Below are 121,896 nucleotides of genomic sequence, written 5' to 3'. Positions count from 1 at the left end.
GTCTGATGTTTTCTCATGATTAGACTGGTGTTAGGGGCTTTTAGGAAGAACACACAGAAGTGAAGTGCCCTTGTCATCCCATCACATAAGGGGTGCCTGACATCCACATAGCATGTTAATCTTGATCACTTGGTTCACGTGTTGTCTGCCAGGCTTCCTCACTGCAGTTTCAAATTTTCGTCTTCATATTCTGTTTTGTTTGTGTTAGACAGGGTCTCCTCTATCACCCAGGCTGGAGTGCAGTGGCGCAATCTTGGCTCACTGAAGCCTCGACTTTGCGAGCTCAGGTGATCCTCCCACCTTAGTCTCCCAAGTACCTGAGATTACAGGGGCTCAGCACCATGCCTGGCTAACATTTCTATTTTTTGTAGAGATGGGGTTTTGCCGTGTTACCCAGGCTGGACTCAAACTCCTGGCCTCTTTATCTGTCTATTCTCTATCATCTATCTATCTGCCATCTACCATCTATCTACCAACCTACCTATCTACCAATTAAATTAAATGAGTTCATGCTGATGTCTCCAAAATAAGTCCAATACTCTAGGCTTCATGCTAGCATTGCCCCCTTACTTCTTTATAACGCTTTCAGATTTTTTTTTTCTTTTTTTGAGACAGAACCTCACTCTATCACCCAGGCTGGAGTGCAGTTGCACAGTCCTGGCTCACTGCAGCCTCCACCTCCCCAGGCTCAAGTGATCCTTCCACCTTAGCCTCCCAAGTACCTGGGACCACATGCATTTGCCACCACACCCAGCTAATTTTCATTTTTTTTGTAGAGATGGGATTCCACATGTTGCCCAAGCTGGTCTCAAACTCCTGGGGTCAAGCGATCCACCCACCTCAGCCTCCCAAAGTGCTGGGATTACAGGCGTGAGCCACTGTGCCCAGTCTACTTTCAGAATTTTTAACCCATAGCCTGTGAGTAACAAATTTACAAACTAGAGTACAGTGCTTAATATAGTTCTTTAGCCTTACAGTTTCTGGTTAAAATACAAGCTTTCAAAATTACTTAGGTCAGCTCCTTTTCCCTCAGCCCCTTCAGTGAGGTTATACCATACATTTAGAACAAGGTTAGATTCATTTATCACAGTCTGTTTTCCATATTAGGTCTTTAATATGCTGTTTGATTATTTTTTAATCTGCATGCAATAAAGTTCATGCAGTATGAAAACATAAAGTATGAAATTGACAATTGTGTAGATCACCATATATCCACTATCCTGGTACCATAGGTAAAGTTTCATCACTGTGAAAGTCGCTGGTATGGTTTGGCTCTATGTCCCCATCCAAATCTCACCTTGAATTGTATTACCATAATTCCCATGTGTTGTGGGAGGGACCTGGTGGGAGATAATTTGAATCACAGGGGTGGTTTCCCCTATACTGTTCTCGTGGTAGTGAATAAGTCTCATGAGATCTGATGATTTCATCAGGGGTTTCTGCTTTTGCATCTTCCTCATTTTTTCTTGCTGCCGCCATGTAAGAAGTACATTGCACCTCCTGCCATGATTCTCAGGCCTCCGCAGCCATGTGGATCTGTAAGTCCAATTAAACCTCTTTTTCTTCCCAATCTGGGGTATGTCTTTATCAGCAGTGTGAAAATGGACTAATACAGTCGCCCTATGTGTCCCTGTGCAATTAATTGCTCCCCTCCCCCAAGTCCCTGGCAACCACTGATGTGTCTTCTGTCCTTGTAGTTTTCCCTTTTCTAAAATGTCATATGAATGGAATTACACATGTAGACTTCAGAGTTTGACTTCTTTTTCTTTTTTTTTTTTTTTTTTGAGAAGGAGTCACGCTCTGTTGCGAGGCTGGAGTGCAGTGGTGCAGTCTTGGCTCACTGCAACCTCCGCCTCTTGGTTCAAGTGATTCTCCTGCCTCAGCCTCCCGAGTAGCTGGGACTACAGGTGCGTGCTGCCATGCCTAACTAATTTTTGTACTTTTAGTAGAGGTGGGGTTTCACCATGTTGGCCAGGATGGTCTGGATCTCCTGACCTCGTGATCTGCCTGCCTCGGCCTCCCAAAATGCTGGGATTACAGGCGTGAGCAACCGTGCCCAGCCTGGCGTTTGGCTTCTTTCACTTAGCAAAATGAGTCTAAGATTAATCCATGTTGTCATGCGTATCAGTAGTAGCTCATTCCTTTTGGTAATTATGAATAGAACTTCTAGGCTGGGCATGGTGGCTCACACCTATAATCCCAGCACTTTGGGAGGCTGAGATGGGAGGATTGCTTGAGCCAAGGTGTTTGAGATCAGCCTGGGCAACACAGCAAGACCTTATCTCTACAATAAAAGTTAAAAAATTAGCCAGGCATGGTGTCATGTACTTGAGGTGCCAGCTACTCTACTCAGGAGGTTGAAGTGGGAGGATGGCTTGAGCCCAGGAGGTCGAGGCTGCAGTGAGCTATGATCGTACCATTGCACTCCAGCCTGGGTGACAGAGTGAGACCTTGTCACTAAAAAAAAAAAAAAAAAAAAAAAAAAGAGAAAAAAAATGAATAGAGTTCCTAGAAACATTTCCATACAGGTTTTTGTTTGTTTGAACATAAGTTTTCTATTCACTTTGGTAAATACCTATGATTGGGTCACTGGCATCTCTGGGTTATAGGGAAAGTATCTGTGTAACCAGAGAAGACAGTGCCAAATGGTTTTCCAAAGTGGCTACACCATTTTGCATTCCCCACCAGCAACCAGTGAATTTCTGTCCTCTGCATCCTTGTCAGCATTTGATGGTGTCACTTTATTTAATGATTTATTTTACAGTAGAGTCTATTTTCTTTTTGAGGGCAGTCTTATTCTGGTGAAAATATTAGGTATTAAAATTCAGCTAGCTAACAGAAGTTAGCTGAGGGTTTTTACTGTAAGCCAAAGTAGAGGTCATCCTTACCATCTTCAGTAAAAATGCTGTTGACAGAAGAAAGTTCATTTTGAAAATTACTCTAATCTAAGGGTCTTTCATTTCTAGAGAAAATGGTAGAAGAGTTAATTGAGAAAGGGAAATATGATGTTCTTGCTATGGGATTTATTTCCTTCTACACTGGAATTTTCTGACTTAGAATAAAATTCCCCTTTAAAAGCAGGTATGGGGCTGGGCACAGTGGCTTGCACCTGTAATCCCAGCACTTTGGGAGGCCAAGGCAGGTGAATCACTTGAGGCCAGGAGTTTGAGACTAGCCTGGGCAACATGGTGAAACTCTGTCTCTTCTAAAAATACAAAAATTAGCCGGGTGTGGTGGCACACGCCTGTAGTCCCAGCTACTCGGGAAGCTGAGGCATGAGAATTGCTTGAACCTAGGAGGTGGAGGTTGCAGTGAGCCAAGATGGTGCCACTGCACTCCAGCTTGGGGGATAGAGCGAGACTCTGTCTCAAAAAAAAAAAAAAAAAAAAAAAGAGGTATGATTGCCTGTGGTCAAGGCTCTTGAGGGCCCACAACCCTCATTTGGTTCTGGCATCTGAAGAGGGTTTATATTGCACCCCAGTGGGTGAAAGATCAGCCCCCAAGGGCCTGCTGTACAGAACACCCAGAGATCCAGAGCCTCTGTGCTGTTGTCTTGGCCAGGAATTGTGGGAGCCTGAATCCCATTCACACACGGGAGCTTTAACAGCACAGGGACCCCACTGAAAGGTCCCATGATACGGCTACATCCTTTGAGCCTGTGAGCTCCAAGAGAGCAGGTCTGGGCCCCTTTGTTTCCCTGCGGTAGACTCAGAGCCTAGGACACCCTACAACACTCAATACTGCTCAAATGTTTGACTGAATGGTACCAGGGCCTGCAAAGACATCACAACCATTACTTCTTGTTTGAGTCTGTTTGGGCTGCCAGGACAAAATATACAGCCTGGGTGGCTTAAATAACAGAAATATATTTCTCACAGTGCTGGAGGCTGGGAGTTCAAGATCGAGGTGTGGGCACTCAAAATCAAGGTTTCTCTGACCCTCTCCCCTTGGCTTGCGGACAGCTGACTTCTCACCCTTTCCCCACTTGGTCTTTCTCTGTGCACGCCCATTCCTGGCATCCCTTCCTCTTCCTATAAGGACACCATTCCTATTGGATTGGGGCTCCACCCTTAGGCCCTCGTTTATCCTTATTTACCTTCTTAAAGACCCCATGTCCAGATACAGTGACATTAGGGGTTGGGGCTTCAGCGCATGAGTTTTGGAGGGACACAGTTCAGTCCACTGTACCTATCCTGACCCACAGGTCCCTCCCTCTCCCTTGCCTTGCAGACCCACTTATCTGTCTCCACAGACTCCCTTTCTCTGTGACCATGGCTTTACCTCACTTGCCCTTTCAAGGGTTCACGCAACAGAAGAGGAATGGGCTGAGCGCACAGACCAGGAGCCCCACGGTATTGCCTGCAGACCTGATTGGCTTGGACTGGTGCCCAGGCATCCTTTGGGTCATCCCCTCGTGGGTCTGCCACAGCCCACACCACTTCTGTGTGCTCCTCCAGCCTATGTGGCTCACCTACAGGCTGCCCTGGCCCCTCTGGACATTCGTGAATGGCACTCCCAAAGCAGAGCCTGTGAGTCCCGAATTCCCAGAAGAACCTGCCCTGCAGTTAGGCTCAGTTGGAGGCGGCCGCCCACTCACTGGAGAAGTTCAGTTCGAGAAGAGGCCAAGGATAGGTTCTCTAAGAAGGAGGCTGGGGCTTTAGAGGAATTGACTGCAGGAGAAACAACAGGCACCCCTGGCCGGCATCACACAGGAAATTCTAGGTCTCTCTCTGTCTCTCTTCATCTCTCTCTGCTTCTCTGTCTCTGCCTCTGTCTGCCTCTCTGCCACTGTCTCTGTCTCATCTCTCCATGCCACTCTGCCTCTGTCTGCCTCTCTGCCACTGTCTCTGTCTTTCCCTGTCTCTCTCTCTCTGCCTATGTCTCTGTCTCCACCTCTGTCTCTGTCTCCCTGTCTGTCTCTGCCTCTGTCTCTCTGCGGCTCTGTCTCTCTCACCCAGGCATGTTTTAATTCAATAAAGCAAGCATCTGTTCTTCACATAGTTCTTATTCAGTAACCACGACACACACACACACACACACACACACCCCTAACACAACACTGCTACACATACCACTCTCACACACACAATGTACACAAACACAACTATATAACTCACATTCACCACATCACTGCTTACACCCACTAGGCACACACACACAACCCTTCTAGACACACTCAATGTGACATGCACACCCCCTACACACAATCCCACTATACAGACACCCCACTCAGCACACTTACCCACCACTCACACACTCCCCACTTCTTACAAATACATGTGACTAAAAAATACTACTATACACCCCTACACATATACAACCCACTACTACATACTCCACCACTCACACATAGTTCCACTAAATGCCTGCCACTACATACACAACTCTCACAGCACTCATTAATCACACACACCCCACTAATAAGCACCCACTGTACACACTTCACACATATACTGCATCACTCAACACAGACCACTCACACACACACACAGTCCCACACAACCACAGTCCCCCATATGTTCATACAACTCTACTACACACGGCTGTGCTATACAAACACAGCATGATATACACACACCCACTCAATGCTGCTAAACACCCCACCACATACACACGCCCCACTACCCACATACACACATGCACACACCTGCACTCCCCACACACACACCCACGCTCTAAACTTGCCACGCACTCACACCCCACACATAGGGCCTCCCGATGTACATATATATGCACCACTTCTACATACACGCACACAACCATGTCACACACACACCTCTCCACACTTCTACATACACACACACAACCATCTCACACACCTCCCCACACACCTACACAACCATCTCACACACACACTTCACGCACCTACATACACACAACCATCTCACACACCTCTCCACGCACCTACATACACGCACACAGCCATTTCACACACACCGCTCCACACACCTACACGCACACAACCTCTCCATCTCACACACACCTCTCCACACACCTACATTCACGCACACAACCATCTCACACACACTTCACACACCTACATACACACATGATCATCTCACACACCTCTCCACACACACACACAACCATCTCACACACATCTCTCCATGCACCTACATACATGCACACAGCCATCTCACACACCTCTCCACACACCTACATACACACACACAACCATCTCACACACACACCTCTCCACGCACCTACATACACGCACACAACCATCTCACACACACAGCTCTCCACACACCTATGTACACACACAATCTCATACCTCTCCACACACCTACATACATGCACACAACTATCTCACACACACCTCTCCACATACCCTCCTTTGCCTTCACTATTCACACACCTCCACACTGCACATGCCGTTCCACACAGACCCACAGACACAGGCACACAGGTTTCCCCACCTTCCTAAAATGCAGAGGACAGTGCTCTCTGACTCCAGGCCTACGTCCACAGCCCACTTTTGACGGTCCATCCTACCTGTCCAAATTTCACTTCTCATCCCCCTACTCAGATCCCTCTCTGTGGAGATCGTAAACTCTTGGTTGCTTGGTACTCAGCGCCTGGCACTGAGGAGCAGCTCTCTATGCTTGTGTCGAACTGAATGAATTCTCTCCCTTCTTTGCCCCAATTAAATGTTTCACTTCCCTCAATCCTCAGCTTAGATTCACATCCCCAGTCAAGCCACTGCATAGTAGCTCCCTTATGAGACTTTCTTTCAGGAGGTGTTCATCTATATTGGACTGTATTCCTTCTTGCTTATGTACCAGGGTATCAAAATTGTAACTTTTTCTCCTCCGAAACAACGGGTTGACTGAGGAATGGCAAGGAATTGCAATTCAGGACACATGTGCTCTGGTGGATCACAGGCGCGGCCTCAGAATGCAAACTTTGACTTAAGCCAGTAGACATCAGGCACCAAAGTTAGTGTGACACTTGCTGGAGGAGTTTTCAAATTAATCAGTCAAGAACTTGTTTCCTGACTTTTGAAGTCCCTTACCCATTTCAAGAATATTGCAGTGGAGAAAGTGCAGATGGAAGAGAAAGGGAATTTACAGGATTTTTTTGGAGAGCGAACTACTGCAGCCTGCGGCTGCTGTTCCCTCAGGGGGTGACAGAGGATCTTCTTCCTTCACCCAAACCCAGAAAATGGGACGACCCAGTGGAATGGGATGACCCAGTGGTGAAATCCAGAGAGAGGTTGGCATGCCTTTCCTGCAGAAAGCATGAAAGTTCCGGGGACAAAGGGGAGTCCACTGGTGAGAACCAGTGGGGGAGGGTCCTGCCTGAGACCTAGGGCCAGAAGACAGCCCAAGGAGAAGAGGCACAAGCTAAGCTGCAGCTGGAGGGGGTCTGCCAGAGGTCTTTAAAGAGCCCCTGAAGCCAAGCCTAATGGCTCATGCACAGACTTCCAGCTCCTTGGGAGGCCAATACAGGAGGATCACTTGAGGCCAGGAGCTCAAGACTAGCTTGGGCAACATAGTGAGACCCTATTTCCAAAGAAAAAAAAAAAAAAAAAAAGGAAATCAAGGTTTCAGCTGGACAAAGAAAAAACAGAAGAGCCCCTGAAAGTGCCCACTGGGTAGGCAGGTTGGGCCTGGAGGATATGGAGCCAACTCAGGACAAAACCAGGCTTTGGTAAGGAAGTCCCAAGCGAGAACTTACTTTCCTGCCCAGCCTCCCACCTCACCCCCAACTTGCAAAGAGGAGATGAGTGGGGAAGAAAGACTCCAACCATCCCACACCCCACAGGGTGGCTGCGTCAGGCAGGCCTGTGTGGCCGCCTCCACTGGGCTGAACCCTTCATGGGTCTACACCAGGATTGTGCTTGTGATGTCAAGTCATCACAGGACGATTTCCTAGGACTGAGCAGAAAAGGCTGGCGTCCACATCTCCCTTCAGTCCACTGCCAGGAGAAAACTTCCCACTCTGAGTAGATGTGAAAGGGACAGCAGGTGACCGAAAAGTTCACTTCCACTAAATTCCAGTGGCTTATTTATTTAGAGACAGAGTCTTGCTCTGTCGCCCAAGCTGGACTGCAGTGGCAAGTTCTCAGCTCACTACAACCTCCGCCTCCCGGGTTCAAGTGATTCTCCTGCCCCAGCCTCTCGTGTAGCTAGGATTATAGGCATGTGCCACCACACCCATAATTTTGTATTTTTAGTAGAGATGAGGTTTCACCATGTTGGCCAAGCTGGTCTCAAACTCCTGACGTCAGGTGATGCGCCTGCCAAAGTGCCTCCCAAAGTGCTGGGATTACAGGCGTGAGCCACTGCACCTCATGGCATCCTTGTTCAGCACACTGGTTACACTCGTGTTTCTAGTACATTGTTCTCTAGTTTTTGTATCTGGTGTTCCAAATGTGACCCTCAAAATTTAAATACCTACCACACTATCTAATGCTGCCTAGGGAGTTCCCATGGGGAGGAGCAAGCATAGCATTTGGCAGACCAGGAGGGAGCAGGGCCGGCAGCGCTGATCCACCATGGCAGGAACGTGTGCCAGTTGTTTCACCAGTCTGGGCTTCACTTTCCTCATTGCAGTGAAGGTTTTAGAACACTGTTAAAAACACTGTGGACACTAACACTTTTAGTCAAAAACACTCAGCCAGGGGAAGTGGCTCGCGCCTATAATCCCAGCACTTTGGGAGGCTGAGGCGGGCAGATCACTTGAGGTCAGGAGTTCGAGACCAGCCTGGCAAACATAGTGAAACCCCGTCTCTACTAAAAATACAAAATTACCTGGGCGTGGTGGCAGGCACTTATAATACCAGCTACTCTACTCAGGAGGCTGAGGCAGGAGAATCGCTGGAACCCAGGAGGCGGAGGTTGCAGTGAGCGGAGATCACACCATTGCACTCCAGCCTAGGTGACAGAGCAACACTCTGTCTCAAAAAAATAAACAAACAAAAAACCTACACACATTAAAAAAACCCTGGACGGATGCTGGCCTCAGTATGCACTGAGCATCTGAGCTGTGTTCATCCTTCCCAGAGGGAGGGGCTTGCCCAGGAATTCCCAGAAACAAAAGAGCTGTTTCTGGAGGAGCAGCATCAATATCTTATTTTAGTGGCATCTGTTGGACACTCAGTAAAGCGCTGTCTGTGTGGTTTTCAAAGTGTATTTTATTATTTAATTTATTACATTTTTAAGCACATATTTCAAGCTTGGGAGATGTACAAAAACATGACAGAGACATCCCTAATTATTAAGAACTTGGCAGGTATAACAAGGTGGTAGACACCAAGGAATAAACTAGGGTTGTATTTCATAGAGGTGTCTATGGATGGACTTGTGTGGGGTTAAGGGGGATTCGGTGGACCCCTAAAATAATATGTAAATGTTTAATGTTATCTGAATAATTTTGGGGAGAAGAAGGTCCATAACTTTTCCTAGATTTCTTGATTTAGCAGTGACTGAAAAAAAAAAATCACCAGTATAAAACGAAGCAATGAGGGCTGGGCATGGTGGCTCACTCCTGTAATCCCAGCACTTTGGGAGGCTGAGGTGGGCAGATCATGAGGTCAAGAGATTGAGACCCATCCTGGCCAATATGATGAAAGCCTATCTCTACTAAAAATACAAAAATTTGCTGGGCGTGGTGGCTGGGTGCCTGTAGTCCCAGCTACTCGGGAGGCTGAGGCAGGAGAATCGCTTGAACCTGGGAGGCAGAGGTTGCACTGAATCAAGATCGCGCCATTGCACTCCAGCCTGGCAACAGAGTGAAACTCCGTCTCAAAAAAATAAATAAATAAATAAAAATAAAAGAAGTAATGAGGCCAGGTTCAGTGGCTCACACTCTCACCTATAATCCCAGAACTTTGGGAGGGAGGCAGGAGGATCGTTTGAAGCCCAGGAGTTTGAGATCAGCCTGGGCAACATGGCAAAGCCCTGTCTCTACAAAAAATGCAAAAATCAGTGAGAAGCAGTGGTGCACACCTGTAGTGCCAGCTTCTTGGGGGGTTGAGGTAGGAGGACACTTGAGCTAGGGAGGTCTAGGCTGCCTGGACCCATGTTCATACCACTGCACTCCACCCTGGGTTACAGGGTGAGATTCCATCTCAAAAAAAAAAAGTAACTGAACTGTAGAGCTAGTGGTTGAGTACATCAAATGTAGCAGCTGTTCTTTTAGACAAGAAAATGAGCTCAGTGGTTTATTTCGTTATCATAAATATCAGTGGAAACATAAATAAATAATAAAGGGATAGCTCAGGATGTGCCAGAATGCCTCTTGCTTGTTCACTTTGAGGGAACATTTCCCTTCTTATCTTCACCTCACCTCCTGTCTCTCTTGGGACTGTTCCCTGCCCAGTTATGTAACCAAAACAGTACTTACCTCATTCACAAGTGTAATAGTTTGAGTAGCTCTTGCTAAGATATTAGAAAGCATGATGCAAACTGAGGCTTCAAAGTATTTATACGCTGGGGGTTGCCCACTTGGAATGCTCCTTATTGGAGGCCAGCCACCATGTAGAGGCCAGTCCCATGGAGAGGCTCTGGGACCACATGGAGAGTGGTCCAGTTGTTATAGCCATCCTGTGCAAGCATCCACATTGACCCATGTCAACAGCCGCAATGAACTGCCAGCCATGTGAATGAGGCCATTTTGGATAGTTCAGACAAGCCAGTACTCCAGGTGATGCCACAATAAGTGATTTTTTGTTTTAATCCACTAAATTTTGGGGTGTATTTTTTTCAGCAATAGATTACTGAAACAATAAGTAATGGATTTTTTCTTTCTTTTCTTTTCCTTCCTTTCCTTTCTTCCTTCCTTCCCTCCCTCCCTCTCTCTCTTTCTTTTTAAAGAGATGGGGGTCTCACTATGTTGACCAGGTTGGTCTCGAACTCCTATACTCAAGTGATCCTCCCATCTCAGCCTCCCAAAGTGCTGGGATTACAGGCATGAGCCACTGTGCCCGACCCAATAAGTAATTGATTTTCTATTGCTGTCTTCTAGCCCCTCTTCTACTGACTCCAGCTACTTTTGTCATTTTTTCTGTTGTGTGATAGAAGCTTTCAGCACTGTATTCAGTAAATAGCCTGTAGCATCCTTTTTTAAAAAAGCCCTTCCAAGTAAAGGCATATTTCAAACCGTATTAAGAATATTTTCTGGCTGGGCATGGTGGCTCATGCCTGTAATCCCAGAACCTTTGGGAGGCCAAGGTGGGCAGATCCCTTGAGCTCAGGAGTTTGAGACCAGCCTGGTCAACATGGCAAAACCTCGTCTCTACAAAAAATACAAAAATTAGCCAGGCGTAGTGGCGCTCACCTGTAGTCCCAGCTACTCGGAAAGCTGCAGTGGAAGGATCGCTTGAGCCTGGGAGGCGAGGCTGCAGTGAGCCATGTTCATACCACTGCACCCCAGGGTGACAAAGTGAGACCTTGTCTCAAAAACAAAAACAAACAAACAAAAACAGGAACAGAACATGAATATTATGAATATTTTCCATCATAATGACAGTTGCTGCTGGAGTATATGTACTTCAGAAAGATTTTCTTCATTAAATACATATGTCAAATAAATGGAGATTTGTGACCATTCCGACAACTGTCATTTCCGTATCAGCTCAACAGTGTGGTACAGGTTATTAGCTGCTGCTTGGAAAAAGGCACATTACAGGAAATGAACTAGCATCATCACTGCAGTCCTCAACACAGAATTCCCATTCTGCTTTATCATGGTGCAAAGGACAATTCTGCATGTGAAAGGAAGGAAAAGTAAAATTTGAACAAAAACGAGTTGATGAGTTATCCTTTGTTGCTAAAATCTGTTTAATTTCAATTAATTTTCACAGAAATAGCCAATAACTGCTTCATTTAACAGATATTCACTGAGTGCTTACCATGGGTCAGGAATATTCCTAAGTGCAAGATAAAGCCATATCCTGAAAAAAAAGTGGCATTGCCATTACTGAGATGTGGAAGACAGCAGGAAGAGCAGATTTGTGAGAGAAATCCAGGAGTTTGATTGGAGGGGAGTTATTTTGGTAATGTCCATTAGACATCTACGCAGAGATGCCAAGTGGGTTGAGGACACATATCTGAGAATCCAAATTGGCTGATCTGCTTAACCTCTAAGCTTCAATAAAATAGTCAATATAACTCCTTTAAGAATTAAAAAATGTAATTTTAAAAAGGAACTATTTGAGTATTATTTCTTTAGTTGTCTGGTGGTTAAAACCACTTTATCTTCGGTGACTTTTTAAAAAATTTTACTTTTTATTAATTTTGTTTAAAAAATAGAGACGTGGTCAAGACCAGGTTGGTCTTCAACTCCTGGGTTTCAGTGATCCTCCTGTCTTGGCCTCCCAAAGTGCTGAGATTACAGGTGTGGGCCACCATGCCTGGTTATCTTCCATGACTTCTAAAATTTGAGTATTGGCCAGGCGCAGTGGCTCACACCTGTAATCCCAGCATTTTGGGAGGCCAAGGCAGACGGATCACTTGAGGTCAGGAATTCAAGACCAGCCTGGCCAACATGGGGAAACCCTGTCTTTACTAAAAATAGAAAAATTAGCCAGGCGTGGTAGCAGGCACCTGTAATCCCAGCTACTTTGGAGACTGAGGTAGGAGACTTGCTTGAACCAGAGAGGCAGAGGTTGCAGTGAGCCAAGACTGCACCACTGTACTCCCACTTGGGTGACAGAGCATGACTCTGTCTGGAAAAAAAAAAAAAAAAATTGAGTATTGGAAATTTTTTTTTTTTTTTTTTTTTTTTTAAAAGACAGAATCTTGCTCTGTCACCCAGGCAGACAGTGACAAAAACACAGTATACAGTAGTGGAAACACAGCTCACTGCAGCCTCGACCTCCTGGGCTCAAGCAATCTTCCTGCCTCAAGCTCCTGTATAGCTGGGACCACAGGCACACGTCACCATGTCTGGCTAATTTTTTAAAATTTTGTGTAGACACATTATCTCTCCTTGTTGCCTAGGCTGGTCTTGAACTCCTGGGCTCAAGCAATACTCCCACCTTGGCGTCCCAAAGTGCTGAGATTATAGGCATGAGCCACCGCACCCAGCCTGAAGATCTTATCTGAAGGTCAGGTTGATCACAATGACATCTTCTAAGAAATCCATTGGAAATAACTGTATTATCATACATGAATGAAGACTGGTTTAAAAAATTTATGGTTTTATCTGGCTAAATTTTAGTCCTATTGCTAGGAGTAAGTTAATTTTTTAAAAGTCTAAATCTAAGAAAAAAACAAAGTACAAATCTAATGTATCCCAGTAAAAATGATTTTAATTTTAAAGAAATCTAAGAGAGTGTAACTGTTTTAGAAGTGATTTGGGAATAGGGTTGCTGATGTTGGCCAAAGACCCAGTCAGACTGTGCAAGCATGTCAATAAACATCTATGTCTAAGCAATGGCAAAAGTTCACAAACACAGGACAACAAGGAGACTCCCATCACGATAAGAGTTGTGTCAGTGTCACATACAAGGACATAGAGAAAAAGGAAACTAGGTAATTCAAAACAATAAATTAAAAGAAGAAAAAAGCTGCAGGCATGCTGTAAATCTCCACCTCAAATGAGCATTTCTGACCTGTGAGTAGTGACTATCGGGCATGGGGTCAGTTTCATGGGTCTTGACCAACATTGAACACAAAGTGGAAAAAGAACTTCCACGTCAAGATGGTGGATGGGAATACACATCTGATAGCTTGTACCCCAAACTCAGTTAAAACTACAGTAAAGGAATTCACACACACAAGCACACACACACAAACCCACAAGGACCAGGAAGACAGGCATCAACCACAACACAACTTTGGAAGCTGCAAAGCATATGGACAAGTGGCAAAGGATCTGGTAGACTAAAGAAAGCGTGTCCTGACCAGCAATGGGGAAGGTTGAGAAATAATGAGGTACGCAGCAGACTCCTCCAAAGACGTGGACACTGACATCCCCAGATGCTGCGGTCCTGAAGGAGAGGAAAGGAGCAGCTGAATTAAGGAGGCTGGGGTAAAAAGGTGCTCAGGGTACAAACGAACCCCTAGATCCCTGTCCTCACTCCAACTTGTTCTCTCTCAGCAGACACTGGGATGCTTCTCTGTGGAGGGTAAGACAGAGGGGTCTCTAACCTGGGGAATACCAAGCACAGCTGGACTCAGGTGCAACCAGAAACAGAGAGCAGGTGACTATATGCACACACACCCTACCCACTCAGCTCCTAATACTGACATCAGACCTCTACTCTCCAGTCTGAAGATTCATCTCTAGGAAAGCAGACCAACCAAGTGAAAAGACTTTAACACACTGACCTCAGGGATCCCTCAACTAACAGCCCATCCAGATACCCCACAATAAAAGAACCTCTGATTTGAGAAGGCCCATGCATTTGTGTGGAACTTCCAATCAGCATTTCCATCTCTCTTCTCTTTATCATAAATAACCAAGGGTGAATGGGCACTTGAGGAAAGCCTCTAGTATGAATAAACAAACCCAAATAAACAGATTAGGGAAACTTAGAATGGTATATATGCTGTGGATTCTTTTAAAACTTAATTTTTTTTTCAGAGATGATACTCCACTCAAAAACAAAACAAAAAACAAACAAACAAAAAAATTCCAGAATGTTTAGAAAATTTTTTAAAAAAGCTCTTGGGGCCAGGAGTGGTGGCTCACGCCTGTAATCCCAGCACTTTGGGAGGCTGAGGCAGGTGGATCATGAGGTCAAGAGATCGAGATCATCCTGGCCAACATGGTGAAACCCCGTCTCTATTAAAAACACAAAAATTAGCTGGGCGTGGTGGTGCGCGCCTGTAGTCCCAGCTACTCGGGAGGCTGAGGCAGGAGAATCGTTTGAACCTGGGAGGTGGAGGCTGCAGTGAGCCAAGATGGCGCCACTGCACTCCACCCTGGTGACAGAGCAAGACTCCATCTCAAAAAAAAAAAAAAAAAAAAAAAAGATCTCAGGAGGCCCTTGCACCTCACAACACACATATGGTTAAGGCCCTGCCACCTACTTCATGGCAGCTAATTATTATATACTATATATATATTTTTTTCTTGTTTTTTTTCTTAAAATAAAACTAAAGCCTTTTTTTTTTTTTTTAAAACTGAGTCTCACTATGTTGCCTAGGCTGGAGTGCAGTGGCGTGATCTCAGCCCACTGCAACCTCTGCCTCCTGTCTTCAGTGATTCTCCTGCCTCAGCCTCCCAAGTAGCTGGGACTTAAGGTGTGTGCCACCATGCTCAGCTAATTTTTGTATTTTCAGTAGATGGGGTTTCACCATGTTGGCCAGGCTGGTCAGGAACACCTGAACTCAAGTGATTAAAAAATGCACTGGGGCTGGGAATGGTGGCTCATGCCTGTAATTTTAGCACTTTTGGGAGGCCCAGGTGAGTGAATTGCTTGAGGCCAGGAATTTGAGACCAGCCTGGGGAACATGGTGAAACCCTTTCTCTACAAAAAATACAAAAAAATTAGTTGGGTATCATAGCATGTGCCTGTAGTCTCAGCTACTCTGGAGGCTGAGGTCAGAGAATCGCTTGAGCCCAGGAATTAAAGGCTGCAGTGAGCCATGACTGTGCTACCACACTCCTCACTGGGTGACCAAGTAAAGACCCTGTCTAAAAAAAGAAAAAAAAGAAAATCAAGCTCTTGGAAATCTTTAAAAGGTATGATAATAGAGGAAAAAAATAATAGAAGGATTGGAAGGTAAAGTTGAAGAAGCAGAGTAACAGAGATGGAAAAACGGGAGTGAAAAGATAAAACAAAGTGGAAGGTCGGTAAAGGAGTTCTAACATCTGAATAACAGTAAGAGAAACCAAAAAAAAAAAAAAAAAAAAAACAAAGGGAGGCAATTATCAATGAAGTCATTAAATTCCCCAGGACTAAGAAAATATGATTTTGATTGAAAGGGTTCAGCGTGCCAAGCACAGAGGATGGAAACACCCTCTTCAAGGCATGTCATCATGGACCACTGGAAGAAAATAAGGTTCTAAGAGTTACAAGAGAGAAAGAAAGTGGTCACATACAAATGGCTGCTAGACCACAGACCAATGCCTTCAAAATTTCAAGTAAAAATGTTATCTAAATACAGGCTGTTAAAACTATCAATGATGGGAGAAGAGAATAAAGACATTTTCAGACATTTCAGATCTCAAAAGTTTTACCTCCTACACATGTTACTGGGAATCTATTCAAGGATGCATGCCACCAAAAAGAGGGAATAAGTCAAAATAGGAATACACAGGACACAGAAAATAGGAAATTTAACATAAGAGGCAAAGGGAATCACCAGGGTGGTGGTATGCGAAAGTCAATGGAACTACAGAGATCTTGCTCATGGCTGAGACCATGAAGGTATTATGTTTCTAACACAAATGGCTTAAACACAAGCTGCATGACTCTTAGATTATCTGAGCAAGAGCACTGTTTCCCAAATTGAAATACAGAAATTAAAAATCTGCCTGAATTCAAATGATTCTATATAGTCTTATATACTTCTATATGCAAGTCTACATGAAGTTGGTAACAGCAGTGGCCTTGGCTGGGTGACATGGCTCACACCTATAATCCTAGCATTTTTGGAGGCCAAGGCAGGTGGACTGCTTGAGCTCAGGAGTTTGAGACCAGCCTGGCCAACATAGTGAGACCCTGTCTCTATTTTTAAAAATAAAACAAAAACTAAACAGTAGTGGCCTTTAGGGCAAGTGGGTTGTGGGCCCCTAGCAAAGAGATGAGGAGAATGACTTTTCACCATTCACCCTTTTATTTTTTTTGACTTGTGTCAAAAAAACAAGTAGTACTTGTTCAACAATGAATATATTTCCTAATTCAAAAAAGAATGGAATGAAAAATATCTGATCACCATACTTAACAAGAATGTTTTATGAAAATTAAACATATAAAACTAGATTCCATATACATATTGTGCTATACTATAAATATAAATGTATTATATTTAAATATTTTTATATAAATGTTATATTTATATTTATTTATATATATTTATAATGTTATCTAACACTATAAATGTGTTAAAGAGGTTATGATAGAAAATGTTTCTTACTGAAGGTTGCAAAGAACTTTGAAAACAATAAACCAAGTACTCTGGTAGAGACCTGCTTTCCTACAATACTGAGCATCCACTAGGTCCTGGGCAATCCCAGATCTGAGATGTTTGTGCCCTTGTATGTGGAGGTGCACATGGAACCAAACATCCCCACCTGGTGCTGGAATTCCAGGTGCAGTGTCCATTCATGTCTGTTCTAGGCCCACCTCTGTAAACAGTGTTAGGGAGGGCCTCTGGCTATGTGTGAGAAGGTCACTACAGGGAAACTTCGAAAAAAAATAAAGATGACAAAACATCACTGTTACAATTTTAAGGAATATTATTCTAAAACAAAAAATATTATTAATAAAATCATAGGTTTATTCCAATATTTTAAAATATTTTCTGTAACATTCCACTCAGAAGGTAGATAACCACAAAGCTCTTCCCTAAGGAAGGGTGCAAATGGAATGTAAGATATTACTGTACTCTGTAGAATACAAACTGTGAAGACAAGGAAATTCAATTATTCAATTTTTTCTTCCTACACCATTTCTGCTGGAGAACTGCTCACTCAACATCCCAGAAGCTATCTTGTTGAGATTTGCTACCACGATATAGGAGTGATGAACCTTCACTCTCAGCACAATGAATGTGACACTGCCTACATCCATCCTGTGTGAGAGTTAAAAGGACAACCCCCCTGCAGCACACGCCAACCAATCTATCAGAGCAATCATGCACATGACTTCTGCCAAAATCCTCCAACTTAATTTTTAAATAGCTAAAATATGATCAAGGTCATATGGGTACTGCACTTGGAACTACAAACATCCTCTGTTCACAAATGTTCACTGTTATAGCAACAGCACTTTGGGACAATCAAGGGCACAATCACATTTTTAAAAATCAAGAGCAAAAAGTAAACACAAAAGGGCATTTGCATGAGGCAGAGAATCCTGTTTCTTGGCAGTAGACAGAAAACTGGCTAAACAAATAGGCTCACAGATACGTACAATCTACAATTTGATTCTGAGTATTAGTCTTGAAGACATAGCTATACACATCCCAACATACAGCCTACTATTTTACATTAGTAGTTTCTTATATAACAGTTGGAAGAAAAACGTATCAAAAACCAACCTAAATCATATTAACCACTTTAATAAACCCCTTTATACTTTCTTTTTTTCAACCACTTTACTCCAGGTTTGGTTAGTATAATTACAAGACTGTCTAGCCTAATAGTCTAGAGAAAATTCTCCGGTTCCAAGATGATGCCTTGCTATGTAGCCATTAATTATTAAGCTCCTAGTAAACCCTGAATTAGATATAGAAATTTGCAAAACAATATTTCCAAGAATGTGAAAAACAGAGGAAATTTAAGGCAGATGGTAACTCTAAGAAGAGTCACACAAGTATTAAATTGGCACGCTGGAAATGGCTCATAGCAAAATCTAATTTTCTATCAGATGAGGGGGCCGGACACAGTGGCTCATGCCTGTAATCCCAGCACTTTAAGAGGCTGAGGTGGAAGGATCACTTGAGTCCAGGAATTTGAGATCAGCCTGGGTAACATAGCAAAATCCCATCTCTACAAAAAAACAAAACAAAACAAAACAAAACATTGGCTGGTGTGGTAGTGTGTGCCTGTAGTCCCAGCTACTTGGGAGGCTGAGGTGGGAGGATCACTTGAGCTCAGGAGGCAGAAGTTGCAGTCAGCCGAGATGGCGCCACGGCACTCCAACCTGGGTGACAGAGATCCCATTTCAAAAAAAAAAAAAAGGAACAGATTGGGGCTGCATGGTTAGACTACACTGAGGAAATGTTCCTCTTATGGATTCACAAAAGAAAAATGACTTTTAGTGCCATGTGCCTTGCAATTATCTATAGCAAAACAGTCTAGCTCCCTCAACCCCACTGTGTGTCCGGGAAAAGATAGTGAAAACATTTCCTGGAGAGGTGAAGACTACAAGGAAGCTACCAGCTCACTGTGCACAGGTGAGAAAATGTCATGGTAAGGGAGCACCACGTGTTGATTTTAATAGCTTTTTCTAACTGGAGGAATCTGTCACATGCCATAGAAAAATTGCTCCCTGCCTTCTGAAAAAAAAAATGTCATACAGAAAAATCAGCTTCATAAAAGAAAGTATACATCCAAAGTAGGCAAAAACTATGGTTTATGCTTTCAAAATATGCAAAATAATTTCACTATAAAATACCTTGATTTGCATGTGACTTAGTACTTATTTCATATTAACCAGATTCAGTTGCTTTGATAAATCTGTTTTAGAATATCTATTTTTAAGCCAAAAGATAAACCTTACATTTGTGCATCCATATGTAAAGCAATCCTGCTTGGCGTTATGCAGCCAAGCTACTAAAAGATTAATAACATAATTTTAAATGCTCCAGTTACAGACTAACAAATAATATATTTCCTCAAATTTTCTGGGCTACACTACTGACTTGTATTAATGCAATCTGAATTTTCAGATAGAAGTACTACTCAATGGTTGGTTGTTACAACTTAGAAGCAATAGGGTTGGGAAGACCTTCAAAATATTGGCCATTAAATCGTAAGTAAAATTATTCTTAGAGCTGGATTATCGTAAATGGAGTGCCCTAACTTTTCTTATTTCATACTCTGCAAATTGACTCTAACATTCATAATCATGCCCTTTTATGTGCTTTAAGTGGACATACTGACTTTGCGGTCTATACTTTGTAAGAGAGCAGGTAACTCTAGCACAGAAGAAACTATGTAATGCGGAACTGGGGAGGACTTCAGTGGCACTATTCCATTTTTATTGATCCAGACTGTTGCTTTCAATCCTGCATTGAGGCCTCCTTGGATGTCGGTTTCTAATGTGTCACCGACCATCACACAGTCCCCAGGTTGTACTCCAAGAAGATTGCAGCAGTAATAAAATATGGACGGTGCTGGTTTCTCCTCTCTCTGCTCTCCACCTACAACAACAGCATCAAAATAGGACTGACAGGCACAAGCCTCAATCTTCTCCCTCTGGGTCTGTCTGTCCCCATTCGTTAAGAGAAGTAGGCGGACCTCCTTTCGAAGTTCAGTAAGCATGGCTTTGACATCTTCTGCTAGTGTCATATGCTGTAAACGTGTAGATTTCCAAAGGAAATAACATTCTTCAGCCAATTTTCTATTGGCTGCACCACCTTTTGTTTCCTGGATTGCTTCTTCCCAATGTGAAGTCCTTAAATCAGTAATGCATATATTGTAAGGATGAAAACATTCCTTGCTGAGTTTAACTTGAACTTTATCACAGATGATTTCAGCCTCTTCTTTATAATGGTATTTTGATTGTAAGAGTTTTATCACCTAAATAATGGAAAATAACTCCATTAACACATTGCATGTCTTTAATAGTCATGCCCTAGGAAGCTGTGATCGTACAAGTGGCTGAGAGATTCCAACTCCACTCCTCTGCTTTAAAGCAGCTATTTCAGGTGGGAATTGGCCTTATTTTTAGAGACAACAAAGTGAGGCTCTCCCAACCTCTCTAGAACTCACTCATTTTTTAAAACCAACTTCTTCATATATAGCTAATAACAATCCTTTGTTTGGTAGTTTAGAGTCCAACATCTTTCATTCTGGTCACGAAGACATGAAAATAAAACTTGTGCTTATTGGGCCGGGTGTGGTGGCTCATGCCTGTAAACCCAGCACTTTGGAAGGCCCAGGTGGCAGGATCACTTGAGCCTAGGAGTTCAGGACCAGTGTCGGCAACATAGCGAGACCCCATCTCAAAAACAAAACAAAAAATCCTTGTACTTATTTTTGGTAAAACATTTAAAATTTCTGACAACCACTATTTAGACTATTATCAGAAAAAAATAACACCTAGTTCATCTAATTTTTTCTCATCTATATCCATTTCATATTTTGAAGACCTAAATTGACTATCACCTATAATGGGATTGAATTCTACACTTTTATTTTTTTTGAGACAGAGTCTCATTCTGTAGCTTAGGCTCAAGTGCAATGGCACCAGCTCATCTCACTGCAACCTCCACCTCCAGGCTCAAGGGATTCTCCTGCTTTAGCCTCCTGTGTAGCTGGGATTACAGGTGCCCGCCACGACGCCTGGTTAATTTTTGTATTTTTAGTAGAGACAGGGTTTCACCATGTTGGCCAGGCTGGTCTCGAACTCCTGACCTCAAGTGATCTGCCCGCCTCGGCCTCCAAATTACTGGGATTACAGGTGTGAGCCACTTTGTATGGCCCAATTCTGTACTTTTTTGCTTTTTGATACAGAGGCTCGCTCTGTTGCCCAGGCTGGAGTGCATTGGCACAATCTCACCTCTGCCTCCTGGGTTCAAGTGATTCTCCTTCAAGATCTCCAGCTGCTCACAGCAGTAACCTGCTCATTAAGCTGCTCTAACCTGTGCTGGACTCCTTCCCCTTCTTGTCTCCTTGACCCCTTAACGTGTATCCTGGGATCACCTCATAAACTGCCTCTCGAATAGCTGGGACTATAGGTGCCCGCCACCATGCCTGGCTAATTTTTGTATTTTTAGTAGAGGCGGGGTTTCACCATGTTGGCCAGGCTAGCCTTGAATTCTTGACCCCAAGTGATCTTCCTGCTACTGCCTGTCAAAGTGTTGGGATTACAGGCACGAGCCACTGTGCCGGGCCCCAATTCTGTACTTTTGAGTTAAATACTCCCTCTCCCGTCTTCCCAAGGCTCTTTATGTGTGCTTTTATAACACTAATCCATTTGGCCTGTCTTCTAACTTTTCCCAAAAACCCCTAATGTGGCAACCACTGTACTACATACTTACATACATTATTTCTAATCTTTTCTACAATCCTGCAAGACAGTTCCATGTTCCAAATGAGGCAGGGAAGTGCAGAACTCTTAATAACTTGCCCATCTGGGATCTGCATCCATACCTGCTTATTTCCAAAGCCCACATGCTTGCCTTTGCACTATGTCTTAAGCGCTGGAGAATGGCCTTTGTCCTTGGGGCATTATCTGCTGGGGAATATACAGCCACTACAAATGACGGGGCGGGGGGCGGGGGGCGGGGAGGGCATGCCATGACAGTTTGAACAAGCTGTGGGAATAATACGGAAGTCATTCCACAGGGTAGCTGGCATAGGAAGTCACATTGAGACCAAGGAGTAAACAAGCAGAAAAAGTGGGTATGGGAAGAGAAGAAAATCATTCCAGACAGAGGAACAGCATGAACAAAGGCCAAGAGTTCAAAATTTTGTGGAAAAAGCAAGAAGCTGAGTTGAGCCCAAATGGAGGCACGTGAGGGAGGATGCCAAGAGATGCAATTGGGGAACCTGTTTGCAGATAGTTTGTGAAGCGCCTTGAACCCCATGCTATAGCAGGTGCTGCTTAAATCCCCTTGGCACACACTATATTCACTCGCCAGTGGCTTCCCACTCAAGTGTGGGCCTCTCTGCTTGTGGGCTTTACTTGGCCACATACAGGGTATCTATACACACAGGAAGGGGCTAAAAAGTATTGCCCTGGGAGCAGCCCTCAACAAATGTAGGTTAGAAACTGGCGAATAAATATCACAGCTTCCTTGCCCCTTGGGGAGCGCAACTGAACCCTGTTCTGTGTACTGTCTCCCAGAGGTCTCCAGCTGCTCACAGCAGTAACCTGCTCATTAAGCTGCTCTAACCTGTGCTGGACTCCTTCCCCTTCTTGTCTCCCTGACCCCTTAACGTGTATCCTGGGATCACCTCATAAACTGCCTGCACTGGAAGTCCTGTGTTCAGGTGAGCACCTGAGGAAAGTCAAACAGGCTGGGCAATGCTGGCTCTTTGAAATGCACCCAGCTACAGCTAAAATATATCTGTTGTAACAGGATTAGAGAATAAGCAGTATGCTACTCACACCAAAAACTCAACTCACCTACTGAGAGAAAAACGCACGTCTTTTTCTTCCCTCAGAGTAAAAGAATCACAACAAAGGAAAAGGGTCTTTTTTTTTTTTTTTCCCCAAACAGGATCTCGCTCTGTTACGCAGGCTGGATGCAGTGCAGTAGAGGAATGATTATAGTTCACTGTGGCCTCAAACTCCTGGGCTCATCTCCCTTCAGTCCCCCGAGGAGCTAGGACTACAAGTGCACACCACCATACCTAGCTAACAAGTTTTTTTGTAGAGACGGGTCTGGCTGTATTGCCCAGGATTGTCTTTAACTCCTGGCCTCAAGCAATCCTCCTGCCTTGGCCTTCCAAAGTGCTGGGAATTACAGGTGTGAGCCACTGTGCCTGGCTGAAAGGAAAACATTTTTTGAGGTATTTGTGCTAATCAGAAAATGTATCAGAAGACTCGGCCATATCAGAAAAAAAAATTTTTTTTAAGAAAAAAGAAAAGAAAATGTAATCATTAAGAAAAATCTTATCTGCCCAAGAAAAATATAACAGCCCTAGGAATTTTAGGTAGAGGCAAAACACTGTAAAATTTTGCTTTATAAATTTCTATTAATAAAACATTTTCAATCTCCATGTTTATCTCACCATTTTTGCTAGCAACATCAATTGAAGGACTCTTAAGCTATGACTGACAGGAGCTCCAAAGTTTCAGCAACCCTACAGCAGTGCAAGGACACATGCCTCTAGGACTCCACAGAGCTTGAGCTCAAATAGGGGCTGGCTCATAACAAGTAAACAAAGAGCTCCCAATACAGACTCAATTTCCTGTTACTTCCACTGGTGCTTCATTAAGCACATTCTTGGGGCTCTGAAAAAGTAGGATTTGCTCACCTTAAAAGGGGGATGTTTGTAAAAGCATGGTATGCCACTCCCAAGTTTCAAAATCTCTTCCTATTCTATCCCTTCAATTAACTTCCTCATTTTGTCACACAGCAAGTAATTACAGGTTGGTGTGGGACAGTAAGTAGCATTTTAACAATATTAACATCTTTAGGAAAAAAGCTTATCAGCATTCATTTATTAGTTCAAACAGAAATTAACACCCACCCTGAATTAGTATGCGTTATTACAAACTCTTCTAACACCTGCACTGAAAATGGGAGTATTGATTGAACTGGAGGTGAAGGAAAAAGTTCTCTAACTTGCAGGTGTGAGGATACTTTGTGTGTGACTGGTAAGGCAGGGCTGAAAAAGATTTTGGTATGAAGAGCCCTCCAGGTGCTCGCTGGCCTGAAGAAAGGGGCCCTGCTCTGATAGATGGGCTATCAGTTAGTAGACTAATATGAACTCAAACTTCACTTACTTCAAAACTCTATCTTAAGGCTCTGAACATATACAAAAAAGGAAACTCTATTCTTCTACTGTCTGCTCCCTAGATCCAGAACTAACGTTAGTATCATCAATACTTTAGTTAACTGATTTTAAAAGACTTTTTGAGGGCTTAGTTTGGGAACTATCTAATACTTTACAACACTTTAAGAAAAGTGTATTCTGAATACTAATCATTTGGATACGAAGTGTATGGCAGGTGCACCTGACAGCACTAACTTACGCACAACCTTAGAATGACTCTGTGGTCTATGAGGAATGTGTATTTGGGTTCCAAGATAAGGAGTTCAGGAGTGTCCAATCCGGAGATTCATCTCTTATTTAGGAGGAAGATCTGGACCATGGCCCATCCCATCCTGTGGAACTCAGGTTGCAGAGGGGATAGAGGCCCTTTTTTTTTTCCTTTCCATTAAACGAACGTGGCCAGGAGGAGAATGCTGCAGGGAGGGTGCTAAGTGAAAATGCTATATAAACTGCATTCTTTTTACAAGCGGCTGCAGTTCTGTCCAGCCCACTGCCAATGGACCATCTTGTATATAAGTTCCCGCAAAAACCCGTTCTCATTTGCTGGCTTCGAGTCTCAACTTCAGCCTCTTGAACATGGTGCTATCCCTACTGAAATCAACAGGGATCCAGCACGACAGAAGGGGATGAATCCCAAATAAAACTATTCATACTTTAAAAACACACTCACAAAATGAGACCTGCACTCAGCCTAGCAATTCAAGCAGCCCTTCTGTTATTTCTATTTCAAGTCTGTGCTCAAACATCACCTATTCGATGAGGCCAAATCTGACCAGTCTATTTAAAATGTTGATTTGTTACCCTCTCTGCTTTTTCTACCATACCTGTAAATATTTATTATGTTCATTGCCATGCCCACTAAGAAGTAAATTCACAAATGCAAAAATCTCTTCTGCTTTGTTCACTGAGAAACTCCAGGTTTCTTTAGAAAAGTTCCTGAGTAATTACCATGAAAAAACAGGTCTAAAAAGGGAGGAAAAAAATAACTTACCTAGGTGATTAAAAAAATTAAAGTTCATACATACAGTCAGTATCTGACCTCTTGTCCCCAAGCCCAAGGCAATAAATAGCTGGACCTTTCCCTCTTCCTCCATTCATAAATTATTTTCAATGATTTATGAAAGCTGGCATGTTACTTTTGAACAGGTCAACATCTATGAATGTTATTGTTTCCTTACGTGATAAAGTATTCCCTGTATAGCCAAGAGCACACAGTTCGATTCTGCTCATTTATTAGGCTAATTTCTTATCCTGCTAATTTATTATTACAGGCTAATTACAAAGGAGGCAGTAATAGAACCATGTCTCGAAGTAAAAATTTGTATCCATCCATCCAGCATTTATTCAACATTTGCCATGTGTCAAACGAGGAGAATTAAGACAGTTTGTTCCCTCCCAAGCTCACTATTTAGTTGTAGGCACCTGACTTTCAAAATTAATTGTAATATCCTTTGACAGATGCATTAAGAAATATCTGAACAAAATAGAGCACTAGTATAAGTGAGGGTGTAAAGACCAGGGAGACATACGATTTAGTCTTTGTTTTAAAAATATTGCTGTGGCAAGAATGTGGAGGACACACTGGATGTGGTAAACCTGGAGACAAGCCCACAGCAACAGTCTAGGTGAGAGATGAGTTCAGCTGTAACTGAGACATGCACGGGGAATGTGCAGTGGTGGACAGGCAGCACACGAGGGTGGAAGGTGCTGTAATTCGCTGAGTGGACACTGCACCCATGGGCTTCCCAAGCATTACAGGGTTATTGAGGACTAATATAATTCACATTTTATGAAGATATAAGGCTCCGACTGGTTAATTCCTTGAGGCACTTTCAGCTAGGTTTTCGGAGAGCTGTGATTCATATTCAAATGTCTGATTTTTAAAGCCCAAACTCTGGAACTACAGCAAGAATTGGCCTAAAGCAGTAATTTAATTGGAATGCACAGGGCTCAGCTTACCAATAACACACAGGTAAATATGCAACGTCCGCAGCCAGAGATACTGGAGGCAATATGGCACAGGGTGGTACCCCTAAGGTGGAGGCCAACGTTATATAGAAGGGACAGTTAAAAGTGGGGAATGCCTCAGTAAAGTCATGAAGACAGACTTTAAAAATGTCCACGGATTCTGGCAATTTGGGATTGCCTAGTGACCCACCAAGTCTATTCAGTCTAGTGAAGATAAAGCAACATTACCATGGATTTAGTAATAAATAGGAGGTAGAGATAAAGAGATAACGGGTATGGATTTCTCCGGGAAAACATGGCTGTCAAGAGAGACAGGTAACATCTAGAGCAGGAAGAACAGCCCAAAGGGAGGCATCCTTTTTACAGCTTTTTTAAAACTATAGGGCAAACATGAATATACGGCAGGAGTGGAATGCAGCTAAAAAGAAAACGGATGAGGTAGTGGAAGATCCAGGGACACAAAAACTGATGAAGCATGAAGAGGACGGGGAGCTCAGGTTTGGACGAATTAGCTTTTGAAAGTGGGTTTTCCACATCTGATAAATCCTTTGCTTTCCCCTTGAAGCTGAAGAAAGAGAAAGAGAAGCCGGGGTGGACTCGGGCTGGAACACGGGAAGGTCTGAAACTGCCTCCGCGCGTGTAGAGGAGCGGTGCCGCGAAGCAGCGCCTCGGGAAAGGCATGCCCTCGCAGCACGGGCTTTTGCTGTGTCACCTCAGAAAGCCACGGGGACCACCACCCCGCCACGGAGGCCAGAAGGAGTTCTGTGGGGACAATTCTCTAAAGCAGGGCTTATGTCCAGGCTCGGTACTGACAGCCGTGTCCCTTCTTGGGGCAACACTGGGGCTAAGTCTACCAAGTCTCCTCCCGGCACCCCCCACACCGACACCCTGACTGGGGGCGGGCCCAGCGCCTGGTCTCGCGGCTTTGCTGTCGCCTCCCACGCCCACGGGCACCTCCGCCACCGTGGCAGCCGTCACGGAGCCCTTCCGCGTCCCGAGCGCCGAGGCACCCGCCAGCGGCCGCCCCGGGGCTCGAGGTTGGGTGGCGAGCGGTGGCCAGGTCAGGGAAAGCAGACCCGCAGGGCCCGCGCACCTCCAGCCACCTCCGCACCCGGACGCTCCCGAGGTCTCAACCAGCAAGAGCGGCCCACGGCGCCAGGGTGGAAGTGGGGTCACGGGGAGGTGAGCGCGCAGGACGCTGCGGGGCGCACTGACCCCGCCCAGAGGAGCGCCACGGGAGGGGACGTTACCTCCAACATGCCTCTCCTGCTCGCCCCGGCAGTGTCGATGAGAGTGTTATCCAAGTCAAAGAAAACGGCCCGCACACGGCTCAGCCCCATAGCGCCGGCCGCTCGCGCGACCCGTAGCCTCGCCGCCGCCGCCTGCACATGCGCAAGGCGGGCTGCCCCGCGAAACGTGGGAGGAGCCGCGAGGTCACCAGACCCTCTCCAGGCGGCGGGGGAATTCCCGCGATCGGTTCATTCCCTGCGCCGCCGAGAAAAGTGAGATCCCGCGAGATTCCCGGGGTCCGGTCTCTCAAGAGTGCTGGAAGCGTGCGTGGGCGCGGCGGCGTGGCGCGACTTCTCAGTGGCTGTGGCTGGGGTTGGTCCGAAGCGTGGTCCTCTTCCTGGTGTCTTTCTGCTTTTTGCTTACCTCACTGGGCCCTCCGGCGCGAGGGACCGTCATCGCTGCCTCTAGGGAGGTTGTCTGCGCTGCCAGGCGCTGGGCAGCGGGCTCTCCCGGTGGCCGGACGGGCGGCGCGGAGTCGTCTGCGGGCCCGGTGTCGGCCGTGAGCGCCCGCGGTCCTAGCCTGGCTGTGCGTGCAGGTCACTGTCGGCGATCCGGGGATGGCAGAAGGTGGAGCCTGCGCCTTCCCACCTCGCGCCGTTTGCGGCCTTCACCGGGGTGGAATCCCTGTCAGCTTGGGCCCGCGCCAGCCTGTTTTTGAAAGAAAGATGTGACTTGGGTCTCTTACAACCCGTTGAGTACCTGTGCCCGAAGACGAAGGGACTGTGTAGTGGCTGCCCCATGTTTTGCCCTTCCTGATTGCTTTCCTGAAACCTTGAGTTCTCAGGTTTTTGGATGCCTTTTACTCGGTTGTTTTCAGGCTCAGCAAGAGGTTGAGGGGCGTCGACCGCTTGTTAAACCCGCGGAAGGGCTGTAGCAGCTCTTGCCTCCTAATGCTGGCAGAACGGGGATCGTGACCCTAATCTCTAATCTTTGTCTCTCTTGGGTAACTTTACTGTAATTTGGATATGTGGTCATCTTTAATGACCAGAAATTGACTGTCAGGTATTACAGAGCTACAGGCCAATTACCTGATTTTGTTTAGCCAGTTAGCTAAGTGGTTTATTTTTAAATTTATTTTTATTTTCGAGATGGAGTCTTGCTCTGTCACCCAGGCTGGAGTGCAGTGGCGTGATCTCCGCTCACTGCAACCTCTGCTTCCCGGGTTCAAGCAATTCTCCTGTTTCAGCCTCTTGAGTAGCTGGGATTACCGGCGCATGTCACCACCCCCGGCTAATTTTTGTATTTTTAGTGGAGACGGAGTTTCACCATGTTGACCAGGCTAGTCTCGAACTCCTGACCTTGTAATCCACCAGTCTTGGCCTTCCAAAGAGCTGGGATTACAGGCGTGAGCCACCGAGCCTGGCTAAGGGTGATTTTTACATTTGTAAATGGATTTTAAAAATGGATAAAAAAATCAAAATAACAGTATTTTGTTGCACATGAAAATCAGTAAATTTTAGTGCCCATAGTTGCATTAGAACACAGCACACTCATTCATTTCTGTATCGTCTGCAGCTGCTTTTGCCATACGGAAGCAGAGTAATTGCAAGTGAGATCACATGGCTGGAAATCCTAAAGTATTCATTATTTAGCTCTTTAGAGAAAAAAATTGCCACTCTCTCGCCTCGCTGGTGGAACTCCTTAACAGATCACTGATGTTCAGTAGGTTAGATTAATTGGTTTATCTTTATATTAATAGGAATTTCTTCTGCAGCATTAGACTACCTACAGTTTCTGTATTTTATGGAGCACAATCACAGTTGACATCTCATTGCTGGGGTGAAGAATAAACCCATATGCATTCTTCAAAACCATGACTCCTTTCTGTGCTTACCTCGTTGATGTATAGGGCTAGCCTATCAATTGTGGACATTTAGATTAGCAATCAGCCAAAATTATGAATGCATTAATTGGAGTTAGACTTTTAATTGCCTGAAATGTCAGAATCAATTTAACATAAAACTATAGGCACACGAAGCTGTTAGGATTGGAGCAGGTTTTTTTTTTTTTTTTTTTTTTTTTCTGACTGGCATGCAGAGTTTGTTGATTTAGGCACAAATCTAAGGTTAGATGAGACATAGCAGTCTGTATAATCCTTTTAAGGGGATGAATTGTTTGACAGATTTCTTTTTGTGGCAAGTTGTCTAATGGCATTCCATGACCTATCCAACTTTGTGTAGAGCACCCTATTCTGTTGCTGTTCATAAAAATCTGAATCTGTTGTCCCACCCGCAGCACCTATTGAAAATAAAAAACAGGAGAGGGAGGATAAAAATTGGTCTATACCGCCTCCTCCAATTGCAGAAACATCTGTACCGCCTCCTTCGGTGGTAGAAAAAAAATCCCAATACAAAGAATTTTACGCTCTGCTGTCATAGCTGGAGAGCCCTTAGGATCTTGCGCTTTTCCTCTTTCGGTAAGGCCTGATCCAAATAATCCACAGTAGGTTATTCATAAACACACTCCACAAGAATTTAAGTTTTTGAAGGAATTAAAAACTAGTGTGGTCAATAATGGAGTACAAAGCCCATGGTTCCCAGAGGAAGGAATGCTAGATGTAGAACTCTGGGAACAAGTGGGGAGAAACCTTAAACAACATCAGGCGCAAAGGCATCAGGTCCTGATGAAGTCTTTAATGTTATAGGCTTTAATTTGAGCAGCCCTGGCACAGTTACACACAGAAGATCCTAAAAAGAGGAAGGAGAAGAAAGTGTCACCTGCCTTATCACCTCCTCTTCCCTCAGCCCCAATATCACTGGGCCAAAATAACAAAGAGGAAACAGGTCTTACCTAAGCCTCCTCCCCAATAGATAGGAAAAGGGACAGAGGATACGCTACAGCTATCAGTCCCTGTCCAGGCTCTACTATAACCAGCACGGACCTAGGGGGACTGAACAAAAGAGGGGAACACGGGAATGAAAGACAAGAGATAAAAGTATATTTGGAAGAAGGGGTCAGAGGGCACCTTGCCTCCAGTGGACAAGGGGCCTGAGCTTTACATAGCCCTCCGTATTAGTCAAAAGAGATAGCGAGAAAGGGCTTGGTTGTCAGGTAATAGCCATTTGGTTCATAGCAGGATTGCGAGACTGCATCCTTTGGACAATAGGCACTAGATTTCTCAATAGATAACTTCAAGGAGCCTGGCACCAGGAGGTGATGTCCTTCAGCAAACCTTTTGGTGGCAGGGCAGTGTGAATTTGCCCACATCCTGCATTCATGATGAACAGTTTGCTGTTTGATCATATAGCCTCCAGAGGAATGCTGAGTTGGTCGTGTCCCATGGGTCTTCAGCTCCTTGCAACTTTGCTACTTGAATAATGGCTAGATGCAGTAAAACCTGACAGCTTTATTATTTTATTATTAACTGTTTTTTTGAGATGGATTTTCGCTCTTGTCGCCCAGGCTGGAGGGCAATGGCGTGATCTCAGCTCACTGCAACCTCCACCTCCTGGGTTCAGACAATTCTCCTGCCTCAACCTCCCAAGTAGCTGGGACTACAGACATGCACCACTATGCCTGGCTAATTTTGTATTTTTAATAGAGACGGGGTTTCACTCTATTGGCCAGGCTGGTCTCAAACTCCTGACCTCAGGTGATCCACCCACCTCCGCCTCCCAAAGTTCTGGGATTACGGGCGTGAGCTTCTGTGCCTGGCCGACATCTTGATTGATTGATCGATTGATTGAGACAGAGTCTCACTCTGTTGCCCAGACTGGAGTGCAGTGGCGTGATCTTGGTTCCCAGCTTCAAGCGATTCTCCTGCCCCGGTCTCTAGTAGCTGGGATTAAAGGTACATGCCACCATGCCTGGCTAATTTTCATATTTTTAGTAGAGATGGGGTTTCGCCATGTTGGCCAGGCTGGTCTTGAACCCCTGACCTCAGTTGATCTGCCTGCCTTGGCCTCCCAAAGTGTTGGGATTACGGGCGTGAGCCACTGCACCCAGCCAGCTTTATTTTTTAAATTAATATTATTTGAGACAGGATCTTGTTCTGTTGCCCAGGCTGGAGGGCAGTGGCTCAATCTCAGCTCACTGCAACCTCTGTCTCCTGGGCTCAAGTGGTCCTCCCACCAGCATGTGGCAGCACACTTGGCTAATTTTTTTTTTTTTTTTTTGAGACGGAGTCTCGCGCTGTCGCCCAGGCTGGAGTACAGTGGCCGGATCTCAGCTCACTGCAAGCTCCGCCTCCCGGGTTTGCACCATTCTCCTGCCTCAGCCTCCCGAGTAGCTGGGACTACAGGCGCCCGCCACCTCGCCCGGCTTTTTTTTTTGTATTTTTTAGTAGAGACGGGGTTTCACTGGGTTAGCCAGGATGGTCTCGATCTCCTGACCTCATGATCCGCCCGTCTCGGCCTCCCAAAGTGCTGGGATTACATTTTTTTTTTTTTTAATTTACAAAGAAAAAAGGTTTAATTGGCTCATGGTTCTTTGACCTATACAGGCTTCTGCTTTTGGGGAGGCCTCAGGAAACTTATTGCAATCATGGTGGAAGGTGAAGGGAAAGCAAGCACGTCTTCATATGGCCGGCAGGAGAGAGGAGGAGGGGAGGTGCTACACACTTTCAAACAACCAGATCTTATGAGAACTCTATCTTGAGAACATCAAGGGGGATGTCTGCCCCCATGATTCAATCATCTCCCACCAGGCCCCTCCTCCAACACTGGAGATTACAATTCGACATGAAATTTGAGTGGGGACACAGAGCCAAACCATATCAACTAGGAAACATAACACTAACTGTTGTAACACACTGCAAATTTTAGTTGGCTGGGCAGTGAAATACAAGTTCACTTCTCATTTATATAAAGTGCGATGTGGGTTGGTCCTGGGTTGGTGGTGTCATTTCTCCATGGGGTGATGCAGGGCCCAGGGTTTTTCTTGTCATAGCTTTACCATCTCCTAGAGCCTGGGAATCCTCTTCCTCCCGGGCACTGGAAACCTGGAGAGATCATTGGGGAAGCACACGTGATTTTGAAAAACCCTGGCTTGGACATGACCACCTCTCCTCTGCTTGTAGCCTATGGTTTGGCCATAACAAAGGCAAGGGTGGCTGAGAGATGTCATTTGTGGCTGGACAGCTGTTCCCAGCAGCCCCTCTATCTTCTGGAAGGTGAGGCATGAATTTTTTGTTGGATCACTTGTGAATCTGTCACACCAATGAGTGCTGTAAAATTCGGAGTGGGATTTTACATAGAGAAAGCTAGAAAAACAACTGTGTGTTCAAGAGGCCAAGGCATCAGGGTTGAGCACAAACATAATTTGAATGCAGATTTGTGTCTGCTAGTTAATCTCACTTTACAGTTCCCCCAGTGTCATGGGTTATCCGGAAGGTTATTTCATGTACCGCCTTTGTGTGGAAGCACATTTCCATAGATAGCAGATAAAGATCTCTTAACCTTGTATTTTTCCTCATATCATTATAAATAGCTTATGCAATGCCATTTCAGTGAGGCTGACAGCTTCTACAATGAGGTCTGGATGCAGCAGCATATCTTCTTGTTATATATAAAAAAGAGTGACAGCATTCATCGTTTACGGTGACATCAATGAAGTCTGCTTGTAGACTTTGCTGAAGTTGCCTATCAGCTTAAGGAGATTTTGGGCTGAGACGATGGGATTTTCTAAATACACAATCATGTCATCTGCAAACAGGGACAATTTGACTTCCTCTTTTCCTGATTGAATACCCTTTATTTCTTTCTCTTGCCCGATTGCCCTGGCCAGAACTTCCAACACTATGTTGAATAGGAGTGGTGAGAGAGGGCATCCTTGTCTTGTGCTGGTTTTCAAAGGGAATGTTTCCAGTTTTTGCCCATTCAGTATATTGGCTGTGGGTTTGTATAAAATAATAAGAACATCATAAATAGCTCTTATTATTTTGAGATACGTTCCATGAATCCCTAGTTTTTTTAGTGTTTTTAGCATGAAGGACTGTTGAATTTTGTTGAAGGTCTTTTCTGCATCTATTGAGATTATCATGTGTTTTTTGTCGTTGTTTCTGTTTATGTGATGGATTGCGTTTATTGATTTGCGATTGTTCAACCAGCCTTGCATCCCAGGGATGAAGCCAACTTGATTGTGGTGGATAAGCTTTTTGATATGCTGGCGGATTCAGTTTGCCAGTATTTTACAGTGAGGATTTTTGCATTGATGTTCATCAGGGGTATTGTTCTAAAATTCTCTTTTTTTATTGTGTTTCTGCCAGGCTTTGGTATCAGGATTATGCTGGCCTCATAAAATGAGTTAGGGAGGATTCCCTCTTTTTCTATTGATTGGAATAGTTTCAGAAGGAATGGTAACAGCTCCTCTTTTTACCTCTGGTAGAATTTGGCTGTAAATCCATCTGATCCTGGACTTTTTTTGGTTGGTAGGCCATTATTTATTGCCTCAATTTCAGAGCCTGTTATTGGTCTATTCAGGGATTCAACTTCTTCCTGGTTTAGTCTTTGGAGGGTGTATGTGTCCAGGAATTTATCCATTTCTTGTAGATTTTCTAGTTTATTTGCATAGAGGTGCTTATAGCATTCTCTGATGGTAGTTTGTATTTCTGTGGGATCGGTGGTGATATCCCCTTTATCATTTTTTATTGCATCTATTTGATTCTTCTCTTATTAGTCTTGCTAGTGGTCTATCAATTTTGTTGATCTTTTCAAAAAACCAGCTCCTGGATTCATTGATTTTTTTGAAGTTTTTTTTGTGTCTCTGTCTCCTTCAGTTTTGCTCTGATCTTGGTTATTTCTTGCCTTCTTTTTTTGTAGACAGGAGGTCTCCCTATATTGCCCAGGCTAAACTCACAGGCTCAAACAATCCTCTTGCCTCAGCCTCCCAAAGTGCTTGGATTACAGGCATTAGCCACCACACCCTGCCTGACAGCTTTAATTCCTTCTAAATTAAATGTCTGGAAACTTTAGAATGTTACAGTTAATATTTGTGGATGAATGATTCTTCCTGTAGCATTTTAAGGAGGTGAGATGTACAGACTCATTCCAAATGGAGCTCAGTTTGCTAAGTACAGTACTTAAACTGCCATTTTGATAGATTAACACTAGTAGTTAGAGGACAGCTTCAAATTTGCAGGAAACAAAGTCCAAATAGAAGATTTGTAAGTCACTGTTTTCAATGGCTCATGCCTATAACCTCAGCACTTTGGGAGGCTGAGGCAGTCGGATTGCTTTAGGCTAGCAGTTTGAGACCAGGCTGGGCAACATGGTGAGACCCCATATCTACAAAAAATTTGAAAATTAGCTGAGTGTAGTGGTGTGTGCCTGTGGTCCCATCTGCTCGGGAGGCTGAGGTGGGAGAATAGCTTGAGCTGAGGAGGTTGAGGCTACAGTGAGCTGTGGTCCTGCCTCTGCACTTTAGCCTCGGCGACAATGAGACCCTGCCTAAAAAAAAAAAAAGAAAAAAAAGAAAAAAGAAAAAAGAAAAAAGATTTGTGACTGTGAGACTTAATCTAGGAAGGAATGGAAATGAAACTGTAGTGATGTTTCTCCTGCATTCTTCCGTCTGCAGAATGGCACCATTGTCGTGCAGATGCTGATGCCCAGCATTGAGCCTGTCTCCTACCTTAGGGGAAGTTCCCTGGCCCTTCCCACCTACCTCTCCTGTGCAAGTTTATTACAACTGAACGGCCTCAAGAGCAAGTGTGCCTTCTGGTTTAAAGTTTTCTCAGATTAGGGCATTGCCAGGTTGATAGGGATGAAACAGAAGCAACCAGAAGAGAATCTTAGGCTCCCACATCTACCCAGCTACCACCAGCCCTTTCTCTTGTTCGCTGGATCCCATCCTCACTGAGGGACATCTTTCAGCAATTCTTTCCTCCTTGGTTTTGCATCTTCAAAGTTCTCCCACCCTTTGAATCCACTCCACTTAGCATTTCACCGACACCGCTCCACTGAAACTACTCTTGTCAGGCCACCAATGACCTTCACCTTGCTCTTCAATTGCCATTTCCTGGCCTATTCTTATTTGTCCTATCAGTAGCATTTGAACTAGCCAGTCACTGCTTTCTCCTAGATAAACTGTTTTTTTTCTCTTTCTGTTTTTCTTTTTGAGACGGAGCCTCACTCTGTTGCCTGTTGCCCAGACTGCAATGCGGTGGTCCAATCCTGGCTCACTGCAACCTCTGCCTCCTGGGTCCAAGCGATTTTCCTGCCTCAGCCTCCTGAGAAGCTGGGGTTACAGGCGAGTGCCACCATGCCCAGCTAATTTTTGTATTTTTAGTAGAGACGGGGTTTCACTATGTTTCCTAGGCTGGTCTCGAACTCCTGACCTCTAGTGATCCACCCACCTTGGCCTCTCAAAGTGCTGGGATTACAGGCATGAGCCACTGTGCCCAGCTGATAAACTTTCTTTACTTGGCTTTTGGGACATCACACTTCCTTCATTTTCTCCCCGGCTCACTGACTACTCTTCATAGTCTCTTTTCTGGTTCCTCCCATTTCCCTGACTTTCTGATATAGGAGTTCCCTCAGGGCTGCTTAATTATACTCACTCCTTTGGGGATCTCATTCACTTTTATGACTTTAAATACCATCTGTATGTATATGCTGATGACTCAAAATTATATCTTCCCTGGATTCTTAACACTTAGCTTGGCCAGAGGATAGAAAAGTAAATACAGCCAATTAGTCCCGGAAAGGTGGTCAGTCATACTCACATTTTAAGAAATGCAAATCCAAACTATAAGAAGATACCACCTACATATATGAGATAAGCAAAAGTTTAATGTTTGACAGTCAGAGCTGGTGACCAGGTAGGAAAACAGGCCATTGTGTACTGGTGGAGGGAATATAAATTGGTGCAGCCTCCTTTGAGAATAATTTGGCATAATCTATCCCTTGAACAATCATTCCCACTGCTAGAAATTTACCCTTGGAAATACTTTCACAACTTTTACAGGATACAGATACTAGAGCATTTCCTGCAGCACTGTAAATTCAAAAGGGTGGAAATGGAAACCACCCTTGGGTGCTCCAGGGACCACAAAATAAAATTTGGTGTATCTGCAAGATGGAATACTATGAGACTTAAAAATGTAAACAGAGGAGTTTCTTTTGCATGTTATGGATCATGAGATTCACAATGATTTATAGAAGCTGCTGACCAAAGTTTTCTTGGGGCAGTTTCCCTAGAAGTAGGATAAAAAAAGACTTCCTTTCATGCCCCTCCTTTTCTGTCCCCTTATTACTTAAGAGTGAGTGCAGGAGGATAAAATGTGGAGGCCCCTGCTTCCTTAATTACTGGTCTAGTCACAGCCATTCTTGAGGCCCACTTTCTCCATGAAGTATTTTTTATATCCTATGATCCCAAGCACTTTATTTCTTTAGTTCTCAACAGTATCCCCAAATTACCAGCCTGCATCTATCATCCTGCATTTATTGCAGGTTTTTTTCTTTTCTTTTAGATGGTGTCTGGCTCTGTTGCCCGAGCTGAAGTGTGTTGGCGCCATCTTGGTTCACTGCAACTTCCACCTCCCAGTCACAAGTGATTCTTCTGCCTCAGCCTCAAGGTTAGTTGAGATTACAAGCACCCACCACCACACCTGGCTAATTTTTGTATTTTTAGTAGAGATGGGGTTTCACCATGTAGGCCAGGGTGGTCTCAACTCCTGATCTCAAGTTATCCGCCTGCCTTGGCCTCCCAAAGTGCTAGTATTACAGGCATGAACCACTGCACCTGGCCCATTTATTGCAAGTTTTTGAGAGCACTACTATATTTATTGTTCTTCCACAGCATAGATCTGTGCCAAATACAGAATAAGTTTCCAGGTATTTGTTGAAGTCAGAAGTGAAAATAAGAAGACACCAATTGAATAATAACTAAACAAGAACACATTCAAGTTAATACCAGCTGACAAACAAGGTCGTCAAAGTATTATCAGAATACCTAATAACTGCTACCTGGGCTTTATATACTTGGCCACAGTTTCCATTATTCAGAATTGCAGAATCCTGCCTTCCCTATACTCCAAAATATGTGAATAAATCATGCAGTGGACAATGGCAGAAGTATAAGAAAGTATATGTCTTTCCCATACTGAAACTGCTATTTGTCATATTCTTTTTTTTTCTCTCTCTCTCTCACCCAGGCTGGAGTGCAGTGGCATAATGGCACCTCACTGAGAACCTCCACCTCCAGAGTTCAAGTGATTCTGGTACCTCAGCCTCCCAAATAGCTGGGACTACAGGTGTGTGTCACCTTGCTCCACTCATTTTTGTATTTTTAGTAGAGATGGTATTTTACCATGTTAGCTTGGCTGGTCTCGAACTCCTGACCTCAGGTGATCCACCCACCTCAACCTTCCAAAGTGCTAGGTTTACAGGCATGAGCCTGAGTTTCTTATATACTTTGGATGTTAACCTCTTATCAGATATGTGGTTTACAAATATTTTCTCCCATTCCTTTGGTTGTGTCTTCACTCTGTTGATTTTTTTTTTCTTTCTTTCCTGTGCAGAAGCTATTTAGTTTGATGTAATTCCATTTATATATTTTTGTAACCTGTGCTTTTGGAGTCATATCCAAAAAATCCTTGCCAATATCATGGAGCATTTCCCCTAAGTTTTCTTTTAGTAGTTTTTTAGTTTCAGGTCTTACATTTAAGTTTGCAATACATTTTGAGTTGATGTTTGGATATGGTGTGAGACAAAGTTCTGATTTCATTCTACCGTATGTAGTTATTCAGTTTTCTCAGCAACATGTATTGAAGAGACTGCCCTTTCCCTGTTGTGTATTCTTGGCACTTTTGTCAAAAATCAATTGACCATAAATGTATTGGTTTAGTTCTGGGCTCTATTTTGTTCCGCTGGTATGTCTGATTTCATGTGTCAACCTCAAAAATCTGAGACAGGTCTCAGTGAATTCAGAAAGTTTATTTTGCAAAGGTTGAAAATGTGCGCCTGTGATACAGCCTCAGGAGGTCCTGATGACATGTGCCCAAGGTGGTGGGGGCATAGCTGGTTTTTTTTTTTTTTTTTTGAGACAGAGTCTCACTCTGTTGCCTAGGCTGGAGTGCAGTGGTGCAATCTTGGTTCACCACAACCTCTGCCTCCCAGGTTCAAGCAGTTCTCTGCCTCAGCCTCCCAAGTAGCTTGGATTACAGGCTCCCGCCACTTGCCCGGCTAATTTTTGTAACTTTAGTAGAGACAGGGTTTCACTATCTTTACCAGGCTGATCTTGAACTCCTGACCTTGTGATCCACCTGCCTCAACCTCCCAAAGTCTGGGATTACAGGCATAAGCCACCACACCTGGCCAGTTTTATACATTTTAGGGAGACATAAGACATTAATCAATATACGTAAGACATACATTGATTGATTCCATCAGGAAAGGTGGGACCACTCAAGCACAGAGGGTGCTTTCAGGTCACAGGTAGGTGAGAGACAAATGGTTGCATTTTTTTTGAGTTTCTGATTAGCCTTTCCAAAGGAGGCAATCAGATATGCATTTATCTCAGTGAGCAGAGGGATGACTTTGAATCAAATGGGAGGCAAGCTTGCCCTAAACAGTTTTCAGCTTGCCTTTTCCCTTTAGTTTAGTGATTTTTGGGTCTCTAAGATTTATTTTCCTTTCACATTTCCCCCCTTTTCTTTTTTTAAAATATTTTGGAGAAAGCATTTTAGAATAAAGTGAGTCTCTGGTCTCAGGTTTTCTCTGATCATTCATGAGTAGGATGGTTTACTCCTAGATGTGCAGGTCCTGAGTTAAGAAAACTCATTTTTAGCAGGTTGAGAATTCTCATGTTCTATGAAGAGAAAACCGGGAGAAAAAGGGAGAAAAACAACAACAAACAAAAGAACAATCCTGGAAAATCAATATAGACCACATTACTCTGAAGTCTGTACATCAGTAGGCAGGTATGAAAGTGGCTTATGTATGTAAATAGGTTGCTGTTACTTTCTTCTGACATTAAGTTGTCCAGATTCATTTTGCAGGGCTTTAAGAAATCACATCTTAGTTTTCAGTGATTTCAAATTAGGAAAAATGTGGCAAAAAAGGAAAAGAAAGAAGAAAAGTATTGAAAACATTATTTTGGAGACTAGTAACCAGGAAAAATTAGAATTCAGTTCAAACTGTTGAAAATAATAAAAATTGAAAACAAGCAAGACTAGAATCTAAGAACAGGTGTACTATAGTTTTTGAAACATAATTTTTCTCTCCTAGTTTCCCATTTTTACTAAAGACAAATCATGATAGGACCAATTTGGCTTATTATATTTGGCCAGATTATTTGTATAAAGTGCAGCAAGAATAATGATTTTTTCAATAGGTTTTTAAAATTGGCTTTGATGGAACTTTTTTCATAGAAGGAATCTCAGATAAGACTTTTTAAAGCCAAGCACAGCCATGGATTTGTACCATCAAATACTCATGAATTGTGTGAATTCTCCTCTTGAGGCTTTAAAATAACTTGGGGCCCTGAGCCTGTCAGAAAATGACAGTCTCTACTTACTACAGGTCAGGAGCCCTGTGCAGGGACTGTGTAGATGAGGTGTGGGCCAGTTTTCTCAAGGAGCTTTTATTGGCTCTGTATGTCAAGTTTGATTCCTTAAAGGAAAGTATACCATTCAAGTCAAAGCCTTGGTAAAATAACCAGATTCTCAAATTGTGTCCTGTTACAAATGAAAACAGATTCTTACTCTGCATATGCAATAGCTATATTGCCAATAAGTTAAGAATATTCACAAATAACTTCCAAATTCTGGAGAAATCAGGTAGAGAGAAACAAATATGTTCCAGATTTTGTTCATAGGTGTATACTTAATTGTTAAAAGCTGTCAATAGCTCAAAAGAAAGGTTTCTTTGACTGAAAAAACAGAACAAAGGATCAGCAACATTTTAAGTAAAAAGTCAAAAAGATTACTTCAGTCTTCTATTAGTTCAGTCCATGCAGTTAATTTTTGTTTTGCTTGATATTCATGAGCATTTCAGCTCTCTGAGTCCTGAAAGTTTTTCCTCTATTCCGATGTCACAGCCTCCAAAGTTATCAGAAACTAGCATTGAGGAGCACCTATTCAGAGTTTTATAGCTGATTATAAAACCACCTTCTAAAGAGGACCAAAACAACAATTGTCCACGGATGACAAAAAATTTTAGAGCAGTCGTAGTCAAAGACGCAATTGACAAGAAAACTTGTTACCTCTGTGACACACTAACATAATTATAATTATTACTGATAACGTACACTAAGTCCTATCAGAATTATAGGATTTTTTCATAATTTTGGAACACATCAATAATATATTTATACAATGCAGCCCAAAGAAAACCAAATAGCATTTCATATTTGACAATGTTTCCTGTATAATTTTTGTACCAAAAAAACCCCATATATGTCATTTTTGGACTTTAGGGAACTTTATACCTTAAAGGATTCATTAGGTCAGAAAAAGACATAATTTATAATTTCACTTTGGAAAGTTTGTCAAATATCAAAGGTTTAAACACTCAATATTACAAAATGAGATTACAGGTCATTGTAAAATATGTTATTCATTTAACTGAAGTGATAACATAAAGATTTCAAAAAAGGGTGAAAACCTTCATTCTTTCAGAGAGGAGACTTAATTTTCCAAATAAGCCCTAATAAAAACAGGATGAAGCCAATTAGATTTGTTTTTCAAAATTTTATAAACAATCTATAAAATTTTAATGTTAACCATAAGATATAACTTCCATAAGCTTTTTATACCATTTATAACCTTTATTACATTTGTGTGTCTTTGACATTAAAGAAACTGAACTATTTTATCTCTCAAAATCAGCCCATACAATCTCACATGCCCACCTCTTCCTTGATAGTCTCTTGGTCTTGAGGAGTTGAATAGCTTTCATTTCTGTAGTTTGAAATGTAGTTTATTTTGATTGGCATCTTTTACCAGGCCTGAAGATGAGGCTTTAATTGCTGTCAGTTTTTAAGATTTAGTGGGACTTGGTGTCCTTTTTAGACCCAGGAGTCAAGGCCTTATAAATCAATGTCACAAGGACTGTAAAAGCACATACAGAAAGATATATGGATGTAATAAATTTAATTTAAAAAGTTGTTTTAATCTCAGTTTTTTCCTAAGCAAAGCAAAACTTAGTAATAATGGCATAGGAATTGTTTCAATAAATCGTAAAATCTGTTAGGCCAGTTACCAAAAGGCAAAAGAAAACACCTTCCTCACTGCACTGAATATTACGTTGGAAGAAAACATTTTGTTTAGACCTTAAGAAAATATTGTTAGCATCAGACCTCAACAAAGAGAACTTGAAAAAAACATATATGAGCTGAAAATGAGTTGAAGGAGGGCATTACTATTTCAGAAGGGAGAGAAAACAAAAAAATGGTGAGGTGCAATAAAAGTTGAACTTTGGGTTAAAAAAATTAAAATATATTATAATCTATTAAGAGTAAATCAATCCCTTAGGAAAATTTCATTGTTCGAAGCAATTATTTAATATATAAGTGTTGTTTTTTGCATCAAGCCCAATCTCTAGAAAGATCACTATAATTTCCTTTTAATTATAGACAACTTGATCATATAAAAGTTTTTTTTTTTTTTTTTTTTTTTTTTTGACAGAGTCTCATTCTGTCGCCTGGGCTGAAGTGCAGTGATGTGATCTCAGCTCACTGCAACTGCAACATCTGCCTCCCAGGTTCAAGTGATTCTCCTGCCTCAGCCTCCCGAAAAGGTGGGATGACAGGTGTGCACCACCATGCCTGGCTAATTTTTGTATGTTTATTAGAGACAGGGTTTTGCCATGTTGGCCAGACTGGTCTCCAACTCCTGACCTCAGGTGATCTGCCCACCTTGGCCTCCCGAAGTGCTGGGATTACAGACATGAGCCACTTGCCTGGCCTCTTTCTTTTTTTCTTTTTTTGGGAAATAAATCTTCTTATTGTGACTTACACAGACTGTTCATGACTTGGACTTTCTGGTGTGTTCTAAACATCCCTCTTTCTTTAAATTTTTTTTTTTTGAGACAGAGTCTCACTCTGTCGCCCAGGCTGGAGTGCAATGGTGTAATCTTGGCTTCCTGCAACCTCCGCCTCCCAAGTTCAAGCGATTCTCCTGCCTCAGCCTCCTGAGCAGCTGGGACTACAGGCACGCACCACCACACCCAGCTAATTTTTGTATTTTTAGTAGAGACGGGGTTTCACCATGTTGACCAGGATGGTCTTGATCTCTTGACCTTGTGATCCACCTACCTCGGCCTCCCAAAGTGCTGGGATTATAGGCTTGAGCCATCACACCCCGCCTGATTTCCTTTCCTTTGAATAGATACCAAGTTGTAGGATTGCTTCATTGTATGGCAGTTCGATTTGTAGTTTTAAAAAGAACCTCCGTATCATTTTCCATAATGGCTGTACTAATTTACATTCCCAGCAGCAGTGTATAAGAATTGCCTTTTCACCACATCTTGCCTTTTTTTTTTTTGTCACTTTATTGAATTTGTTTATTCTAAGTTTTTTGGTGAAGGCTTTAGAATGATCATCTTGTCTGTAAAAAGGTATAATTTGCCTTTCTGTTTTCCAATTTGGATGCCTATTTCTTTATCTTGCTTGATTCTAAGACTTCCACTACTATGTTAATAAGAGAGGTGAAAGTAGGCATTTGATTCATGTTTCAGTTCTTAGAGGAAAGACTTTCAGCTTTCCCCTATTCATTATGATGTTAGCTGTGGGTTTGTAATATGTGGCCTATATTATGTTGAGGTATGTTTTTTCTATGCCTAATTTGTTGACAGTTTTTATCAGGACGGAATGTTAACTTATATCAAATGCTTTTCCTGCATCCATTGAGAAGATCATAGTTTTTGTCTTTCAATCTGTTGATGTGATATATCACATTTATTGATTTGCATATGTTCAACCTCTTTTGCATCCCTGAGGTAGAGCCCATTGATCATGGTATCTTTTTGATGTGTTGCTAGGTTCAGTTTGCTAGTACTCTTGAAGATTTTTACTGTATGTTCATAAGGGACTTTTTGGCTGTTGTTTCCTTTGTATCAGAGTAATGCTGGTCTCATAGATTAAGTTTGAAATAATTTCTGCCTCTTCATGTTTTTGGAATAATTTGAGAATTAATGTTAGTTGTTCTTTTGAAGTTGAATGTAGCAGCAATGCCATCTGGTCCTAGATTTTTCACTCTTGGGAGACTTTTTATTATGGATTCAATCTCGTTACTTATTAGTCTGTTCAGGTTTTGTATGCCTTTTCTTTTTTCAAGATTGAAAAATTGCTATTTATTTTAAAAAACTTCTGAATTAAATAGGGAAATGGCAATAACTGGTATATACATTAATTCAAAATATTTTCACTGAGCACTAAATAGAATAGTTTCCAATCTTTTCACTAAAAACCCCTTTTAAAGAATGCCTAAAACTGGCCAGGTGCGATGGCTCAGGCCTGTAATCCCAACACTTTGGGAGGCTGAGATGGGCAGATCACGGTCAGGAGTTTGAGACCAGCCTGGCCAACACAGTGAAACCCCATCTCTACTAAAAAATACAAAAAAAAAAAAAAAAAATTAGCTGGGCATAGTGGCAGGCACCTGTAATCCCAGATACTCAGGAGGTTGAGGCAGAATTGCTTGAACCTGGGAGGCTGAGATTGCAATGAGCCGAGATGGCATCATTGCACTCCAGCCCTGGCAACCGTGTGAGACTCTGTCTCAAAAAAAATAAATAAATAAATAAATAAAGAAAGGCCGAGTGCGTTGGCTCATGCCTGTAATCCCAGCACTTTGGGAGGCCAAGTTGGGTGGATCACAAGGTCAGGATTTCAAGATCAGCCTGGCCAAGATGGTGAAACCCCGTCTCTACTGAAAATACAAAAAATTAGCCAGGCGTGGTGGCACGTGCCTGTCATCCCAGCTACTCTGGAGGCTGAGGCAGAGAATTGCTTAAACCTGGAGGGACGGAGGTTGCAATGAGCCAAGATCGCGCCATCGCACTCCAGCCTCGGCAACAGAGTGAGACTCCGTCTCAAAAAAAAAAAAAAAGCCTAAAACTTAGTTTATTTAGGTCTTTAATCAAGAAATCTAAAGCTGCTAATCAGAGTTTTGAATCACCATTAGATGACTAGGCTAACAACCTTGAGGTAATATAATGTGGGTTTTAAAAGCTTTGTTTAAACTATACATTCTAACAGAGGGGATTCATTGGTCTCAGGCAATTAATCACAGGTTCAATGCCAGATACTGTATATACACAGACAAAACAGAGTAATAGCTATCATTTATAAGGATAAATAACATATGGTCCTGGTATATTCAAAGGGAATAATGTCTAATATTTATGGGTGTACAATTAGTGATGGGCAGGGAGACAGATACAAATGACTAACCCACAAGGGAGAACCTAAAAAGGATGATAGAAGAGATAAAAGTCCTGTGCCCTAGGGATGCAGCAGAAAAGGTGCTGGGAGGCTTTAGGGACCAGGTGGCATCTAGGTCAGATCAAGAGATGAATGGATGTCAGTGTGTGTGGGAGGGACCTTCAAGGCTGGAGAAAACAAAGTGAGCCAAACACTGAGCCACAGGAGTACTCCCTGCTCAGATGACAGTGAAGCATTTGTTCTGAGTAAAAAGATGTAATCTAATAAAAGACTGCATAAAACACTGGAAAACCTCACGCAATGAGAGCCTGAAACAATGCTTGTATTTCTTAACAGCAATTCAACAGAGTATCTGAGGTGGCCTGTGGAACGAACGAGAGAGCAAAATATCTTCCCAAAGGCAGAGGCGCCGCATGCTCTTGGTGGAGGTTAAGTAGCCAAGGATCGCACCCGCAAGCCCACCTCCACCCTGAGACCCCAGTCCCTTGGAATCAAATCCACAGCAAAAATCTTCCTTAATGGAAAATCTCTCTCTTCCCAAAATGTAAAATAAAAACAATATAAGCAAACAAAACTGAAAACAAAAAAAAGATAATCAGAGCAAGCTTTAGCCTCTCATACTTCACCTATGCCCCAACTGCCATGTTACTGAGAACAGGGTCTGCCCCATTACTTAAATGGATTCCTTATTGCAGAACATGACAAAATTTAGCATATCACTGATCCTACTATGTCCCTCCCTATAAAAAAAAAAAAAAAGTAAACCAACACCACACAAAATATAACCTTACCCTGAATAAAAGTCAGCCTCAACCTAAGGATCCTACTGTAATGTGACTACCCTAACCCAGGAAACCTTAATCCTATTCTGACCTATTCACACAAAAAATCCCCATTCTAAGAGCTTTGGAAGCATTACAAACATGGTTGAATTAGATTCCTCTTCTGAAGTATTCTGAAGTCTTGAAACAGCAAATTTACATATTTTTCTATACTACCACTGAAGGGTAATTATCATAAAAGGCCTACAACCAAAATCCTAATCCCCTGATTCTCAGGCTATTGCAATTTTTTTCCCCTCAGATCAAATAATAGGAAATACACACAAAAAAATGAAAAGTCATACAAACATAAAAACACAGAATCTATAAGTGTCACCACACTGACAGTCTTAACTGTGCTAAAGAGTAAAAGAATTTGGTTTACTCAAGCTCTGGGCATTTTGTAAAGTACTTAAGACATTAACAGCTTATAAAAATAGTGAAAAAAATTTAGGTGGGAGCATAAAACTAACTCCTTCATTCAAAATCCCAAGTTCACGAGAAGGGATTTGTGGCAAACTGTCTGCACAGGGCGGCCTCAGACACCAGCCCAATCTTGGGCTGATGGCCTTGAACTTTGTGCTCAGGTCAGCTTCTGGGGTGCAGGGATGTTGGCAGATGCCTGCTTGAGGTACACGGAGGAGCCCTGAGGGCTGCTGGCTGGTGTTCTGTGCTGCACATTTGATGCCCTTCAGCCCCTGTTGCCAATGCCTCAGCTTTGTCAAGTGCTTCTGGACAGTGTTTCTGTTGTAATTCATTCCTTAGTTCTGAGACATCCTCTTTGGTAACTTGCTCTGGTGTCTGGACAAATAATTGCAATCGTTTTCTGTAGGAAAACATTCTGCCTGTGTTGCAATATCCAGAAACTCCTAGATATACTGATCAACACCAGTTTAAATGTTTTCCTGATCAATGCCATTGACATAGTCCTCACTCACCAGAGAAGCTAAGCAAGCCTTGAAAGATGACTCCAACTCATTCACCCGGTACTGTTAGAAGGTCTCAGAGTATCTGGTGCTGCCTGAAGAAGTGAAGCCTGGCCCCGGAGCTCCAGTGTGGGTGGTGGGATCCCTGGTAGCTGCTAAGAGAACATATCACCTAGTGGAGCCACCATGTCTTGAATAGCCTGTATTTCTTTATGATTCAATCTTGTTATATAAAATGCATCTAGGAATTTATTCGTTTCCTCTAGGTTTTCCACTTTGTTAGTGTGTAGTTGCTTATAAGAGTCTCTAATGATCCTTTGCATTTTTGTGGAATCAGTTGTAATGTTTTCTTTTTCATTTCTAATTTTATTTATTTGAGCTTCCTCTTTGTATTGTTGGTTAGTCCGGCTACTGGTTTATTGATTTTATCTTAAAAAAAAATCAAACAAACAAAAAAACCACACAACTTTCCCTGTGATTGTTTCCTTGTAGATTTTGTCTCTATTTTGTTTTATTCTGCTCTGATCTTTATTCTGTCTTCCTTTTACTAATTTGGGGTTTGGTTTTTCTTTCCTTGAGGTGTCTCATTAGGTTATTTGAAGTCTTTCTGCTTTTTGACTCTAGTTATTAATTGTTACAAATTTCCCTCATGGCAATGCTTTTGTTGTATCCCATAGGTTTTGAGATGTGTGTTTCCAACATTTTTTACTTGAAGAAATGTTTTTATTTCCTTCTTAATTTCTTCATTGACCATCATTCAGGAATATGTTAATTTCCATGTATTTGTAGTTTCTAAAGTTCCTCTTGTTATTGATACGTAGTTTTATTCCATTTTTGCCTGAGAAGATACTAGATGTGATTTAAATTTTTTTTTTTTTTTTTTTGAGATGGAGTCTCACTCTATCGCCCACACTGGAGTGCAGTGGCGGATCTTGGCTCACTGCAAGCTCCACCTCGTGGGTTCATGCCATTCTCCTGCCTCAGCCTCCTGAGTAGCTGGGACTACAGGTGCCCACCACCACGCCCAGCTAATTTTTTGTATTTTTACTAGAGACGGGGTTTCACCATATTAGCCAGGACGGTCTTGAACTCCTGACCTTGTGATCTGCCCGCCTCAGCGTCCCAAAGTTCTGGGATTACAGGCCTCAATTTTTAAAAATTTGTTGAGGCCAGGCTTGGTGGCTCACGCCTATAATCCTGGTGTTTTGGGAATCTGAAGCTCCTCAAGTGGGAGGATTGTTTGAGGCCCAGAGTTTGAGACAAGACTGGGCAACATAGTGAGACACTGTCTCTACAAAACGTTGAAAATTAACTAGGCATTGTGGTGTGCACCTGTAGTCCTTATTACTTGGGAGGCTGAAGAGGGGATCATTTGAGCTCAAGAGTTCAAGGCTGCAGTGAGCTATGATAACAGCACTGCACTCCTGCCTGGATGACAGAGCGAGACCCTGTCTTTAAAAAAAAAAAAAATGTTGAGACTTGTTTTGTGGCCTAATGTATTATGTTTACCCTGGAGAATGTTCCAGGTGCTGATGAGAAGAATGTGTGTTCTACAGCTGTTGGATAAAAGATTCTGAAATATCTGTTAGGTCCATTTGGTCTAAAGTGCAGTTTAAATCCAATGTTTGTTGATTTTTCTGTTTAGATGATCCAATGCTGACAGTGGAGTGAAGTTCTCAATAGTTATTGTCTTGGAATCTTTATTTTTTTATAGTATTTGCTTTATGTATCTGAGTGCTCTGTTGTTGGATACATATATATTTAGAGTTGTTATCTACTCTTACACTCCGATAGCATTTTTGCTATGAAGTGAATCTCCTGGGTTGGATGTTATATTACTTGGTATTTCATGTCTTTGGATCAGGCATGAGTAATAGTGCTGGCTGAGCCTTACAGCACTAGAAAGGCAAATCCATGTTTGGAATAAATCCAGGTATTTATCCCTGTGAGGCTGAATCACTGTTTTTTAGAGGCTGGCAGGTGGCTGATGTAGTCAGTTTGTGCCCAGGTAAATAGTTTATTTTCTTGAGGAATACTGTCATATTAGGGACTCAACTTTCTGCTGATACATGCTGGGTAGTTCTTGGCAATTTTTTTTTTTTAGATGGAGTCTCGCTCTGTCACCCAGGCTGGAGTGCAGTGGCGCGATCTTGGCTCACTGCAAGCTCTGCCTCCCGGGTTCACACCATTCTCCTGCCTCAGCTTCCCAAGTAGCTGGGACTACAGGCACCCGCCACCACACCTGGCTAATTTTTTGTATTTTTAGTAGAGACTAGGTTTCACCGTGTTAGCCAGGATGGTCTTGATCTCCTGACCTCGTGATCCACTTGCCTCGGCCTCCCAAAGTGCTGGGGTTACAAGTGTAATCCCAAATATAATTATGTGTTTATATAATTATATTATATATATGTGTGTGTGTGTGTGTGTGCATATGTATTTGTCGAGCTTTCCTGTTCATCATTATATTGTGCATTGCCCATTTAATCAGCACAATCAGTGAAATGACAGTTTCTACTTTGTTGCTCCTATTAGGATGTGTGTTTTTTTTTTAGAATGTTAGAAATGTTGCAGAAACTAATTCAACCTTTTTTTGTTTTTTTTTTTTTTGCTTTTTTTAGACAAGGTCTCACTCTGTTGCCCAGACTTGAGTGCAGTGGTGTGGTCACAGCTCACTGCAGCCTCAACTTCCCAGCCTCAGGTGATCCTCCCATCTAAGCTTCCCAAGTAGCTTGGACTACAGGCATGTGCCACCACACCTGGCTAGTTTTTTGTAGAGATGGGATTTTGCCACTTTAGCCAGGCTGGTCTTGAACTCCTGCACTCAAGCGATCCACTCAACTTGGCATCAGAAAATGTTGGGATTATAGGCATGAACCACTGTGTCTAATCTCTAATTCAACTGTTTTACTTCACTTCTCCATATGCACATTCTACCAGTGCACTAACTTCATGTTGAGTAAGAAACAGGGAAAAAGTAGCTATGAGTTGCCTTATGTTTCCAATCCCATCTGTGTGATCATTTTCCTGCTCAAAAGGAACTTGAGCAGGAAATGCGTTGACCAGGTTCCTTGGCTGTTTATGCTAAGATGTTGTCTTCTGAATTCAAATCAAATTCTGGGTCCAAATGGACAGTGGTGTCTCTTGGGGCTGTCAGTGTCCCTGATTACTCAGATGTAAATGTGTTTAATATGGAAGAGAAGCACAGAATTCTGGTGAACCCACAATGTATAGTGAAACTCAAAATGAGTATGAGGAAAGTTATGGAAGTTGAAGGGCAAGCATCACAAATACCGTTTACAAAAGGATAGGCATATTGCATGTATTTTCCCTGTGCTGGACAGGGGTTGTGTACAGCTATGTAGGGCACATGTGCATTAAGCTGGCCTTAATTGTGAAGGTTCTGTGGTAATGAATGGTGGAAATGCTATTCATAAGGAAGGATGGGCCATTTCTACACACTCAGATGGTCTGTGGCTGGGAGCATGGCAGAGGCAATCTTGGGCATCCATGGAGATGTTCCTGTATCATTTTTCAGGATCCCAGATTTTCCTCACAAAGGGTCTGACCTCTACAAAATAGACATGCATTGGCTAAGCATTCCAACATCTGTAGAGCTCTGCCACAAGGCCTTCAGCCCACATATTTGGGCAATGATTCTGCCTTCTATCCAAGAAGATAAAGGCCTTGTAAGCACTCACCAAGGAGTCCTGGTTTACTTAACCACTGTTTGCTAATGGCTGAATGACGTCTTCAATTTCTCAAGGTCCTTCTGCAGGTGGTAATGCAGATCAGCGATAATCAGTCTACTCCGCTCTTTGTAGGCACTTTCCCTACATTTTCCAAGGCCTGCATCATCACACATGCCACAGCATTCTCTATCATTGAAGCATTTTCTCAGGAAATCACCTGTGAAATATTTTGCAGCTAACCACCTACCTGTGCCCCACTAGCCAACCTGCTTTACTCCTGCCAGGCAGGTGAGTGGTCCCCAGATCCCTATTTTACCACCTGTTTTGTCAGACTGTTCTTGGTATCACTGTGTTGGAGGGAGTTCTCTGCAAAGACCAAGATGGGACTGCATGTACAGAGATTTTATTTCAAGATATGATTGTGAGAGAATGATGAGGGGAGCAGTTACTTAGTCTATTTGAGCTGTTATAACAAAATACCACTGGCTAGGAAATGTATAAAGAGGACTTTATTTTCCCAGAGTTCTGGAGGCGAAGTTCATCATCAAAATATCAGTAGGTTCAATTGTCTGTTGAGGGCTCATGTCTGTTTCTAAGATGATGCCTTCATGCTGCATCTTTTGGAAGGGAGGAGCATTGTGTCCTCACAGAGCAGAAAATAGAAGGGCCACAGGACAAACTCCCTCTATCAAGCCTTTTCATAAGGGCACCTGATCCCATTCACAAAAACTCTATCTTCATGACTTGACTTAATCACTTCCCAAAGGTCCCACTTCCTAATACTGTCACACTGTTTCAACAGTTAACAGTTTATGTAGCGTTTCAACATAAATTAAGGACATTCAAACCAAGGAAGGCTGGGAGGGCAGCCAGAGGGAAGGAAAGTGCAAGAAGAGTTTTGGTGGAGGTGTCCTAGATTGCCTGCAGTCCAAGGAGGTTGGGGAGATTCTCAGTAACAGACCTCCCTTGGTATCCCTGCTCTGCAGTCACTGGCTAAGAGCAGTCCTTAGAAAGCACAGCCTGGCACAAATACAAGAACATGTGCTCAGTAGGAAAGAGACCATATTTCCCCAATAGCCCAGATAATGCCCTCCCCTCAACTGGCATCTCTGTTCCTTAAACATTGACCTCTTTTCTCTGAATCTCTTGGGGACACATGGGTTGAATTCAGGTTCTCTGTGGCCCTCTGGATTCTGTCTGCCTTTGTTATATCTTCACAAACAAGTTATGCAGCCTCAACTGAAGCTTGTAACAAAGCAAAGTTACTCTCCTGTGTGTGTCCTCTGATGGCTGGTGAGATATGGCTTCAAGATGAAGCCTCACCCACACTCCCTGTACAAAAACCCTTCTCACGTAAGTGTCTCTTTAAGTGCTTACTGTAGTATGACTTATTGCTAAACTTTCGTCCACACTCTTGGCATTCATAAGGCCTCTCTCCTGTGTGTATTCTTTCATGCACAGTGAGGTCTGACTTACTGGTATAGCCTCGCTTACACTCCTGGCACACAAAAGGCTTCTCCTTTGAGTGTATCCGCCAGTGGTGTCTGGTGAGACTTCTCTTCCAGCTGAAGCCTTGTCCACACACATTACACACGAAGGGCTTCTCCCCTGAGTGTGTCCTCTGGTGTGTGAGGAGATTTCCCTTCCAGTTGAAGCCTCGCCCACACTCCTTGCATACAAAAGGCTGCTTGCCAGAATGTGCAAGCTGGTGTTTCACAAGGTTTGACTTCCAGATAAATCCTTGCCCACATTCACTACAGATGAAAGGCTTCTCCCCTGAGTGTGTCTTCTGGTGGAAGAGGAGAGTTGACTTTAGGATGAAGCCTCGCCCACAATCCTTGCAATTAAATGGCCTTTCCCCTGAGTGTGTCCACTGATGTCTAAGAAGATTTGCCTTCAAACTAAAACTTTTCTCACACTGCTTGCACATGAAGGGTTTCTCTCCTGAGTGTGTCCTCTGATGTATGGTGAGATTTGGCTTCAAGGTAAAGCCTCGCCCACAATCCCTGCAGAAAAAACGTTTCTCTCCCAAGTGTGCCCTCAGGTGCTTGTTATACGAGGACTTATCCCGAAACCTTCGCCCACACTCCCGACATCCATAAGGCTTCTCCTCTGAGTGTGTCCTCTGGTGTAATGTGAAGGTTGACTTTTGGATAAAGCCTCGTCCACAGTCCTTGCACACAAAAGGCTTCTCCTCTGAGTGTGTGATCTGATGTTTCACGAGAGTTGACTTCTGAATAAACCCTTGCCCACATTCTCTACAAACGAAAGGTTTCTCCCCTGAGTGTGTTCTCTGGTGGTAGATGAGAGTTGACTTTTGGCTAAAGCTTCGCTCACAATCCTTGCACACAAAAGGCTTCTCCCCTGAGTGTGTTCTCTGGTGTCTGAGGAGACTTCCTTTCACGCTAAAACTTTGCTCACACTGCCTGCACGCGAAGGGCTTCTCCCCTGAGTGTGTCCTCTGGTGTGTGATGAGGTGTGACTTATTGCTAAAGCCTCGGCCACACTCCTGGCATCTGTAAGGCTTCTCTCCTGAGTGTATTCTCTTGTGCACAACGAAGTATGACTTATTAGTATAGCCTCGCCCACACTCCTTGCACACAAAAGGCTTCTCCCCTGAATGTGCCTTCAAGTGCTTGTTGTATGAGGACTTATCATTAAACCTTCGCCCACACTCCTGGCATTCATAAGGCTTCTCTCCTGTGTGTGTTCTCTCATGCACAGTGAGGTATGACTTACTGGTGTAGCCTCGTCCACACACCTTGCACAGAAAAGGCTTCTCTCCTGAGTGTGTCCTCTGGTGTCTGAGGAGATTTGCCTTGAGGCTGAAGCCTCGCCCACACTCACTGCATACATAGGACTTCTCTCCTGTGTGTGTCTTCTGGTGCAAGAGCAATGCTGACTCATTTCTAAAGCCCTGGTGACACTCCCTGCATGTAAAAAGTTTCTGCCTGGAATGTGCTTTTTTGTGTATGATTACTATCGTCTTCTGGCTTAAGTCTTGCCCACGCTCTGCACACCTGAATGCTCCCCATCTTGAATTTTCTATTCCTTTCAATACTTTGTCTATTTCTGTAGGATTTTCCCTCTGGCCTTGACTAGACTCTATTTCCACTACGCTGTTCCTCCTCCTTGAGCTTACTGCATGTCTTAGGGGTGGGCTGGAAAATGCCATGGGCTTAGAGCTTTTTTCTTTCTCTTGACCTTCAGCTGTGTCACTCTGGAAGCTTTGATCAGAAAATTGTAGTTGCTGTTGCCTCTGATGTGCAAGTCCAAGATTCTTGGGCCGCAGGACATGTTCTGCATATATTCCTGGAGAACAGACCAACAATGAGACTGAATCAGTAATGAAAAGTCTTCTATCAAAGAAAAACCTAGGACCCAATTGCTTTACTGCTTAATTCTAGTAAACTCATAAAGAACAACAAACATCAATTCTTCTCAAACTATTCCAAAAACCTGAAGCGGGGCGGGGAGGAATTCTTCCTAACTCATTCTACAAGACCAGCATTATCCTGATACCAAAAACAGACAAGAACACAACAAAAACAGAGAACTACAGGCCAATATCCCTGATGACGCTAAATGGAAAAATCCTCAACAAAATACTAGCAAACCCAATCCAGTAACACAGAAAAGATAATACACCATGACCAAATGAGATTTATCCCAGGTATGCAATCATGATTCAACATACACAAATCAATACTTGTGATACATCACATCAACAGAGTGAAGGACCAAAAGACATATGATCATCTCAACAGATACAGAAAAGGATTTGATATAATTCAAAATCCCATTATGATAAATACTTCTGTTTTTTTGAGACAGGGTCTCACTCTGTTGCCCAGGCTGGAGTACAGTGGCATGATCATGGTTCACTGCAGCCTCGACCTCCCAGGCTTACACGATCCTCTCACCTTAACTTCCCGAATAGCTGAACTCCAGGTGCCTGCCTGTAGTCAAGCCATAGGTGTCACTGCCTGGCTAATTTTTGTATTTTTTGTAGAGAGGGGATTTCGCCATGTTGTCCAGGAAAAGTACTCCAAAACTTGTCGGATATATGATTACATGAGCTTTCCTACATCATCTGTATAATTTCTAATTTTTCTGATCACTCAGATAATGAGAGTTAAGTTTGCTGATTCTGTAAAGTTACAGGGTAACTTACAATGGTGTTATTTTGGCACTACCCACATACACCCCATCTTCTCATACCTGCACTGAACCAGCTTTGTCATTCTGCCAGTAACCTCACTTATGAGTTAAATAAAATCCTAACATGTACTCCCATTACATTAAACATTCACACTTTCAGAAGTCAGTGGTAGACAAGAAGCCTTTTATTTTAATTAACTGACAGAGAAATCAGCAAGCAATTAATATGGGGGCGAGAGAAGGGAGTTGATAATGGACTGAACGTTAGCATCCCCCCTAAATTCATATGTTGATGCCTTAACCTCCAATGTGATGGTATTTGGAGGTGGAGTTGTTGGGAGATAAACAGGTTTAGTTGAGATCATGGGGTGACTATGAGAGGACACAGCAAGAAGGTGGCAGCCTGCGAGCCAGGATGGGGACCCTCACAATGAAGCAAAGGTGCCAGCACCTTCATCTTGGAATTCGCAGATTCTAGAACTGTAAGAAATAAATGTCTGTTGTTTAAGCCTCCCAGTCTATGATATTTTGTCATGTCTATGATATTTGAGATGACTAAGAAAGGAGTCTCTTCCCACCTATGCAAACTGAGGGAGTGGCACCGATCATAAATCCAAAAGCAGAGACCTCATACCCATGAAAACTCACACCGGCTCCAAATTTCTCAGTGGATGCTCCCACATTTTTTATGGGGTGGTGGGAAGCAAGGAATGGGAAAGAACTCCACAGTCTGTATGAACCTGCTTTTTTGGGAAACAACAGGACAAAGTCAACAACAATAACCATAAAAAAAAAAATCAACCTGCTAATTTTCTGACAGAGAGTATACTGTGTAATTCCACTTACAAGAAGTTCTAAGATAGGTGAAATTAAGGCATATTGAACAAAATCCAAATAGTGATTTTCTCTGGTGGATGTGGGGGCAGGAAATGACTGGAAAAAGGCATAAGAGTACTTCTGGGGTGAAAGTAATTGTTATGTGTTGTCATTGGGGTCCAGATTACATAAAGTTATGCATATGTCAAAGCTCACTGAATGTTACACTTAAGATTTATGCATCTTACATAAGTCCTAAGAAGAACCACAAAGAAACATTATAATATTACTTATTGATATGCATGCTGAAGTGTTTATCAGTAAAGGATAATGATGTCTCCAATATTAAAGAGCATCAAAAGGAAGATGGACTTATGGATGGAGAGAGCAATGTACAGCTGGATAAGTAAGTGATAAAGAGTATGGAGCACAGAGCTAAATGCTGACTGTAGGTGGTAGACTGACAGGTGTTCATTCTATAAGCCTTTCAACTTTTTAGTATCCACCAAAATATAATTGTTTAACATTTGCTTCACAAAAAAATGCTGGAAGAAAGAAAGTATTATAGGATGTAAACTCAAAATATACATGCCATGAAATAAGGAAAGTTAAATGAGCATTACAGTCACCAAAAATATCTTAAGAACTAATATTAACATTAAATGAAATAGATAATAATATAGTAACTATTATTATGTTTTACAGATGAAATATGATGACCAGGATTTGCTTCAAAATAATCCAGGAATGGGAGATGAGGGTGAAAGTACAGAGGACACAAGATTCCCTGTAAGCCAATAAAATTATAATAATTCTAACCTTGCATGTATTTAATAGTAGGCTAAAATATATAAAGTAAGTCCTACAAAACTTAGTAGATATAGAACAATCCACTATGAATATAGAAGATGTAAAAACCATCTTTTCAAGTATCGGATAGTTCAAACTGCCCTCCCTAAAAAAAATCTGTAAAGACACAGAAGAGTTAAGCAACAACAACAAAAATCTTTATATATAATTGGCCAAGCATGGTGGCTCACGTCTGTAATCCCAGCACTTTGGGAGGCCGAGGCGGGTGGATCACCTGAGGTCAGGAGTTCAAAACCAGCCTGGCCAACATGATGAAACCCATCTCTAGAAAAAATACAAAAAAAATTAACCGGGGTGGTGGTGAGCACATGTAATCCCAGCTACTCAGAAAGCTAAGACAAGAGAATTGCTTGAACCTGGGAGGCGGAGGTTCCAGGGAGCCAAGATCGCGTCAATGCACTCCAGTCTGGGTTACAAGAGTGAAACTCCATCTCAAAACAAAACAAAACAAAACTTTATATCTTTAAATCTTTGTATCTTTATAAACTTGATCTACGAAGGGTTTCTTAAACAAGACATAAAAGAGACTTCTAAGTACTCGAGGAGAACTGCAGCTAAGTAAGGCTAAATCTGTCCACACATTCACTAAATAGGATATAAAGGTCAATAGAAACAGATGACCCTGAAACTGACATAAAACAAGACAGAGAAAACTAAATTTATCATTGTCATAAGCAGAAAACTTAACATCACTTTTTAGCAGTCTCCTGTGGTCCCACTGTGAGGAGTGAGGGAAGCCAGTAAAATAGCATGAAAAGAGAAGAGAGGAACACAGGGCCTAACTGTGAAATAAAACTGCTCCAAGAGAGAACAAGTCCACCCTAGCGGAAAGAATCATCATCATCATCGTCGTCGAGGCAAGAATCATCATCATCATCATGAGTCCTGATCATCATCATCATCATGAGTCGTGATCATCATCATCATCATCATGAGTCCTGATCATCATCATCAAGTCCTGATCATCATCATCATCATCATCATCATGAGTCCCGATCATCACCATCATCATGAGTCCTGATCATCATCATCATCATCATTGAGTCCTGATCATCATCATGATCATCATCATCATCATCATGAGTCCTGTTCATCATCATCATCATCATCATGAGTCCCGATCATCATCATCATCGAGTCCTGATCATCATAATCATCATCATCATGAGTCCTGATCATCATCATCAGCATCATGAATCCTGATCATCATCATCATCATGAGTCCTGATCATCATCATCATCATCATCATCATGAGTCGTGATCACCATCATCATCATGAGTCCTGATCATCATCATCATGAGTCGTGATCATCATCATCATCATCATGAGTCCTGATCATCATCATCATGAGTCCTGATCATCAACAGAATCATCGAGTCCTGATCATCATCATCATCATCATCATGAGTCCTGATCATCATCATCATGAGTCCTGATCATCATCATCATCATCATGAGTCCTGACCATCATCATCATCATGAGTCCTGATCATCATCATCATGAGTCCTGATCATCATCATCATCAGTCCTGATCATCATCATCAGTCCTGATCATCATCATCATCATCATCATCATGAGTCCTGATCACATCATCATCATCATCATGAGTCCTGATCACATCATCATCATCATGAGTCCTGATCATCATCATCATCATCATGAGTCCTCATCATCATCATCATGAGTCCTGATCATCATCATCATCATGAGTCCTGATCATCATCATGAGTCCTGACCATCATCATCATCATGAGTCCTGATCATCATCATCATCATCATGAGTCCTGATCATCATCATCATGAGTCCTGATCATCATCATCATCTGTCCTGATCATCATCATCATCCTCATGATCAGGACTCATGAGTCCTGATCATCATCATCATCGAGTCCTGATCATCATCATCATCATGAGTCCTGCTCATCATCATCATCATCATCATGAGTCCTGATCATCATCATCATCAGTTCTGATCATCATCATCATCCTCATGATCAGACTCATGAGTCCTGATCATCATCATCATCATGAGTCCTGATCATCATCATCATCGAGTCCTGATCATCATCATCAAGAGTCCTGATCATCATCATCATGAGTCCTGATCATCATCATCAGTCCTGATCATCATATCATCGAGTCCTGATCATCATCATCAGTCCTGATCATCATCATCATCCTCATGATCAGACTCATGAGTCCTGATCATCATCATGAGTCCTGATCATCATCATCATCATCATGAGTCCTGATCATCATCATCACCATCATGAGTCCTGATCATCATCATCATCATCATGAGTCCTGATCATCATCATCAAGAGTCCTGATCATCATCATCATCAGTCCTGATCATCATCATCATCAGTCCTGATCATCATCGAGTTCTGATCATCATCATCATCATCATGAGTCCTGATCATCATCATGAGTCCTGATCATCATCATCATCATCGAGTCCTGATCATCATCATCATCATGAGTCCTGATCATCATCATCGAGTCCTGATCATCATCGTCATCATGAGTCCTGATCATCATCGTCATCATGAACCTGATCATCATCATCATCATCAGTCCTGATCATCATCATCATCATGAGTCCTGATCATCATCATCGAGTCCTGATCATCATCGTCATCATGAGTCCTGATCATCGTCATGATGAACCTGATTATCATCATCATCATCAGTCCTGATCATCATTATCATCATCAACATGAGTCCTGATCATCATCATGAGTCCTGATCATCATCATCATCCTCATGATCAGGACTCATGAGTCCTGATCATCATCATCATCATCATGAGTCCTGATCATCATCATCATCAGTCCTGATCATATCATCGAGTCCTGATCATCATCATCATCATCATGAGTCCTGACCATCATCGTCATCATGAGTCCTGGTCATCATCATCATCATGAGTCCTGATCATCATTATCATCATCATGAGTCCTGATCATCATCATCATCATGAGTCCTGATCATCATCATCATCATGAGTCCTGATCACATCATCATCATCATCATGAGTCCTGATCACATCATCATCATCATGAGTCCTGATCATCATCATCATCATCATGAGTCCTCATCATCATCATGAGTCCTGATCATCATCATCATCATGAGTCCTGATCATCATCATCATGAGTCCTGACCATCATCATCATCATGAGTCCTGATCATCATCATCATCATCATGAGTCCTGACCATCATCGTCATCATGAGTCCTGGTCATCATCATCATCATGAGTCCTGATCATCATTATCATCATCATGAGTCCTGATCATCATCATCATCATGAGTCCTGATCATCATCATCATCATGAGTCCTGATCACATCATCATCATCATCATGAGTCCTGATCACATCATCATCATCATGAGTCCTGATCATCATCATCATCATCATGAGTCCTCATCATCATCATGAGTCCTGATCATCATCATCATCATGAGTCCTGATCATCATCATCATGAGTCCTGACCATCATCATCATCATGAGTCCTGATCATCATCATCATCATCATGAGTCCTGATCATCATCATCATCAGTCCTGATCATCATCATCATCCTCATGATCAGGACTCATGAGTCCTGATCATCATCATCATCGAGTCCTGATCATCATCATCATCATCATCATCATGAGTCCTGATCATCATCATCATCATCATCATCATGAGTCCTGATCATCATCATCATCAGTCCTGATCATCATCATCCTCCTCATGATCAGACTCATGAGTCCTGATCATCATCATCGAGTCCTGATCATCATAATCAAGAGTCCTGATCATCATCATCATGAGTCCTGATCATCATCATCATCAGTCCTGATCATCATCATCGAGTCCTGATCATCATTATCATCATCATGAGTCCTGATCATCATCATCATCATCATGAGTCCTGATCATCATCATCATCAGTCCTGATCATCATCGAGTCCTGATCATCATCATCATCATGAGTCCTGATCATCATGAGTCCTGATCATCATCATCATGAGTCCTCATCATCATCATCATCAGTCCTGATCATCATCGAGTCCTGATCATCATCATCATCATCATGAGTCCTGATCATCATCATGAGTCCTGATCATCATCATCGAGTCCTGATCATCATCATCATCATGAGTCCTGATCATCATCATCGAGTCCTGATCATCAACATCATGAGTCCTGATCATCATCGTCATCATGAACCTGATCATCATCATCATCAGTCCTGATCATCATTATCATCATCATCATGAGTCCTGATCATCATCATCATCATCATGAGTCCTGATCATCATCAAGAGTCCTGATCATCATCATCATGAGTCCTGATCATCATCATCATCAGTCCTGATCATCATCATCGAGTCCTGATCATCATCATCATCATCATGAGTCCTGATCATCATCATGAGTCCTGATCATCATCGTCATCATGAGTCCTGATCATCATCGTCATCATGAACCTGATCATCATCATCATCAGTCCTGATCATCATTATCATCATCATCATGAGTCCTGATCATCATCATGAGTCCTGATCATCATCATCATGAGTCCTGATCATCATCATCATCAGTCCTGATCATCATCATCATCCTCATGATCAGGACTCTTGAGTCCTGATCATCATCATCATCATCATGAGTCCTGATCATCATCATCATCATGAGTCCTCATCATCATCATCATCCTCATGATCAGGACTCATGAGTCCTGATCATCATCATCATCATCATGAGTCCTGATCATCGTCATCATGAGTCCTGATCATCATTATCATCATCATGAGTCCTGATCATCATCATCATCATGAGTCCTGATCATCATCATCATCATGAGTCCTGATCATCATCATCATCATCATGAGTCCTGATCATCATCATCATCATGAGTCCTGATCATCATCATCATCATGAGTCCTGATCATCATCATGAGTCCTGACCATCATCATCACCATGAGTCCTGATCATCATCATCATCATCATGAGTCCTGATCATCATCATCATGAGTCCTGATCATCATCATCATCTGTCCTGATCATCATCATCATCCTCATGATCAGGACTCATGAGTCCTGATCATCATCATCATCGAGTCCTGATCATCATCATCATCATGAGTCCTGCTCATCATCATCATCGAGTCCTGATCATCATCATCATCAGTTCTGATCATCATCATCATCCTCATGATCAGACTCATGAGTCCTGATCATCATCATCATCATGAGTCCTGATCATCATCATCATCGAGTCCTGATCATCATCATCAAGAGTCCTGATCATCATCATCATGAGTCCTGATCATCATCATCAGTCCTGATCATCATATCATCGAGTCCTGATCATCATCATCAGTCCTGATCATCATCATCATCCTCATGATCAGACTCATGAGTCCTGATCATCATCATGAGTCCTGATCATCATCATCATCATCATGAGTCCTGATCATCATCATCACCATCATGAGTCCTGATCATCATCATCATCATCATGAGTCCTGATCATCATCATCAAGAGTCCTGATCATCATCATCATCAGTCCTGATCATCATCATCATCAGTCCTGATCATCATCGAGTTCTGATCATCATCATCATCATCATGAGTCCTGATCATCATCATGAGTCCTGATCATCATCATCATCATCGAGTCCTGATCATCATCATCATCATGAGTCCTGATCATCATCATCGAGTCCTGATCATCATCGTCATCATGAGTCCTGATCATCATCGTCATCATGAACCTGATCATCATCATCATCATCAGTCCTGATCATCATCATCATCATGAGTCCTGATCATCATCATCGAGTCCTGATCATCATCGTCATCATGAGTCCTGATCATCGTCATCATGAACCTGATTATCATCATCATCATCAGTCCTGATCATCATTATCATCATCAACATGAGTCCTGATCATCATCATGAGTCCTGATCATCATCATCATCCTCATGATCAGGACTCATGAGTCCTGATCATCATCATCATCATCATGAGTCCTGATCATCATCATCATCAGTCCTGATCATATCATCGAGTCCTGATCATCATCATCATCATCATGAGTCCTGACCATCATCGTCATCATGAGTCCTGGTCATCATCATCATCATGAGTCCTGATCATCATCATCATCATGAGTCCTGATCATCATCATCATCAGTCCTGATCATATCATCGAGTCCTGATCATCATCATCATCATCATGAGTCCTCATCATCATCATCATGATCATGAGTCCTGATCATCATCATCATCATGAGTCCTGATCATCATCATCATCATGAGTCCTGATCATCATCATCATCAGTCCTGATCATATCATCGAGTCCTGATCATCATTATCATCATCATGAGTCCTGATCATCATCGTCATCATGAGTCCTGATCATCATCATCATCATCATGAGTCCTGATCATCGTCATCATGAGTCCTGATCATCATTATCATCATCATGAGTCCTGATCATCATAATCATCATGAGTCCTGATCATCATCATCATCATCGAGTCCTGATCATCATCATGAGTCCTGATCATCATCATCATCATCATCATGAGTCCTGATCATCATCATCATCATCGAGTACTGATCATCATCATCATGAGTCCCCATCATCATCATCATCATGAGTCCTGATCATCATCATCATCATGAGTCTTGATCATCATCATCGTCGTCATCATCATGAATCCTGATCATCATCATCATCATCATGAGTTCTGATCAACATCATCATCATGAGTCCTGATCATCATCATCATCATGAGTCCTGATCATCATCATCATGAGTCCTGATCATCATCATCATCATCATGAGTCCTGATCATCATCATGAGTCCTGATCATCATCATCATCATGAGTCCTGATCATCATCATCGAGTCCTGATCATCATCGTCATCATGAGTCCTGATCATCATCGTCATCATGAACCTGATCATCATCATCATCAGTCCTGATCATCATTATCATCATCATCATGAGTCCTGATCATCATCATGAGTCCTGATCATCATCATCATGAGTCCTGATCATCATCATCAGTCCTGATCATCATCATCATCCTCATGATCAGGACTCTAGAGTCCTGATCATCATCATCATCATCATGAGTCCTGATCATCATCATCATCATCATGAGTCCTCATCATCATCATCATCCTCATGATCAGGACTCATGAGTCCTGATCATCATCATCATCATCATGAGTCCTGATCATCATCGTCATCATGAGTCCTGATCATCATCATCATCATCATGAGTCCTGATCATCATCATCATCATCGAGTCCTGATCATCATCGTCATCATGAGTCCTGACCATCATCGTCATCATCATGAGTCCTGATCATCATCGTCATCATGAGTCCTGATCATCATTATCATCATCATGAGTCCTGATCATCATCATCATCATGAGTCCTGATCATCATCATCATCATCGAGTCCTGATCATCATCATCATCATGAGTCCTGATCATCATCATCATCATCATGAGTCCTGATCATCATCATCATCATGAGTCCTGATCATCATCATCATCATGAGTCTTGATCATCATCATCGTCATCATCATCATGAGTCCTGATCATCATCATCATCATGAGTTCTGATCAACATCATCATCATGAGTCCTGATCATCATCATCATCATCATGAGTCCTGATCATCATCATCATCATGAGTCCTGATCATCATCATCATCAGTCCTGATCATCATCGAGTCCTGATCATCATCATCATCATCATGAGTCCTGATCATCATCATGAGTCCTGATCATCATCATCATCATCGAGTCCTGATCATCATCATCATCATCATGAGTCCTGATCATCATCATCGAGTCCTGATCATCGTCATCATGAGTCCTGATCATCATCGTCATCATGAACCTGATCATCATCATCATCATCAGTCTTGATCATCATTATCATCATCATCATGAGTCCTGATCATCATCATGAGTCCTGATCATCATCATCATCATGAGTCCTGATCATCATCATCATCATCAGTCCTGATCATCATCATCATCCTCATGATCAGGACTCTTGAGTCCTGATCATCATCATCATCATCATCATGAGTCCTCATCATCATCATCATGATCATGAGTCCTGATCATCATCATCATCATGAGTCCTGATCATCATCATCATCATGAGTCCTGATCATCATCATCATCAGTCCTGATCATATCATCGAGTCCTGATCATCATTATCATCATCATGAGTCCTGATCATCATCATCGTCATCATGAGTCCTGATCATCATCATCATCATCATGAGTCCTGATCATCGTCATCATGAGTCCTGATCATCATTATCATCATCATGAGTCCTGATCATCATAATCATCATGAGTCCTGATCATCATCATCATCATGAGTCCTGATCATCATCATCATCATCATCATGAGTCCTGATCATCATCATCATCATCGAGTACTGATCATCATCATCATGAGTCCCCATCATCATCATCATCATGAGTCCTGATCATCATCATCATCATGAGTCTTGATCATCATCATCGTCGTCATCATCATGAATCCTGATCATCATCATCATCATCATGAGTTCTGATCAACATCATCATCATGAGTCCTGATCATCATCATCATCATGAGTCCTGATCATCATCATCATGAGTCCTGATCATCATCATCATCATGAGTCCTGATCATCATTATCATCATGAGTCCTGATCATCATCATCATCATCATCATGAGTCCTGATGATCATCATCATCATCATCATGAGTCCTGATGATCATCATCATCATCATGAGTCCTGATCATATTCATCATCATCATGAGTCCTGATAATTATCATCATCATCATCATCATGAGTGCTGATCATCATCATCATCATCATGAGTCCTGATCATTATCATCATCATGAGTCCTGATCATCATCATCATCATCATCATGAGTCCAGATCATCATCATCATCATGAGTCCTGATCATCATCATCATCATCGAGTCCTGATCATCATCATCATGAGTCCAGATCATCATCATCATCATGAGTCCTGATCATCATCATCATCATGAGTCCTGATCATCATCATCATCATCGAGTCCTGATCATCATCATGAGTCCTGATCATCATCATCATCATCATCATGAGTCCTGATCATCATCATCATTATCATCATCAGTCCTGATCATCATCATCATCATCATCATCATGAGTCCCGATCATCATCATCATCCTCATGATCAGGACTCATGAGTCCTGATCATCATCATCGAGTCCTGATCATCATCATCATCATCATGAGTCCTGATCATAATCATCATCATGAGTCCTCATAATTATCATCATCATCATCATCATCATCATCATGAGTCCTGATCATCATCATCATCATCAGTCCTGATCATCATCATCATCATCATGAGTCCTGATCATATTCATCATCACCATGAGTCCTGATAATTATCATCATCATCATCATCATGAGTCCTGATCATCATCATCATATCATGAGTCCTGATCATCATTATCATCATCATCATGAGTCCGGATCATCATCATCATGAGTCCTGATCATCATCATCATCATCATCATCATCATCATGAGTCCTGATCATCATCATCATCATCATCGAGTCCTGATCATCATCATCATGAGTCCCGATCATCATCATCATCATCATGATCAGGACTCATGAGTCCTGATCATCATCATCATCATGAGTCCTGATCATCATCATCATCATCATGAGTCCTGATCATCATCATCATCATGAGTCCTGATCATCATCATCATCATGAGTCCTGATGATCATCATCATCATCAGTCCTGATGATCATTATCATCATCATGAGTCCTGATCATCATCATCATCATCAGGAGTCCTGATTATCATCATCATCATGAGTCCTGATTATCATCATCATCATCATCATGAGTCCTGATCATCATCATCATGATTCCTGATCATCATCATGAGTCCTCATCATCATGAGTCCTGATCATCATCATCATGAGTCCTGATCATCATCATCATCATCATGAGTCCTGATCATCATCATCATCATGAGTCCTGATCATCATCATCATCATCATCATGAGTCCTGATCATCATCATCATGAGTCCTGATCATCATCATCAGTCCTGATCATCGTCATCATCATGAGTCCTGATCATCATCATCAGTCCTGATCATCATCATTCATCATCATCAGTCCTGATCATCGTCATCATCATGAGTCCTGATCATCATCATCAGTCCTGATCATCGTCATCATCATGAGTCCTGATCATCATCATCAGTCCTGATCATCATCATCATCATGAGTCCTGATCATCATAATCATCATGAGTCCTGATCATCATCATCATCATCATGAGTCCTGATCATCATCATCATCATCATGAGTCCTGAACATCATCATCATCATCGAGTCCCGATCATCATCATCATCATGAGTCCCCATCATCATCATCATCATGAGTCCTGATCATCATCATCATCATGAGTCCTGATCATCATCATCATCATGAGTCCTGATCATCATCATGAGTCCTGATCATCATCATCATCATCATCATGAGGCCTGATCAACTTCATCATCATGAGTCCTACTCATCATCATCATCATCATGAGTCCTGATCATCATCATCATCATGAGTCCTGATCATCATGAGTCCTGATCATCATCATCTTAAGTCCTGATCATCATCATGAGTCCTCATCATCATCATGAGTCCTGATCATCATCATCGAGTCCTAATCATCATCATCATCATCATCATGAGTCCTGATCATAATCATCATCATCATGAGTCCTGATCATCATCATCATCATCATCATCATGAGTCCTGATCATCATCATCATCATCATGAGTCCTGATAATTATCATCATCATCATCATGAGTCCTGATCATCATCATCATCATCATGAGACCTGATCATCATTATCATCATCATGAATCCTGATCATCATCATCATCATCATCATGAGTCCTGATCATCATCATCATCATCATCATGAGTCCGGATCATCATCATCATGAGTTTGATCATCATCATCATCATCATCATGAGTCCTGATATTCATCATCATCATCATCATGAGTCCTGATCATCATCATCATCATCATGAGTCCCGATCATCATCATCATCCTCATGATCAGGACTCATGAGTCCTGATAATCATCATCATCATGAGTCCTGATCATCATCATCATCATCATGAGTCCTGATCATCATCATCATCATCATCATCAGGAGTCCTGATCATCATCATCATCATCATCCTCATGATCAGGACTCATGAGTCCTGATCATCATCATCATCATCATCATCATGAGTCCAGATCATCATTATCATCATCATCATCGAGTGCTGATCATCATCATCAAGAGTCCTGTTCATCATCATCATGAGTCCTGATCATCATCATCAGTCCTGATCATCATCGAGTCCTGATCATCATCATCATCATCATCATGAGTCCTGATCATCATCATCATCATCATGAGTCCTGATCATCATGAGTCCTGATCATCATCATCATCATCGAGTCCTGATCATCATCGTCATGAGTGCTGATCATTGTCATCATGAGTCCTGATCATCACCATCATCATCAGTCCTGATCATCATTATCATCATCATGAGTCCTGATCTTCATAATCATCATAAGTCCTGATCATCATCATCATCATCATGAGTCCTGATCATCATCATCATCATGAGTCCTGATCATCATCATCATCATCGAGTCCCCATCATCATCATCATGAGTCCTGATCATCATCATCATCATGAGTCCTGATCATCATCATCATCATGAGTTCTGATCATCATCATCATCATGAGTCCTGATCATCATCATCATCGAGTCCTGATCATCATCATCATCATGAGTCCTGATCATCATCATCATCATGAGTCCTGATCATCATCACCATCATCATCATCATGAGTCCTGATCATCATCATCATCATCATCATGAGTCCTGATGATCATCACCATCATCGAGTCCTGATGATCATCATCATCATGAGTCCTGATCATCATCATCATCATGAGTCCTGATCATCATCATCATCATCATCATGAGTCCTGATCATCATCATCATCATCATGAGTCCCCATCATCATCATCATGAGTCCTGATCATCATCATCATCCTCATCGAGTCCTGATCATCATCATGAGTCCTGATCATCATCATCATCATCATGAGTCCTGATTATCATTATCATCATCATCATGAGTCCTGATCAACATCATTATCATGAGTCCTGATCATCATCATCATCATTATGAGTCCTGATCATCATCATCATCATGAGTTCTGATCATCATCATCATCATGAGTCCTGATCATCATCATCATCGAGTCCTGATCATCATCATCATCATGAGTCCTGATCATCATCACCATCATCATCATCATGAGTCCTGATCATCATCATCATCATCATCATGAGTCCTGATCATCATCATCATCATCGAGTCCTGATCATCATCATCATCATCATGAGTCCTGATCATCATCATCATGAGTCCTCATCATCATCATGAGTCCTGATCATCATCATCATCATGAGGTCTGATCATCATCATCATGAGTCTTGATCATCATCATCAGTCCTGATCATCATTATCATCATGAGTCCTGATCATCATCATCATCGAGTCCTGATCATCATCATCATCATCATCAGTCCTGATCATCATCATGAGTCTTGATCATCATCATCGTCAAGTCCTCATCATCATCATGAGTCCTCATTATCATCATCATCATGAGTCCTGATCATCATGAGTCCTGATGATCATCATCATCATGAGTCCTGATCATCATTATCATCATCATGAGTCCTGATCATCATCATCATCATCATCATCATGAGTCCTGATTATCATCATCATCATGAGTCCTGATCATCATCATCATGAGTCCTGATCATCATCATCATAATCATCATGAGTCCTGATCATAATCATCATCATCATGAGTCCTGATCATCGTCATCATCATGAGTCCTGATCATCATCATCATCATGAGTCCTGATCATCATCATCATCATCATGAGTCCTGATCATCATCATCATCATGAGTCCTGATCATAATCATCATCATCATGAGTCCTCATAATTATCATCATCATCATGAGTCCTGATCATCATCATCATCATGAGTCCTGATCATCATCATCATCATCATCATCATCATGAGTCCTGATCATCATCATCATCATCATGAGTCCGGATCATCATCATCATCATCGAGTCCGGATCATCATCATCATGAGTCCTGATCATCATCATCATCATCATGAGTCCTGATCATCATCATCATGAGTCCTGATCATCATCATCATCATCATGAGTCCTGATCATCATCATCATCATGATTCCTGATCATCGTGATCATCATCATCATGAGTCCTCATCATCATCATCATCATGAGTCATGATCATCATCATCATCATCATCATGAGTCCTGATCATCATCATCGAGTCCTGATCATCATCATCATCATCATCATCATGAGTCCTGATCATCATCATCATCATCATCATCATGAGTCCTGATCATCATCATCATCATCATCATCATGAGTCCTGATGAACCACTGCAGTGACTACCGGGACTTAAGAGGGTGCACAATTCTAGACCACAGCCCCACTCATGCAGTACTTCTGGGGGAAATGGGGGAAGGAGGAAGGTGAAGTGACCTCTGGCAACAGTAGTACTGCTTAAAACATTAAAAGACAAGGAAAAAAGCTATGGGAATTGAAGAAGCATAATGGACAGAGGTTTTAAGAAGCTAAAATAGAACTTAAACAAATTAAAAAAAAAAAAACCCCATCAAAAAATGGGCAAAGGATATGAACAGACACTTCTCAAAAGAAGACATTTATGCAGCCAACAAACTTAGAAAAAATGCTCATCAGCACTGGTCATTAGAGAAATGCAAATCAAAACCATAATGAGATACCATCTCATGCCAGTTAGAATGGCAATCATTAAAAAGTCAGGAAACAACAGGTGCTGGAGAGGATGTGGAGAAATAGGAACGCTTTTACACTGTCAGTGGGAGTGTAAATTAGTTCAACCATTGTGGAAGACAGTGTGGCGATTCCTCAAGGATCTAGAACTAGAAATATCATTTGACCCAGCAATTCCGTTACTGGGTATATACCCAAAGGATTATAAATCATTCTAGTATAAAGACACAGGCACATGTATGTTTATTGCAGCACTGTTCACAATAGCTAAGTATTGGAACTAACCCAAATGCCTATCAATGATAGAGCAGATAAAGAAAATGTGGCACATATATACCATGGAATACTATGTGGCTATAAAAAAGGATGAGTTCATGTTCTTTGCAGGAACATGGATGAAACTGGAAACCATCTTTCTCAGCAGAGTCACACAAGAAGAGAAAAATCAAACACTGTATGTTCCCACTCATAAGTGGGAATTGAACCATGAGAACACATGGACACAGGCATGGGAACATTATACACTGGGGAATGTTGGGGGTTGGGGGGCAGGGGGAGGGATAGCATTAGGAGAAATACCTAATGTAAATGATGAGTTGATAGGTGTAGCAAACCAATATGGCACATGTATACCTATGTAAGAAACCTGCATGTTGTGCACATGTACCCCAGAACTTAAATTAAAAAAAAAAAGAAAATCAGTATATAGAAGAATGAGATCCAAATTATGTCAAAAAATTTATATTTACTTATACGGAAAAATAAATAAAAAACAAAACAAAACAAAAAGAAGCTAACATAGGAATACCCTGACAGTATCAGGAAGGGGCGACAGACTTAGGCTTGCAGTCGGGCAGTCACGAGGAAAGTCACAAATGAGGAGACTGAGTGGGAGAAAGAAGCCTAGCAAGTAGGGGGAAAGGAGGCTTCCCGGGAGAAGGAGTCCAGGGGCCCCAAGAGAACCCCTCACTCAGCAAGGACTGAAAGGAAGGCAGGGCCAGGTGGTCTGAAGAGCAGCCAAGGAGGCCAGAACAGCTTCCAGGTCCCCTGGCCTCAGAGAAGCCTCCTCCCTCCTGAAAGGCTGAGTGCCTTGTGCTCTGTCTGCCCTGTCTATCCCCTCACCTGCACGGGGGCCTGGCCGGCATCTTCTCTCTTCTCCCCAGGGCGCTTCCCCTTGCTCTAGCCGCCTGATGAGTTCTGGTTTAGAATGGAGAATTCCTGCTCACAGGGAAAAAAACCATAAGGTGACTCCTGGTTGTAGGCTCCAGGGGCCATTTGCTGGAACCACCCAGGGCAGGAAGGGAGGGAGACTCAGAGGGGGAAGGCTCAGGAGGACCCTGTCTACCATGCTCAGAGTACAATACCCCAGGGGGAGCCGCAGGGTGGGGAAAGAGGCCTGCAGGTGCCCAGTGGCAGTCAGTATGAAACTTTACCAAAGGTAGACCTTCCTCAGGGGAATAGAGAAAACAACATTCTTGTGTCTGAACCTAACCCTATGGCAACATCCGAGGCGCCACAGGTCAAATGTTAGGCTCGAGGGAAGCCACGCTTACCTAGTGAGACCAGGTGGCTGTAGTTCTCCAGTGTCACCTCCCTGTACAGGGCTCTCTGAGCAGGATTCAGCAGCCTCCATTCCTTCTGGGTGAAATCCACAGTGATATCCCCAAATGCCAAGAAAGCCTGTAACACAAAACCCAGGCATGCTCACCAGGGACAGTGTTGCACTCAGGCAGTTGGAGGATTCCAGGTTCTGCCACCTGTGCCTGGAGTTCCAAGACCTCCGTCTCTGCCTGGCCCCAGTATTTATGGTGCTAGGTAGTCTTAATGGGGCTTCCTAGAAGCACAGAGAGTTTCAACTGCTTGGAGCTTTAAACCTAGGCAGGGAGAAGAGGAAAACTCAAAAAATTAAGTAACAGTGTTTCCTACAAACATATGAACAGTAAATAACACATTACTAAAGTTTTACGGTACCCTGAGCCATGTTCTGAGTTAGATACTCCATGAATTTCTAAATGAGCAAGACACAGCTCTCATGGATCTTCTGATAAAATGACAACCGATCATTTGGGACCTGCGCTGGAAAATGTAAATCTCCACTGCAGGATCCCAGAATTCAGATCCAGGTTAGATCTGATTTCTACCAAAAATCCAGTGCTGTATAGGGCAGTCTGAGCACATCTGAATTAGTGGATGGAGCACTTTTGAAAGAGCCCTTCTGACAGTACATCTGTTCTGCAACTACGCACGTGACCAGTTTGGCATCTCTGTAGGTGCCTGATGAATTTAAATTCCCTTTGTGGCCAGGCACGGTGGCTTGTGCCTGTAATCCCAGCACTCTGAGAGGCTGAGGCGGGCGGATGACTTGAGGTCAGGAGTTTGAGACCAGCCTGGCCAACACGGTGAAACCCTGTCTCTACTAAAAATATAAAAATTAGCCAGGTGTGGTGGTGCATGGCTGTAATCTCAGGTGCTTGGGAGGCTGAGGCAGGAGAATCGCTTGAACCTGGGAGGAGGTTACAGTGAGCTGAGATTGTGCCACAGCACTCCAGCCCAGGCGACAGAGCAAGACTCTGTCTCATAAATAAATAATCAATTCATGAAGCTCATCAGACTACTAGACTCATGAGTCAGAAAGCCTCTCCTTTGACCCTTAACTGTCAATCCCCATTTCCCCCAGCACTGATCTATCATGTCACACCTACTGTAAAGATCCTCAAAATCCAGGCAGGCTGGGCATGCTGGCTCATGCCTATAATCCTAGCACTTTGGGAGGCTGATGCAGGATTGCTTGCATCCAGGAGTTTGAGACCAACCTGGGCAAAATAGCGAGACCCCAACTCCACATACACAAAAATAAAAAATTAGTTGAGCATGGTGGCAAGTGCCTGTAGTCCCAGCTAGTTGGGAGGCTGAGGTGTGAGCACTGTTTGAGCCTGGGAGGTCAAGGCTGCAGTGAGCTATTATTGTGCCACTGCACTTAGCCTGGGCAACAGTGAGACCCTGACCGCCATCCCCCCAAAAAACCCAAAAGAAAAACCAAGAAAACCCCAGACAGCTTAAAGACCAAGTTGGGCTCCTCAGGCTGGCATCCAGGCCTCTGTCCTCAGGAGGGTCAGAGGTAGCCAGCAGTCTTTAGGAATAATCAGATGATAGGGGCCAATGAGGGAGGTAGGTGGGAGCTATCTCAGCAGTTTAGGCCACGCTGTGAGGAGTCTGCAGGAAGTGGCAGAGCTATGGGAGGTGGCAATCCTACACTGTCAAACCGTGAGGACCCTGGTGAGCTTGGGCATCTGTGGCCAACTGACAATGCAGGCTCGGCACAGGGCAGTGACTGCTCCTCAGAGACGTGGCCGATCCAGGGCTGTAGGTGCAATCTCCCAGTTTGGTAATGCTGAAAGCCCATCTAACCATCCAACATGCTGTCTGCCAAACCAGAGATATTCAGGTGCCCTGTGTGACTCTGCATCTCCACTAGAACACACAGAAAATCAGCTGTGGCCACCCCAAGCCAGCACCTGGCAGACTTCTGAGTTGGGAGCCTAAGGGACCACAGTCCACTCCTGCACCCACATCTAGGCCATGCTTCTCGCAGCTGTTCCAGGCAGTGGCCATGCATTTTAAGGACATCAAGGCAAGCCCCTTCCGATCCAGGCGCTCCTCTGATGGCCCACTATGGCTTGAAGACCTGCTGGCCTGGCTGAGCCTCCCAAGGCTGTACTTGGTCTCCGACACTTCCACGCAATTTTATCCCTCTCTCCTCACTGGAGTCTGATGAGGCTCCAGTCATCCCCTTTTCTCTCTTGCAGGCCTTTCCTCTAACATGAGCCCAGCCCATCTCATTGCATCTTGGGATCTGCTTCTCCTAGGACCTGGATTCATCCACCAGCCGTCTGTGAGAACGCTGACTGCTAAAACCCTTCGTCCCTGCAGTTGAGCGGTCTGCCCAGTGGCGGCCTGAGATTGAGCACACTTCTGCCTCTTCCCCATCTCCTGTACTTGCCACATCTCTCGCAACTGCCCAGGGAGCCCCTCCCACTGGAGGCCTTTGTGACCTCCCTCTCTGCCCTACCCTTCATTGACACCAACCCAACATCATCACTGGACACCTGAGTGTGGAGATTCCCGTCTTTGGCTGTAAATGCTCCCTGGGTGTTGTACACAGATCACTACTTGATAAGTGACACCCACAGGCCAGTCACCTGCTGGAGGACGCCAGGAAAGACAGATCACTCCCCAGGACCGGTGCTGGCCTTGGTCCTGTGCTAACAATGTGACTGCTAGGGCCAGTGAAGGAAACGGGCCCATCCTGTAACAGCAAGAAGGACAGTTCTGGGAAGTCTCACCTGTCTCCTGGCTCCCTGGGGTCCCATGACTGTCTTCCTGCTCTCCATGGAGAAGGGAAGCTTGCAGATGGCTGATCTGTGGGAGGAGAGAAGTCAGAGGGTGGCTGGGTGCAGCTGCCCTCCCCACATGTGACACAGGCCTGATTCCGGAAAATACCAACTGGGGATCTGGGGAGAGCACATCTGCACAATCCCCCTGTGGGGGTCTGGCCAAAAGGTCTAGGGAGCCAGGCTCCCTGCAAATCCAGGACAAGCTCATCTGGGAGTGAAGACCCTGTGTCCCAGAAGCTGGGTGAGGTTTGTTGCTTACATCACTGAGGGGCTAAAAGGATGTACAACACCTGCAGATGAGGTCTTGAGTTTAAGGTTAGGGCTCAGAGTTGCAGGTGTTCTTTGCATTGGACAGAACACACAAAAGCTGTCTGCCTCTTCTAGCCTCCGTCTACCTGGGTTTAAAGTCAGGATAATCACAGGGGCAGACAAACTTAAGAAGGCCACAGGCAGATGGCATTGGCAGTTATTAAGTACTGTACAACACCAAAGCCTGTAACAAATTAATAGCATGGGGAGTGTGAGCCTTCAAGAATAAAAGTCCTCAGACATGTGGTCAATCTAAGGCAGTGAGTGATCCAATGCAATTTGGATCCTGATTGCAACAAAGAATACGTGAGGAGTTTTAGCAGCCAGTGAAATCTGAACACGAATTGGATATTAGATTATCAAACATTGATTTTGTTATTATAAAAATATTTTGGGTTTTAAAAGCATGAGCCTTTCCTTGTATACAAACTTTCAGAACATTCATGAGTGAAAATGATGTCTGGATGTGCTTAAACACCCCTTCTCACCCTCAAAAGTCAATTGAGCATTATTGGCCACACTTGATATCTTAGAACTGAATAATGTGTACTGGGTTCATTGTACTATTTTCTCTGAATTTTTGGAAAATAATTCCAGTAGAAATACAGGAAAAGAATTGTAAATTAAAGTGGTGGGTACAATGATTTCATTAGAGTACTCACTATACTTTTAAGTGAATGTTTTGATAAAAAAAAGTAAAAGTAAAAACAGACATACAGGGGTGAAAAGACGGAAATGTGAAGGAACAAAGATGCTATCGTGGTGATTATGATGAACACAGCATACATCCACTGGCCAGCAACTTTGAGACAGAAGAAGTGAACAAATACTACGGTGTTATGAAAGGAAAATAAAACTAGGGACCCCAGTCCACTATGCCAAAAGGAAAACATGTAAGAAGCTGCCTTTTCTTTTGTTCCAAAGGAGATAGCTACAGATAAAAGGTTAAGTATCTCCATGGTAGCTGCTCTATGCACACCTTATCTTACATAAAGTGCTGATTTACTGAGTGTAAGATGAATACATAACTGACTATTCTCCTACCTGCTCCTTTTCTCTTGCCACAGGTGGATTACCACACCCTCCCTCTTTCCCCTCCAGCCTACTTTTCCCTTTTAAACAATGAAGCTCTCAAACTCATCTTTGGGGAAAGCTACTGACCTCTCTCTGGGGCATGTGCTCAACCTTGGCAAAATAAACATCTATTAGCACATCAAAAAGCTTATCCACCATAATCAAGTGGGCTTCATCCCTAAGATGCAAGGCTGGTTCAACATATGCAAATCAATACATGTAATCCAACATATAAACAGAACCAAAGACAAAAACCACATGATTATCTCAATAGATGCAGAAAAGGCCTTTGACAAAATTCAACAGCCCCTCATGCTAAAAACTCTCAATAAATTCGGTATTGATGGAATGTATCTCAAAATAATAAGAGCTATTTATGACAAACCCACAGCCAATATCATACTGAATGGGCAAAAACTAGAAGCATTCCCTTTGAAAACTGGCACAAGACAGGGATGCCCTCTCTCACCACTCCTATTCAACATAGTGTTGGAAGTTCTGGCTAGGGCAATCAGGCAAGAGAAAGAAATCAAGGGTATTCAGTTAGGAAAAGAAGAAGTCAAATTGTCCCTGTTTGCAGATGACATGATTGCATATTTAGAAAACCCCATCGTCTCAGCCCAAAATCTCCTTAAGCTGATAAGCAACTTCAGCAAAGTCTCAGGATACAAAATCAATGTGCAAAAATCACAAGCATTCTTATATACCAGTAACAGACAAACAGAGAGTCAAATCATGAATGAACTTCCATTCACAATTGCTTCAAAGAGAATCAAATACCTAGGAATCCAACTTACAAGGGATGTAAAGGACCTCTTCAAGGAGAACTACAAACCGCTGCTCAGTGAAATAAACAAGGACACAAACAAATGGAAGAACATACCATGCTCGTGGATAGGAAGAATCAATATCGTGAAAATGGCCATACTGCCCAAGGTAATTTGTAGATTCAATGCTATCCCCATTAAGCTACCAATGACTTTCTTCACAGAATTGGAAAAAACTGCTTTAAAGTTCATATGGAACCAAAAAAGAGCCCACATTGCCAAGACAATCCTAAGTCAAAAGAACAAAGCTGGAGGCATCACGCTACCTGACTTCAAACTATACTACCAGTCTACAGTAACCAAAACAGCATGGTACTGGTACCAAAACAGAGATATAGACCAATAGAACAGAACAGAGTCCTCAGAAATAATACCACACATCTACAGCCATCTGATCTTTGACAAACCCGAGAAAAACAAGAAATGGGGAAAGGATTCCCTATTTAATAAACAGTTCTGGGAAAATTGGCTAGCCATAAGTAGAAAGCTGAAACTGGATCCTTTCCTTACTCCTTATACGAAAATTAATTCAAAATGGATTAGAGACTTAAATGTTAGACCTAATACCATAAAAACCCTAGAAGAAAACCTACGTAGTACCATTCAGGACATAGGCATGGGCAAGGACTTCATGTCTAAAACACCAAAAGCAATGGCAACAAAAGCCAAAATTGACAAATGGGATCTATATTAAACTAAAGAGCTTCTGCACAGCAAAAGAAGCTACCATCAGAGTGAACAGGCAACCTACAGAATGGGAGAAAATTTTTGCAATCTACTCATCTGTCAAAGGGCTAATATCCAGAACCTACAAAGAACTCAAACAAATTTACAAGAAAAAAACAAACAACCCCATCAAAAAGTGGGCAAGGGATATGAACAGACATTTCTCAAAAGAAGACATGCATACAGCCAACAGACACATGAAAAAATGCTCATCATCACTGGTCATCAGAGAAATGCAAATCAAAACCACAATGAGATACCATCTCATACCAGTTAGAATGGCAATCATTAAAAAGTCAGGAAACAACAGGTGCTGGAGAGGATGTGGAGAAATAGGAACACTTTTACACTGTTGGTGGGATTGTAAACTAGTTCAACCATTATGGAAAACAGTATGGTGATTCCTCAAGGATCTAGAACTAGAAGTACCATATGACCCAGCCATCCCATTACTGGGTATATACCCAAAGGATTATAAATCATGCTGCTATAAAGACACATGCACATGTAGTTCATTGTGGCACTATTCACAATAGCAAAGACTTGGAATCAACCCAAATGTCCATCAGTGACAGATTGGATTAAGAAAATGTGGCACATATACACCATGGAATACTATGCAGCCATCAAAAAGGATGAGTTCGTGTCCTTTGTAGGGACATGGATGCAGCTGGAAACCATCATTCTCAGCAAACTATTGCAAGAACAGAAAAGCAAACACCGCATGTTCTCACTCATAGGTGGGAACTGAACAATGAGATCACTTGGACTCGGGAAGGGGAACATCACACACAGGGGCCTATTATGGGGGGGGGGAGGGATTGCATTGGGAGTTATACCTGATGTAAATGACGAGTTGATGGGTACAGCACACCAACATGGCACAAGTATACATATGTAACAAAACTGCACATTATGCACATGTACCCTAGAACTTAAAGTATAATAATAATAAAAAAAAACCATCTAAATTGGTACTTGATTCTGATACTTTTTGGTTTACACGCAGTTAGAGAAGAAAAGCAGTGAAATTTCTTCTTCTGACGGCAGTTGAAAGGCGATTTATAACATTTATTTTTGTTATTTCTGTACACTTAAATAGTTTACATCCTTGCATGTCTCATCTGTGCTATCTTTACCTATTCCAAAGTCACAAAGATATTCTCCTATATTCAGTCTTAGAAGTTTAAACATTTTGTTTTTGGTGGTAGTATAAATATGTATTTCATTTTTTAACTGTTTGCTGCTAGGTTACAGAAATACAAGTGCTCTTTAAAAATACTGACCTTATTTTCTCAAGTTCCTAAACTGTGTGTTACTAGTATGTAGTTGTTTAACTACAGATTCTTCCATGTACACACTCACATCTTCTGTGAATAAAAAGTTTTTCTTGTTCTATTTCAACGTTTATGCCTTTTATTCCTTTTTAATACCTTAACAAATTACCTTGATATTCTAGGATAATGTTAAAGAGTGATGAAAATCAACATTAATGCTTGTTCCTGATCTTAGTGTGAACACACTTCACCATTAAATATGATGATTGCAGCCAGGCTGTCACATATAACCTTGTTTTATTAAGGGAAATTCTTTCTATTCCTCATCTGCTGAGAATTTTTACCCTGAATAGGTGTGAAATGTTATCAAATATTTTTCTGCATTAAGATAGTCGTGTAGGTTTTTCTCTTTTGCTCCCTGAAAGCAGTGAAAGGAAAATAAAAACGTGGGAACTCAAACCACTCTGCCAAAAGAAAAATATTAAGCTGAAAGCTGATTCATGCAAGAAGCTGCCTTTCCTTTCCTTCCTGAGCTGAGAACCACAGATAAAAGGTAAAATATCTCCGCCGGGCTCGGTGCGGTAGGTGGCTCACGCCTATAATCCTAGAACTTTGGGAGGCGGAGGCGGGTGGATCACGAGGTCACCATCCTGACCATCCTGGCTAATATGGTGAAACCCCCTCTCTACTAAAAATACAAAAAAATTAGCTGGGCGTGGTGGCAGGCACCTGTAGTCCCAGCTTCTAGGGAGGCTGAGGCAGGAGAACAGTGTGAACCTGGGAGCAGGCGGAGCTTGCAGTGAGCGGAGATCGCGCCACTGCACTCCAGCCTGGGTGACAGAGCGAGACTCCGTCTCAAAAACAAAAAACAAAAAACAAAAAATAGCCAGGAGTGGTGGCGGGCGCCTGTAGTCCCAGCTACTCAGGAGGCTAAGGCAGGAGAATGGTGTGAACCTGGGAGGCGGAGCTTGCAGTCAGCAGAGATTGTGCCACTGCACTCCAGCCTGGGCGACAGAGACTCAGTCTCAAAGAAAAAAAAAAAAAAAAAATTAGCAGGGCATGGTGGCAGGTGCCTGTAGACCCAGCTACTCGGGAGTCTGGGGCAGGAGAATGGTGTGAACCCACGAGGTGGAGCTTGCAGTGAGTGGAGATCGCGCCACCGCACTCCAGCCTGGGGACAGAGCAAGACTCCGTCTCAAAAAAAAAAAAAAAAAAAAGTTAAATATCTCCACAGGTAGCTTACTCTATGTTCACACCCTATCGTTGGTTTTTTAGGAACAAACTCCATTTGGCTAGAATATATCATCCTTTTCATGCATTGCTGGATACTACTTGTCCATATTATGGTGAGAATTCTTGACTATTTTCCTCTAGAGTGATTACATATAAGGGCACATGAGAACTCTGTTGAAATGTTCTGTATCTTGATTGAGGTGATAAGTGACCTGTGTCAAAACTCATTAAAGTATACAGTTAAAAGCAGTGCTTCTTATGGCACCCAAGTTACACCTCAACGTTGATTAAAAATCCTCTCAGAGACCAAATATATATGGGTAAAATAACAAGACATCTGGATTTGTTTAAAATACTTTGGCACATAAACAGGGGGAAGGGATAAATCTAACAAAACTATCTATGGTTTTAAAATTTATCGAATCTGGATGAAGGCAACATGGGGATTCATATTACCATTCTCCCAATTTTGCTACCCATTTGAGATTTTTCATAATACTAGTTTACAGAAAAAGCATTAATCATATTGCTAATTCTATGCTTACCAAAAAATTGCCTAAAATAATCTTATAGGAACAAACTTCATTTGAAAATACTCAAAAGTCCCCAGCATTCAAGAAACTGCCCAATCAAGAAAAAGCCACATTAGAAACAGGAGGCAGTTGGCTGGGCACAGTGGCTTTCCTGTAATCCCAGCACTTTGGGAGGCTGATGCATGTGGATCGCTTGATCCCAGGAGTTCAAGACCAGCCTGGGCAACATGGCAAAGGCTTGTCTCTACAAAAAATATAAATATTAGCCATGTGTGGTGGCACGTGCCTGTAGTCCTAGCTACTCCTGGCTTGAGCCCAAGAGGTTGAGACTGCAATGAGCTTTGTCACTCCAGCCTGGGCAACAGAGCAAGACATAGTCTCAGGAAAACAAAACAACAACAACAACAACAACAAAAACAAAACAGGAGACAGTCATATTTGCATCCCAATACTCCTTATTCCCAGTGTTCTATCCTGTCCAAGTGCTGCCTAACGGAAAAATCTCATGGTGAACTTGCCTATAGATCCCTGGGGCAAAAAATTACAGGTGCAGAATACAACAGAGCTTCTAAAGCAGCATCCCAGTTTCCACTTCCTTCCCTCAAACCCGAGAAAGCAGAGTAGACCTTTCTTACAAGGTTCTAAGCTGTTGGAGGCTGCCTGAGGGACTGCTCTCTCTGTTTTGAGGATCTCACACCTTAGGGAGGAAAAGCACTGGATCATGCTTGGCAAAGATGCAGAGACAGACTGAAGAGCAGATGCCTGGGGCAAGATATTATGGGTAGAGACATACAACAGACCATCAAGGGCCCAGAGGAGAGACTCTTTAAAAGCAGTTGCCTATGAGCAAATGGAAAAAGCCACAAGCAAAGGTAAGATCCATGCTCAAAAAAGGCCTGAGAAAATCTTAAACCTTCTCCTCAGACAACAACAACAACAACAACAAAAACTCAGAAAACATGGACAAATAGTGGAAGAAAATAAAGTGATGCAAACCTTCCCTGGAGAAACATAAGCTTCAGGCATACTAGACAGATTTTAGACTGTCTAAAATATTCTCAAAAACTCATGTAAACACATATAGAGAAAAAGAAATCAGGAGAATATATATGAACAAAATAAAAATATCAACAGAGATTACAAAAAGGAAGCAAACGAAAATTCTGGACCTGAAAACATAGTAACTGAAAAATTCAGTAGAGGGGTTTAACAGCAGATGAGCAGGCAAAAAAAAAAAAAATCAGTAAACATACAGAGAAGAAATTACAGAGACAGAGAAGCAGGAAGAGAAAACAATGACATAAAGTAAACAGAGCCAAGAGAGTTATAAGGCACCATTAACTGGACATATATATGGGTGTCTAGGAGAAGATGCTGATAGATTACTGAAGAAATAATGGCCAACACTTCAAAATTTGAAGACAGACATGAATCTACAAGGCCAGCACACTCAACAAACTCCAAGAATAAATTCAAGGAGGTCCCTACCCATACTTCTCAACTACGCTTACATGAAACCAGCTTCAGGAACACAGGACTGGCGGGGGGAGAGAAGTTAAGAATAGTGGCATCATGCCTCTCTCAGGGAAAAACTTTCACAATAGACTGAGAACTGGAGAGGGAGAGGGTTCCATCTTGTCATTTTCACAGCCCATAGTGGAGTTTCTCTCAGAGCGGACCAAAATGGGGGTGGGGAGGGTAGCAGTTTGTGTGTCAAATGTTACAGACTCTCACTGTTCTCAGAAAGGCTCGGTTGATTTTTCTGAATAAATGTTTCTCTAAATTCCTGAGTGGTCTTAAGACAAATTCTGTGTAGTTTAAATGGTTGTTTTTGGTTTTCTAAATTACAAGTTATGGTGTTTACTGGAGATATAGTCCACATAGCTCCTCACTGCCATTCCAGAATCCACATTTCTGATTATAGTTGGGACCAGAACTAGGGCCAGGCAATTAGGTAAGTGGCTGTGATCATTATTTGTCCTCATGGGCAGAGAGGCAAAAGACAGTGGAGAAGTAGAATTAGGAGATGAGCCTAATTCTAGAAGGAGGAAGCGGAGGAAAAAGCCATGACAAGGAAAGCATGAACAAGCCTCAGCACCTAAGCAAGCAGATGGGAAGTTTGCCAAGGTAGGGAAACTTCCTTTACCTAGATCACAAAGAGAGAAGTAAAACAGACAGGGGGCACTACTGAGCTGGTTTCTAGATGTTTCTTCTCTCATGCTTCCCATCTTAATGAACCTGAGTGTGAAATCTGAATTGTGAGGAGAAATTTTTGAGACCTGGACAATTTCCGCATAAACTGGGTAATGGGTGAAATTAATAAATTGCTAATTTTGTTGAGTGTGATTCTGGTACTCTAGTTATGTTAAAAAGCAAAACAATAACAACAAAAATAGTCCTCAGAGAAGCAGCTGCAGTAAATTTACAGATAAAATGGTGTCTTGGATTGGCTTCAAGATGCTCTATCCTGAAAACAGAAAGCGTGGGGTGGGGAGGGGGTTGGATGAAATAAGAAGAGCAAAGTGTTAAGGTGCAAGTAGGGAACAGAGAGATTTGTTATATATTCTCTCTACTTTAGTTCCTTCTTCAATATTTTTCATTGTAAATTTGAAAAAAAATTGAATATCCCTTCCAAGATAATTTGGAGAGGAAAAACAGAGAAAACTTTCATTTCCAGGGTGTGAGTGGAGAACACTGCAAACTGTTTGGTCTCACTCCTGCCATCTGTTGACATCTGTGGGACTTAATATCCTGTAGGAACAGAAACTGAGAGCCAGAAGAAAGTGGTTTAAATTAGTTACCAATAAATTAGATATGAACATAAGGCAAACTTGAAACATTTAGCTCCTCCACGTACATTTCATTAAAATTTTCCTAAGATAAAAAAACAGCTCCTACATTTTTGGGGATGAAAAATGTTCATATGTTGATTTGATGATCAAGACTTCACTATATACATTTCTTAAAACTCATTAACTAGAACTTAAAATGTGAGAAATTTTGTCTCAATTATACCTCAGTGAAGCTAATTCTTAACAGAAACCCCCAAAATCCCAGCTTGCTCCACAACCCAGTCCACTTGATCCCAGATATGTTACATAAAGTAAAAATTATTATTTTTTGAGACAGAGTCTCAGTGTCCCCCAGGCTGTAGTGCAGTCGCATGTTCTCTGCTCACTGCAACCTCCATCTCCTGGATTCAAGCAATTCCCTTGCTTCAGGCTCCAGAGTAGTTGGGATTACCGGCGTGAGCCACCATGCCTGGCTAATTTCTGTATTTTTAGTAGAGACGAGGTTTCACCATGTTGGCCAGGAAGGTCTCGAAGTCCTGAGCTCAGGTGACCTGCCGACCTTAGCCTCCCAAAGTGCTGGGATTACAGGTGTGAGCCACCATGCTCAGTCATGAAAATTATTTCAACTGATTAACACACTACTTCTTAGTCTGGGAAATGGGGATTCCAACTCTTAACTTCCACACTGGTTGAAGAGATGAATATGGCAATGACTATAAAGCCCTGTCCCTGGGACAGGACAATGGCTCAGCACATGCTGACAGAATAATTTTTTACAAGACCTGGTCTGCACCATGAATGCAGCAGCCTGAATAAAGCACTGAGAGAAGAAATGTAGGGACAATGATGGAAGTGCCCTGAATGAGGGCATCAGATCTGGGGAACGTTCCCCACGAGGAGAACCAGCTGAGAGGTTCTGAGCCTCAGACGGGACAGTGTAGGGCACAAGATGTCAGACATTAGCAAAGGAAACCCACGATGGTTTAGGGCAGAGAAGGCACTGCAGGAAGGCAATACATAAGAAGTCCCCACCTGGGGTTGGGCTGTCCTCCCTTACCCTGCAGGCAGTCCTCTCATGGGTAACATGGGAGTGGAGGAAGAGGAGCTGGGGACTAAAATAGTTCTAAAATTAGCTCTGTGATCCTCAAAGGTGGCCTTGGAAATCCTCAGTACCAGGGTAGAGCCTCTTCTTGTTAAAAAAAAGGACCCAAAGTCTTCCAGAGAAGAAAACCATTGTAGGCAGGTTCCTGGGAACAGATCCCGAGTGTGGGCATCACAACAGAGCCTGTCCTGAAACGATGCTTACACTAAACACAGCTTATCCTGTCGGTGCTTCCAGAATAAGGAAGTGTTGATATTCATTATAATATTTAACACATTGAGAATTTAATATATGCCAGGGACGGTTCCAGGCATGGCACAAATTTTTCTGCATTCAATCTTCACAAATGTCCTATGAAGTGACTATTACCCACCAATTTCAGATGATGAAACAGGCACAAAACATTTAAATACCTTTCTCAAAGCAACACAGCCAAGAAAGTGATAGAGCCTGGGTTTCAGTTCTCACTGTAAAGGGTTATGTCTTAACCAGTAGGCAGGGCTCTGACATTTCTCAATGAATCTGCACAGGTTAGGAGGGGATCTGGGTCAAGCTAGATTAGCTTGCAAGGTCATGAGGTATATCTTGACTGATGGGTCTCTCTACCTTGGGGTTCTGCTTACAATTTTTCCATAATGAAATGATTAAAATCAGTTATTTGGCCAGTCCACAGCCCCAGAGGCATTTAAAAAAACTGCTGGGCCCAATGGTTGCTGTTACTCCCACTCCAATAACCAAGGAAGCCCTACCAACCTGGTGAAGATGAAACTCACCTTTTTTCCCTTGCCCAAATGCGTATATATGGGGCTTGGGGAGTCCTGCCCTAGAAACCATAAAATCTAATCAGACGAGTTTTATTACTCTTATATAATGTGGCTCACTTTCTAACCTGACTCTGGTACAGCATCACATGACAGCAGATGCTGAAGGAAGTTATTTTAGCCCAAAATATACTTCTTTGACAAGTTTTGAAGTGGCTGCCACAGGCGCAACATACTGAAATGGATAGCCCCGCAAAGCTGCCTTTAGTGGGAAAATTTGCATCTGTAGCAAATCTCCACTAATGTAGCCAGATCTCCTTCGTTCTAAGCCTTTCCTAGGTCTGGAAGAGACAGCCAGTATGACGCATGGTGGCTCACACCTGCAATCCCAGCACTCTGGGAGGCCGAGGCAGGTGGATCACCTGAGGTCACGAGGTCAAGACCAGCCTGAGCAACATGGTGAAACCCCATCTCTACTAAAAATACAAAAATCAGCCAGGCGTGGTGGTGGGCACCTGTAGTCCCAGCTACTCAGGAGGCTGAGGCAGGAGAACTGCTCAAACCGGGGAGGTGGTAGTGGCAGTGAGCTGAGATCACGCCACTGCACTCTAGCCTGGGCGACAGAGCAAGACTCTCTCTCAAAAAAACAAAAACAAACAAAGAAACAAAAATAACTGAAAACATACATTTACCATCTATTCTGTGGGCTGCCAACTAAGAGGCTTCATCTACATAACAAGAACTTGGATCTATGCAATCCCCTTAACTCTGGCATACTTCTGATTCCAGTCTTTAGGCAACAGCTTAAGTCTCTCAACCAATTGTCCACTAAAGAATACCTAAGTGCCCCCATGAGGTGTAAACCCGTTTGGAGATACTGGATTTTTGGGAGGAACCCATGTGTATCTTTCTCATATTGATTTATGATTTTCTGAGGCAGGATCTCGCTGTGTTGCCCAGGCTGGCATGCAGTGCAGCCAACATAGCTCGTTACAGCCTCCACCTCCCGGACTCAACTGACTGGGCCACCGAAGTAGCTGAGACCACAGGCATGGGACACCACGCTCTGCTAATTTTTTATTTTTCTAATTTCACGTAGAGACAGGGTGTCTCGCTGTGCCGCCCAGGCTGCTCTGGAACTCCTGACCTCCCACAGTGCTCAGCCTGATTTATGATTTTACCTGAAATTCCTGTCTCCCTGGATTGTATAAAATTAACCTGCAAGCCGACCACCTCGGACACTTTCTCAGGACCTCTTGAGACTGAATAACCTGGGCCACAGTCACTCACACTGACTCAGAATAAACCTCTTTAAATATATTTTGCCATCATTAGCAGGGCTCCAGGGAAGAGGCCACCTGGGTCCCCACAGCTACCTCACCTCCCGCGGACGCTGCCCCACGCAGAGCCCCCCACACACGTCTAGAAGTGCCCGTGCCAGGACATCTGGTCCCGGCCTACCCTCCCACCCAAGGAAGATAGTCCCAAGGCGGGCTGCCCCCAACCCAAAGCAGCGACCCTTCCCCAAAACACGCGGGCGAAGTCCTCCCCGGTCCCGCCTCCCACAACAAAGTCTGGAGCATCAAGAGTCGGAGGGAACCCGAGTCGGACCTAGTCCATCAGTCTCTGGGCTGTAACCCCCACCCAACCGGTGGACCCAGTCTGTGGCCGAGTCCCCCACCACCTCCAGCCAAACGACCCCCGTGGCAGCTACCTAGGCCGCTGGCCCGTCCCCACTCGAGGAGCGGCGACCCTGGCACACGGAGACCTGGGTTGCTCGGCGCCCCTGTGAAATCCTGGCTGCCTAACCGCCGCTACACGCAACCGGGGACGGAGACGGAGTAGCAGCCCAGACCCGAGGCGCTCGGCGAGCCGCAGCACCACAGCCCACTCCAAGGCGCGGCCTGGGTCTCCGCCCCTCCCCAGAACATGGAGACGCCGGGCCTGAGGGAGGGCGCGCTACGGCCCCAGCAGCGCCCTGGCGTCCCAGGCCTTCCCGGCCCTTCTTCCTGTGCAGGAAGGGCGCGCTGGAGAGAGGGACCCGCAGGAGCGCGACTCACCAAGGCGGCTGACGGCGAACCAAGGAGGTGAGGTCACCAACGGTGGACTACCCACCTCACGGCTCGGTGACGCCCAGGGATCTGGACCGCTCGGCGCCGCCCGGGGTGCGCTACGCAGAAGCCTCTGCGCGGCCGGGACTACGCTACCCAGAATCCTCGGCGCGACCCGTGGCTCTGCGACCCTCCGCTTCGCATCCCCGCAGTGGACTACGCTCCCCAGAGTCCTCGGCGAGTCGTCCAGGTACACGCCCCAGAATGTTGGTCAAAGCCGTCCACAGGGGACTGCGCGACCCGGAATCCTTGGAAGAACTCCCCTGACCGCGACCCTGTGGTCTTTTGGACGCGGAGGGATCCTTTCAGAACCGGCGATTTCTTTTATTTATGTAGCCCTGTACATACAATAAGAATATTTGTCCATTTCTATGATATAGGTAAATAATTTTCCCACTGTCTTTTGATTATGGTTATGTCTTTTTTTCTTTTCTTTTTTTTTTTTTTTTTTGCTATATAGTCCTTTTGATCTCTGAGAGATTTTCCTACGGATTTTGTGGTTTTATCATTCGCATTTAGATCTCTCAATGGTTTTTCTCCAGGTATACACTGTGAATATATACTTATTTTTAAAATTTTCCAATATTTTATTTTCCCATTAAATTTATTAAAAATATAGTCTTTACCACGTAATTTAAGGTTTCAGCTACATCACTGAGTATACTCACAATTTACATTTGCATTTCAATTTCTAATTTTCCCCCATATATCTAATTATGCATCAGTGCCACAATTCTTTCATTATGTGGTGTGTATAATATGCTGATATCTTTTGTGGCTTGCCAAACCACCTAGACTTTATATTTCAGGCCTTTACTAGGTATACTTTCTGTTTGCTTTTTCTCTTTTGGTTTTTAAATTTTTAATTATTCAGGATAAATATTAGTTGTACATATTTATAGGTTACATGTTATATTTTGATACAGGCATACAGTGTTTAATGGTCAAATTAGGGTGATTGGGGTATCCATCCCCTCAAGCATTTAGCATTTCTTTGTTTTAGGAACTTTCCAGTTCTCTCTTTTATTTTTAAATATATAATAAAATTGTTCTTAACTATAGTCACTGTATAGTGCTACCAACTACTAGAACTTATTCATTCTAACTGTATTTTTGTACCCATTCACGAGTCCCTATTTATCCCCTCTACCCACCATCCTTCCCAACCTCTATTAACCATCTCATTCTACTTTCCGTCTCCATGAGTTCATGTTTTTAGCTCCCACAAGTGAGTGAGCACATGTGATATTTGTCATGCTGTGCCTTATTTCACTTAACATAATGTCCTCCATTTTCATACATGCTATTGAAAATGACAGAATTTCATTCTTTTAATGACTGGCTAATATCCCATTGTGTTTTTGTACCACACTTTCCTTTTCCATTCATCTGTTGATAGACACTTTGATTCTATATCTTTACTATTTTGAATAGTGCTGTAGTAAACATGAGAGTGCAGATATATTCTTGAAATACTGATTTCCTTTCTTTTGGATATATACTCAGCAGTGGGATAGCAGTGGGATTGCGGGATCGTATATATTTGTTAATTCTTTTGAGGAACCTCCATACTGCTCTCCATAGTGGTAATACTAATTTACATTCCTAACAACAGTGCATGCTGGTTCCCCTTTATCCACACCCTCACCAGTATTAATTATTGCCTGTCTCTTGAATAAAAGCCATCTTGACTGGGGTGACATGATATCTCATTGCGGTTTTGATGTACATTTCTCTGCTGATTAGTGATATTGAGCATTTTTTTCATACACTTGGCTGTGCGTATGTCTTATTTTGAGAGATATCTGTTCAGATCTTTTGCCCATTTAAAATACCAGGTTATTTGTCTTTTTCCTATTGAATTGTTTTAGCTCCTTATATATTCTGGCAATTACTTTCTTTTCAGATGGATAGTTTGCAAATATTTTCTCCCATTCTGTGGATTGTCACTTCACTTTGTTGATTGTTTCCTTTGCTGTGCAGAAGATTTTTAGTTTGATGTGGTCTCATTTGTCCACTTTTGCTTTGGGTGCTTGTGCTTTTGCAGTCTTACCAAGAAACCTTTGTCCACCCCAATGTCCTGGAGTGTTTCCCCAATGTTTTCTTCTAGTAGTTTTATAGTTTCAGGTCTTAGATTTACCTTTAATGCATTTTGATTTGATTTTTATATGTGGTTAGGGGTTTACTTTAGATAGGGATTTAGTTTCATTCTTCAGCAAATGGATATCCAGTTTCGCAGTGCCATTTATTGAAATGACTGTCTTTCCCCAATGTAAGTTCTTTGCACCTTTGTGGGATATGAGTTGAACTATAAATGCGTGGACTTATTTCTGGGCTCTCCACTCTGTTCCATTGGTCTGTGTGCCTATTTTTAATGCCAGTTTTGCTGTGTGGATTACTATAGTTTGCGTAATTTGAAGCCAGATAATGTGATTCCTCCAGCTTTATTACTTTTGTTCAGGATGGCTTTGGCTATTTTGGATCTTCCATGGTCCCATATAAATTTTAGGATTAATTTATCTATTTCTGTGAAGAATGTCATTGATATTTTGATTGGGATTGCACTGAATCTGTAGACTGGGTGGAATGGACATTTTAGTAAGATTAGTTCTTCTAGTCCATAAACATGGACTGTCTTTCCATTTTTTCTATCCTTTTCAATTTCTTTCATCAGTGTTTCATAGTTTCTGTTGTAGGGATCGTTCACATCTTTGGTTGATTTTATTCCTAGGTATTTTATTTGCAACTGTTATAAATAGGTTACTTTCTTGATTTCTTTTTCAGATTGTTTATTGTTGGTATATAGAAATGCCACCAATTTTTGTATGTTGATTTTGTATCCTGAAACTTTACTGAATTTCTTAATCAATTCTAATGTTTTTTGGCTGAAGTCTTTAGGTTTAACTAAATATAGGATCATATCATCTGCAAACAAGGATAACTTCACTTCTTCCTTTCCAATTTGAATACCTTTTCTTTGTCTTCAGTAATTCCTCTAGCTAAGATTTCCTAGTACTACATTGAATAAAAGTGGGGAATGTGGGAATCCTTGTCTTCTTCTAGATCTTAGAGAAAAGACTTTCAATTTTTCAGTTGTGGGTTTGTCATATATGGTTTTTATCATATTGAGGTATATTCCTTTTACACCGAGGTTTTTTTTTTTCTGGTTTATTATGAAGGGATGTTGAATTTTACTAAATGCTTTTTTGGAGTCCATTGAGATGATCATATGGTTTTTGTCTTTTATTTTTCTGATGTGACAACATTTACTGAATTACATATGTTGAGCCATCCTTGCATTCCTGGGATGAATTCCACTTGGTCATGATGAGTAATCTCTTTAATGTGGTGTTGAATTTGGTTTGCAAGCATTTTGTTAAAGATTTTTGTGTCTCTGTTTATTGGAGATATTGCTTTATAGTTTTCTTTTTTTGTTACATCTTTGTATGGTTTTGGTGTTAGGATAATACTGACATTATAGGATGAGTTTGGAAGTATCCTTCTTTTTTTTTTTTGAAATAGTTTGAATAGATGTTAGTTCTTTTTAAAATGTTTGGTAGAATTCAGCAATGAAACCATCAGGTCCTGGGCTGTTCTTTGATGGGAGACTTTTTGTTACTGCTTCTATCTCATTTGTTATTAGTCTACTCATGTTTTGGATATTTTCATGGTTCAATCTTAAGTTTTATGTATCTAGGAATGTATCAGTTTCTCCTAGATTTTCCAGATTAATAACATATAGTAGCTCATAATCATTTCTAATGATCCTTCAAATTTCTATGGTATCAATTGTAATGTCTCTTTTTTTCATTTTTGATTTCATTTGTTTTGGTCTTCTCTTTTTTCTTAGTCTGGCTAAAGGTTTGTGAATTTTATCTTTTTTAAAATTATACTATAAGTTCTGGGGTACATGTGCAGAATGTACAGGTTTGTTACATAAGTATACATGTGCCATGCTGGTTTGCTGCAGCCATAAACCCATCATATACATTAGGTATTTCTCCTAATGCTATTCCTCCCCCAGACCCCCACCCTCCAACAGGCCCCAGTGTGTGATGTTCCTCTCCCTGTGTCCATGTGTTCTCATTGTTCAACTCCCACTTATGAGTGAGAACATGTGGTGTTTGGTTTTCTGTTCTTGTGTTAGTTGGCTGAGAATGATGGTTTCCAGCTTCATCCATGTCCCTGCAAAGGACATGAACTCATCCTTTTTTATTGCTGCATAGTATTCCATGGTGAATATGTGCCACATTTTCTTTATCCAGTCCAACATTGATGGGCATTTGGTTTGGTTGAAGTCCTTGCTATTGTGAACATTGCCGCAATAAACATACAAGTGCATGTATCTTTATAGTAGAATGATTTATAATCCTTTGGATATATAGCCAGTAATGGGATTGCTGAGTCAAATGGTATTTCTAGTTCTAGATCCTTGAGGAATCACCATGCTATCTTCCACAATGGTTGAACTAATTTACACTCCCACCATCAGTGTGAAAGTGTTCCTATTTCTCCACATCCTCTCCAGCATCTGTTGTTTCCTGACTTTTTAATGATCATCATTCTAAGTGGCATGAGATGATATCTCATGGTGGTTTTGATTTGCATTTCTGTAATAACCAGTGATGATTAGCTTTTTTTCATAAGTTTGTTGGCTGCATAAATGTCTTCTTTTGAGAAGTTTCTGTTCATATCCTTCACCCAATTTTTGGTTTTTTAAAAAATTTGTTTACCTTCTTTGTAGATTCTGGATATTGGTCCTTTGTCAATAGATAGATTGCAAAAATTTTCTCCCATTTGGTAGGTTACCTGTTCACTCTAATGATAGTTTCTTTTGCGTGCAGAAGCTCTTATGTTTAATTAGATCCTATTTGTCAATTTTGGCTTTTGTTGCCATTGCTTTTGGGATTTTTGTCATGAAGTCTTTGCCCATGCCTCTGTCCTGAATGGTATTACTTAGGTTTTCTTCTAGGGTTTTTATGGTTTTACATCTTATGTTTAAGTCTTTAATCCAACTTGAGTTAATTTTTGTATCAGGTTTAAGGAAGGGATTTAGTTTCAGCTTTCTGCATATGGATAGCCAGTTTTCCCAATACCATTTATTAAATACGGATTCCTTTCCGCATTGCTTGTTTTTGTCAGGATTATCAAAGATCAGATGGTTGTATATTGGGGGAAACCCCACCCCCGATATTTACTGTGGGCTCTTTTCTATTTCCCTAAGCATCTCGGCTGGTTTGAGAAATAAAGGGAAAGAGTACAAGAGAGAGAAATTTTAAAGTTGGTTGTCCGGGGGAGACATCACACATCGGCAGGTTCTGTGATGCTCCCGGAGCTTTAAAATCAGCAAGTTTTTATTAGTGATTTTCAAAAGGGGAGGGAGTGAATGAATAGGGTGTGGTCACAGAGATCACATACTTCACAAGGTAATAGAATATCACAAAGCAAGTGGAGGCAGGGTGAGATCACAGGACCACAGGATGGGGCGAAATTAAAATTGCTAATGAAGTTTCGAGCATGCATTGTCATTGATAACATCTTATCAGGAAACAGGGTTTGAGAGCAGACAACCTGTCTGACCAAAATTTATTAGGCGGGAATTTCCTCATCCTAATAAGCCTGGGAGCGCTACAGGAGACCGGGGCTTATTTCATCCCTTCGGCTTCAACGTAAAAGGCGGCCATCTCAAGGGGGCCATCTATAGACCTACCCTCAGGGCACATTCTCTCAGGGATGTTCCTTGCTGAGAAAAATAATTCAGTGATATTTCTCCTATTTGCTTTTGAAAGAGGAGAAATATGACTCTGTTCCACGTAGCTCACCAGCAGTCAGAGTTCAAGGCCATCTCCCTTGTTCCCTGAACATTGCTGTTACCCTGTTCCTTTTTTCAAGGTTCCCAGATTTCATATTGTTCAAGCACACATGATCTACAAACAATTTGTGCAGTTAACACAATCATCACAGGGTCCTGAGGTGACATTCATCCTTCTCAGCTTAAGAAGATGATGGGATTAAGAGATTAAAGACAGGCATAGGAAATCACAAGGGTATTGATTGGAAGTGATAAGTGTCCATGAAATCTTCACAATTTATGTTCAGAGATTGCAGTAAAGATAGGCGTAAGAACTTATAAAAGTATTAATGTGGGGAACTAATAAATGTCCATGAAATCTTCACAATTTATGTTCTTCTGCTGCAGCTTCAGCCAGTCCCACTGTTTGGGGTCCCTGACTTCCCGCAACAGTTGTAGATGTGTGATGTTATTTCTGAGGCCTCTGTTCTGTTCCATTGGTCTATCTCTCTGTTTTGGTACCAGTACCATGCTGTTTTTGTTACTGTAGCATTGTAGTATACTTTGAAGTCAGCATGATACCTTTGTCCTTTTTTCTTAGGATTGTCTTGGCTCTGCGGGCCCTTTTTTGGTTCCGTATGAAATTTAAAGTAGTTTTTTCCAATTCCGTGAAGAAATCAATGGTAGCTTGATGGGGATAGCATTGAATCTATAAATTACTTTGGGCAGTATGGCCATTTTCACGATACTGATCCTTCCTATCCATGAGCACGGAGTGTTCTTCCATTTGTTTGTGTCCTCTCTTATTTCCCTGAGCAGTGATTTGTAGCTCTCCTTGAAGAGATCCTTTACGTCCCTTGTAAGTTGTATTCCTAGGTATTTAATTCTCTTTGTAGCAATTGTGAATGGTAGTTCACTCATGATTTGGCTATCTGTCTGTTATTGGTGTATAGGAATGCTTATGATTTTTGCACATTGATTTTGTATCCTGAGACTTTGCTGAAGTTGCTTATCAGCTTAAGGACATTTTGGGCTGAGATGATGGGGTTTTCCAAATATTCAATCATGTCATCTGCAAACAGAGACAATTTGACTTCCTTTTTTCCTTATTGAATACCCTTTATTTCTTTCTCTTAACTGATTGCCCTGACCAGAAATTCAAATCCTATGTTTAATAGGAGAGGTGAGAGAGGGCATCCTTGTCTTATGCCAGTTTTCAAAGGGAATGCTTCCAGCTTTTGCCCATTCAGTATGATATTGGCTGTGGGTTTGTGATAAATAGTTCTTATTATTTTGAGTTATATTCAATCAATACCTAGTTTATTGAGAATTTTTAGCATGAAGGGCTGTTGAATTTTGTTGAAAGTCTTTTGAGATCATCATGTGGTTTTTGTCATTGGTTCTGTTTATGTGATGGATTATGTTTATTGATTTGCATGTATTGAACCAGCCTTGCATCCTAGGGATGAAGCTGACTTGAGTGTGGTGGATAAGTTTTTTAATGTCCTGCTGGATTTGGTTTGCCAGTATTTTATTGAGGATTTTCACATTGATGTTCATCAGGGATATTGGCCTGCAATTTTCTTTTTTTGTTGTGTCTCTGCCAGGTTTTAGTATCAGGATGATGCTGGCCTCAAAAAATGAGGTAGGGAGGATTCCCTCTTTTTTTATTGTTTGCAATAGTTTCAGAAGGAATGGTACCAAGTCCTCTTTGTACTTTTGGTAGAATTTGGCTGTGAATCCTTCTGGTCCTGGACTTTTTTATGTTGGTAGGCTATTGATTACTGCCTCAATTTCAGAAGTTGTTACTGGTTTATTCAGGGATTTGACTTCTTCCTGGTTTAGTCTTGGGAGGGTGTGTATGTCCAGGAATTTATCCATTTTTTGTAGATTTTCTAGTTTATTTGCATAGAGGTGTTTATAGTATTCTCTGATGATAGTTTGTATTTCTGTGGGATCAGTAGTGATATCCCCTTTATCATTTTTTATTGTGTCTATTTGATTCTTTTCTCTTTTCTTCTTTATTAGTCTGGCTAGTGGTCTATCTATCTTCTTGATCTTTTCAAAAAACTAGCTCCTGGATTCATTGATTTTTTGAAGGTTTTTTTATGTCTCTGTTTCCTTCAGTTCTGCTCTGATCTTTGTTATTTTTTGCCTTCTGCTAGCTTTTGAATTTGTTTGCTCTTGCTGCTCTAGTTCTTTTAGTTTTGATGTTAGGGTGTCAATTTTATATCTTTCTTGCTTTCTCTTTGGGCATTTAGTGCTGTAAATTTCCCTCTATACACTGCTTTAAATGTGTCCCACGGCTTCTGGTATGTTGTGTCTTTGTTCTTATTGGTTTCAAAAAACATCTTTATTTCTGCCTTTATTTCGTTATGTACCCAGTCGTCATTCAGGAGCAGGTTGTTCAGTTTCCATGTAGTTGAGCGGTTTTGAGTGAGTTTCTTAATCCTGAGTTCTAGTTTGATTGCACTGTGGTCTGAGAGACAGTTTGTTATAATTTCTGTTCTTTTACATTTGCTGAGGAGTGCTTTACTTCCAACTATGTGGTCAGTTTTGGAATAAGTGCGATGTGGTGCTGAGAAGAATGTATATTCTGTTGATTTGAGGTGGAGAGTTCTGTAGATGTCTATTAGTTCCACTTGTTCCAGGGCTGAGTTCAAGTCCTGGATATCCTTGTTAATTTTCTGTTTTGTTGATCTGTCTAATATTGACGATGGTGTGTTAAAGTCTCCCATATTATTGTGTGGGAGTCTAAGTCTCTTTGTAGGTCTCTAAGAACTTACTTTATGAATCTGGGTGCTCCTGTATTGGGTGTGTATATATTTAGGATAGTTAGCTCTTCTTGATGCATTGATCCCGTTACCATTATGTAATGCCCTTCTTTGTCTCTTTTGATCTTTGTTGGTTTAAAGTCTGTTTTGTGAGACACTAGGATTGCAACCCCTGCTTTTTTTTTTCTTTCTTTCCATTTGCTTGGTAAATATTCCTCCATCCCTTTATTTTGAGCCTATATGTGTCTTTGCACATGAGATGGGTCTCCTGAATACAGCACACTGATGGGTCTTGACTCTTTATACAGTTTGCCAGTCTGTGTCTCTTAATTGGGGCATTTAGCCCATTTATAAAAGGTTAATATTGTCATGTGTGAATTTCATCCTGTCATTATGATGTTAGCTGGTTATTTTGCTTGTTAGTTGATGCAGTTTCTTCTTAGCATCAGTGGTCTTTACAGTTTGGCATGTTTTTGCAGTGGTTGGTACCGGTTGTTCCTTTCCATGTTTAGTGCTTCCTTCAGGAGCCCTTGTAAGGCAGGCCTGGTAGTAACAAAATCTCTAAGCATTTGCTTGTCTGTAAAGGATTTTATTTCTCCTTCGCTCTCCTCTGCTCATGAAGCTTAGTTTGGCTGGATGTGAAATTCTGGATTGAAAATTATTTTCTTTAAGAATGTTGAATATTGGCCCCCACTCTCTTCTGGCTTGTAGGGTTTCTGCTGGTAGATCTGCTCTTAGTCTGATGGGCTTCCCTTTGTGGGTAACCCAACCTTTCTCTCTGGCTGCCCTTAACATTTTTTCCTTCATTTCAACCTTGGTGAGTCTGACGATTTTGTGTCTGGGGATTGCTCTTCGCAAGGAGTATCTTTGTGGTGTTGTCTATATTTCCTGAATTTGAGTGTTGGCCTGCCTTGTTAGGTTGTGGAAGTTCTCCTGGATAATATCCTGAAGAATATTTTCCTACTTGGTTCCATTTTTCCCATCACTTTCATGCACACCAGTCAAACACAGATTTATTTGGTCTTTTCACATAGTCCCATATTTCTTTGAGGCTTTATTCATTTCTTTTCACTCTTTTTTCCCTCTAATCTTGTCTTCTCACTTTATTTCATTGAGTTGATCTTCAATCTCTGATATCCTTTCTTCCACTTGATCAATTCAGCTATTGATACTTGTGTATGCTTCCTGAAGTTCTCATGCTATGTTTTTCAGCTCCATCAGGTCATTTATGTTCTTCTCTAAACTGATTATTCTAATTAGTAACTCATCTAAGCTTTTTTCAAGGTTCTTAGCTCCCTTGCATTGGATTAGGACATGCTCCTTTAGCTCAGAGACGTTTGTTATTACCCACCTTCTGAAGCCTCCTTTTGTCAATTGGTCAAACTCATTCTCCACCCAGTTTTGTTCCCTTGCTGGTGAGGAGTTGTGATGCTTTGGAGGAAAAGAGGCATTCTGTTTTTTGGAATTTTCAGCCTTTTTGCACTGGTTTCTCCCCATCTTCGTGGATTTATCTACCTTTGGTCTTTGCCGCTGGTGACCTTTGGATGGAGTTTTTGCATGGTTGTCCTTTTTGTTGATGTTGATGGTATTGCCTTCTGTTTGTTAGTTTTCCTTCTAACAGTCAGGCTCCTCTGCTGCAGGTTCCCTGGAGTTTGCTGGCGGTTCACTCAAGACCCTGTTTGTCTGGGTATCACCAGTGGAGTCTGCAGAACAGCAAAGATTGCTGCTTGTTTATTCCTCTGGAAGCTTTGTCCTAGAGGGCCACCTACCAGATGCCAGCCAGAGGTCTCCTGTATGAGATATCTGTTGGTGCCTACTGGGAGATGTCTCACATTCAGGATACACAGGGGTCAGGTACCTATTTGAGGAGGCAGTCTCTCCCTTATCCGAGCTTGAATGCTGTGCTGGGAGATCCGCTGCTCTCTTCTGAGCTGTCAGGCAGGGATGTTTAAGTCTGCTGGAGCTGTGCCCACAGTCACCCTTTCTCCCAAGTGCTGTGTCCCAGGGAGATGGGAGTTTTATCTCTAAGTCCCTGACTGAGGCTGCTGCCTTTTTGTCAGAGATGCCCTGCCAAGAGAGGAGGAATCTAGAGAGACAGTCTGGTCACAGGGACCTTGCTGAGCTGTAGTGGGCTCCCTCCAGTTTGAACTTCCCCGTGACTTTGTTTACACTGTGAGGGTAAAGCCACCTACTCAAGCCTCAGCAATGGCAGACGCCCCAATCCCCACCAAGCTCAAGCATCCCAGGTTGACCTCAGACTGCTGTGCTGGCAGTGGGAATTTCGTCAGTGGATCTTAGCTTCCTGGGCTCCATGTGTGTGGGACTGCCAAGCCAGACCACTTGACTCCCTGGCTTCAGCCCCCTTTCCAGGGGAGTGAATGGTTCTGTCTCACTGGCATTCCTGGTGCCACTGGGGTATGAAAAAAAAAAAAAAGCTCATGCAGCTAGCTCGGTGTCTGCCCAAACGGCTTCCCAGTTTTATGCTTGAAACCCAGGGTCCTGGTGGTGTAGGTACCAGAGGGAATCTCTGGTCTGCTGGTTGTGAAGACCATGGAAAAATCACAGTATCTGGGATGGAGTGCACTATTCATCTCGGTGCAGTCTCTCATAGCTTCCCTTGGCTAGGGGTGGGCAATGCCCTGAATGCTTGCACTTCCTGGGTGAGGTGATGTCCCACCCTGCTTCAGCTCACCCTCCGTGGCCTGCACCCATTGTTCAACCAGTCCCAGTGAGATGAACTGGGTACCTCAGTTGGAGATGCAGAAATCACCCCGTCTTCTGTGTCTATCTCGCTGGGACCTACAGACTGGAGCTGTTCCTATTCGGCCGTCTTGCCAGCGACCTGTTTCTCTTTTCAAAAAACCATTTTTGTTGTTTCACTGGTCTTTTTTTTTTTTTGTCTCAGTCATTGATTTCTGCTCTTGTCTATAGTATTTCTTTTCTTCTACTAATTTTAGGCTTCATTCGCATTTGCTTTTCTAGTTCTTTTTAAGGTGCATCATTAGGTTATTTAAAGTTTTTAATAGCTTTTTTGATGGAGGCATCTATTGCTATAAACTTCTTTCTTAGTACTGTTTTTGCTTTATCTCATAGGTTTTGGGATGTTGTGTTTCCATTTTCATTATTTCAAAATTTTAAAATTTTCTTAGTTTTTAATTGACCAAGTCGTTTTATAGGTGCATATGATGTATTTTCCACAAGTTTGTATAGTTTCCAAAGTTCCTCTTGTTACTGATTTTCAGTTTTCCATTGTGGTCAGAAAAGATACTTGATACCATTCAATTTTTTACTTTTTTGAGACATGTTTTGTGGCCTAACACATGGTCTTTCCTGGAGAATATTCCATGTACTGAGAAGAATGTGTATTTTGAAGCCGTTTGATGAAATTCTCTTTAAAAATGTTTGTTTTTACCTTTCAGGTCTGTTGGGCTTAAAGATGAGATGTTCTTTAAATGTCTATTAGATTAATTTGTTCTATAGTGCCAATAAAGTCTGATGTTCTTCATTGATTTTCTGTTAAATAGTCTGTCCAATACTGAAAGTGGGGTGTTAAAGTCCCCAGCTATTATTGTTAGGGTTTCACTCTCTTTTTAGCTCTAATAACATTTGCTTTATATATCTCAGTCCACTGGTATGGATTGTACATGTATTTATAATTTTTATATCCTTTTGCTGAATTGACCTGTTTATCATTATACAACACATTCTTTGCCTCTTTTTTTTTTTTTTTGCCATTTTTGTCTTGAAATTTATTTCTCTGATATAAATATAGCTACTCCTGTTCTTTTTTTGCTTGCCTTTGCATGGATTATCTTTTTCCATCCCTTTATTTCCAGTCTTTGCATGCCTTTATAGATGAAGCGAGTTTCTTGTAGGAGCATATAGTTGGGTCTTGTTTTATTACCACTCAAGGACTCTATGTCTTTTGATTGCAGAAGTTAGTCCATTTACATTCAATGTTGGCATTTATAGGTAAGAACTCAATACTGCCATTTTGTTATTTATTTACTAGTTGCTTTATCAATCCTGTCTTCTTTTCTTCCTTACTTCCTGTCTTCCTTTGTGTAAAAGTGGTTTTCTCTGGTGGTATGTTTTAATTTCCTTGTGATTTATTTTTTTGTTTTTATGTTTTGAGGTTTTTATTGCCTTGACTTTTTTCAATTTCTTATTTATTTATTTATTTATTTTTATTTTACTTTAAGTTCTGGGATACATGTGCAGAACGTGCAGGTTTGTTACATAAGTATACACGTGCCATGCTGGTTTGCTGCACCCATCAACTCATCATCTACATTAGGTATTCCTCCTAATGACATCCCTCCCCTTGCCCCCCAACCTCTGATAGGCCCCAGTGTGTGATGTTCCTCTCCCTGTGCCCATATGTTCTCATTGTTCAGCTTCCACTTATGAGTGAGAAGATGTGGTATTTGGTTTTCTGTTCCTGTGTTAGTTTGCTGAGAATAATGGTTTCCAGCTTCATCCTTGTTTCTGGAAAGGACATGAACTCATCCTTTTTTATTGCTGCATAATATTCCATGGTGTGTATGTGTCACATTTTCTTTATCCAGTCTAACATTGATGGGCATTTGGATTGTTTTCAAGTCTTTGCTATTGTGAATAGTGCTGCAATAAACATAGGTGTGCAGGTGTCTTTATAGTAGAATGATTTATACTCCTTTGAGTATATACTCAGTAATAGGATTGCTGGATCAAATGGTATTTCTAGTTCTAGATCCTTGAGGAATTGCCACACTGTCTTCCACAATGGTTGAACTAATTTACACTCCTACCAAGTGTAAAAGTGTTTCTGTTTATTCACATCCTCTCCCACATCTGTTGCTTCCTGACTTATTAATGATCACCATTCTAAATGGCATGAGATGGTATCTCATTGTGGTTTTGATTTACATTTCTCTAATTACCAGTGATGATGAGCTTTTTTTCGTATGTTTGCTGGCCACATAACTGTCTTCTTTTGTAAACTGTCTGTTCATATCTTCACCCACATTTCGATGGGTTTTCTTTTTCTCGTAAATTTGTTTAAGTTCCTTGTAGATTCTGGATATTAGCCTTGTGTGTGGATAAATGGATACATTGCAAAAATTTTCTCCCATTCTGTAGGTTGCCTCTTCACTCGGATGATAGTTTCCTTTTCTGTGCAGAAGCTCTTTAATTAGATCCCATTTGTCAATTTTGGCTTTTTGTAATTACTTTTGGTGTTTTAGTCATGAAGTCTTTGCCCATGCTTATGTCCTGAATGGTATTGCCTAGGTTTTCTCCTAGGGTTTTTATGGTTTTAGGTTGTATGTTTAAATCTTTAATCCATCTTGAGTTAATTTTCATATAAGGTATAAGGAAGGGGTTCAGTCTCAGTTTTCTGCCTGTGGCTAGCCAGTTTTCACAACATCATTTATTAAATATAGAATCCTTTCCCCACTGCTTGTTTTTGTCAAGTTTGTCAAAGATCAGATGTTTGTACATATGTAGTGTTATTTCTGAGGCCTCTGTTCTGTTCTATTGGTCTATATATCTGTTTTGTTACCAGTACCATGCTGTTTTTGTTACTGTAGCCATGTAGTATTGCTTGAAGTCAGGTAGTGTAATGCCTGCAGCTTTGTTCTTTTTGCTTAGGATTGTCTTGTCTATATGAGCTCTGTTTTGGTTCCATGTGAAGTTTAAAGTAGTTTTTTCCAATTTCCTGAAGAAAGTCAATTGTAGCTTGATGGGAATACCATTGAATCTATAAATTACTTTGGGCAGTATGGCCATTTTCACGATACTGAGTCTTCCTATCCATGGGCATGGAATGTTTTTCCGTTTGTTTGTGTCCTCTCTTTTTTCCTTGAGCAATGGTTTGTAGTTCTCTTTGAACAGATCCTTCACATCCCTTTTAAGTTGTATTTCTAGGTATTTTATTCTCTTTGTAGCAATTGTGAATGGGAGTTCGCTCATGATTTAGCTCTCTGTTTGTCTATTACTGATGTATAGGAATGCTTGTGATTTTTGCACATTGATTTTGTATTCTGAGACTTTGCTGAAGTTGCTTATCAGCTTAAGGAGTTTTGGGGCTGAGACGATAGAGTTTTCTAAATATACAATGAGGTCATCTGCAAATAGACAGTTTGACTTCCTGTCTTCCTATTTGAGTACCCTTTATTTCTTTCTCTTGCCTGATTGCCCTGCCCAGAAATTCAAATACTATGTTTAAAAGGAATGGTGAGAGAGGGCATTTTTGTCTTGTGCTGGTTTTCATAGGGAATGCTTCTAGCTTTTGCCCATTCAGTATGATAGTGGCGGTGAGTTTGTCATAAACAGCTGTTATTATTTTGAGATGTAGTCCATCAATACCTAGTTTATGAGTGTTTATAGCATGAAGGGGTGTTGAACTTTATCAAAGGCATATTCTGCATCTATTGAGATAATCATTTGGTTTTTGTCATTGGTTCTGTTTATGTGATGGATTACATTTATTGATTTGTGTAGATTGAACCAGTCTTGCATCCCAGGGATGAAGCTGACTTGATCATGGTGGATAAGCTTTTTAATGTGCTGCTGGATTCGATTTGCCAGTATTTTATTGAGGATTTTTGCATTGATGTTCATCAGGGATATTGGCCTGAAATTTTCTTTTTGTTGTTGTGTCTCTGCCAGGTTTTGGTATCAGGATGATGCTGGCCTTATAAAATGAGTTAGGGAGGATTCCCTCTTTTTCTATTGTTTGCAATAGTTTCAGAAGGAATGGTACCAGGTCCTCTTTGTACCTCTGGTAGATTTTGGCTGTGAATCCGTCTGGTCCTGAGCTTTTTTTGGTTGGTAGGCTATTAATTAGTGCCTCAATTTCAGAACTTCTTGTTGGTTTATTCATGAATTTGACTTCTTCCTGGTTTAGTCTTAGGAGGGTGTGTGTGTCCAGGAATTTATCAATTTCTTCTAGGTTTTCTAGGTTATTTGTGTAGAAGTGTTTATAGTATTCTCTGATGGTAGTTTGTATTTCTGTGGGATCAGAGGTGATCTCCCATTTATCATTTTTTATTGTGTCTATTTGATTCTTCTCTCTTCTCTTTTTTAATTAGTCTGGCTAGCTATTTGTTTTGTTAATATTTACAAAAAAAATAGCTCCTCAATTCATTGATTTTTTTGAAGGAGTTTTTGTGTCTCTATCTCCAGTTCTGCTCTCATCTTAGTTATTTTTTGTCTTCTGCTAGCTTGTAAATTTGTTTGCTCCTGCTTCTCTAGTTCTTTTAATTGTGGTGTTAGAGTTTCAATTGTAGATCTTTCCCAATCTCTTTTGAAGGCATTTAATGCTATAAATTTCCCTCTAAACGCTGCTTTAGCTGAGATTCTGGTACGTTGTGTCTTTGTTCTCATTGGTTTCAAAGAAGTTATTTATTTCTGCCTTAGTCTCGTTACTTACCCAGCAGTCATTCAGGAGCAGGTTGTTCAGTCTCCATGTAATTGTGCAACTTTGGGTGAGTTTCTTATTTCTGAGTTCTAATTTGATTGCACTGTGGTCTGAGAGAATGTTTGTTATGATTTCTATTCTTTTGCATTTGCTGAAGAGTGTTTTATTTCCAATTATGTGGTCAATTATAGAATAAGTGCTATGTGGTGCTGAAAAGAATGTATATTCTGTTGATTTGGGGTGGAGAGTTCTGTAGATGTCTATTAGTTCCACTTGGTCCAGAGCTGTGTTCAAGTCCTGAATATTCTTCTTAAGTTTTTGTCTCATCGATCTGTCTAATATTGACAGTAGAGTGTTAAAGTCTCCCACTATTATCATGTGGGAGTCTTAAGTCTCTTTGTAGGTCTCTAAGAACTTATTTTATGAATCTGGATTCTCCTGTATTGGGTGCATATATATTTACAATAGTTAGCTCTTCCTGTTGCCTTGATCTTTTTACCAGTATGTAATGCCCTTCTTTGTCTTTTTTGATGTTTGTTGGTTTAAAGTCTGTTCTAACAGAGACTAAGATTGCAACCCCTGCTTTTTGTTTGTTTGTTTGTTTGTTTTGCTTTCCATTTGCTTGGTAAATCTTCCTCTATCCCTTTATTTTGAGCCTATGTTTGTCTTTGCACATGAGATGGGTCTCCTGAATACAGCACACTGATGGGTTTTGACTCTTTATCAAATTTGCCATTCTCTGTTTTTCACTTGGGGTATTTAGCTCATTTACATTTAAGGTTAATATTGTTATGTGTGAATTTCATTCTGTCATTATGATGCTAGCTGGTTATTTATTTATTTTTGAGACGGAGTCTTGCTCTGTTGACCAGGCTAGAGTGCAGTGGCGTGATCTTGGCTCACTGCAAACTCCGCCTTCTGGGTTCACGCCATTCTCCTGCCTCAGCCTCCTGTGTAGCTGGGACTACAGGTGCCCACCACCACACCTGGCTAATTTTTTGTATTTTTTTTAGTAGAGATGGAGTTTCACCATGTTAGCCGGGATGGTCTCAATCTCCTGACCTTGTGATCTGCCCACCTCAGCCTCCCAAAGTGCTGGGATTATAGGCGTAAGCCACCATGCCCAGCTGCTAGCTGGTTATTTTGCCCATTAGTTGATGCAGTTTCTTCAGAGTGTCTATGGTTTTACATTTTATTTTGTTTCTGCAGTGGGTAGTACTGGTTGTTCCTTTCCATGTTTAGTGCTTCCTTCAGGAGCTCTTGTAAGGCAGGCCTGGTAGTGACAAAATCTCTCAGCATTTGCTTGTCTTGAAAGGATTTTATTTCTCCTTCATTTATGAAGCTTAGTTTGGTGGGATATGATATTCTGGGTTGAAAAAAATTTTTTTAGGGATGTTGAATATTGTCCCCCACTCTCTTCTGGCTTCCAGGCTTTCTGCAGAGAGATCTGCTATTAGTCTAATGGACTTCCCTTTGTGAGTAGCCCAACCTGTCTTTCTAGCTGCCATTAACATTTTTTCCTTCATTTCAACCTTGGTGAATCTGACGATTATGTGTTTTGGGGTTGCTCTTCTTGAAGAGTATCTTTATGGTGTTCTCTGTATTTTCTGAATTTGAATGTTGGCCTGTCTTGGTAGATTGGGGATGTTCTCCTGGATAATATCCTGAAGTGTGTTTTGCAACTTGGTTCCATTCTCCCCGTCACTTTCAAGTACAACAATCAAACATGAGTTTGGTCTTTTCACATATTCCCAATTTCTTGGAGGCTTTGTTCATTCCTTTTCATTCTTTTTTCTCTAATCTTGTCTTCATGCTTTATTTCATTGAGTTGATCTTCAACCTCTGACCTCCTTTCTTCTGCTTGATCAATTTGGCCACTGATACTTGTGTATGCTTCATGAAGTTCTCATACTATGTTTTTCAGCTCCATCAGATCTTTTATGTTTTTCTCCAAACTGGTTATTCTTGTTAGCAATTCCTTTAACCTTTTATCAAGGTTCTTAGCTTCCTTGCATTGGGTTACAACATGCTCCTGTAGCTCAGAGGAGTTTGTTGTTACCCATCTTCTGAAGCCTACTTCTGTCAATTTGTCAAACTCATTTTCCATTCATTTTTGTTCCCTTGATGGTGAGAGGTGCTGTGATCCTTTGGAGGAAGAGAGGCATTCTGGTTTTTGGAATTTTCAGCCTTTTTGCACTGATTTTTTTCTCATCTTCGTGGATTTATCTACGTTTGGTCTTTGCTGTTGGTGACCTTGGATGGAGTTTTTGCATGGTCGTCCTTTTTGTTGATGTTGATGGTATTGCTTTCTGTTTGTTAGTTTTCTTCTAACAGTCAGGCCTCTCTTCTGCAGGTCTGCTGGAGTTTGCTGGGGGTCCACTCCAGACCCTGTTTGCCTGGGTATCACAGCGGAGGCTGCAGAACAGCAAAGATTATTGCCTACTGCTTCCTCTGGAAGCTTCGTCCCAGAGGGTCACCTGCCAGATGCCAACCAGAGCTCTCCTGTATGATGTGTCTGTCGACCCCTGCTGGGAGATGTCTTCCTGTCAGGAGGCATGGTGGGAGTCAGGGACCTACTTGAGGAGGCTGTATTTCCCCTACCAGTGCTTGAGCACTGTGCTGAGATATCTGCTGTTGTCTTCAGAGCTGGCAGGCAGGAACTTTTAAGTCTGCTGAAGCTGCACCCACAGCTGCCTCTTACCCCAGGTGCTATGTCCCAGGGAGATGGGAGTTTTATCGATAAGCCCCTACTGAGGTTCCTTCCTTTCTTTCAGAGATGCTCTCCCCAGAGGGGAGGAATCTAGAGAGGCAGTCTGACTATAACGGCTTTGTGGTGCTTCGGTGGGCTTCACCCACTTCGAACTTCCCGGGGAGTTTGTTTACACTGTGAGGGGAAAACCGCCTACTCAAGCCTCAGTAATGGCAGATGCCCCTCCCGCCACCAAGCTCAAGCGTCCCCATTTTGAATTCAGACTGCTGTGCTGGCAGCAAGAATTTCAAGCCACTGGATTTTAGCTTGCTGGGCTCTGTGGGGGTGGGATCTGCTGAGCAAGACCACTTAGCTCCCTGGCTTCAGCCCCCTTTCCAGGGGAGTGATTGGTTCTGTCTTGCTGGCATTCCAGGGGCTACTGAGGTATGAAAAAAACAAAAAAACAACAAAAAAAACCCCAAAAAACTCTTGCAGCTGGCTCAGTGTCTGCCTAAATAGCTGCCCAGTTTTGTGCTTGAAACCCAGGGCCCTGTGCTGTAGGGAACCAAGGGAATCTCCTGGTCTGCAGGTTGTGAATACCATGGGAAAAGTGTAGTATCTGGGCCAGATAGCACCATCCCTCATGGCATGGTCCCTCACAGCTTCCCTTGGCTATGGGAGGCAGTTCCCAACCCCTTGCATTTCCCGGGTAAGGCAATGCCCCACCCTGCTTCTGCTCACCCTCTTGGGTGGCACCTACTGTCTAACCAGTCCCAGTGAGAAGAACCAGGTATCTCATTTTGAAATGCAGAAATCACCCGCCTTCTGCGTTGGTCTTGCTGGGGGCTGCACACTGGAGCTGTTCCTATTTGGCCATCTTGCCTGGGAATCATGATTTATTTTTAATGTATCCTTTTTTTTTTTTGAGACGGAGTCTCGCTCTGTCGCCCAGGCTGGAGTGCAGTGTTGCGATCTCCACTCACTGCAAGCTCCACTTCCTGGGTTCATGCCATTCTCCTGCCTCAGCCTCCCGTGTAGCTGGTACTACAGGCGCCTGCCACCGTGCCCGGCTAATTTTTGTATTTTTAGTAGTGACGGGGTTTCACCGTGTTAGCCAGGATGGTCTCTGGACCTCGTGATCCGCCGGTCTCGGCCTCCCAGAGTGCTGGGATTACAGGCGTGAGCCACGGCGCCAGGCCTTTAATGTATCTTTTATAGGTTGTTTGTTTTGTGGTTACCATGAGGCTTGCAAATATAACCAATTATTTTAAACTGACGACCACTTAACTCTAATTACAAAAAAAATTAAATGACAAACAAGTAAAAACAATTTAAAAATTTACACTTTAACTCCATCCCCTTGCATTTTCACTTTTTGATGTGTCTACCTTTATCTTTGTATGCCTATCTCTTAAAAAGATGTTGTAGTTATTATTTTTTGTATTATAAATTTGTATCTTAGTCTTCCTACTAAATATGTGAGTGGTTTACACATTGCAATTACAGTGTTAGAGTATTCTGTATTTGTCTGTCTAGTTACTATTGCTAATGAGTTTTATATATTCAGATGATTTTTGATGTTTGTTAACATCTTTTTATTTTAGAATGAAGAACTATCTTTAGTATTTTTTGTAAGACAAGTCTGATGTTGACAAAATCCTTCAACTTTTGTTTGTGAAAGTCTTTATTTGTCCTTCAGGTTTGAAGGATATTTTTGTAGGATATAATATTCTAGATTGAATATTTTTTTCTTCAGGTTTTTGAATATGTCATCCCACTCTTTCCTGGGCTGTAAGATTTCCACTGAGAAGTCTGCTGCCAGATGTATGGGAACTGCTTTATATGTTATTTGCTTCTTTTCCCATGCTGCTTTTAAAATCCCTTCTTTGTCTTTGAAGTTTGAGAGTTTATTTTATGCCTTGAGATAGTCTAATTTGGGTTGAGTCATTTGCTGTTTCTCATGACCTTCTTATACCTGGATATTCATCTTTCTGTCTACATTTGGTAAGCCGTCTGTTATTATTTCTTTGAATAACCTTTCTATCTTGCTATCTCTTTCTCTGCATCCTCTTTAAGGCTAATAACTTTCAGATTTGCCCTTTTGAGGCTATTGTCTGGTTCTTATAGGCATGCTGTTTTTAATCCTTTTTTTCTTCTCTGTGTCTTTTTATATAACCTGTCTTCATGCTCACTAAGTTTTCTGCTTTATCAGTTTTGCTCTTGAGAGACTGGTGTATTTTTCAGCCGATTAATGTATATTTGGCAATTGAATTTTTCAGCTCCAGAATTTCTGTTTTTTAAAAGTATTTCAATCTCCTTTTAAAATTTATCTGATAGAATTCTGAATTCCTTCTCTGTGTTATCTTGAAGTTTGTTGAGCTTCCTCAAGACAGCTATTTTGAATTCCCTGTCTGAGAGGTCACATATCTCCGTCACTTCTGGATCTCTGTCATTCCTGGATTGCCTTATTTGGTTTGTTTGATGGGGTCTTGTTTTCTGGATGCTTGTGGATGTTCATCAATTTCTGCATATCAATAGATGAAGAGTTAGGTATTTATTCCAACCTTCACAGTGTAGGTTTGTTTGTATCCATCCTTTTTGAGAAGGCTTTCCACATATTCAAAGGGCATTGAGTGCTGTGACCTAAGCCTGTGGTCACTGCAGTCATATCAGCACTGTGGGGTTCCCTAAGCCCATGAACACTGTGACTCTTGCTGACTCTTAGATGCACTGCCTTTGTGGGTTTAGGTAAGAGAAAATTCCTTGGGTTACCAGGCAAAGTCTCTAGGTCTGTTCCCTCCTTTTCTTTGAATCAGGAGTCTTTCTACATGCTAGCCTTCCTGGAGTTGGGGGAAGGGTGATATGAGCACTTCTGTGACCACCACAGCTGGCACTGTGCTGGGTTGCATCTGAAGCCTTACAAACTAGTACAGTACTGGGTCTTGCCCAAGGCCTGTGCTGACCAGTGCTTGGCTACCACTGATGTTTAAGGCTCAAAAGCACTGTAGTCAGCAGAGTTAGGTCTGTTCCACCAAGGCAGTGGATTCTCTTCTTGCCCTGAGTGTATCTGGAAATGCCATCCAGGAGCAAAGGCATGGAATCAGTAGCTTCAGGACTCTACCTGGTGCTATGTTTTCCTATGACTGAGTTAATACCTAAGTTATAAGACAAAGTTCTCTGTACACTTTCCTCTCCTTTCCCCAAGTGGAAAGTATCTTTATCCCAGAGCTGCATTGCCTGGAATTAGAGAGATAAGGCAGCATTCTTTTATCTGTGACAGCTGGTGTTGCACTAAGTCACATGCACCCTAAGTCCACTCCTCTGAGACCAGTGCAGCCCCAAGTCTTGCCCAAGGACTATAGTCCTTGTAATCTGACTGCTACGCAAATGTATGGGGCCCAAGGCTACTTTAGTCAACTGGACATGGATCCAGCCGGACTCATGTTCCTCCCACTGGAGCTGAGGATTTTCTTCTGTCCAGGACTGGTCAAAATGCTTCCTCCATGGGTACCAGCAGAATTCCTCCCTGAATTGTGTTCCATTGTGACAGAGCAGTACTGAGTTCCAATGCAAAGTCTCACACTCACTTTGCTTTTTCTCCTGCAAGCACACAGATTTTTCTGTCTGCACTGCTCTGCCACAGGATAAGGGAGGGGTGGTGCAGACAGTGAAAGAATATTTTTCCTATGACCCATAAATGCCATTTTTCTTGATATTATGTTAAAACCAGGTACGGTGATTAGTGACCTGAATTTTTTTTTTTGTTTTTATGAAGGTGTTTTCTTGCATGGATAGTTCAATTTTGTGTTTCTGAGAGGAGATGGTTGCTGGAGGGTTCTATTTGGCTACCTTGCTCTGCCCTTTTGATGTTTCGTTTTTCTATATGGACATTATAATTAACTTGTATGGTTTCAAAACAAGAGAAAGAAATTTATTGGAATTTTTGTTGGACTCTAAAATTATAAATTTATGAAAATTGACATTTCAAGTAATATTGAGATTTCCAATGCAAAAACATTGTGTGCCTTTTTGTCTGATTCAATCTAATTTTGTTACTATCAGGAGTAAAGAACAAGACAGTATCCTTAGAAAGATTTTAAATACTAACTGAAAGAGTAAGGATGTCAACATACCATGTCAAATAACTGAGAAAAAATTTTAAATTGTGAACTCCAGATGTTCCCAAATATTAGGGATGATGTTATAGAAATAACATGGAGATCGTAACTGATTTTTTAAACTCTGTGTATAAAATGGAACATAACTTATAAAGAATTTCAATAAATAGGTATTGAATGAATGTCTATAAATTATTATCCAAGCACAGGCTATAATTGAAATCACTGGAGTAAACATTTGTAACAGATGCAAGTTAGGATTGTCCAACCTAATCTCACACCAGAATTCTATGCAAAAGATTCAAAGAAAATTATGGAGGATACAGCAAAGAGCTGGTCTGATTTTTAGATTGACATGAAAGGAAGCATTTTATGTAATACTATAATTGGATCAACTGTGATTCATTAACATGTGGAATAACTTGGGACAACTGCATTAATTTTACCCTTTCCACTACCTGAGCCTCCACCTCTCCACAGTCAGTATACACATCACCTTATACCCAGTGTGATTTGTACCCCATCTCTATGCCATCCTCTATTTCAACAACATGACTCATTTCATGCAAATTATTGATCCACATGAAAAATTATTTTTTGTATACATATATATGTGTGTGTATACACACACATTCACATAGAAAAGTAAGCTTCATGAAGTCAGGGATGGATGTGGGGGTCAGAGAGTGCTCACTGCTTGTCTGCTGAATGGGGACTGTGGTTGCCCTTGCATGACTCCTTTAGGGTTTTTTGAGTGTTTCATTCAATAAACACCTGTTTGTTGTATTTGGTAGGTGACCATTCCTTTACTTGTAAGATGGAGCCCTACCCTGTCTACCCATCTTTGCTGCAGAACCATTTACTGTCTTGTTCATTGGGCTCATATTTTTCCTCTCATTCACTCCTTACTAGTCCACTGAGCACTATTGTCTACCAGGAATGTGCAAGGCCCAGTGACACAGACAGCATAGTTTGAGTCTTGCCTTTGAAGGACTCCAAGAGCAGTGTGAAGGGTGGAGAGGGGAAGAGAGATGTGAACTTGAGCATATAACTTCATGCAGGTTATAGGTACAGATCACACAGGTGTTCGGACAGGCTGAAGAGGGAGGAGGGCAGTCTTTGCTAACTTATCACCTGGCCTGCTGGCCTGTGAGTTGGAGATGGTTAGAAAGAAGACAGCCGCATCCATGTCCCTACAAAGGACACAAACTCATCCTTTTTTATGGCTGCATAGTATTCCATGGTGTATATGTGCCACATTTTCTTAATCCAATCTGTCACTGATGGAATGAATAAATAAATAAATAAATAAATAAATAAATAAATAAATAAATAAAAGAAGACAGCCACCCTTTTGGGACTGACAGAAGGATAGTCACACCTACAGCTGTTGCAATATATTTGTTCTCCCCTCTATGTCTGCAGTGATGGAGCTTTGGCCAGATTTCCACAAGCTGCTCAGGTCTCTCACACCATGTAAGTGCCACACTGACTCAGGGACCTCACACTGTATAAGTGCTATACTGGCTTGGGCACCTCACACATCTTTGTCTTGGCATCTGCTTACTTTGTTGAGGGCCCAAAGACTGTCGGAGAAACACAGGACAGTGAAGACCACTTAGGAGTATCCAGGTCTCTCATTTTGCTGGAGAGAATGCTGAGATCAGAGGGAGAATGAGGATAGTGTTGCATGGCATGTGTCAGAGACAGTACTGCAGCCCAGGTGTCCTGAATCCCACACCAGGCATCTTTCTGGGGCACAACCTTTTTTTCCAGGTGTCAGAAGGAGAACATGTGGATCAATGCTGGGCCATGCAGAGACCACATGTCTGCAATTAGAAGCATCCTGGATGGATCCTGGAGACATGGACAGTGCACGTAGTCACAGAAGCTGTGAGTTAGAAGGAGCTCATCTTACTCAACCCCTGTCTGGCATGTACATTCCTTCCAAATCCTTGCTTTCTTTTCCCAGGAACAGATAATTTACAGCTTCCCAAGCCAGCCCATTTCATTTTCAAACAATGCTATTACAGTTCTTCCTTATGCTATCTAATAACTCCTACCTGCCACCAGTCTTGAAAGAATGATGGAGAATTCAATCAAGCACTCATGGAACATGTAACTGTAGACACTTCTTGGAAGGGTTCCTGATGAATCTTCTAGAATTAATTAAATATAAAACAAGCTTCCAGTACATCCAATGAGGGAATAATACCTGAAATATATAAGAATCTCAAGTGACTCAACAGTAAAAAAATTCAATTTAAAAATCTGTAAAGACTCTGAATAACATTTCTCAAAAGAAGACATGAAAATAGCCAACAGGTATCTGAAAAAATGTTCAACATCACTAATCATCAGGGAGATGCAAATCAAAACCACAATGACATATCTCACCCCAATAAAAGTGACACTTATAAAAAGGACAAAACAAAACATACACTGACAATGATACACAGAAATAGTAACTTACACAGTCTCTTTGGTAAGGTAAATTAATATAGCTGTTATGGGAAACAGTATGGAGTCTTCTCAAAAACTAAAATTAGAACTGCCATATGGTCCAGCCATACCACTACTGGGTATTTCGCCAAGGGGAGTGGAAATTAGTAAGTATACCAAAGATATATCTGCACTCCCACTTTATTACAGCACTATTCACAATAACCAAGCTATAGAATCAACCAACAGATGAACAAATAAAGAAAATGTGGTCTATAGGTTGGGCTTGATGGTTCATGCCTGCAATTCCAGTACTTTGGGAGGCTGAGGTGGGAGGATCACTTGAGCCCAGGGGTTTAAGTACAGCCTGGGCAACATGGTGAGACCCTGTCTCTACATAAAAGGAAAAAAAAGAACATGCGATATACATACACAATTGCTTATTAGGCATAAAGAAGAATGAAATCCTGTCATTTATTGCAATGTGGATGAACCTAGAAGACACTGTATCAAGTGAAATAAGCCAGGTACAGAAAGACAAATACTGCATATTCTCATATGTGGAAGTTTAAAAAGTTAATCTCATAAATTAGAGAGTAGAAGAGTAGTTACCAGAGCCTGGGGATAAGGGGGAGGGTGAGGGAGAGAAAGGTTGTTTAATGTGCACAAAATTATAGTTAGAAAGAACCAAATAAATAAAAACAGCATTGAAAAAAGTAGACTTTACAACTGGTACCACAGAATGTAAAGGATCATTAAGACTATTATGAACAACTTTATGCTAAGAAATTGGAAAACCTAGAGGAAAGGGATAAATTCCTGGAAACATACAACCTACAAATATTGAACCAGGAAGAAATAGAAAACTTCAACAGACCAACAAGTAATAAGATTGAAGGAGTAATAAAAACATCTCCCAACAATGAAAAGCCAAGGACCAGATGACTACTGTTGAATTCTACCAAATATTTCTAACACCATTTCTTCTCAAATTATTCCAAAAAGTTGAAGGGGAGGGAACTCCTCCAAACACATTCTATGAGGCCAACGTTACTCTCATTCCAAAACCTGACAAGGACACAACAACAACAAAAGAAAACTGCAGGTCAATACCCCTGATAAACACAGATACAAAAATATTCAACAAAATACTTGGAAACCAAATTCAAAAGCATATAAAAGGTAATACACCATGATCAAGTGGAATGAAAGGATGGTTCCACATATACAAATCAATAAATATGATATATCACATGAACAGAATTAAGGACAAAACCATATGATTGTCTCAAATGATGCAGAAAAAGCATTTAATAAAATTCAACATCCCAGCCTGGGTAACATAGTGAGACCCTGTCTTTTAAAAAAAAAATTAGGCATGTGGCATGCACTTGTAGTCCCAGCTATTCAAGAAGCTGAGGTGGGAGGATTGCTTGAGCCCAGGAGTTTGAGGTTGTGGTGAGCTATCATCATGCCATTGAACTACAGCCTGGGTGAAAAAAAAAGAAAAGAAAGGAAAATGAAAATTAACTTGTTAGCTTGCAAGTAGGAAAAAATATTCAACATCCTCTCACAATAAAAACTTTAACCAAATAAATATAGAAGGAATATATTCCAATAGAATAAAAGCCGTATGTGAAAAACCCGCAACTAATGTCTTACTGAATGGGGAAAAGTTGAGAGTTTACCTGAGAAAAAAAAAATAAAGATCCCCACCTTCACCATTCTTATTCAGCATATTACTGGAAATCCTCACCATAGCAATCACACAAGGGAAGAAATAAAGTGCAACTAAACTGGAAAGGAGGCATTAAATTGTCCCTCTTTGCAGGAGACATAATCTTGTATGTAGGAAGACCTGCAGAGTCCACCAAAAAACCTTAGAATGGATCAGTGAATTCAATAAAGTCTCAGGATACAAAATAAACCCACAAAAATCAGTATAGTTTCTATATGCCAATAATGAACTGTCTGAAAAAGAAATCCAGAAAGCAATCTTATTTACTATAGCCACACAAAAACAGACGTAGGAATAAATTGAACCAAGGTTGTGAACAATCTGTAAAATAAAAATGATAAAACTGTGATGAAAATAGTTGAAGAGGACACACAAAAAATGGCAAGACATTTCATGTTTATAGATTGAAAAAATTAATATTGTTAAAGCAACCATACTGCCCAAACCAAGCTATAGATTCAGTGCCATCCCTTTCAAAATATTAATGAAATTCTTCATAGAAATATAGAAAAAATTCTAAAATTCATAGGGAACCCAAAAAGACTCTGAATAGCTAAACCAGTTATGAACAAAGGGAACAATGGTATAGGCATCACATTCCATGACTTCAGAATATACTAGAAAGTTATAGTAGTCAAAACAGAATAATACTAACATAAAATCAGATGCATAGACTAATGGAAGAGAATAGAGAATCCAGAAATAAATCCAAATACAGCCATACTTTGATTAATGATGGGCATACGTTCTGTCAAATTTGTCGTTAGGTAATTTTGTCATTGTGCAAACATCGTAGAGTGTACTTACAGAAACCAAGATGGTATAGCTTACTATACACCTAGGCTATAGGGTATAGCCTATTCCTGCTAGGCTGAAAACCTATATAGCATGTTACTCTACTGAATAGGCAATTGTAACACAATAGTGAGTATTTGCATATGTAAACATAGAAGAGGTACAGTAAAAACATGGTATAACATTTAAAAACGATATACCCATACAGGTCACTTACAATGAATAGAACTGGCAAGACTGAAAGTGAGTCATGCAGCTTTGAGTAGGTTGGTGAGTGGTGAGGGAATGGGAAGGCCTAGGACACTGCTATAGAATTCATAAACATTCTTCACTTATGTAACACTGTAATTACTTTAATTTTTTCTTTTTTAAATAATGTTAGCTTACTGTAACTTTTTAACTCTATAAGCATTTTAATTATTTTAAACTTTTTTGACTTTCGTAATAATATTTAGCTTAAAATACAAACATACTATACAACTGTTAAAAATATTTTCTTTATATTCTTAAAGGTTTTTTCTATTTAAAACATTCCATATTTATATTTCTTACATTCTAAACTTTTTTCTTAAAAACTGAGGCACACAAGACAAACATTAGCCTAGGCCTACCCAGGGTCGGGATCATCAACATCATTGTCTTCCACCTCCACATCTTGTCCCACTGGAAGTTCTTCAAGGGCAATAACATGAATGGGGCTGTCATCGTCTATGATAACAATGTCTTATTCAAGAATACCTTCTGGGGGACCTGAAGCTGTTTTAGAGTTAACTTGTTTTTATAAGTAAGAGGGGCACACTCTATTATAGCAAAGTAAAGACACCAACCAGTAACATAGTAACTTACTTATTTTATTTTATTTTTTTATCTCTTCTAAAAAAAGTCGGGGGGATACCTGTGGAGAACGTGCAGGTTTGTTCCATAGGTATACACTTGCCATGGTAGTTTGCTGCACCTATTGATCTGTCTTCTAAGTTCCCTCCCCTCACTCCTCGCCACCCAACAGGCCCTGTTGTGTGTTGTTCCCCTCTCTGTGTCTGTGTGTTCTCAATGTTCAACTCCCACTTATGAGTGAGAACATGCAGTATTTGGTTTTCTATTCCTGTATTTGTTTGATGATGATGATGGCTCCCAGTTTCATCCATGTTCCTACAAAAGACGTGATCTCATTCCTTTTTATGTCTGCATAGTATTCCTTGGTGTATATGTACCACATTCTCTTTATCTAGTCTATCATTCATGGGCATTTGGGGTGGTTCTATGTCTTTGCTATTGTATATAGTGCTGCAGTAAACATATGTGTGCATGTGTCTTTATAGCAGAATGATTTTTATTCTTCTGGTATATACCCAGTAATGGGATTACTGGGTCAAATGGTATTTCTGGTTGTAGATCCTTGAGGAATCACCACACTGTCTTCCACAATTGTTGAATTAATTTAAATTCCCACCAACAGTGTAAAAGCGTTCCTATTTCTCCACAGCCTCGTCAGCACCTATTGTTTCCTGACTTTTTAATAATTGCCATTCTGACTGGCATGAGATGGTATCTCATTATGGTTTTGATTTGTGTTTCTCTGATGATCAGTGATGTTGAGCTTTCTTTCATATCTTTGTTGGCCACATAAATGTCTTCTTTTGAGAAGTGTCTGTTTATATCCTTTGTCCACCTTTTGATAGGTTTGTTTGTTTTTTTCTTGTAAATATGTTTAAGTTCCATGTAAATTCTGGATATTAGACCTTTGTCAGATGGGTAGATTGCAAAAATTTTCTCCCATTCTGTGTGTTACCTGTTCAGTCTGATGCTAGTTTCTTTTGCTCTGCAGAAGGTCTTTAGTTTAATTAGATCCCATTTGTCAATTTTGGCCTCTGTTGCAATTGCTTTTGGGGTTTTTGTCATGAAGTCTTTGCCCATGCCTATGTCCTAAATGGTATTGCCTAGATTTTCTTCTAGGGTTTTCATGGTTTTGGAATTTACATTTAAGTATTTGATCCATCTTGAGTTAATTTTTGTGTAAGGTATAAAAAAAAGGGGTCCAGTTTCAGTTTTCTGCATATGGCTAGCCAGTTTGCCCAGCACCGTGTATTGAATAGGAGATCCATTCTTTATTGCTTGTTTTTGTCAGGTTTGTTGAAGATCAGATGGCTGTAGATGTGTGGTGTTACTTCTGAGGTCTCTGTTCTGCTCTATTAGTCTATATGTCTGTTTTGGTACCAGTATCATGTTGTTTTGGTTACTGTAACCTTGTAGTATAGTTTGAAGTCAGGTAATGTGATGCCTCCAGCTTTGTTCTTTTTGCTTAGGATTGTCTTGGCTATATGGATCTTCTTTGATTCCATATGAAACTTAAACTAGTTTTTTCTAATTGTGTGAGGAATGTCAGTGGTAGTTTGATGGAAATAGCATTGAATGTATAAATTACTTTAGGCAGTGTGGTCATTTTCACAATATTGATTCTTCCTATCCATGAGTATGGAATGTTTCTCCATTTGTTTGTGTCCTCTCTTATTTCCATGAGCAATGGTTTATAGTTCTCCTTGAAGAGGTCCTTTACATCCCTTGGTAGCAGTATTCCTAGGTATTTTATTCTGTTTGTAATGATTGTGAATGGGAGTTCATTCGTGATTTGGCTCTCTGATTGTCTGTGGTTGGTGTAAAGGAATGCTTGTGATTTTTGCACACTGATTCTGTATCCTGAGACTTTGCTGAAGTTGCTTATCAGTTCAAGAAGTTTTTGGGCCTTTATTTCTTTCTCTTGCCTGATTGCCCTGGCCAGAACTTCCAATACCATGTTGGATAGGAATGGTGAGAGAGGGCATCCTTGTCTTGTACTGGTTTTCAGAGGGAGTGCTTTTCATTCAATACGATATTGGCTGTGGGTTTGTCATAAATAACTCTTATTACTGTGAGATATGTTCCATCAATACCTAGTTTAGTGAGAGTTTTTAACATGAAGAAGGGATGTTGAATTTTATCAAAGACCTTTTCCTCATTTATTCAGATAACCATGTGGTTTTTGTCTTCGGTTCTGTTTATGTGATGGATTACGTTTATTATTGGCATATGTTGAACCAGCCTCGCATCCCAGGGATGTAACCAACTTGATCATGGTGGATAAATTTTTTGATGAGCTGCTGGATTTGGTTTGCCAGTATTTTATTGAAGATTTTTGCATTGATGTTCATCAGGGATATTGGCCTAAAATTTTCTTTTTTCTGTTATGTCTCTTCCAGGTTTTGGTATAAGGATGATGCTGGCTTCATAAAATGAGTTATGAGAGAGTCCCTCCTTTTTAAATGTTTGGAATAGTTTCAGAAGGAATGGTACCAGCTTTGTATTTCTGGTAGAATTCAGCTGTGAATTCATCTGGTTTTGGGCTTTTCTTTGTTCATAGGCTATTAATTACTGCCTAAATTTCAGAGCTTGTTAATGGTCTATTCATGGATTCAACTTCGTCCTGGTTTAGTCTTGGTTGGGTATATGCATCTAAGAATTTATCCATTTCTTCTAGATTTTCTAGTTTATTTGCATAGAGGCATTTATAGTATTCTCTAATGGTAGTTTGCATTTCTGTGGGGCCTTTGGTGATATCCTCTTTATCATTTTTTATTGTGTCTATTTGATTCTTCTTTCTCTTCTTCTTTATTAGTTCATCTAGCTGTCTGTCTATTTTGTTATTTTTTTCAAAAAATTACCTCCTGGGGTCATTGATTTTTTGGAGGGTTTTTTGTGTTTCTATCTTCTTCAATTCTTTTCTGATCTTAATTATTTCTTGTCTTCTGCTAGCTTTTGGATTAGTTTGTTCTTGTCTCTCTACCTCTTTTAACTGTTATGTTAGGGTGTCAGTTTCAGATCTTTCTAGCTTTCTGATGTGGGCATTTAGTGCTATAAAATTTCCTTCTTAGCACTGCTTTAGCTGTGTCCCAGAGATCCTGGTACACTGTCTCTTTGTTCTCATTGGTTTCAAAGAACTTCTTGATTTCTGCCTTAATTCATTATTTACCCAGTAGTCATTCAGGAGCAAGTTGTTTAATTTCCATGAACTTATGTGGTTTTGAGTGAGTTTCTTAATCCTGGTTCTAATTTGATTGCTCTGTGGTCTGAGAGACTGCTTGTTATAATTTCAGTTATTTTGCATTTGCTGAGGAGCATTTTACTTCCAGTTACAATATGTGCCATGTGGCACTGAGAAGAATGTATATTCTGTTGATATGGGGTGGTGAGTTCTGTAGATGTCTACTGGATGCACTTGATACAGAGCTGAGTTCAAATTCTGAATATCCTTGTTAATTTTCTGTCTCATTGATCTGTCTAACACTGACAGTGGAGTGTTAATGTCTCCCACTATTATTGTGAGGGAGTCTAAGTCTCTTTGTAAGTCCCTAAGAACTTATTTTGTGAATCTGGGTTCTCCTATATTGGGTGCACATGTATTTAGAATAGTTAGCTCCTCTTGTTGAATTGTTCCCTTGGCCATTATGTAATGCCCTTCTTTGTCTTTTTTGATGTTTGTTGTTTTAAAGTCTGTTTTATCAGAGACTAGGACTGTAACCCCTGCTTTATTTTTGCTTTCCATTTGCTTGGTAAATTTTCCTCCATCTCTTTATTTTGAGCTTGTGTGTATCTTTGCACGTAAGATGGGTCTCCTGAATACAGTACACCAATAGGTCTTGACTATCCAATTTGCCTGTCTGTGTCTTTTAATTGGGGCATTTATTCCATTTACATTTAAGGTTAGCATTGTGTGAATTTGATCCTTTCATCATGATGCTGTTTGGTTATTTTGCACCCTAGTTGATGCCGTTTCTTCATAGTGTCATGGTCTTTATATTTCGGTGTGTTTTTGCAGTGGCTGGTACCTTTTTTTTCACCTCCATATTTAGTGTTTCTTTCAGGAACTCTTGCAGGGCAGGCCTGGTGGTAATGAAATCCCTCAGCATTTGCTTTTCTGGAAAGAATTATTTCTTTTTCGTTTATGAAGCTTAATTTGGGTGGATATGAAATTCTGGGTTGAAAATTCTTTTCTTCAAAAATGTTGAATATTCGTCCCCAGTCTCTTCTGGCTTGTAGAATTTCTGCTGAGAGGTCTGCTGTTAGTCTGATGGCCTTCCCTTTGTAGGTGACCTGGCCTTTCTATCTGCCCTTAACATTTTTTCCTTCATTTCAACCTTGGAGAATTTGATGATTATGTGTCTTGGAGGTGATCTAGTGGAGTATCTTAATGGTGTTCTCTGTATTTCCTGAATTTGCTTGTTGTTCTGTCTTTGTTAGGTTGGGGAAGTTCTCCTGGATAATATCCTGAAGTGTGTTTTCCAGCTTGTTTCTGTTCTCCTTATCTCCTTCTGGTACTCTAATCAATCGCTGGTTCAGTCTTTTTATAAAGTCTCATATTTCTTGGAGACTTTGTTCATTCCTTTTCATCCTTTTTTTTCTCTATTCTTGTCTGCATGTCTTATTTCAGTAAGGTGGTCTTCAAACTCTGATATCCTTTCTTCCACTTGGTCGATTTGGCTGTTGATACTTGTATATGCTTCATGAAGTTCTTGTGCTGTATTTCTCAGCTCCATCAGGTCATTTCTGTTCCTCTCTAAACTGGTTATTCTAGTTAGCAATTCCTCTAACCTTTTATCAAAGTTCTTAGCTTCTTTGCATCTGGTTAGAACATGCTCCTTTAGCTCAGTGTAGTTTTTTATTTCCCATCTTCTGAATCCTACATCTGTCAATTTGTCTATCTGATCCTCTGTCTAGTTCTACACCCTTGATGGAGAGACGTTGCAATCATTGGACAAGAAGAGGCAGTCTGGCCATTTGGGTTTTCAGCATTTTTTTGTTGATTCTTTCTCATCTTCATGAGTTTATCTAGTTTCAGTCTTTGTGGGTGGTGACCCTTGGATGGGGTTTTTGTGGGGGCCTTTTTTGTTGCTGTTGATGCTGTTGTTGTCACTCTCTACTTCTTTGTTTTTCTTTCAGTAGTTAGGTCCCTCTTCTGTAGGGCTGCTGCAGTTTGCTGGGGGGTCACTTCAGGCCCTATTCATCTGATTTGCTTCTGTGCCTGGAGATGTCACTCAGGGAGGCTGGAGAACAGCAAAGATGGATGCCTGCTCCTGCTTCCAGGACCTCTGACCTTGAGGGGCACCAACCTGATGCCAGTAGGATTGCTCCTGTATAGGGTGTCTGACAACTCTAACCTTTTATCAAAGTTCTTAGCTTGTTTGCATCGGGTTAGAACATGCTCCTTTAGCTCAGTGCAGTTTTTTATTTCCCATCTTCTGAATGGGTCTCACCCAGTTCTGAGTGATCTCATCCAGGGTTTCTGCAGCTCACCCTGGGAAGCAGAAACCATTTAGTAAAGCACTTTGTCCCTTGGTGGAGAGGGTGTGCTTCACTGGGGGAAACCCACTCATCTGGGCTACCTGCATTCCTCAGAACTACCAGGAGGAGAGGGTAAGTCTGCTGATCTGCCGAGACTACGGCCACTCCTGCCCCTAGAGGCTCAGGCCCAGGGAGATCTGAATTCTGTCTCTGAGCCTCTGGCTGGAGTTATTGGAGATCCTGCAGGGAAGGCCCACCCGATGAGGAAGGATTGGTCAGGGTTAGGCCTGAAGAGGCATTCTGGCTGCAGATTGCCACACAGGTGTGTTGGGCTGTGAGGACAACTCTTGGGATCAAGCCATGCAGCCTCCCTGGCTCCAGCATGGGAAAAGTGCAGCCTGGAGCTATAGAAATGTTTGCAGCCCTTCCCACACCCAGGGAACTTAGCCTGTTAGGCCTTTGTGAGTCCCAGTGCTGCCGCTCCCCCAAGGA

The 121,896-nt window shown here is 41.8% G+C and overlaps 2 protein-coding genes, 1 long non-coding RNA gene and 1 pseudogene across 14 annotated transcripts; 1 reads left to right on the top strand and 3 right to left on the bottom strand.

Moving 5' to 3' along the window:
- Window positions 1-17,378: 17,378 nt before the first annotated feature.
- NANP (N-acetylneuraminic acid phosphatase) lies at window positions 17,379-27,655 on the bottom strand. The gene is made up of 2 exons (XM_065522646.2): window positions 27,516-27,655; window positions 17,379-20,367 (listed from the first exon to the last, which is right to left on the bottom strand). The coding sequence occupies exons 1-2, from the start codon at window positions 27,603-27,605 to the stop codon at window positions 19,711-19,713; spliced, it is 747 nt and encodes a 248-aa protein (XP_065378718.1). The 5' UTR covers window positions 27,606-27,655; the 3' UTR covers window positions 17,379-19,710.
- Window positions 27,656-27,676: 21 nt separating this feature from the next.
- On the top strand, window positions 27,677-56,108 carry LOC135965585 (uncharacterized). 2 transcript variants are annotated; one of them, XR_010578531.1, is made up of 4 exons: window positions 27,677-27,767; window positions 36,962-37,066; window positions 37,646-37,744; window positions 55,996-56,108. It is a non-coding gene; the product is annotated as an uncharacterized lncRNA (long non-coding RNA). The 2 variants fall into 2 exon arrangements; XR_010578530.2 differs by lacking the exon at window positions 27,677-27,767 and adding an exon at window positions 27,789-27,867.
- Window positions 40,297-50,995, bottom strand: LOC135965584 (mediator of RNA polymerase II transcription subunit 28 pseudogene; annotated as a pseudogene).
- On the bottom strand, window positions 50,808-87,418 carry ZNF337 (zinc finger protein 337). 11 transcript variants are annotated; one of them, XM_065522642.1, is made up of 6 exons: window positions 87,293-87,418; window positions 74,548-74,623; window positions 71,758-71,884; window positions 71,327-71,422; window positions 55,053-55,217; window positions 50,808-53,625 (listed from the first exon to the last, which is right to left on the bottom strand). In XM_065522642.1, exons 2-6 carry the CDS (start codon window positions 74,593-74,595, stop codon window positions 51,620-51,622), a joined length of 2,442 nt encoding a protein of 813 aa, XP_065378714.1. In that variant the 5' UTR covers window positions 74,596-74,623; window positions 87,293-87,418; the 3' UTR covers window positions 50,808-51,619. The 11 variants fall into 11 exon arrangements, with proteins under 11 accessions (XP_065378714.1, XP_073860682.1, XP_073860679.1 ...); XM_074004581.1 differs by having other exon boundaries at window positions 55,109-55,217; XM_074004578.1 differs by having other exon boundaries at window positions 87,348-87,418.
- Window positions 87,419-121,896: the final 34,478 nt, after the last annotated feature.

Source organism: Macaca fascicularis, chromosome 10, assembly GCF_037993035.2.
Source record: "Macaca fascicularis isolate 582-1 chromosome 10, T2T-MFA8v1.1".
Taxonomy (NCBI): Eukaryota; Metazoa; Chordata; class Mammalia; order Primates; family Cercopithecidae; genus Macaca; species Macaca fascicularis.
The sequence above is the reverse complement of the archived record's forward strand: the minus strand, read 5'-3'. Positions and strand labels throughout refer to the sequence as shown.

Excerpts from the sequence above, each read along its gene's own strand:
- ZNF337 (XM_065522642.1), bottom strand. The coding sequence starts at position 74,595 with ATGGAGAGCAGGAAGACAGTCATGGGACCCCAGGGAGCCAGGAGACAG. Across the intron at positions 71,423-71,757 it reads CAGCCACCTGGTCTCACTAG|GAATTCTCCATTCTAAACCA; the intron begins GTAAGCGTGGCT and ends CCCTGTGAGCAG. Across the intron at positions 53,626-55,052 it reads CACTCCCTCAGTTTGCATAG|GAATATATGCAGAACATGTC; the intron begins GTGGGAAGAGAC and ends TCTGTTCTCCAG.
- NANP (XM_065522646.2), bottom strand. The coding sequence starts at position 27,605 with ATGGGGCTGAGCCGTGTGCGGGCCGTTTTCTTTGACTTGGATAACACT. Across the intron at positions 20,368-27,515 it reads GCAGGAGAGGCATGTTGGAG|GTGATAAAACTCTTACAATC; the intron begins GTAACGTCCCCT and ends TCCATTATTTAG.